This window comes from Bos indicus x Bos taurus, chromosome 18 (assembly GCF_003369695.1).
Source record: "Bos indicus x Bos taurus breed Angus x Brahman F1 hybrid chromosome 18, Bos_hybrid_MaternalHap_v2.0, whole genome shotgun sequence".
Lineage (NCBI taxonomy): Eukaryota > Metazoa > Chordata > Mammalia > Artiodactyla > Bovidae > Bos > Bos indicus x Bos taurus.
In genome coordinates, this window is record NC_040093.1 from 31527274 (window position 1) to 31667534 (window position 140261).

At 48.3% G+C, this 140261-nt stretch overlaps 6 protein-coding genes and 1 long non-coding RNA gene across 13 annotated transcripts; 2 read left to right on the plus strand and 5 right to left on the minus strand.

The window, feature by feature from the left end:
• Positions 1-265: 265 nt before the first annotated feature.
• On the minus strand, positions 266-22771 carry CMTM2 (CKLF like MARVEL transmembrane domain containing 2). The gene is made up of 4 exons (XM_027515353.1): positions 22392-22771; positions 22103-22261; positions 1143-1244; positions 266-655 (listed from the first exon to the last, which is right to left on the minus strand). Exons 1-4 carry the CDS (start codon positions 22605-22607, stop codon positions 425-427), a joined length of 708 nt encoding a protein of 235 aa, XP_027371154.1. The 5' UTR covers positions 22608-22771; the 3' UTR covers positions 266-424.
• Positions 22772-23209: 438 nt separating this feature from the next.
• LOC113875340 (CKLF-like MARVEL transmembrane domain-containing protein 2) lies at positions 23210-35811 on the minus strand. Its single transcript, XM_027513665.1, has 4 exons — positions 35224-35811; positions 32347-32505; positions 25324-25422; positions 23210-23467 (listed from the first exon to the last, which is right to left on the minus strand). Exons 1-4 carry the CDS (start codon positions 35809-35811, stop codon positions 23210-23212), a joined length of 1104 nt encoding a protein of 367 aa, XP_027369466.1.
• A 247-nt stretch (positions 35812-36058) lies between these two features.
• LOC113875769 (chemokine-like factor) lies at positions 36059-55702 on the minus strand. The gene is made up of 4 exons (XM_027514455.1): positions 55490-55702; positions 44315-44473; positions 39641-39736; positions 36059-36200 (listed from the first exon to the last, which is right to left on the minus strand). Exons 1-4 carry the CDS (start codon positions 55565-55567, stop codon positions 36084-36086), a joined length of 450 nt encoding a protein of 149 aa, XP_027370256.1. The 5' UTR covers positions 55568-55702; the 3' UTR covers positions 36059-36083.
• Positions 55703-57123: 1421 nt separating this feature from the next.
• On the plus strand, positions 57124-83421 carry TK2 (thymidine kinase 2, mitochondrial). Of its 5 annotated transcripts, XM_027516377.1 has the most exons (11): positions 57166-57373; positions 58244-58281; positions 63458-63532; positions 65598-65651; positions 66218-66307; positions 68425-68498; positions 76366-76454; positions 77020-77099; positions 80291-80371; positions 80787-80853; positions 81504-81591. In XM_027516377.1, the coding sequence occupies exons 1-10, from the start codon at positions 57226-57228 to the stop codon at positions 80850-80852; spliced, it is 795 nt and encodes a 264-aa protein (XP_027372178.1). In that variant the 5' UTR covers positions 57166-57225; the 3' UTR covers position 80853; positions 81504-81591. The 5 variants fall into 5 exon arrangements, with proteins under 5 accessions (XP_027372182.1, XP_027372180.1, XP_027372179.1 ...); XM_027516381.1 differs by lacking the exon at positions 80787-80853 and having other exon boundaries at positions 57124-57373; positions 81504-83421; XM_027516379.1 differs by lacking the exon at positions 77020-77099 and having other exon boundaries at positions 57142-57373.
• A 7136-nt stretch (positions 83422-90557) lies between these two features.
• LOC113876773 lies at positions 90558-93323 on the minus strand. Its single transcript, XM_027516382.1, has 2 exons — positions 92909-93323; positions 90558-92111 (listed from the first exon to the last, which is right to left on the minus strand). Exons 1-2 carry the CDS (start codon positions 93230-93232, stop codon positions 91224-91226), a joined length of 1212 nt encoding a protein of 403 aa, XP_027372183.1. The 5' UTR covers positions 93233-93323; the 3' UTR covers positions 90558-91223.
• Positions 93324-97731: 4408 nt separating this feature from the next.
• LOC113876774 (protein BEAN1-like) lies at positions 97732-136256 on the minus strand. 3 transcript variants are annotated; one of them, XM_027516385.1, is made up of 5 exons: positions 136174-136256; positions 127494-127600; positions 105882-106142; positions 101188-101338; positions 97732-99966 (listed from the first exon to the last, which is right to left on the minus strand). In XM_027516385.1, exons 2-5 carry the CDS (start codon positions 127516-127518, stop codon positions 99639-99641), a joined length of 765 nt encoding a protein of 254 aa, XP_027372186.1. In that variant the 5' UTR covers positions 127519-127600; positions 136174-136256; the 3' UTR covers positions 97732-99638. The 3 variants fall into 3 exon arrangements, with proteins under 3 accessions (XP_027372186.1, XP_027372187.1, XP_027372185.1); XM_027516386.1 differs by lacking the exon at positions 136174-136256 and adding an exon at positions 130206-131168 and having other exon boundaries at positions 105882-106139; XM_027516384.1 differs by lacking the exon at positions 136174-136256 and adding an exon at positions 130206-131167.
• On the plus strand, positions 99297-109989 carry LOC113876775. Its single transcript, XR_003506579.1, has 3 exons — positions 99297-99380; positions 102866-102943; positions 107290-109989. It is a non-coding gene; the product is annotated as an uncharacterized LOC113876775 (long non-coding RNA).
• Positions 136257-140261: the final 4005 nt, after the last annotated feature.

Below are 140261 nucleotides of genomic sequence, written 5' to 3' on the forward strand. Positions count from 1 at the left end.
AGAGTTGATTCTGTTTTTCCCTGTTCCTGAAATGCATAGAAATGTGACATGAAAAGGTCACTGTGAACAAACTGCAGCCTTTTGTTTTCCAGTCTCTGCTTTTCTTTTGGCCACTCTGGCTGGCTGTGTGGACAGTGGGTGCCACCCACACTTCTGGTCCCCCAAATCCTTGGGCCCCCCTCCAGCCTTGCCCTCCATACCAAAACGTTTGGCTACTCCTGTTGAATGAATGTTGAACAGTTATGTAAATAACCATTACGTCAACTTTAAGGTTTTCAAAACCCATTTAAGAAGAGATTTCTTTTCCAATCAGAGATGGTGGTTGAAATGGATAAGAAGACCATTCTAGAGAGAAGACAGGCCAGACAATGGAAACATTCTGTGGTGAGACGCCCAGCCACTTGTGACAACGTGTGCCTCCGCCTCACTTCTTGCCTCCCTTTGCCCCTGCTGCCCCCTTTGCCTTGGCTTCCTTTGGTTTTCCTGCCTCTTTTTTTTTCTCTGCATCCACTGGTTTTACTTCAGCCACTGGCTTTTCAGGCTCCTTTGGTGGTGGAGGAACCAGCACATTCCTTTTGATCTTCTTGCCTTTGAAGTGTTTCTTTTGAAGACAAACGTCGACTAAAGCAAAAAGGGCGGCCACACATAAAAAGACCTGGGAAACAAAAGAAACCTCGTTACTTGGGGGCTTTTCCTTCCAAATGTCAGAGTTCCTTCCTGGCTTCCATGATCAGTCGCTGAGGTTTAACCCTCCCCTCAACCCCTCACGCTGCCAGATCCCAGACAGACTTCCGGTTTGCCCCGCTATCCGCCACTCGCTGGCTTCAGCTTCCTCAGCTGAGCCCCATCCCTTCTGTCGGTCACCTCAGCGCATTTTCTTTTTCTCTGCAGACCCGGCCTGGGTGGGGCCCTTTGCTCTGGGGTCCGCAAGCTGCTTTGAAGAGGAAACCATTAGCTAGGTGGGCTCCCTGGACATCATCTTTATTTAAATGGCTTTTCCACGAGAAACACCAACTTTACTTTCAGACTTTGCTTGGATGGCAAAATTTTGTGAAAACAGGGTCTTTTCCTTCGGGGAAAATAACTGTTCTCCCGAAGTGCTGATTTCTGAGCAAATAAACAGCCCAATGTGCAAGACTCACCACAGCGGCAAGGTAGTTCGTTGGCACTGTTTGCCGACTTCTGAGAGCAAAGACCGCGGCCCCCACGAGGAAACCACAGCAAAACAGGTCGTTGAGAAGATCCTGAAAGCATGGGAGAGATAAGTCAGCTCTCAACAGGGCTGAGGCCCCTTCAACACCTGCTGGTCTAGCTTCCGCCAAGGGGAATGGTTTTTAAAATGGCCGCGCTTCCGCCAAAGGGAATGGTTTCCAAACTTCTGCCACATCTAAAATGTGTGTGTGTTAGTCGCCCAGTGGTATCCGACTCTGAGACCCCATGGACTGTAGGCCACCAGGCTCCTCTGTCCATGGGATTTCCCAGGCAAGAGTACTACAGTGGATTGCCATGCCCTTCTCCAGGGGATCTTCCTGATCCAGGGATCGAACCCACATCATCCCCTGCATTGTAGATGGTCTCTTGCACTGCAGGCAGAGTCTTTACCACCTGAGCCACCAGGGTCAGATGATATAGGAAGGTATATAGGAAGATGAATGTATAGTGGGTTAGGGGGACATATCTGTAGTTCAACAGCTGGACTCTGAGTTGCTGGACTCTGAGTTGAGACACAAAGTCCAGGATGCTTAACTGCCATTATGAGCTGCCTTGGCTGCTATCCTGTGAAATCACACATTTGGTGGCTATGTTTTTAGCTATGCTTTTCCCCACTTCCAATGCTCACTTAAATAAATTTGCAACACACGACGTCTTTCTACTCTCCGGGCCAGTGCCTCTTTCTGAATAAAGGGTGGGCTGGGTTGCTCACAGGAGGTTCTGTCGGACTCTGATCCTGCGGCTGGAAGCCTGGCAGCGACGTCTTCACCCTCTGCCCACTCCTTCCCTGAGCCTTTGTAAGGCCAGGTCACTTCCTCATCATCCACCCTCCTTCCCACCCCTTGTGGCTGCAGTCCTGCCCTTGCTCCATATCTGTTTCCATGACCCTATCCTGACAAGGTCCAGATGTTGCCAGTTTGAGCAAAAGGGCTGCCTCCTATGCTGTCTTCCCCTCAAGTACCACCCACTGTGGCTCCCTGGCACAGCCAGATTTAACTCAGAGTTGGCCGAACCAGGGCCACAGCAAGTTGGCTTTCTCCCCCATCACTCCTGAGGCCCAGAGCTTGTGCGTCCTTTTAACCCTGTGGGCAGTGGCTGACCCTGCAGAGTTGGGCAGTGCCATCTTTCCCCTTGATTTCTCTGATGCCATTTTCTGTGGGTTGTCCTTCCCTGGCCACCTTGTCTCAGGCCTTTTTTTTCCCTCTTCAATGTTGTGGATTTTAATACATTGCAAACATACAGAAAATTATAGGACAGCCCAACCCTGCTCCCACCTCCACCGGCCATGATCCACTGAGATTAAACAGATGTTAATGTCTTGCAGTATTTGCCTCATGGCCCTCAAAACAAAAAGAAAAAAAAACAAACCCTAAGCAAAAAAGCTTTGTGGGATGAGCCAGTCTCACCATTCCATACCTGTCCCTGCGTTTTGCATGACTTCCAAGTCTATGGGTAGTCTTCCCAGATGTATAGCAGTATTTTCCTCTCTATTCAGCTCAGTTCAGTTCAGTGACTCAGTCGTATAGCGACTCCATGGACTGCAGCATGCCAGGCCTCCCTGTCCATCACCAACTCATGGAGCTTACCCAGACTCATATCCATTGAGTCGGTGATGCCATCCAACCATCTCATCCTCTGTTGCCCCCTTCTTCTGCCCCCAACCCTTCCCAGCATCAGGGTCTTTTCAAATGAGTCAGCTCTTTGCATCAGGTGGCCAAAGTTTTGGAGTTTCAGCTTCAACATCAGTCCTTCCAATGAACATTCAGGACTGATCTCCTTTAGGATGGACTGGTTGGATCTCCTTGCAGTCCAAGGGATTCTTAAGAGTCTTCTCCAACACCACTGTTCAAAAGCATCAACTCTTCAGCACTCAGCTTTCTTTATAGTCCAACTCTCACATCCATACATGACTACTGGAAAAACCATAGCCTTGACTAGATGGACCTTTGTTGACAAAGTAATGTCTCTGCTTTTTAAAATGCTGTCTAGGTTGGTCATAACTTTACTTCCAAGGAGTAAGTGTCTTTTAATTTCTTGGCTGCAGTCACCATCTGCAGTGATTTTGGAGCCCAGAAAAATAAAGTCTGACACTGTTTCCTCTGTTTCCCCATCTAGTTGCCATGAAGTAATGGGACCGATGCCATGATCTTAGTTTTCTGAATGTTGAGCTTTAAGCCAACTTTTTCACTCTCCTCTTTGACTTTCATCAAGAGGCTCTTTGCTGCTGCTGCTAAGTCGCTTCAGTCGTGTCTGACTCTGTGCGACCCCGTAGATGGCAGCCCACCACGCTCCCCAGTCCCTGGGATTCTCCAGGCGCGATCACTGGAGTGGGTTGCCATTTCCTTCTCCAATGCATGAAAGTGAAAAGTGAAAGTGAAAGTGAAGTCGTGTCCTACTCTTAGCGACCTCCATCCATGGGATTTTCCAGGCAAGAGTGCTGGAGTGGGGTGCCATTGCCTTCTCCGAAGAGGTTCTTTAGTTCTTCACTTTCTGCCATAAGGGTGGTGTCATCTGCATATCTGAGGTTATTGATATTTCTCCTGGCAATCTTGATTCCAGCTTGTGCTTCATCCAGCCCAGCGTTTCTCATGATGTACTCTGCATATAAGCTAAATAAGCAGGGTGACAATATACAGCCTTGACGTATTCATTTTCCTATTTGGAACCAGTCTGTTGTTCCATGTCCAGTTCTAACTGTTGCTTCCTGACCTGCATACAGATTTCTCAGGAAGCAGGTCAAGTGGTCTCGTATTCCCATCTCTTGAAGAATTTTCCACAGTTTGTTGTGATCCACACAGTTAAAGGCTTTGGCATAGTCAATAAAGCAGAAATAGATGTTTTTCTGGAACTCTCTTACTTTTTAGATGATCCAGCAGATGTTGGCAATTTGATCTCTGCTTCCTCTGCCTTTTCTAAATCCAGCTTGAACATCTGGAAGTTCACAGTTCATGTATTGGTGAAACCTGGCTTGGAGAATTTTGAGCATTGCTTTACTAGCGTGTGAGATGAGTACAATTGTGCGGTAGTTTGAGCATTCTTTGGCATTGCCTTTCTTTGGGATTGGAATGAAAACTGACCTTTTCCAGTCCTGTGGCCACTGCTGAGGTTTCCAAATTTGCTGGCATATTGAGTGCAGCACTTTCATAGCATCATCTTTTAGGGTTTGAAATAGCTCAACTGGAACTCCATCATCTCCACTAGCTTTGTTCATAGTGATGCTTCCTAAGGCCCACTTGACTTCATATTCCAGGATGTCTGGCCCTAGGTGAGGGATCACACCATCGTGATTATCTGGGTCATGAAGATATTTTTTGTACAGTTCTTCTGTGTATTCTCGCCACCTCTTCTTAATATCTTCTGCTTCTGTTAGATCCATACCATTTCTGTCCTTTATTGAGCCCATTTTGCATGAAATGTTCCCTTGGTATCTCTAATTTTCTTAAAGAGATCTCGTCTTTCCCATTCTATTGTTTTCCTCTATTTCTTTGCACTGATCACTGAGGAAGGCTTTCTTATCTCTCTTTGCTATTCTTTGGAACTCTACGTTCAAATGGGTATATCTTTCCTTTTCTCCTTTGTTTTTCACTTCTCTTCTTTTCATAGCTATTTGTAAGGCCTCCTCAGACAGCCATTTTGCTTTTTTGCATTTCTTTTTCTTGGGGAGGGTCTTGATTCCTTGTCTCCTGTACAATGTCACCAACCTCTGTTCAGAGTTCATCACTCTGTCTATCAGATCTAGTCCCTTAAATCTATTTCCCACTTCCACTGTATAATCATAAGGGATTTGAATAGATCATACCTGAATGGTCTAGTGGTTTTCCCTTCTTTTTTCAATGTAAGTCTGCATTTGGCAATAAGGAGTTCATGATCTGAGCCACAGTCAGCTCCCAGCCTTGTTTTGCTGACTGTATAGAGCTTCTCCATCTTTGGCTGCAAAAAATATAATCAATCTGATTTCAGTGTTGACCATCTGGCGCAGTCCATGTGTAGTCTCATCTTGTGTTTTTGGAAGAGGGTGTTTGCTATGACCAGCACGTTCTCTTGGCAAAACTCTATTACTTTGGCCCTGCTCATTCTGTACTCCAAGGCTAAATTTGCCTGTTACTCCAGGTGTTTCTTGACTTCCTACTTTTGCATTCCAGTCCCCTATAATGAAAAAGATATCTTTTTTGGGTGTTAGTTCTAAAAGGTCTTGTAGGTCTTCATATACCCATTCAACTTCAGCTTCTTCAGCATTACTGGTCGGGCATAGACTTGGATTACCATCATATTATATATTCATAAAAAATATATAGTATTTTGTGTTTCAAATTTCAATAAAAGATGTATCTTATAGCATGTCCTTTTTAAACTGAATTTTTGAGATTTACCCATCTTGAGAAATAGATGAGATTGAGATGAATGAGGCTGAATTCATTAATTTTAGCTAATGTATGAATAAACCAAACTAGAGACATTAGGGTACTTCTGCCTTTTGCTGCTGCTGCTTAGTTGCTTCCATCGTGTCCAACTCTGTGCAACCCCATAGATGGAAGCCCACGAGGCTCCCCCATCCCTGGGATTCTCCAGGCAAGAACACTGGAGTGGGTTGCCATTTCCTTCTCCAATGCATGAAAGTGAAAAGTGAAAGTGAAGACGCTCAGTCGTATCCGACTCCCAGCGACCCCATGGATTGCAGTCTACCAGGCTCCTCCATCCATGGGATTTTCCAGGCAAGAGTACTGGAGTGGGTTGCCATTGCCTTCATATGCCTGCAGTGAACACTTTTGTCTGTGCCTCTGATGAACATTTTTTCCTTGTTGAGGTGCTGTCAAACTTTTTTCTAAAAGACCTGTGTCAGTGTTCACTTATGCCCACAAACATATAGGGGTTCCTGTTTCCCATGTCCTTGCCAAGGCCTAGGATTACCAGTCTTATTTTTCTTTGCCCATCTGATGAGTTGAAATGGTACCCTGTTGTTTTACCTTTCAGATTGCTGGTTACCAATAAAGTGTTTTTAAAAACTTGTTTTAGACATTGGAGTTTCCTGTCTATTCATATCCCTTGCCCCATTTTTCTATGGGCTTATTTTTAAATTTTTATGATGTCCTCTTTTGTAAAAGTTTTAATTTTAATGATATACATGTTTTTTCTCTTTTTCTCATGGTCCCAAGTGCGTGTGTGTTCAGTCGTGTTGTGTCCAACTCTTTGTGATCCCTTGGACTGCAGCCTGCCAGGCTCCTCTGTCCATGGGATTTCCCAGGCAAGAATGAACATTTATTAAATACTCCATTCAGCTGTGTTATGCCACCTGTGTCATATGCAAAGTTGCCATATGTATATAGGTATATTTCTGGGTTCTCTCTCTCTCTCTTTTTAATACCTGTATTAGTCTGCTCATGTTGCCATATAACAAAATGCCACAGACTGGGTGGCTTAAGCATCAGACATTTATTTTCCTACAGTTCCAGAGGCTAGAAGTCTATGATCAAAGTGCTAGCAAAGTCAGTTTCTGGTGAGGACTCTTCCTGGTTTGCAGATGGCTGCCTTTTCACCATTTTCTCAGGTGGCCTTTCTGTGGTGGGCAAGGTAGGGGTGGAGAGGAAGTGGGAAGAGGGCAGGGGAGAGGAAGGGAAAGAAACAAGGTCTTGGTTATCTTTTCTTATAGGGACACTAATCCTATCAGATCAGGATTCCATGCTTAGGATCTCATTTAACCTATTTTTTAAAAATAGTTTTATACTTTGCCAACAAAGGTCCGTCTAGTCAAGGCTATGGTTTTTCCAGTGGTCATGTATGGATGTGAGAGTTGGACTGTGAAGAAGGCTGAGCACCGAAGAATTGATGCTTTTGAACTGTGGTGTTGGAGAAGACTCTTGAGAGTCCCTTGGACTGCAAGGAGGTCCAACCAGTCCATCCTAAAGGAGATCAGTCCTGGGTGTTCATTGGAAGGACTGATGTTAAAGCTGAAACTCCAGTACTTTGGCCACCTCATGCGAAGAGTTGACTCATTTGAAAAGACCCTGATGCTGGGAAGGATTGGGGGCAGGAGGAGAAGGGGACAACAGAGGATGAGATGGCTGGATGGCATCACCGACTCGATGGATGTGAGTTTGAGTGAACTCCGGGAGTTGGTGATGGACAGGGAGGCCTGGCGTGCTGTGATTCATGGGGTCACAAAGAGTCGGACATGACTGAGCGACTGAACTGACTGACATTTATTTTTGGCTCTGCTGAGTCTTCATTGCTGCGTGGGCTTTTCTCTAGTTGCAGTGAGTGGGGGCTACTCTCCCTAGTTGTGATGCATGGGCTTTCATTGTGATGGCTTCTCTTGTTGTGGAGCTCTAGGGCACGTGGGCTTCAGTAGTTGCAGCACGTGGACTCAGTAATTGTGGCTCGTGGACTCTAGAGCACAGGATCAATAGTTCTTGTGCACAGGTTTATTTGCTCTGCAGCATATGGGATCTTCCCAGACCAGGGATCAAACCTGGGTCTCCTGTATTGGCAGGCAGATTCTTTACCACTGAGCCACCAGGGAAGCCCCTCATTTAATCTTAATTACCACTCTGATGGCCCCATCTGCAAGTATAGGCACATTGAGGATTAGGATTTTAGCATTAGAATTTTTGGGGTACACATACATTCAATCCATTACAATTTGGTTAGTCTTTTTGTCAACCCCTGAGCTAGTACCAAAGCTTTACTCCAATATCTCCTTGGGTGGGTCCATCCTTGTAATTCTCTTTATTCTTCCATAAGAATCATCTTGAAAAGTTCCACAAACAACCTCTGTTAGGTTGAAATTTCATTTAATGTGGACACTGCTTTGGAATGAAATTGACATCTTTATGAGAGTAACTCTTCACATCTGTGACTGTGGTATATTTCTTCTCTTACTTAGATTTTTTTTGTTATGTCCAGTAACAAAATGTTGTTATCTCCACATGAAGTTTTACAGTCTTTGAACGGGTTTATTATTCTCAGACACCCATAGTTTCTGTTACTGCTTTAAATGCTTTCTTTGAAAAACCACATTTTCTCATTATTTGTTGCTGGTATTCAGGAACACTATTTGTTTCTGATTACCTTGTGGAACTCAATCAGTTCTAGTAATTTGAGTCTCTTGGATTTTCAGTGTCTTCTTATTTAAGTCGCTTCAGTCCTGTCCGACTCTGTGTGACCCCATAGACGGCAGCCCACCAGGCTCCCCTGTCTCTGGGATTCTTCAGGCAAGAACACTGGAGTGGGTTGCCATTTCCTTCTCCAATGCATGAAAGTGAAAAGTGAAAGTCGCTTGGTCGTGCCAATTCTTAGCGACCCCATGGACTGCAGCCTTCCAGGCTCCTCCGTCCATGGGATTTTCCAAGCAAGAGTACGGGAATGGGGTGCCATTGCCTTCTCCTGGATTTTCAGTGTAGAGAATCATATTATCAGTGAGTAATGCTAGTTTTTTTCTCCTTCCCAATCCATATACCATTTGTTCTTCTTGTCATATTGTACTAAGATCTTCAGCACAATGTTGAATAGAAGTGGGGATAGTAGGCATCTCTAAGGAAATGCTTCTAAGGTTTCACCATGAAATACAACGTTCATTTTAGGCTTGGGTAGGTATTTATTATTAAGTTAAGGAAGTTCCCCTTTTTCCTGGTTTACTAAGTGGCTTTCAAAAAGTAGTGTTGAATATTACTCAATAATTTTTCTGCAGCTTATGAGATGATTAAATGGTTTTCTCCTTTAAATCAAAGATGGTGAATTATGTTAACAGAACTTTGAGATGAAACCACCTTTATATTCCTGGCAGATGCCCTGCTTGGTCATGATGTCATGGTGCACTACTTGCTTATGTATTGCTTGATTTAGTTTGCTAGTGTTTTATTGAGAATTTTTATTGCTATACTCAAATAATATATGCCTGTAGTTTACTTTCTTTATCATGTCTGGTTTTAAGATCAAAGCCTTACCAGATGGTACAATATATTATAAACCTCCACCCCCCCCCCCATTTTTTAAAGAGAAAAAAGGGACAGACCAGTGGAACTGAATATGAAGTCTAGAAATCAACTGCATATGGGATTAAAAAAATTTATTTTTGGCTACATGTGGCATACAGGATCTTAGTTCTCTGACAAGATCAAAACCATGCACCCTGCAGTGGAAGCATGGATTCTTAACCACTGGACCACCAAAGAAGTCCCTCATATGGGATTTTAGCATTTAACAAAAATGCCATTTCAAATCAGCAGAGGGGCAAGTTGTACTGTTCAGTAAATGAATAAACTGAGTAACAGGGTGAAATAGTTGGCAAGCCATCAGGATACCAAGCTGGAGCCATGGTTCACACCATCTGCCAAACGATTCCACATAAATCAAAAGATTTAAGTGTAAGAAATGAAATAAGTGCCAGATGAAAACAGGGGTGAATTGCTTTATGACCTATTTTTCTATTTCTTTTTGAGTCAATTTTGTACACTGTGGTGACCCAAGGACCAAAGAGCATCTGCTTGGTTTTATCTAAAACCAAGGAGGGTCTTGGAACGCAGGAACGGAAAAACCAGACTCTTATCGTCCTTCCCTCCCCCATGTTGTAACTATTAACGGATTTCAGGTCCTCCTGAGCAGTGTAACCTGTCTCCCCTCCTATCCCACACATGGAGAAGGTATTTACCTTACTCTTACTCCACCAGTATACGTGCCTCATCCAATCAGCAAATGACCCGCAAGACCCCTATCCCACTCCTGGTACCCTGGGTATAAAAGTGGACTAAGGATTCCTGTTCAATGTCGGTTCTCCCTTGAGCTGGTCCACTGTTCTAACAGCATCTCCCACTCTAATAAAAATTTTTTTAATCTTTTATTTTATTTATTTTTTAAATATAAATTTATTTACTTTAATTGGAGGCTAATTACTTTACAATATGGTATTGGTTTTGCCATACATCAACATGAATCCCCCACAGGTGTACACGTGATCTCCATCCTGAACCCCCCTCCCACCTCCCTCCCAATTCCCTCTCATTCTGTCTCATGTCTGGAAATTCTTTTCCAACCCGCACCTGGACCACGACATACATCATATATTTTCTGAGAAATTAACTCTATATTCCAATTTATTGGCATAAAGGTTCATATTTTCCCTATGATCTTTAAAACCTCTTCTTTATACTAATATTTTTCTTTGTCCTCTTTTTTTCTTGAGGTTTATGGTTTATCTCCTTTATTAGTCTTTTCAAAGAAATAGATTTTGGTTTTATTAGTCCTCACTAATAATAGGACCTTTGTTTCCTATTTCATTAATTTTAGCTCTTTGACACTGCCTTCATAATTCTTTTTTGGTTTGTCTTGTCACATATAGATATGTGAATTGTTAATTTTCATTGTTCTTTTCTCAGTATATAGACTTGAATTTGGATTGCTTAACTGCATTCTACAGATAGTATTTGCTAATACTACATGTAACTAAATCCCTATGTGTTTGGGGAAAACCATTAAATTTCCCCCAAATACATAAAGATTTAAATTTTACTGATTTATTTCTAATTATATTGCATTGAAGTTAGAGAATGTGGTCTATATCATATCAGTTCCTTGTTATTTGTTTATTTTTGCATTGTGGTGTCATTGAGGATAACTTTTGTGATTGTTCCAAGTACGCCTGAAAGAATGTATAGCCTGTTACTCTGGGGTGCAGGGTTCTATATATCCTATTGATATATATAGCAGTGGATCAAGCTATCAATTACTGAAGGAGACATGTTAAAATCTCCCACTATGGTTATAATTAAGTTCATTTTTGTCTTTTATATTTAGGGAGCTATATTGTTAGGTATACGGGCTTTCCCAGTGGCTCAGCGCTAAAGACAGAAGACAACGTCTCAACGCAGAGCACAGTGCAAAAGATGGTGTGGGTTTGATCCCTGGGTTGGAAAGATCCCTTGCAGGAGGAAATGGCAACCTCCTCCAGTATTCTTGCCAGAAAAATCCCATGGACAGAGGAGTCTGGTGGGCTTACAGTCCATAGGGTCACGGAGTCAGATATGACTGAGTGAGCACACAGGCATTGTTAGGTACATACAAGTTCAGAATTGCTATATGTAGTGATCCTCTTGACATACTTAGTTTTTAAAACATAAAATTTGTTTACTACAATGGTAAAGTTACATTAGTTTTTTTTTAGTTAGTATTTTCCTCTAATTTTTTTCTATCTCTTACAACCTTTCTCCACATGCTTTGTACATTGTTGGATGTAAAAAATCTATTCTTAGGGTCCTTTCTCTTTTAAATGAATGATATAGTCCATTTATATTTGCCATCATTTATGATATATTTGGATGCACGTCCACCATTTTATTTTTTTCTATTTAACATATAATACACATTCCAAATTCACTGCAGATGGTGACTGCAGCCATGAAATTAAAAGACGCTTACTCCTTGGAAGGAAAGTTATGACCAACCTAGATAGCATATTCAAAAGCAGAGACATTACTTTGCCAACAAAGGTCCGTCTAGCAAAGGCTATGGTTTTTCCAGTGGTCATGTATGGATGTGAGAGCTGGACTGTGAAGAAAGCTGAGCGCCGAAGAATTGATGCTTTTGAACTGTGGTGTTGGAGAAGACTCTTGAGAGTCCCTTGGACTGCAAGGAGATCCAACCAGTCCATTCTGAAGGAGATCAGCCCTGGGTGTTCTTTGGAAGGAATGATGCTAAAGCTGAAACTCCAGTACTTTGGCCACCTCATGCAAAGTGCTGACTCACTGGAAAAGACCCTGATGCTGGGAGGGATCGGGGGCAGGAGGAGAAGGAGATGACAGAGGATGAAATGGCTAGATGGCATCACCGACTTGATGGACATGAGTTTGAGTGAACTCTGGGAGTTGATGATGGACAGGGAGGCCTGGCGTGCTGTGGTTAATGAGGTTGCAAAGAGTCAGACACGACTGAGCAACTGAACTGAACACATTCCTTTTTATTTTCCCCTTTTTACCTTCTATTGAGTCATGTCCCTCGATTCTCTTTTTACCCTTTCGTTTCAACAGGTTGGATGTTATATATCCCGGGATTCTGCAGCTTCTCTGGTGGCTCAAATGGTAAAGAATCTGACCTGCAATGTAGGAGACCCAGGTTCTCTCCCTGAGTCAGGGAAAATCCCCTGGAGAAGGGAATGGCTATCCACTCCAGTATTCTTGCCTGGGAAATCCCATAGACAGAGGAACCTGGAAGGCTACAGTCCATGGGGTTGCAAAGAGTCGGACACTACTGAAGCGACTTAACACACACATACACATATATCCTGGAATTCTATTCTTTAGCAAAATAATATTATGTTTTAATATGTTAATGGAGAAGGCAATGGCACCCCACTCCAGTACTCTGGCCTGGAAAATCCCATGGACGGAGGAGCCTGGTAGGCTGCAGTCCATGGGGTCGCTAGGAGTCGGACATGACTGAGCAACTTCACTTCACTTTCCACTTTCATGCACTGGAGAGGGAAATGGCAGCCTACTCCAGTGTTCTTGCCTGGAGAATCCCAGGCACGGGGAGCCTTGTGGGCTGCCGTCTATGGGGTCACACAGAGTCGGACACGACTGAAGTGACTTAGCATAGCAATATGTTAATATTAATATTATTACCAAGTCTACCGCTACTCCCAATAAAGGACTTTCGTTTATCATCTGCCACCACTATAGACTTACATGTTATTGTGTTGCTGCTACTTTAGATCCACCTTGGTTTAGTGTTCTCTCCGATAAAGCTATTAATAAGTTCTTAAAAACCAAGCAACCTTGGTCAAAATGTTTAAAGTCAATCCACAAGCTTACTAGGTTATTTGTTTACTGTTCCTTTTTTACACTGCAAACATTTCTTTTGGGTGTAATTTCATTCTTCCTGAAGTTTTTTACTAGATCCTTCAGTGAGGGTCAATGAAAGGGAAACATTTTTTCCTCATTCTAATTGTGTCTTTTACTCTTTTCACCTCAGTCTCTTAAAGAAATTATTCCATTGCTTTTTGGCCACTTTTGTTGCTGTTGAAAAATATGAAGTTAGTCTAATAGTTTGAGCTGTCTTTTTTAAGGTAAATTGTCTTTTCTGTTGGTTTGATTTGTTTTTTTCTTTGCCTCTGATGATCAGCTGTGCCTCTATGACATGTCTAGGTATGGCTTTATTTTTATTTATTCTTCTTGGTCCCTCTTTGAGAATTCATGTCTCTCATTAAATCTAATATTAATATGCCACTCAGTTTTTTTTTTGGTTATTCTTTTCATAGAGTATCTTTTTCCATTTTCACTTTCAACCTATTTGTATATTTGGATTTAAAGGAATTCTCCTGTGATCCTCATATAGTAGAATTACATTTTTTTTAATATAATCTATTCTGATAATCTTTACTTTTCAACTGAAGAGTTTAATCTATGAACACTTAAAGTAATTCAGTTCAGTTCAGTTGCTCAGTCATGTTTGACTCTTTGTGACCCCATGAATCACAGCACGCCAGGCCTCCCTGTCCATCACCAACTCCCGGAGTTCACCCAGACTCACGTCCATCAAGTCAGTGATGCCATCCAGCCATCTCATCCTCTGTCGTCCCCTTCTCCTCCTGCCCCCAATCCTTCCCAGCATCAGGGTCTTTTCCAATGAGTCAACTCTTCGCATGAGGTGGCCAAAGTATTGGAGTTTCAGCCTCAGCATCAGTCCTTCCAATGAACACCCAGGACTGGTCTCCTTTAGGATGGACTGGTTGGATCTCCTTGCAGTCCAAGGGACTCTCAAGAGTTACTGATGACTTATTTCTGTAATTTTGCTATTTATTCTCTATATTTCATATTTCTTTGTTCCTCAGTGTCTCCATTATTGCTTTATTTTGTATTTACTTTTTTGAAATGTGCCAATTTTATTCTCTTATTTCCTTTATGTCTATATATTTTAGTTAATTCCTTAGTGGTCACCTTGGGATTATTATTGGTATCTTAAATTTATAACAATCTCATTTGCATTGATACCAGCTGAGCTTCAGTAGTACACAGAAACTCATTATTATTGTCACAAATTGTATCTTTATACATTGTGGTCCATTAACATAGATTTAAATGGTTTTATGCATTTGTTTTTCAAATCATATCAGAAAAGAAAGAAGAGTTACAAACCCAAAATACAAGAATACTGGCTTTTATATTTCCTATGTAGTTACCTTTACTGGTGTTATTTTATGGCTTCAAATTATTGTCTGGTGTCCTTTCATTTTGGCCTGAAGCATTTCTTGTAGAGCAGGTATATCAGCAACAAATTCCATCAATTTTTGTTTACATGGGAATATCATCATTTCTCCTTCATTTCTATTTATTTTTAAAGGTTCTCCTTCATTTCTGAATGGTAATTTTTGAAGGGCAACTTCAAATTTGAAGGTTATTGTATTCATTTCTTGAGGTTGCAAAAACAGAGTACTACTACCTACATGGGTTAGAACAACATAAATTTAATGTTTCAGCTGTGGAAGCCAGAAATCTGAAATAGACAGGTATGCAGGGCCCTGCTTCCTCTAAAGATGCTTGAGTAATTATCTGTTTTGGGCTTCTCCTCCAGCTTCTTGTAGCTTGAGGCATTCCTTGTCTTGTCTTGTCTTCCTATCTTCTTCCTGTGTCTCTTCACATTGTCTTCTTTCTGTTTATATCTGTATCTGTGTCCAAGTTCCTCCCTTTTACAAAGACACTAGTCATATTGGATTAGGTCCACTCTGATAACCTCATCTTTATTTGACCATCGGCAAAGACCTTATTTGGAAATAATGTTTGGAAATAATGAAATCATGTTCACAGGAACCGGGAGTTAAGACATCACCATATTTGGGGGGTACATAATTCAACCCATAACAGACAGCACATTTAAAAGATGGAATTTTTGGTGGATAGTTTTTTTTTTTTTCTTCCCCCCTTTAAGGACTGTAAATACATCATTCCACTCCCTCAGGTCTCCATGGTGTCTGATGAGAAATTAGTTGTTAATCTTATTAAGGGTCCCTTGTACAAGATGAGTTACTTCTCTCATAACTTTCAAGACTTTCTCCTGTCTTCATCTTTAGACAGTTTGATTATAATGTGTCTCAGAGTGGATCACTTTGAGTTTATCCTACTTGGCTCCTTTTGGATGCATAGATTCCTATCTTTTACCAAATTTGGAAAGATTTTGGCATTATTTCTTTGAATATTCTTTCTGTCCCTTTCTCTCGTTTTTCCCCTTTTGGGACTCTGCCTATGTTAGTATGCTTGATGGTGTCCCATGGGTCTGTTAAACTCTGTTCATTTTTTCTTCATTCTTTTTTCTGTTTCTCAAACTGAATGGTCTCAATTGACCTGTCTTCAGGCTCACTGATTCATTCTTCTGCCTGTTCAAATCTGCTGTTTAAAAAGCTCTAGTGAATTTTTCACTTCAGTTATATTAGTTTTCAGCTCCAGAATTTCTATCTGGTTTCTTTTTAAACTTCTCTTTACTGACATTATATATTTGGTCCATGATTGTTCTCTTGGTTTCCTTTAGTTCCTTGAGCATTTTAAAGACATTTAAAGTCTTTGTCTAGTAAGACCAATATCTAGGTTTCTTCAACAGCAGTCTCTATTAATATATATATATATTTTCTGTGAATGGGCCAAACTTTTTTTGCATGCCTTATAATTCTTTGAAAACTGTGCATTTTGAATATAATAATATAGTTACTCTGGAAACCATATTGCCTCTAGAGTTTGTTGCTGCTGTTTGTTGTGAGTTAAAAGTCATTTGTATGTTTAATGTTTTTTCCTAAACTATGTTTTAAAAGATTGTATTCTTTCTCTTGTGTGGCCACCGATGTCTTTGTCTTTCATCAGCTTAATAATCAGGAGATTATTTGATGGGTATTTCCTTAAATATTGGAAACAAACAAGTCTTTGCAAATTGGCTTTATATTAGGGCACTCCTTCAATACCTCTCCAAGCTGTTTAGATCTCTTAGTTTTTACTTGCCGCTTGTGTAGAGCCTAAAGGTCAGGCAAAGACGAAAGCTTAGTTCTTTTTTTTTTTTTTCCTGGGCATGTGCTGTCCTAGATTACCTGGTAGAGGTGGAGGCTTTTCAAAGCTCTTATTTCTCCCATGCATCTCCTTCCCAAACTTCTGATCTGTCTACTTCTTGGAAAACCTTGCCCCAGGTTTATATTAGTACATATGCCTTTAAATGCTATTAACAAATGTTATCTAGGAGGCTGCTTCAGCCTTGAGAAAACTCTGAGGCAGGTGACACAAAGGCAAATCCCTGGCCAGTCCTTCAGAGAGCCACCAGATAGGTCAAGCACACAACTTAATTCTTTGGGAGCAAGATTTGTATGGTTCCCTCTGCCACCAGCAAGGAATATGGTCAGGAATGTGGGCTATCTTCACGTCCACTGACAAGCTGGGGATTGAGGGATGGCAGGCAGGTTAAGTTATAAGGCTACCAAATTCTCTTACCCAAATTCAATAACTTCTTTCTCCATTAAGCATTTTGTTTTTAATTAGATTTCAGAGCTCTGAAAAAGTTGGTTCTGACAGTTTTTGAAAGCCTAATCATTGCTGTAGTGGAAGGACAGAGATTTGGAATTCCCTACTCTGTCCGTTTGTTTTTTTTTGGCTGCACAGCATGTGGGATCTCAGGGGATTGAACCTGCACCCCCTGCATTGGAAGTGCAAAGTCAATCACTGGACTTCCAGGGAAAGTCCTACTCTGCCATTTTTAGTGATGTCACTCATTAAATCTGGAGGGGTCTCAGTTACTATCACTTTGAATATTCTCTATTCTCTTGTGTGTCTCCTTCTGGAATTCCTATTAGGTTTATGATGGACTTTCTCATTCCATATTCTATGTTTCAACTTCTCTCTTCATATTTTCCTCTCTTTATCCATCAGTAATATATTCTGGGTAATTTTCCCACATTCTTAGGCTCATTGCTTCCCCAGCTTTTGTCTAATATATTTTTAAACCAATTTATTGACATTTTTATTTCTATAACCATATGTTCAGGTTCTAGACATTATATCTTGTAATTTTTAAAAAATCTGGCTATTCTGACCTCTTAATATCTTATTCTTTTCTTCAGGCTTTTATTTATGTATTTATAATTTACTGCTGCTAAGTCGCTTCAGTCGTGTCCGACTCTGTGCAACCCCATAGACGGCAGCCCACCAGGCCCCGCTGTCCCTGGGATTCTCTAGGCAAGAACACTGGAGTGGGTTGCCATTTCCTCCTCCAATGCATGAAAGTGAAAAGTGAAAGTGAAGTCGCTCAGTCGGGTTCCGACTCTTAGCGACCCCATGGACTGCAGCCTACCAGGCTCCTCTGTCCATGGGATTTTCCAGGCAAGAGTACTGGAGTGGGGTGCCATTGCCTTCTATTTATAATTTAAATGTATTATAAATTATTTTCAGACAGTTCTTTTATTATCTCATATTCTAAGGGTTCCAATCCTCCCATTTGTTATTTTTGCTGGTTCTTGATTCTTAGTCATGAGTTTTGTAGTTTTGAACTGTGAATTCATTTTTGATTGCCCCCCCCCACACACACACCCTTTTCATTATAGGGGACTGGAATGCAAAAGTAGGAAATAAAGAAACACCTGGAGTAATAGGCAAATTTGGCCTTGGAGTACAGAATGAAGCAGGGCAAAGGTAATAGAGTTTTGCCAAGAGAAGGCACTGGTCATAGCAAACACCTTCTTCCAACAACACAAGATAAGACTCTACACATAGACATCACCAGATGGCCAATACTGAAATCAGACTGATTATATTCTTTGCAGCCAAAGATGGAGAAGCTCTATACAGTCAGCAAAACAAGGCTGGGAGCTGACTGTGGCTCAGATCATGAACTCCTTATTGCCAAATGCAGACTTACATTGAAGAAAGTAGGGAAAACCACTAGACCATTCAGGTATGACCTAAATCAAATCCCTTATGATTATACAGTAGAAGTGAGAAATAGATTTAAAGGACTAGACCTGATAGACAGAGTGCCTGGTGAACTATGGACGGAGGTTCATGACATTGTACAGGAGACAGGGATCAAGACCATCCCCAAGAAAAAGAAATGCAAAAAAGCAAAATGGCTGTCTGAGGAGGCCTTACAAATAGCTGTGAAAAGAAGAGAAGCGAAAAACAAAGGAGAAAAGGAAAGATATACCTATTTGAATGCAGAGTTCCAAAGAATAGCAAGGAGAGATAAGAAAGGCTTCCTCAGTGATCAGTACAAAGAAATAGAGGAAAACAATAGAATAGGAAAGACTAGAGATCTCTTTAAGAAAATTAGAGATACAATGGGAACATTTCATGCAAAATGGGCTCAATAAAGGACAGAAATGGTATGGACCTAACAGAAGATATTAAGAAGAGATGGCAAGAATACACAGAAGAACTGTACAAAAAAGATCTTCATGACCCAGATAATCACGATGGTATGATCCCTCACCTAGAGCCAGACATCCTGGAATATGAAGTCAAGTGGGCCTTAGGAAGCATCACTATGAACAAAGCTAGTGGAGATGATGGAGTTCCAGTTGAGCTATTTCAAACCCTAAAAGATGATGCTGTGAAAGTGCTGCACTCAATATGCCAGCAAATTTGGAAACCTCAGCAGTGGCCACAGGACTGGAAAAGGTCAGTTTTCATTCCAATCCCAAAGAAAGGCAATGCCAAAGAATGCTCAAACTACCGCACAATTGTACTCATCTCACACGCTAGTGAAGTAATGCTCAAAATTCTCCAAGCCAGGTTTCACCAATACATGAACTGTGAACTTCCAGATGTTCAAGATGGATTTAGAAAAGGCAGAGGAACCTGAGATCAAATTGCCAACATCTGCTGGATCATCTGAAAAGTAAGAGAGTTCCAGAAAAACATCTATTTCTGTTTTATTGACTATGCCAAAGCCTTTGACTGTGTGGATCACAACAAACTGTGGAAAATTCTTCAAGAGATGGGAATACGAGACCACTTGACCTGCCTCCTGAGAAATCTGTATGCAGGTCAGGAAGCAACAGTTAGAACTGGACATGGAACAACAGACTGGTTCCAAATAGGAAAAGGAGTACGTCAAAGCTGTATATTGTCACCCTGCTTACTTAGCTTATATGCAGAGTACATCATGAGAAATGCTGGGCTGGATGAAGCACAAGCTGGACTCAAGATTGCTGGGAGAAATATCAAGCTCAGATATGCAGATAACACCACCCTTATGGCAGAAAGTGAAGAAGAACTAAAGAGCCTCTTGATGAAAGTGAAAGAGGACAGAGAAAAAGTTGGCTTAAAGCTCAACATTCAGAAAACGAAGATCATGGCATCCGGTCCCATCACTTCATGGCAACTAAATGGGGAAACAGGAAACAGTGGCTGACTTTATTTTCTTGGGCTCCAAAATCACTGCAGATGGTGATTGCAGCCAAGAAATTAAAAGATGCTTACTCCTTGGAAGGAAAGTTATGACCAACCTAGAGAATATTTTAAAAAGCAGAGACATTACTTTGCCAACAAAGGTCCATCTAGTCAAGGCTATGGTTTTTCCAGTGGTCATGTATGGATGTGAGAGTTGGACTATAAAGAAAGCTGAGCACTGAAGAATTGTTGCTTTTGAACTGTGGTGTTGAAGAAGACTCTTGAGAGTCCCTTGGACTGCAAGGAGATCCAACCAGTTCATCCTAAAGGAGATCAGTCCTGAATGTTCATTGGAAGGACTGATGTTGAAGCTGAAACTCCAATACTTTGGCCACCTGATGCAAAGAGCTGACTCATTTGAAAAGTCCCTGATGCTAGGAAAGATTGAAGGTGGGAGGAGAAGGGGATGACAGAGGATGAGATGGTTGGATGGCTTCACCGACTCAATGGACATGAGTTTAGGTAAGCTCCAGGAGTTGGTGATGGACAGGGAGGCCTGGCGTGTTGCAGTCCATGGAGTTACAAAGAGTCGGACATGACTGGGTGACTGAACTGAATGTAACCTGTCTTGTGAGATCTGTTTATGCTTTGATTATGATTTTGCACTTGTTTGTCAGGAATCCCATGGATTTCTTTAGAATACTATCAAATTGGGATTGATTTTTATGCCAGTTCCCAGGCACTGTGTTTTCTAAACTTCATCAAGGTTTCCAGGCTGAAGGCAGGAAAAACTTAAACCAAATGTATACAAAGGGCTTCCCAGGTGGTGCTAGTGGTAAAGAACTCACCTGCCAATGCCGGTGACATAAGAGACGAGGGTTCAATCCCTGGATCAGGAAGATCCCCTGGAGGGGGACATGGCAACTCACTCCAGTATTCTTGCCTGGAGAATCGCATAAACAAAGGAGCCTGGCAGGCTACAGTCCATAGGGTCACACAGAATCAGACACGACTCAAGTGCCTTAGCAGGTACACACACATACAAAGTGTAGGCTCAAGGTTCATATTTCTCAAGGTCTTTTTTGGTTTCTCCTCACTGAAAACTTAGGTAGAGATGAGTATGCTTTCTTGTTCCTCTGTATAAGGAAAAGGTGTCTCCTCTATCTTTTCCCTCAGGGTACAATCTTTGCAGGATACTGGCCTTATGTGGGATTCTTGGTTCTAAATCTCCACTTTGCCTAGGACCAAGGCCGCATCTCTTAACTTGAGAATATGTGAGAATCCATGTTCAGAGCTCCTGGGCTAACACTTCATGGGCCATCTCCACCCACACTGAAGCAGCTGATTAGATCCCTGCTCCTGTTTCCCATTTCTGGCATCTGTGTGTTTCCCCCTTTTTTTCCTTTTGCCAACTCAGCCATTCAGTTAAATCAATAGTGTTTACATTCCCCCCCTAATAGTTTTATGTAAGTACAGCAGGAGGATTTTCAGGGTTCAGTGATTTTTCATCTTGTGGGAACTACCAGTATCTTCTCAAGGACTTTGGCTGGAAATGTGTCCTCTGCTTATCCCTTTCCCAAGAGCCTTATATGGCCCTCTTTTCCTTTCTCCAGACCTGTGGGTCCCTGGACTCTAAAAACTTTTAATAAGTAGGCAGGACAGATTGCAGTTAGGGACTCGGACTCCACTGATAAAGCTGGGTTTGAATCCTTTTTCTGCCACTTACTACCTGAATTACCTGGGGGCAAGTTGCTTGGCCATTCTGAACCCATTTCGTGTATAAAGTGAGTGAAAACAGTGAGCATAGGACTCTAGAGACATGCTGTGATCGAGCAATGAACAAGGGACCTTGGGTTAGTTGGAAGTTAGGTAGGTAAGTTTTGCGATTACCCAATGGGCAAAGGTTCAACTCCGTGAGTCTTCGCATCAGGCACTTTATTTTTCCTCTCTAGGAACAATCTAATACAAGATTATTACTGTCTTCATGTTACAGATGAAGAAACAGAGTCTGGGAGTGGTAACTTGCCCAGCTCAGTCCCATTCCAGTGAATGATTGCTTTGGGCTGAACATATTTCTGGGCTTAACATCCCTTTACAAGGATAGTCACTGGAGATCTGGTGGTACTTTAGAAGTGATTTTTCTTTTTAATTCTCATTTTATATGATTGATTTCTTTCTTGGATTTCAGGCGACAGGGTACCTTTGAAGTGATCTTTTCAGTCAAGTGTGCTGGCATAGGGGTTGGCAGGAACCACTGGTTGCTACACCCCCCTTGCTGCCAAGAAGAGCAAAACTTCAGGAAAGCAGACTTCTTCCTTTGACCACCAGGTAGGGAAGGGGCCCTCCACCCTTAAGCTGAGCTTTTTGGAAGCCTTTTCTACCTAACTTCAGCTGCCCCTGCTCTGGCCCTGCCTGAAGGTGCTAAGCCCATGCCTGGAACACAATAAGAGAGATGAGGTGTATCTCTTTGTTCAGTCACTTTTCAAGTGCCAAGATACACGCGTGGATGTCACACCAGGCTCAGCCACTCCCCACCACCCCTCACTTACAGAAATGGGCCACAGGATGAAGGGCAGGTATCTCTGGATGGCGAAGGTGTAGATAATGAAGAAGAAGATGAAGATGGATATCTCCATGGTGATGATGAGTGTCAGGAGGGGGTGTACAGTGCTCCCCGTGAACATTACCAGCGAACCTATTAGGCAGGCCTGCCGGGAGACATGCCCTTTGAGCCATGGCAAAGGGCTCAGGCCACAGGAGCCCCAGGGAGCCAACTCCTTCTCCTTCCTCCCATCTTTGGACATCCCGCTCCCACCCAGGGATACAGGCCCAACTTACCAAGCTAATGAGCTTGACCTCAGCGTGCCCCACACTCCAGAACTCTTTATTGCTGTCCTTGAATTCCCACTTGTAACGGCGACACCCCTTCCTCGTTCCCACTTCATCCTTGGGCTGCTCTGACTTTTTCTTGGGCTCCTCTGGGTCTTTCTCGCCCTTCTGCGGCGGTGGCGCTTCAGCTGCCGGTTCCCCGGGTTTGCCCTTTTTATCAGCCATCTGACCGTGAAGTTCTCAGGTTCTCACGGCCTGCCCAACTTCTCCTGCCGTCCCTGGCCAGGCTCGGCCTTTGCGCGAGCCAGATGCCCACCGACCTACTTAGAGGCCGCGCTCAGCCAACTGCCAGGGAGGAGGAGCGAAAAGCCAACGCCTGGCACCCTCCTGGCACGCGCCTGGTCTCGCCACGCGAGTCCCCTCCACCCGCCCCTGGCCCCCGGCCCCCGGCCCCCGCCCTCCGGCGGGCGGGACCCGCCAGGAGCACCGCGCGCATCTCCGGGCACCGCTAGCATCTCCATCTCCCGGCCGCCCACCCCTTGCGAGGAAGCCGCCGCCCCAACTCCGGCTCAGGTGGTGGTGGTAGTTCAGCTGCCGCGCTGAACTCCCCTCGCAACTTCGACCTCGCGAGGCCTCTGGAGGCGGCCCAGGGCTGTAAGTTTACGCCGGCAAACGTAACGCGACTTTTACGCAAGGCGGCATGAACAAGCAGAAATATTACAGGTTTAGCAGTCCCGATTTTATGATCACATGTGGGCCGAAATGGGTGACAGCGTGAGAGCTCAGCGGTGAGAGCCGCCGGAGGAAGGAGTTGGCCGGGTTTTTTTTCATAGGCGTCCACCAGGGTTCCTCTGCGAGGTTGCTTTCGAGGATGGCTGCCACTGGCTGCGTTGCTTCACAGTTGCCCTTGTAGGTGCGTTTGGGCCTCCCCTTGTGGGTGTCCTTGTGGGTGGGGTGGGTTCCGGGGCCAAGGGTCCACTGGTTATCATTTTGATTCCCAGGGCTTTTTTCAAGTTATTCCTCATCGTCTTGGTGACCAGAGTTGCATCGATGACACACACGGTTGCTGCTGTGAGACATAGGGCCTGGCAGACACAAGACCAGATGCAGGAAGGAAAGATGGGGTTATTTTGCAGCTCCGCAGCAACCTGTGTTCCTTATCCTGGCGTGTGGGAGAGTGTGGGGAGGGGCCTGTGGGTGGCCCCTTGTCCCCCACTGACCCTCCACTATCTCCTTGGTGTCTGTCCACTTGGCTGCTGCAAGCCCATTGGGGCATTCCCAGAAAAAGGGTTTTTGGACATGGGCTTTACCACCAGGGATGACCTTGCCTAAGGCCTGAGGCCCTAGGAGGAGAAAAGGGCACTGATCCTAAGGGGCTCCAGGTGGCGGTGGAGTCCTGAGAAGGCCCGTGGATGGAAAGGACTCTTGGGCTATATTTGAAAGGGCAGATAGTTGTTTCCAAAGAGACAAACTGGGAGGAAGAGAATTCCAGGTACCCAAATGGGGTCTCCATCTGGTGTGGCTGAGACCTGTGGAGCTGGTGAGGGAGGGGGCAGAGTTGAGGCTGGGGAGGTGCAGGATCTGGGACTTCATCAAGAGGGGAGGGGAGGTTCCAGATTCAGGAAGCCCATTTGTTCCAAGATGAATGGAGAGTGAACAGGGCTTGAGGCAGGGAGACCAGTGTCTGTGTTGAGGGGCTTGGGGTAGGGGTGGGGTTGTTCCAACCCTCCAGGTAAGTATTGATGGAGACCTGGGGGTGGGAACTCCTGAGAAGGCGTGATGGCTGAGTTAACAGATACGGATCATGGCCTATAACACCCAAGATTCCAAGTACTCCTCAGTTCCTGTCTGCCTTGTATGTTTCTCTTTCTGTGTGTGGGTTGCTAAGTCGATTCAGTCCTGTCCAATTCTGTGCAACCCCATGCACTGTAGCCCACCAGGCTCCTCAGTCCATGAGATTCTCCAGGGAAGAATATTGGAGTGGGTTGCCAGCGCTCCTTAAGGGGATCTTCCTGACCCAGGGGTGGAACCCTCATCTCTTACATCTCCTGCATTGGCAGGCAGGTTCTTTACCACATGCACCACTTGGGAAGCGCATGTTTCTCTTTGTTGAGGAGTGGATAAATCGTGTCTAATTCTGTGACCCCACGGACTGTAGCTTGCCAGTTTCTCTTTGTGGTCACTTAATCCCTGGCTACTTTCATGAACTTTTCCTAGGTAGGTCTTGTTGTAACTAATCTTGAGCTCCCTAAGTGGGAAAGGACTCAATCCCCAACACTGAGCTCAGGCCTGGCACAGTCCAATGGGATTGACAAATATTCACAGATCATAGGATGAATTTGAAGAACTTACAGTTTTTTTGGTTTTTGTTTTCTGGATTAATTTCTATTCCCATCACTTAACTTCTTGAGTCAAAGTCTCACCACCCTATTCCCCATCTCCTATCTTCTAAGCATTTAATCTGCCATTTCTTGTGCTCTTCATACAATGAGGATTTGTCCCAGCCTTGAGACCCAGGGTAAGGTATTTAACCTCCATTCCCTTATCTGTAAAAATGAGAGTTGTAAATTTTAAGACAGAAGATGCCTAGCCTAGTGTGGGAATGTCTTCCTTGCTCACTTTGGCAATGCACTTTTTTTCCTCTACAATCATTTTTTTGGAATATGTTTTGGCAACATTTAAAAAAGTAGTGTGTATGATTTTCAGAAAACTTTCCATAGACTTGTTTTTGTACTTATTTGGAGAATGAGTATTAGAATGAAGATTTTCATGAGCTTAGAGCTTGTGCAACTTCAAGTCTCTGAAGAAATCAGCGCAAGAAAGAGCAGGGGTGGTTGGTGGGGGGTGTTCTATAAATGAAATAATGATGGTCTGCTAGTTTCCCTTTTCAAAGAATCTTGAAATACTGATCTTAAATGGAGTCGTGAAGGCTTCAACTTACCCCTCCAATATAGAACAAATGCCTTCTTTCCTTTTCTTGTATTGCCAAGATGGCAACTATTAAAAGGAACACCGCAGTAATGAAACTGTTGATAAGATCCTGCGACACAGAATTGAAAATTGTTAAGTTTACATGAAAATGTCATTTCATAAAGTCTTTAAATTAGTCAGTTACGTATCTAAGGATGAATGCCTTTTAAAAACTTTCCCTTTGGTTAATATTAACAGGAACGAACCCTCAGCAGCATAATTCTTATATCTTCCAGAGATGTGAGTTTATGTGATTATAAGGTCCTGGATAGGACTGTCAACAGAAAGGGGTTTAAATTCTTCATTAAAGAATACTCTTTTTATAACATTTTTTCCATCAGGCTTTTTAAAGTGCATAGGAAAATGGGCAAGAAAAAAACCCCAGGGGTCTGAGGGCCTGACCCAGACTGACCTGCCATAAATACAATCTTATTGAAGTTTTGTATTTTAACTTAATGTAAATTCTGCATTCTATTCCATAATACGTTTGTTTTAATATAAAAATAAAAATTTAAATTAACATTTGACTGATTTAATTCCACTCCCAAATCTGCAGATCACTAGAACTGAAATTTTGGAAGTTGGATTGTATTTATTCTGTAGGATCACACATCCCAAGACAGGAACCCATCTGAGGAGCTGACCTGGTATTCTGGAGTGAAATTGACTTTCTCTCTTTCCTAAAACGTGGCCAGAATTGATTTGTCCTGACATCTATAGGCTATTTTTGTCCTTCTTTTTGGATGTCAGTACTGGAGCCCTGCCGTCTAATCATATGGGGTCTAAGTGGAGCTCCATGGTGTGCTGAGCATTTTCCTGTCATTATCTCATTTAACCCTCACCCTCCACAAAGCCAGTACTGTTAGAATCCTCATTTTAAGAGGATGTAACAGAGGCTTAGAGAAGATCATTAAATTGCCGATGATTGACTATCTGCCAAGGAGTCGAATCAGAACTCAACTCACTATTGCCCTTCATCAGGGACACCCAAATGAGGAGGAAATGACCTGTCCCCCTAGGTTGGAAGTGCAGCACCTGTCTTTGGCATTTTCTGTGGAATGAGTAATGGAGGGTCAAAGTGCCATGGGGCAAGCAAGGTGAGGGTGTTTTTTTGTTGATCAACTCTTTTGGCCTACCAAGTACAGGATGTATGACCTGGGGCATGTTTTATTGCCCCTCTGTGCCAACAGGCTAATTTTTTTTTCAGCTATGCTGCATGTGGGATCTTAGTTCCCCGACTAGTGATCCAACCCATGCCCCCAGCAAAGGAAGTACGGAGTCTTAAACACTGAGCCGCCAGGGAAGTCTCCCAACAGGCTCATGGTGAATATGGGGATAATGATTGGGATTCATTGACTTCATCTGAGGATTAAATGGCATAATGAATCTGAAAGCATCAGATGAGGTACCTGGCATCTAGTTGATAGTGGGAGTGCATCAAAGTGCAGATTCCTGATAATCTGCCCTCAAAATGTGCACAGAGAGTAAATATTCCGTGAACTCCAGGTGTTCTTCCTGTTGAGATTGGTGAGCAAAGAGCCCTATTGTGGAATGGGACTTGCTTCTTAGAAAGGCACTAATGTTTGCTATTTGGGCACATGAGAGGTAACACTGGTGGGGGCACACTGGTGCAGGGCTGGTGAGGGATGGACGTCAGTTCCACTTGAGTTCTGTAGGCTGAGTGAGAGGTCTGCCCACAGTTGGGCAGGTACAATGGTTTGCAACTTTGCAGGAAGCATACGTAGCACCTGAGGATTGTATAAACCAAGATATTCAAAGATGTGAACAGGGACATTGAAGCAGAGTGTGAACTTTTAAAAATAATAATTAACTGTTGTCTCCATCATTGAGAATTTGGATGAAGGTGCATTAATAATAATAATAAATGCAGACTTGATCTCCCTAGTCAATCATTGACTGCCTCATCAGAATTCCATCTCCTCATTGGACTTTTGGACTCTTGCCAGGAAGTGCTGTCCCGAACTGTCTCTTGGTGGTAGTGCTTGCTTTGTGTGGAACATTTCTATCATAGCTCACATCTCGTGAGCACTTGCTATGTGTTGCATACTGTGCCAGGGTGTTCATATGTGATCTCATTTGATTCTCACAGTAGACTCTTATCATCCCCAGTTTACTGATGGGTAAGCGACTTGCCTGGGGTTGCTCAGCCAGTAAGTGGCTATGGTCCTCCTCACTCCAAGGGCCTTCTCCTGACTAACCCCACTCCCTTTTGCCTTAGACACAGACCCTCTAAGTTGGCCTCGTGTTTGACAGAGAGAAAAGTATGTCTTCTCAGATGGAGTAAAACTTCAGCTGAATCTTACCACGTGCAAAAGCACTTCTAGTTTCCCCATAAATACCATCCTTACTCATCATCTTTCTCTTTCTCTCTTTGACTAAATTACCTTATTGACTCAAAGAGTTGCCTCTGATGAAATGATAGGTTTGTGACTTGACTATTATTTTTCCATAAAGTGCCCAAACTGTTCCCAGAGATAACAAAATTGTGTTAAATTAAAATTGGGAAAAAAGATGCTTTGATGGTGAACGGTTATTTTTTTTTTAATCACTGAATATTAGGAAGGAGTCAAACATCTTACAATTTGTTTCACGAAATGTGGTATTTGTTAACAAGAATGTATATGCAATAAACAGTACATGGTATTTGACTAACAACAACTTTCATTGGTTCCGTTTGTGCCTTGGAGCTCTCCAGACACATGGCAGAACCTAATCAGACATCACCACAATTGTTTTTCATTAATTTGAAGGGGACATTCTTTTACTTATAAAGATATTGCTGAGAGTTTTGGAATCATCCCTTTGATAGAGTTTTAAGTAAATATGTTTTATTATGTTTTTTTCTAAATTGTTTTCTATTGGAAAAAAAAACCCAACTTGACCAGAATTCAGTTTCTCTGACTGTGTCAGGAAATATATATATTTTTTACAATGTAGAAGTGTTAGTTCGAATCAGTTCAGTTCATTCGCTCAGTTGTGTCCGACTCTTTTCGACCCCATGAACCGTAGCATGCCAGGCCTCCCTGTCCATCACCAACTCCCAGAGTTCACCCAAACCCATGTCCATCGAGTCGGTGATGCCATCCAGCCATCTCATCCTCTGTTGTCCCCTTCTCCTCCTGCCCTCAATCTTTCCCAGCATCAGGGTCTTTTCAAATGAGTCAGCTCTTCATATCAGGTAGCCAAAGTATTGGAGTTTCAGCTTCAACATCAGTCCTTCCAATGAACACACAGGGCTGATCTCCTTTACGATGGATTGGTTGGATCTCCTTGCAGTCCAAGGGACTCTCAAGAGTCTTCTCTAACACCACAGTTCAAAAGCATCAATTCTTCAGTGCTCAGCTTTCTTCACAGTCCAACTCTCACATCCATACATGATGACTGGAAAAACCATAGCCTTGACTAGATGGACCTTTGTTGACAATATAATGTCTCTGCTTTTTAATATGCTGTCTAGGTTGGTCATAACTTTCCTTCTAAGGAGTAAGCATCTTTTAATTTCATGGCTGCAATCACCATCTGCAGTGATTTTGGAGCCCAGAAAAATAAAGTCAGCCACTGTTTCCCTATCTAGTTGCCATGAAGTGATGGGACTGGATGCCATGATCTTCGTTTTCTGAATGTTGAGCTTTAAGCCAACTTTTTCTCTGTCCTCTTTCACTCTCATTAAGAGGCTCTTTAGTTCTTCTTCACTTTCTGCCATAAGGGTGGTGTCATTTGCATATCTGAGCTTATTGATATTTTACCTGGCAATCTTGATTCCAGCTTGTGCTTCATCCAGCCCAGCATTTCTCATGATGTACTCTGCAAATAAGCTAAATAAGCAGGGTGACAATATACAGCCTTGACGTACTCATTTTCCTATTTGGAACCAGTCTGTAGTTCCATGTCCAGTTCTAACTGTTGTTTCAAGAGGCAGGTGAGGTGGTTTGGTATTCCCATCTTTTTCAGAATTTTCCACAGTTTATTGTGATCCACACAGTCAAAAGCTTTGGCATAGTCAATAAAGCAGAAATAGAAGTGTTAAAATATGGGCTATTTAGAAGACAGTGATTATAATTCATACTTTTCTTGGGTTTACTGATAGATGACACTGGACAAGGGTGGGTTAAGTTGATAATGAAATCTAACAGAGAAGATAGTGACTCCAACACAGGTAGGTTGAGGAAAGCTGGGCCTGGCCCACCCCCTGGGGGCTCTGCATCACACTCTGGGGTCCCATAGCTATCCAAAGAAAAGAGAAAGTTCTCCTCTAAGGAGTGAAGTAGCAAAAGGGGGCCTGGCTTTACCAGGGTTGACTGAAGGCCTGCAACCCTACACAGGCTGGCCTGAGCTGCCCACAACTGTGGAAACAGCTCCTCTCATGAGACCTTCCTTTCCGTGCTGAGGAGACCCTGCTCCTGCCTCTCCCTGAGACTCTTCCTGGACACCCGCCTTGGACCCCCCAGGAAAGCACAGGGCCTTGGGGCTCTCTTCAGCATTATGGCTGTAGACCTTTTTCTAAGAGGCCTCTAGTCCTCCTTGACCACAGCTGCTGACCTTGGTGCTGTGGAGCCCTCATTTGCCGACCCCCCAAAATGTGTACCCTGCCCTCCACCCCAGAATAACCAGTTCATAGTTTGCTCCACATCTTAAGGAACCATGAGAGAACTGGGTTCTTTCTATCTTCAGAGAAGATAAAATTTAGAAAATGTGAGGAGGGCGAAGACATAGGAAAAAGGTTTGAGAGAAAACAGCACAAGGCAATAAGGGTATAAAGCCTGGAAAGAGTCTGGGCTTTAGAGTCAGACAGACCTGGGCTCAAATCTGAGTTTCCATGTGCCTACGTATGACCATGGGCAATGATCATATTAATGGTCTCTTTAATCTAATTTTCTCATCCGTTAAGCGGGCAGTGGAGGTGGTGGTGGGGGGCGGGGCGGTGATCACAACCTCACCGGATTGTTGTGAGGATGAAATAAGGCAATCTGTATGAAGAAGTACCTGGTACGTGGGATCTACTCAAAAACCATGACTTTACCTTCCGTTCTTGAAAATTCCATGGACAGAGATTTTCGTTTCCCCTCAGAAACCTCTCCATGGTTATAGGTCTCCATAACTGAGAGGCTTTTCCACGTGTCCAATTAAAACTGCTCACAGTTTGCTTGTTCTGCTTCCTGCTGCTCAGCACTCTGTTGGACAGAGAGAGCTCAGCGGCCTTTTTAGAAAATCCCTCAGATACTCGAAGAAAGTACTTTGAGTTTCAATTCAATAGCAACCATCAGCTACAAATTGGCACTTGCCGTCTGCCTCTACAAGGATTAAATCATGCAGCTGCTGATTTTCAACACCTCCTGGAAGGAGTTCAGGGTGGAGAGCAGAAATGAGGCCCTCTGTACTCAGGGAAAAACTGGCAGGACAGGTCCTCAGATAGATATTTTCAGGAGCTGATTATATGAATCCAATTCTTGTTCCTCTTCATATCTGGAAAAGCACTGAAATCCTTCACAGTGACGACTCTTCCTCGTGACTAGCAAAAGCGTCATGAGACTAATAGAAACTGTCTGGAAAAATATGTGCTTGATGGCATGTACTTCCCCTTCACCAGAGTCACATGACCTTCCCCCCTGCCTCTTTGGAGTAGTTTCTCAGAGCTACCTGAGATGCTGTCTCCCAAGCTGCAGCCCTTATTTGGCCCCAAATAAAATTTAACTCACACGTTGTGCAATTTTTTTAAGTCGACACAACCAATCCTACTTTATGGTTAGAAAAAGGCACCATAACGAAGTGGAATGTGGAAGAGGTGTGAGCTCGTTCTGAGTTAGGATGGTTCAAGGTGCAGAGGATAAAAGGGTAAAACCCACCCAACTGCCTCCTGGGGTCCACGGACGCTTTGTAGTGAATGTTTGGTTTTGTGGCAAGCCTTTTGTGATCTTTGCTTTAACCACCTTTAAACTTACAGGAACCCTATTAGACAGTTTCTATCATCATCATTCTATCATCATCTTTCCCTTCCTTGAATTTCCTAGATGGGGAAACTTGAGGCTAAACTTTTCACAGCTAGGAATGTGGCAGCGCCAGGAACTGGGTCTGTGTCTGTATTTGGACCAAAACCATGCTACGTCTCTAGTCTGTGAGGATGCACAGCCTCAGGCTCTGAAATAAATACTATTTTTCTGAGACCTCAGGAATTATCTTCGGGAATTTCTCAGCTGGTAAAAATGATGAGATTTGGGGGAAAAAACTACTGAAGAAGGCTATGCAATGTCTCTTCCTGAATTCCCCACTATATGGCACTCCTTTGGGAAGAGGGACCCTTAGCACACATGAAAAAGTTGACTCTTGCAATCTTTCAGAGCACACATGACAGTTTCCTAAACTTTGCCATGTTGTAGAAACACGCTTTTAAGAGGGATGTTTGTAATTTGTTAGAGAGGGCACTGTTTGAAAAGAAGGACAAGCATGTGCTATTTCATAAAGCAATATATTACTGAATATGGGCTTCCCAGGTGGCACAGTGGTCAAGAATGAGATTGCCAATGCAAGAGACACGCGGGTTCAATCCCTGGGTCGGGAAGATCCCCTGGAGGAGGAAATGGCTACTCACTCCAGTATTCTTGCCGGAGGAGCCTGGTGGGCTATAGTCATGGGGGTTGCAAAGAGTCCGACATGACTGAGCATGCACGGAGAGGAGAAAGGGATATTACTGAATATACTAAGTAAAATTTTCTTTAGGACCAGCTGAAAAGTACCACATGTTCACGGCCATAATCAGATGGAAGCAGGTGTGTGTATTGGTTGTACTATAGACAGAGGGGTTCCAGGAATCTTTCTGGACTTAGGCTAGCTTCTTCTCTGGGATTAGGGCAACACTGTCACAGCTCAGTTTTGTCCTCGTCCAAAAGAGATCCCTCTATTGTGCTCAGTGGAGGACAGCCTTTACCCTGGGGCTGAGGGCAAAGTTTATATGCAAATTATGAAAAGGAACACTTACAAGTAAGGGCCAATGTAAATAAGTCATCAAGTGGTGAAGGGTTAGCATATATATTAGAATGAAAAAAACAACGATGCAGGTTTCCAGAATGGTGATTGCTATGTAGGACTCTGGGGCTTCGGCAATGATGAAAAAAATGAATGCCCCTATGAGAAGGCCCTGCGGTAAACAAACAAACAGGATTTGTTTTAATGCAAATGTGCTATTAAAAAAAACAAAAAAACAAAAAACAGAGCAAAACCATAAATGGTCAGAACGCAAATCTGATTATATTGCAACGGCCTGTATTGTTTGGCACATACATGTTAGTTTTAAAATTCCTTATGTTTTTAAAGAAATGAAATAATACACACAAATAAAAAATGCACACAGTACAGAAGCTTCTTTCTCCTCCCTTGTCCCAACCCTAGTGTATCTCCTTAAAAGTAATCACTGTTAACTGTGTATATTTCATGCCAGAAAGAACTGTGTATATACAGGCCTGCTGCTGCTGCTGCTAAGTCGCTTCAGTCGTGTCCGACTCTGTGTGACCCCATAGACGGCAGCCCACCAGGCTCCGCCGTCCCTGGGATTCTCCAGGCAAGAGCACTGGAGTGGGTTGCCATTTCCTTCTCCAATGCATGAGGGTGAAAAGTGAAAGTCAAGTCGCTCAGTCGTGTCCGACTCTTAGCGACCCCATGGACTGCAGCCTACCAGGCTCCTCTGTCCATGGGATTTTCCAGGCAAGAGTACTGGAGTGGGGTGCCATTGCCTTCTCCTATATACAGGCCAAGTGAAGTAAATACATATTGATTTTGATAGAAAGAGTGAGATTAAAGTCCCACTTTTCTTTTTTTCCGAACCCTTGCTGATTATCCCAACATTTGTTGGGAAACACCACTGATCTGAAATCCAACTTTATCATATACTAAATTATCATATGTATTTGATTTTGAAACTCTTTTCGTCTATTGAGTTGCTGACTTCTTTTCTAGTACTTTTGAAATTACAAGCAACTTATTTCATGTTGTATTTTTGTCTGACTTGGACCCCCTTTCAGTACTCATTCTCAGGTTGTTTATGTTTCTTATTTTTGTCTTGATCAAGTTCCCCAAACTAAGCCTGTTGGTATTTTATTTGGAATTTCCTTTAACTTATAATATGGAAAGATTACAAAATTTAGTCTGACCCTTCAAGAACAAAGTATGTCTTTCCAGTTATTTTAGTGGCTTTTAAAATATCTCTCAGTAGAGTTTTAGTTTTCTTTGTATAGGTCTTTCAAATTTATTTCATTTAATCTTAGATATTTTACCATCTTGATTGTTGTTGTAAAGAGAAATATTTTCTTCTAAGTGCTTGTTTGCTCATTTCTACTGAGTTAGTAGAAATTATTGTGTTCTAGAGTGTTTCCCAGTCGATTTTATTTTTAGATCTTTGATCAGATCAGCTGTAAGAAATGATATATTTTGCCTTTTCAAATAGTCTTACTTATTCCTTTTTCCTGTCTGATTGTGACGACTAGTGTTTCCAGCAAAACACTGAATAACAGCATTGATAGTGGGCATCCTCTTTGTTTTTAATGGGAATACATCTTGCATTTTAATGGGAATACTTCTGAGGTTTAATATATATGATACTGATTTTGGGGTTTATTCTCTCTTCTTCCCTTGCTCACTTTTTTTGCAATCAGAGATGAATGTTGAATTTTGTCAAATGTGTTCTATACCCTCTTTGATAGAGTGTCTTAATTTTTTCTCCTTTTACTTATGGTGGATTTGTCTAACAGAGTCCTAATATCGAATTATCCGTATGTTTCTTCTTCATGATGTGTTTTTTAGAAGTACTAATGAATGTTTTCTGTTAACATGCTAATATTGTTGCTTTGATACTAGTAAGATTTCTACTGAATATTTACTTTTCTTTTTCTGAACTTGGTCAGGTTTGAGATCAATGTTACACTGACTTTATAAAAACAGTTTAGAAGTGTTTCTTTTTTCTCTATTCCTTGAAAACATTTGAATAATATCAGAATTGCATCCTATGAAGGTTTGAAAGGGTTAACCTGCAAAAAAGTCTAGGCCTGATAGTTGTTGTTATTCAGTTGCTAAGTCCTGTCTGACTCTGCATCCCATGAAGTGCAGCACACCAGGCTTCTCTGTCCTTCACTATCTCCCAGAGTTTGCCCAAACTCATGTCCATTGAGTTGGTGATGCCATCCAACCAGCTCATCCTGTCACCCCCTTCTCTTGCTCTCAATCTTCTGGGCCTGATACATTTTTGAAAGATACACTCATTTTCATCCCTGTGTTTATATTGGTCTGTTTTGATTTTTCTCTATTCTGGGATCAGTTTTGGTAACTTATATTTTCCTAGAAAATCAACTCTTTGACCCAATTATTCATATTTGTTTTGCAAAGTAACTCTTGTGAATCCTTTCAGTTTACAGCATCCTGTAAATCCTTCCCCTTTTACAGTATTTTCCCTTTCTGGTTTCTAACTTTAAATACATGTCCTCCCCCACCCCACCCCCCTTTTTCCTGTTATATGGACCAGTGGTTTATCCGTTTTATTGGTCAATTCTATTAGTTTTGTTTGCTAACTTACACTTTCCTGCTGTTATCTTCATTGCTTCCCTAATTCCCTTTGTGAGGGAAAACCTGAGAAATAGGAAAGTGAGGGATTGGGGGTGGGTGGGTAGCGTGCCAAATTTAGTAGCAAGGGTTGAGTGCGTGGGAGGAGTCAGGGGAGAGGGGGAAGAAAGGTAAAGACTGGCAGAGGGAATTAGGGCCGCTTCCCCCGAGGTGGCGCACCCCTGGGAATCACTCATTCCCGGAGGCCGAAGTCGGCCTGCCTCCACCCTCGCATCCGCCCAGTGGGTCACCAGCGCTCTCTGCTCACCAGCCTAATGATCTTCAAGGCTCCTGTGGGCGAGAAGAAAAAACGCTTGATGCTGTCCCTGAATTTGGGCGGGACTTTGGCCCGGCCCTCAGCGCGCTTTTGGATGGCCTCCTTCTCTTCTTGGCTGAGGGTCGCGGGGGTTGAAGGCTGCTTGAGTATGTATGCTGAGGGCGCCGCGCTGACGCCGTGCTCGGAGAGTGTGGATCCACTCGAGCGCTCGGGATGCGGCCCCTCTGCGATGCGTACAGAGCGCGCGGGAGGCCTCCCGGATTTCGAGGCCCTCGAAGGTGGGTTTTCCTTTTCAGCATCCATGGTGGACCCCTGGGCCTGGTGGTGTCCGACGGGCCCTGTGGCTCTGAACCTTGCACGGCGGCGGCCAGCCCTTCCCTGGGAACCAGCGTCTCTCCCCAACGGCTGCGCACCGCCTCTCCCTCGCGGGCGCACGCAGCTGTGGCTCCCCGCGGATAAACCCAGCCCCCCAGGCACCCTCGTAGCCACCAGGATGTGACGCCGGGGAACTCGAGATCCCCGCAATGCCGCCACCTCCGTCTTGCCAGCCAGCCGAGGGGAGTGGGCTCTGGGGACCATTTCGGGCCGTCCGGGCGCTTTCTCCTTCTGCCTCCCCACCCCCCAACCCCTTGGGCCCAGGAGTAGGAAAAGGGATCCGATCCGATTCAGGCCGGATTCCCAGCGCTTCCTTGGAAGTTACAGTGCCAGTGAGCGCTGGGCGCACAGTTCCTAAATCTCTTCTTCCAGCTCCCATATTGAGATGAAAATGAGAACTGCAGAAAGTGTGTGTTAGAAAAAGAGATATGTTTAATACTTTAGCATCGACTAAAAAGAATATAAATTTACAAAACTCATAGTTTGTCATGAGCATCAGTTTTCTGATAAGGACCACCTGGATTAAACAGCAGCTTCCGGTAAATAAGTGCCCCATCGGCAATACAGAACACCGAGGCCGCGAGTCCAAACACCTGAAACAGAGACGCAGTGTCACTGCTTGTGGCCACGGTCACACAGGTTTTAAGTGGTCTGCCTGCTAGCTTTCTCTCCTGTTAGGGTTCCCTATGCTGTCATCTAATACTAGAATGGGAAGAGATTTCAGAGATCATTTTATTTGCATTCTCAAGTTTCCCCAGTACCTTCCTAGAGAAAGGGAAAGATCATTTAAGTGAGCAGAAACCAAAACTGAAGTGGTGTGGGCTCTGAAGCAAATACTTGTCTGGATCTCTTGCTCCCCGATATTACTGTTTAAAGCCCTACTGATAATATTTAGTTACTAATCAACATTTCTATACCCAGTGTTCAACTGTTCCATTTTTCTATTGCAAACTGTACCAGAGAAAAAATCAGGGTTACCATCAGCTCAAGATTTAAGCTGTGATAAGAACTTCGGAGAACTGGAGTGATGAGATGATCCAAAGTGACCTCTCCAAGGCTGGGCCACATCCGTATAGGGGGTGAGATTCTAAATAAGCCTCAGGAAAAACTGAGCAAAGGGAATTAACTGGAACATGGTCTTTAGGTTCTCTGATGGCTATCTGAGAACTGGCACCCGGGCTGCAGAAAGGGCTGTCAGTGCTATCACCGGCTCCATCCAACTGCCCAGGAGGTCTGGCTTCAGACTCTGTCCCTTTCCCATCCTGAATCTCAAACACAGCTTCCTAGGTTCTGACCATGCTAAGTATTTGGTTGCCCAAAAAAGTCATTCGGGTTCTTCCATAAGATGTCACAGGAAAACCTGAACCAACCGGTTGGCCAACCCAACACTTACTATAGATGCTTTCATGACTCTGCTACAGCATGCTGCTGGTTCCGCCACCAGTAAGCATCTGCCTCTCTTCCCCTTTATTCCTGGCAAACTGTGATTCCAGAGAGAGGCCCCGCTGCTGTTGCTTAGTTGCTGTGTCATGTCAGACTTTTGTGACCCCATGGACTGTAACCCACTGGGCTCTTCTGTCTATGGAATTTTCCAGGGAAAAATAATGGAATGAGTTGCCATTTCCTTCTCCAGGGGATCTTCCTGACCCAAAGATGGAACTTGAGTCTCCTACATTGGCAGGTGTATTCTTTATCACTGAGCCACCTGGGAAGCCTGCCAGAGAGAGGTAGCTGCTTCCTTTTTCTTGTGTCCATAGTATTCCACCAACAACTTAAATACAGCTGTTTGCACTTTTGTCTCCTGTATTAGGCTTTAAGCAACTTGAGGTTAGGGGTCACATTTAAGTCCAGAGACATCCAAAAGAAATACGAGTTACCAATGTAAACCACATAATTGATCTAAAAATTTCTAATTTCCACATTAAAAAGTAAAGAAAAAACAAGTGAAATTAATTTTAATAATATATTTTATTTAGCCTGATATAGGAGAAGGAAATGGCAACCTACTCCAGTATTCTTGCCTGGAGAATCCCAGGGACAGAGGAGCCTGGTGGGCTGTCGTCTATGGGGTCGCACAGAGTCGGACACAACTGATGTGACTTAGCAGCAGCAGCAGCAGCCTGATATATCCAAAATAATATAATTTCAACATATCCATATTATAATAAAATTATAAGTGAAATATTTGACATTCTCTGGGGGGAGTAGTAAGTCTTTGAAATCCAATGTGTATTTTACATGTGCAGCTCATCTCAGTTCAGATCAGCCACATTTCCAGTGCTCAGCCACTTGTGGCTTATGGCTCTATACTTTGTCAGCACCTACCAAAGTGCACTTAAAGAATGAATCAATGAATTAATGAGGAAATGAAAGTAAATTCTGTGCCTCCTCCTTCTTTCTCCCAAGTTGAGGGATAAAACAATCTTTAAAGATAGCTAGGAGAAATTGCTCGGAGAAGGCGATGGCACCCCACTCCAGTACTTTTGCCTGGAAAATCTCATGGGCAGAGGAGCCTGGTAGGCTGCAGTCCATGGGGTCGCTAAGAGTCGGACACGACTGAGCGACTTCACTTTCACTTTTCACTTTCATGCATTGGAGAAGGAAATGGCAACCCACTCCAGTGTTCTTGCCTGGAGAATCCCAGGGACGGGGGAGCCTGGTGGGCTGCCGTCTATGGGGTCACACAGAGTCGGACACGACTGAAGCGACTTAGCAGCAGCAGCAGGAGAAATTGCTGTTACAGCACTATCTCATTTCTAGGGTAATTCTCATCCCTTATCAAATTGCTTTCGGCCTAGTGAAGTGGAAAAGCCTTTGTTGTTGTTCAGTCATTAAGTCGTGTCTGACTCTTTGGAACGCCATGGACTGCAACACGCCAGGCTTCCCTGTCCTTCACCATCTCCTGGAGTTTGCTCAAACTCATGTCCATTGAGTCGGTGATGCCATCCAACCATCTTATCCTTTGTCATCACCTTCTACTCCTGCCTTCAATCTTTCCCAAGATCAGGGTCTTTTCTAGTGAGACGGCTCTTCACATCAGGTGGCCAAAATATTGGAGATTCAGCTTCAGCATCAGTCCTTCCAATGAGTATTCAAGGTTGATTTCCTTTAGGATTGACTGGTTTGATCTCCTTGCAGTCTAAGAGATTTTCAAGAGTCTTCTCCAGCACCACAGTTTGAAAGCATCAGTTCTTTGGCACTCAGCCTTCTTAATGATCCAATTCTCACATCTATGCATGACTACTGAAAAAGCATAGCTTTGACTACATGGACTGGATTCTGACATATGTGGCCACTTCTCCCAAGTGGCCCATACTAAGAAAAGATAAGGAAGTTGGAGGGAGATTTATTTAAGAAGAACTTTCTAATTCACTTGTCTAAATTGGAACCTAGAAAAGTCATGATTTTGAACCCCCTCTAAGAAATCTCAGAAGAATATCAGATGAAACTGTAACTAAATTACTTGACTCTCCTTGCCTTCCAAATTAAACTGATTAGCTTTTCTTCAAGCAGTGTTCAAGATAATCCTTTTGTTACAAGTCTTCCTACCACCCATTCCCTTACATGACACATGTTTATTCCATCTGTAGCAGGATCTGGACAAGAAATAACTGAGCTCAGAACTGTGTGTCTTTCCTTAACAAGCAGGATGTATCATTTTCTTGAAAGGGGATAGCTATGAAATTCATCCACCATTTGTTATTTTTGCTTGATATCAGGTTTCTGAGAGCTTAGTATTGTAACTTATTCCTAAACTGTAGGTTCTCCATTTAGTCTAACCCTGTATATCTGTGAGAAATACAGAGTAACCTCTTTATTTGGTTAACTTCAAATTTAGTGTGAAATCGTATTCCTTGACATTAATCAGGGCATGTGTTCATGCACAAAAATATTAAGCCACGAGGTACTGTGTACTGGGATAGGAGCCTCAAGGATGAAAATGATCTAGTTTTCTGTTCCTCTATCTATTTTTCAAGTAAATTTGAATTCTGATCGAACCTGAAGGGAGAAACTGGAAAGAGCCTCCACTTACCCCTCCAAGGACTGTATATGTTGTGGTTTCTGGGATCAGTGCCAACACAGATACAACTATCATGAATACTGCTGCTACCACTGAGTTGATAATATCCTGAAAACACAGAATAGAAAGATCAGCATTGCATGAAGATCACCAACAGAATGAATATGCTCCCTAAAGATTTTGAAAATTCCGTTTTTTAAAACAAATTTATTTAGTTTAAATAAATTAGTTTTAGGAAGTCAAACTGCTATTGTAAAATGACACGTATATTGTGTTTGGTCTACAATTATGTCTAATGGGTATCTTAATGTATGACACACTAATCATTAATTCCTTATTAGGGCTTACTTGTTTCTTGTTGAAAGGTAGTTGGAGAGAGAACTCATCTGGTTAGGACTGGGTATGTCTTATGTGGAAGGTTTAAAGTAGAAGTCAGAATGCTTAGTTTTAATAAGTGTGGAGTGGTCTACACCATAAAACAACTTTATAATGTTACTCCAAATGCAATTAATAACACTTGGAGCAGGATAAACTTAATTTTCAGGAAAAAAAAAAAAAAACTCCCACACATCTGTATGCAACAGCTGGCCAACTTATGCAATCATTTCTGATGATGTAGCTCATTCATGTAATAATTTCTTGAAATGAAGCATTTCTGAACTGTGGCTTTAAGAGGTGCAACTTACATTTGGAATGGATGTATACTGTGGAAAAGGTAAGTCATCTTTATTCTGGAATATTTAACACAGAAATCTTCCAAACCCTGGTAACTTAGAAAAGTAGTTATTACAAGGAAAACAGGAAGAGATTCAACGGGGACAGGGCAAGAGTAGATGATACACTTAGGCAGAAAAAGAGTCCTCGTCTGCAGGAGATATTGAGACTAGCTGTCCTAGGTTAATGCTCCTCTCTGCTGGGTATTTAGCTGTTTCAGGGCAACAGACCACACCTCTGCTCCAGACAGACAGCCGGCCTCCTGGTAGTAATTTGAGTAAGTGTATATAAATGGCTTCAGATAAAAAATGATGTTCTAGGAAGGGCAGAGAATAATGGCTGGGGATGGGGTAGTGGGGAGGGAAGGATGCTTCTGCCCCAGAATATCAGTGATCCTTAATAGTGGTTTCAAGCCTTGTTTTTCTATTAAAAACCGAACATCAGTATGCCATGGAGTAGACTATAAATTTAATTACAAAAATGGAGGTTTCATAGAAATTTTGAGCCTGTTCTTACATATCACCACAAAAACCTGGGTTGCCTCACTGTGTGTGTCCTGTCGCTGGAGCACTTGAGGGGACCAGTCAGAGGACACCTGCTCTATGGACTGTGCTAGGTACTACACCTCTGGGACAGTGACATGCATCACAGACCTGTTGTGCAGGCGACCAAGCCCTTTCCTAATCAGTGAAGACAGTGGCCATTGATAGAAGTATTGACAGGTTGCCTTCCCCCTTCCTTCACCCCCCGTAGATTAACTGGAATCTTCTGCCGTCTTGGTGTCCTTCGCTTATGTTACAGGCATTATCCCCAGCTGTGCTCCGGCCTCGCTCCTGTCGGCCACTCTGCAGGGACCTCGCTCTGTTCGTTACCCTCCTTGGTCCCTGGCCAGGTTTCTTCAACTCAGTGCTGACCCTCTGCCCACAGCCGTCTCCTTCCCTGCTCAGTCTAACTATCCCCACCACTTTACTGTCACTGGTCCACACTGGAGGCCTCTATTAATACAGTGAATATATATATATATATATAAATTTTTTCTGGGCTTTCTCGCCTTACTTGTAACATTAGTCACCTCTCCTTTCTTCTCGAAATGCTCTCCTCTCTTGACTTCTGGGACACGGGTCTCGCTTGGGTCCTCTCCTGTCCTTCTCTGCCTATTCGCTCCTTCCTTTCACACCAGACATTGATATTTCCCAGTCTTGCCTTCATCTTGCTCTACTCTCCCTAGGAGCCATTTTCCCATCATGAGGTGATAACTCCCCCAAAGTTGCAGCTCTAACTTCTCTCCTAAGCCTCAGACCTGAACATTTCCATCTGAATGTCCCATAAGGCACTAAAACCTTCTATTTCTCAAGCTAAACTCATTATCCACCTCTCCCCTCAAATAAACCTATTCTTCCTCCTAAACTTCCTGTCTTGTTACCCTCTTAAGACGGTTCTTTAAATGGCAGCTCTCCTTGATTTTTTTCTGTTACCCAATCCTATCAGTTTTCATCAACACTCTTTCTCTCCAGGTACAGTTTTAACCTTGATTTAGGCCTTTCTCATTTTCATGTCTGGATTATGATAACAGACTTTTAAGGGGTCTATGAGACTCACCTCTGGTTTTGTCCCTCTTCAGGCCATTATTGACATTGCTACCAGCGATCTCCTCAAATATAAGCTAATTGTGTCACTCTACTTAAAAATCTCCCAAAGCTTCCAGTGGCTTTTGGGTTAAAACCCAGGGCACTCGAATTCTTGCATGCTCTGACCTCCTGCTGCTGCTGCTGCTGCTAAGTTGCTTCAGTCGTGTCCGACTCTGTGCGACCCCATAGACGGCAGCCCATTCTCAAGCCTCTACTCTTGCCCCCTCTCTGCTTTGTGGCCACTCAGAACTCCTGCAGGTCCTTGAGGGCCCAGCTTTTTCTCCACCTAGAACCTCACAGACACATTGTTCCCTGTACTGGGAGAACGCTCAGCCCTGTTATCAGTCAGCTGACTACTTTTCATCCTCCAGGCCTCAACTCAGGTGTAGTTTTCCTCAGGCAAGCCTATTATGATTTGGTTTCCTTCTCCTCCTGGGAACCTCCACACCATCCAGGGAGCACCTATTAATATTATACTGAATTGCTCATCGGTCTTTCTTCCTGGCTATATGGAAAGTCTGTTGGGTGCAAGATTTGTGTTTTGTTTTCTCAAAGAGCCTAGAATAGAACCTGGGATTAGCAGATACTTAATATTTGCTGAATAAATGATTTCATGGGCTCAAGAGCAGAGAGGAGTCTGGGTTTCATGATGGAGTGATAACTGAGTTGGCCAGATAGCATCGTTTCTCAGAGTACAGAATCAGCCCAGGCTGAGTCTCAGAGATTTGGAGACTACTTTTCAGTATGCTGCACATAGTCCATGCTCCCTCTCTGTGTATTCTGTGAAATTTATTTTCCAAGTTTATTACTGGGACATGTAAGAAGCTCCCGAGGATTATTACAGTTTGGGGAAAAAAATAAATGCTAAAATGTGCTAGTTTTATTAACCTTGGAAAAGCAGAGTGTGAAGAGCACTATATAACTTTTAGGGTGTAAGATGAACAGGATGTGACCATGTTCATCATCTCTTTGGGATAATTTAGCTGAGTCCTTTCTGCCACTAAATGATGTTACAGGACCACCTAAGGAAGGCTTTGTCATCTCCTGTCCAGACCTTACTGCAGTCAGGTCCAGCTCCACAGTGGAGAGATGCCTCAGAGATCCTATCCTTCCCCCAGCTCTCCACTTTGGGGACTTTCTCAGCTTGTGATTAGCCTGAAATGCTTATCATTGGCTTTCAAAAGTGGTTCCAGAAGGTGCCACCTTAAGGCATGTTTATGGTTTGAGAATAGCTCTAAAGTCCTCTCTTCCTTAATACAGGTTGAAGTGAAGTGTTAGTTGCTCAGTGTCCAGTTCCCGGCGACCCCATGGACTATAGCCCACCAGGCTCCTCTGTCCATGGGGTTTTCCAGGCAAGCATACTGGAGTGGGTTGCCATTTCCTACTCCAGGGGATCTTCCTCTGACCCAGGGATTGAAGCCGAGGCTCTTGGGTCACCTGCATTGCAGGAGGATTCTTTACCTGCTGAGCCACCAGGCAAGTCCTCTAATACAGGGTTATCAGCTTGGATACGAGTGCTCTGGAACTCAAAAGGATGAGACCAGTGCAGCTACCTGTCTGGCCAAAGGGTGGAAAGCCAGCACAGGTCTCAGAAAGGAGACCTAAGGACACAAGATTCTGGGGCTAAGACTTGAAAAAGGAGTGTGAAGTTGCTCCGGTTTTCCTAGAACCAGCTTATGGTCCAGGCTGACAGGCCAAGAATCTTAGCTAATATCTTCAATTGCCTATTTCAAGAGTTTCTGGACCATTTGGGCACTCCACTGGGCAGCTGTTCCTAAAGCTGTGAGTATGACAGGTAAAGTCCCTATGCTACTGAATAAGGTTCTACAAGATGAGTTAAAAATTATTTATCATCAATAATGACAGACATTTTAAAGTAAGATAACATTGTGCTTTATTCAGCCTCTAAATTATTTTGATTTTCCATTTAGTGATCAGGGATATGTAAGATGTAGATACTTGTGTATCTGGCTCCGTCTCTGTTCCCTAATTTTGAGGTCATATCAACATGAACTTCAAAGGGAGGTAAAGATTAAGAATGCGCTATGACTTTATTTGACCATGATCTTAAATTTAAATTTATTTTGATGATCTACCCCTAAGTGAATTTCCCTAACAGAAACATCAGCCGTTATCTACCAATAGATGGAGCTCCGAGGAGAATCCATGCTCAGCGGTTGCTCTGGTTCGCTGAGGATCTCCCCAGAGCACATTAGCAGTGGATAGAGATCCTCCTTCCTAAGCCTGTTAGAGATTCCTTAAAGGTTTACGAAAAACAACAGAGTTTATTAAAATGTCTCTCTATGGCAGGAAAAAGTAGTTAACAACGAAACTGAACACTTACAAGTAAAGGCCAAAATAAACAGCTAATTAATCGATCAAGTCTGAGTATATATAAAAGTATGAAAAAGAAAGTAGAAGCGACTTCAAATCCAGTGACGACAATGTACGGCTCTGGCGCTTGTGCTAGGATGAAAAGGGTCATAGATGTCGCAGCTAGTGCCTAGAGGGGAAAAAAACACGACCTCTTCAGTGATGATTGAACAAGTTTAAGCTGTAAAAATGATCGATTCTAAAATGTCAAAATAAACGGGTTTCTTCTTTATACACACACACATCTAAACGAGGCAGACTGAAATGTACGGGTGTCAACTTCTCTTCTCATTTAAAGAGAACTAGGTATCCCTTCCTGTTTTGTTTAATTAATTTCTCCACTTGTATGCCTAATGCCATCACTTCCCACAGCCATGCCCTTGATCTTTTCCCACTAAGTAGCTCGGTTTCCCTCTCACACCTTCACTCTCTCCTCCTGCCCTAGCTCCTTTCCTCATCATCTTATCAACATATCTAAGTTATCTTCTCTCTCTCTTTTTAAACAATATTTATTTATTTATTTGGCTGTGCTGAGTCTTACTCGCTGCATGTGGGATCTAGTTCCCTGCCCAGGGAATGAAACCGGGTCACCTGCATTAGGAGCATGGAGCCTTAGCCACTGGACTGCCAGGGAAGTCTCTAAGTTATCTTCTCTTAAAACATACACACCCCTTCCTTTCATCTGCTCCCCACAGAAATTCCCATTTTTCTACTTCTCCCTATAATGCTTCTCAAAAAAAGCCTGTGTACTGGCTGTTATAATTCCTTATCCTCTTCATCACTCCTTAACTTGTAACAAAAATCTGGACTCTACCGTCAAATTTAAACTTAGAATGTTGCTATGAAAAACACTGGGGGTGCTTCTCTGGTGGCTAAGTGGTGAAGAATCCATCTACCAATGCAGAAGATACAGGTTTGATCCCTGGTCTGGGAGGATCCGACATGCTACGGAGCAACTAAGCCTGAGCACCACAACTATTGAGCCTGTGCTCTAGAGCCCGGGAGCCACAGCTGCTGAGCCCACGTGCTATAACTTCTGAAGCCCACGAGCTCTAGAGCCCGTGCCCTGCAACAGGAGAAGCCGCCACAGTGAGAAGCCTGTGCACTGCACCTAGAGAGTAGTCCCTGCTTGCCGAAACTAGAGAAAAGCTCATGTGGCGACGAACACCCAGCACAGTCAAAAATAAAAATGATTTTTTTTTAAAGAAAAATACTGGGAAGGAAAGTTTAAAACAAAGTGTCAGAGAAAAACAATTCTCTGAAGAACCCTTTGGAGAAGAAAAGGGAAAAAAAAATCTGATACATCACTTTTTAACATATTTTCTCTTATCTAAACATAATGCAATCAGAATGAACAAAAACGTAAGTGAAAAAAAACCCAAGATAATTAATCTAATTTCCTCATTTCCAAATGAAGATATAGAAAAGAGAAATGATAAGTGACTTAAAGGAAAAAATAAGCTGGTCAGTCCCTGAGAGTCTGTTGATGTTGTGATGTTCTTACAGGAGATACAGCTTTATCCGAAGTCTCTGTGTACTTGGAAAATGATTTTGGCAGGAGTCTTTGCTGACTAGACTTTTATGATCAATCTGTCAGCATCCACATTCTCTTTTTAACCTTGGATCTGTGTAGGCTACTTATTTATAATTCTATCAGTTACTTTGTTAGTGTAAAAGTAGCTTACTTTGAAACTTCTAAATTGGTCAGTTTTTTTTACAGTAAATGTAACTAGTTACTAAATAATGTGTTCTTTATAATTAATATAATTACTATCAGCAACATATCTCAAATCACTTCATTTACTCTACTGAACCAAATAAGGTCTTGAGTTCATGGGTTATGAAATCAAGGGTCACTTTTTCAGTCCGCATCATCTGTAACCTCAGAATTGGGCACATTTCCCATGATTTCAATCACCCTGGGTTCTCCCCCAATTCATACTTACAGCTCTTATAATTTTCCTGTCTCCTGGCCTTCGTTTTCAGTTAATTTTTCAACATTTCACTAATATCTCAAACATTTCATCTCTCTATGTAGACTGCTTTTGCCAAGATCATCAATGATTTCAAAATTACTAAATTTAACAAACATTTTTCAATCCTTATGTTACTGGACCCCCATGACTTACTTGCTATTGGCTTTTTCCTACTTTTCTACTCCTTGACTCCCATGTCACCTCTTTGAGTTCTTATTCCTCTGAAACTATTCAGCCTTGGTGGGCTTTCCTTTTACGCATCACTTTAAAATCCTGACATTTGTTTAGATTCTATCCACAACCCGCTCAACAAATCTGAGTCTCTATCCCAGGTGTATCTTCAACATCTCACACATAAACAGCCATTTAGAACATCTGAATAACCTACAGGAATCTTCAGTTCCCCGTGGGCAAAACTGATGTCACCTTGTCCCTTGCTCCTGTATTCACTATCTTAATTGGTGATGCGACCAGCTATCTTTTCACCTGCCCTGGAAACCTAAGATCACTGCTCCAACTCACTGCCCACAACAGACCAGTCATCAGGTCCTGCTGACTTAATGCCTAAACATTTTGGGAATCCACTTAGTCACTCCAATTACTGCTCTTCAGTATCTTTTCCTTGAACTAACCTGACAAAGGTACTACAGTGAAATTTCTAAGATGAAGATCTGTGCAACGCTCCACCTGTTTAAAACCCTTCCGTGGCTCCCCATGGTTTTCAGAATAGAGCCTCCCTTCACCATGGGGTCCAAATCTTCCATGACTCAGCTCCTGTCTACTTTAGCAAAGAGCTGTTAACAATTTATCTACAGGATAATTCCAGTGTTCAATTCTCAGTCCTCATCTTATTTGAACTGTCATCAGTATTTGTCACAGTTGATCATTCTCTTGAGAATTTTCTTCATTTGGCTTCTAGGACACCGTACTCTTGGTTCCTCTCACTTCCCTAATTGCTCTCTCTCTCATTCTTCTTTGGTTTTCTCTGGTGGCTCAGATAGTAAAGAATCTGCCTGCAATGCAGGAGACCTGGGTTTGATCCCCAGGTTGGGAAAATCACCTGGGAAGGGAATGGCTTCCCACTCCAGTATTCTGGTCTGGAGAGTTCTATGGACAGAGGAGCCTGGCAGGCTACAGTCCATGGGGTCACAAAGAATCGGACATGATTCAGCAACTTTCACTTTCATTCTTCTTTGCTGGTTCTTCCTTCTCTCCCCAACCTCTTAATGTTAAAGTGTTCCAGGGCTCAATCCATGGTCCTCTTCTCCACTCTATGTACAATCACCTCCTGATGATCTCATCAATCTTGTGATTTTAAATACCTCTATTTCTGCAGTGGCTTCCTGGTGGCTCAGTGATAAAGAATATGCCTGCAATGCAGGAGTTGCAGGAGATTTGGGTTCGATCCCTGAGTCGGGAAGATCCCATGGAGGAAAACACGGCTACCCACTCTAATATTCGTGCCTGGAGAATCCCATGGACGGAGGAGCCTGGTGGGCTACAGTCCATAGGGTTGCACAGAGTCGGACATGACTGAAGGGACTTAGCACACATTTCTGCAGTGCCAATCTCTCCTACAATCCAAATGCCTATTCAGTATTTCCACTTGAATGTCTAATAGACATCTCTAACAGTGAAATCCAAAGTTGAGCTTCTGTTTTTCTGGCTACATCTGCTTTACAGACCACAGGCTTTCAGTGGATGGCAGTTCCATTCTTCCAGCTGCTTAGGCCAAAAACTTTGGTGGGATCTCGGACTCCTCTCTCTTTTTCATACCACACCTGGTTCATCAGCAAATCTTGTTGGGGCTACTTTCAACATATATCCCAAATGTGACCATTTCTTATAACCTAGTCTGCTAGAGGCCTGGTCTGAGCCACAGTCATCTCTTGCCCAGATTACTGCAATAGCTCTAACTGATCATCTTTTTTTCTACCCTTGCCTCTGCAGGAATCCTCCCGTCCCCCAAACCCCCAGCCCCCAGTCTACTGTCACCATAGCAGCTGGTGCACTTTTTAAAATGTTAGTCAGATCATATAAAACTTTATTCAAAACCTTCATCTCCCACTGTCCCCATGTCACTCCACCCCCACTCCACTGGTTTTCTCGCTTCTCCTTGAACACTTCAGGTACATTCCTGCCGTAGGGCCGTTGTACTAGGCGTTCCTTTGCCTAAAACACATCTTCCTTCATCTTGGGTTGGCCAAAAATTTGTTTGGGGTTTTCTGTAACATCTTATGGAAAAAAATGAGCAATCTTTTTGGCTAACCCAATGTATTCATAGTTAACTCTCTCATCTCACTTAACGCTTCACTCAGAAGTCATCTCAACAGGGCCTAATCTGACCATTCTAGTCTTGCAACCTGCAACCGTCCTCTCCAACACTTCCTTCTCTTGCACTCTCTTACCTGGCTTTAGTTTTCCCTTGTTCCATAGCACCTACCCCCTTCTAGAATAGTACACCATTTATTTATTTTTTCTGTTTGTTGCTTTTTTTCCCTCCCTCCCACCCCAATACATAAACTCCATGAGTACAAGGATCTTTGCTTTGTTCCCTGATACTTCCCAAGAGCCAGAAACAGTGCCTCGCACATGGCAGGCTTTCAATAAATATTGTTGAATGGAAAAAAATAAGGTAGCACTCAACTTGTTATGGATTCTTATAAATCATGCTTTTTTTTTTTTTTGCCTCCAAGCCTTTACTCAGGTGACTGTCCCTTAAACCCTACCCATGTCCCCCTAGGAAGCTTCCTGATACCTCCTTGATTAAATGCCTCATTCTGTGCCCTAATTTCATCTTATCAAACCAAAACTATCTGCTTGTGTGTCTGACTCTGTCTAAACTGAAGGACCCCATGAGTCAGGGACTTTTGTCTTGGATGTCTGTTGTTTCAAGTCCTAACTCAGGGCTGAGAAGACAGGAAATATTCAAAATGTTTGTGGAGGAAATTCGTATGTCAAAAATCAAAACTTTCTCACAAAATTCTGTTTCAACTCCAGTGTTCCAGAGCTTTCAGAACCCCAGACCTTCCAGTCACTTCTTTCCTGATTATTTACTCCCAACCCAAAGGAATTTCTCTGTTCTTTGAAGTGAAAGTGTGTTAGTCACCCAGTCATGTCTGACTCTTTTCAACCCTGTGGATTGTAGCCAGGTTCCTCTGTCTGTGGAATTCTCCAGGCAAGAATACTGGAGTAGGTTGCCATTTCCTTTACCAGGGGATCTTCCTTACCCAGGGATCGAACCCAGGTCTCCTGCACTGCAGGCAGATTCTTTTCGAGGGATTCTGAGCCACCAGGGAAGCCCTTTGAACTCGAGTAGTTTTCTAAACCTCCCTTCGGCCTTCTGACTTGCAGTATGTTATATTTTTCAGAATCACAGACTTTGGTGTAGAAGGGCTGTGCATGCAGTTTGTCCTGCCCACTCACCTGGAGTTTGAGGTGCCATTACAACAGGCTCACCAGGTACTTGCCTGCACCTCGTACCTCTTCTGTCTGGGAATGTACTGCCTTCCCAAGTGGCCACTTATTTTGGCACTTTCCCAATAGAAAACTCTTTCTCTTATTAAGCGGGGCTGTTTCTTTGTAAGTTTTAACTTTCTATCCCCTCTTCTTATAGGTCACCTCTTTAAAATTTAAGAATTATTTTTTTTCCTTCCCCTTTTCTTAAAATTCTTCAACATACTCTCCTATGATAATCTCCACTTCTCTAACTAGCCAGGTCACCATCCTCCAAATAACAGTCCATTCTCTCCCAAACCTCTATCCATAACTGGCTGCAATGTCTTGGAAGGTCTGACACCCCGGAAATGCACAGTTCCACTGTCCTTGCTCTGGGCTCTATCAGCCTTGAGCTCACTCAGATCAAAACTTGTGAGTTATACTGTAAAAAACACAAGCACATGAAGATTAAACAACGTTTCTAAATAACCAACAGGTTACTGAAGAAATCAAAAGGGAAATAAAAAACCTGCTAGAAACAAATGATAATGAAAATACAACAACTCAAACCCTATGGGATGCAGTAAAAGCAGTTCTAAGAGGTAAGTTTATACCAATACAATCCTACCTCAAGAAACAAGGAAAACATTGAATAGGCAACCTAACTTTACACCTAAATCAACTAGAAAAAGAACAACAAAAAACCCTCAAAATTATTAGAAGGGAAGAAATCATAAAGATCAGAGCAGAAGTAAATGAAAAAAATGAAAGAAACAATGATAAAGATTAATAAAGCTAAAAGCTGGTTCTTTGAGAAGATAAACAAAATTGACAAACCTTTGGCAGACCCATCAAGAAAAAAAGAGAGAAGAATCAAATCAACAGAATTAGAAATGAAAAAGGAGAGGTTACAATAGGCAATGCAGAAATACAAAGGATTATAAGAGACTATTATGAACAATTATATGGCAATAAAATGGATAACCTGGAAGAAATGGACAGATTCTTAGAAAAGTTCAATCTTCCAAGACTGAACCAGGAAGAGATAGAAGTTATGAACAATCCAATTACAAGCAATGAAATTGAAGCTGTGATCAAAAATCTCCCCCAAAACAAAAGCCCAGTCCAGATGGCTTCACAGGAGAATTCTATCAAACATTTAGAGAAGAGCTAATGCCTATCCTTCTAAAACTCTTTCAAAAAATTGCAGAGGAAGGAATACTTCCAAACTCATTCTATGAGGCCACTATCACTCTGATACCAAAACCAGACAAAGACAACACAAAAAAAGAAAACTACAGGCCAATATCACTGATGAACACAGGTGCAAAAATCCTCAACAAAATTTTAGCAAACAGAATTCAGCAGCACATCAGAAAGCTCATACACCATGATCAAGTTGAGTTTATTCCTGGAATGTAAGGATTCTTCAATATATGCAAATCAATCAATGTGATACACCATATTAACAAATTGAAAGAGAAAAACCACATGATAATCTCAATAGACGCAGAAAAAGCCTTTGACAAAATTCAGCACCCATTTATGATTAAAATTCTTCAAAAAATGGGCATAGAAGGAACCCGGCTTAACATAGTAAAGGCCATATATGATAAGCCTACAGCAAACATTATACTCAATGGTGAAAAACTGAAAGCATTCCCCCTAAGATCAGGAACAAGACAAGGGTGTCCACTTTCACCACTATTATTCAACATAGTTCTGGAAGTCCTAGCTACAGCAATCAGAGAAGAAAAAGAAATAAAAGGAATCCAGATCAGAAAAGAAGAAGTAAAGCTCTCACTATTTGCAGATGAACGATACTGTACATAGAAAACCCTAAAGATAGTGTCAGAAAATTACTAGAGCTAATCAGTGAATTTAGCAAAGTTGCAGGATGCAAAATCAATACATAGAAATCACTTGCATTTCTATATACTAACAATGAAAAATCTGAAAAAGAAATGAAAGAATCAATCCCATTCACCATTGCAACAAAAAGAATAAAATATCTAGGAATAAACTTACCTAAGGAGATTAAAGAACTCTGCACAGAAAATTATAAGACACTGATGAAAGAAATCAAAGATGACACAAACAGATGGAGAGATATTCCATGTTCCTGGGTAGGAGGAATCAATATTGTGAAAATGACTATACTACCAAATGCAATCTACAGATTCAATGAGATCCCTATCAAATTACCAATGGCATTTTTCACAGATCTAGAACAAAAAATTTCACAATTCGTACGGAAACACAAAAGACCCCAAATAGCCAAAGCAGTCTTGAAAAAGAAGAATGGAGCTAGAGGAATCAACCTTCCTAACTTCAGATTATACTACAAAGCTACAGTCATCAAGACAGTATGGTACTGGCACAAAAACAGAAATATAGACTAATGGAACAAGATAGAAAGCCAAAAAATAAACCCATGCACCTATGAGTACCTTATTTTTGACAAAAGAGGCAAGAATATACAATGGGGCAAAGACAGCCTCTTCAATAAATGTTGCTGGGAAAACTGGACAGCTACATGTAAAAGAATGAAATTAGAACACTTCCTAACACCATACACAAAGATAAACTCAAAATGGATTAAAGACCTAAATGTAAGACCAGAAACTATAAAACTCTTAGAGGAAAACATAGGCAGAACACTCGATGACATAAACCAAAGCAAGATCCTCTATGACCCACCTCCTAGGTTAATGGAAATAAAAACAAAAGCAAACAAGTGGGACCTGAATAAACTTAAAAGCTTTTATACAGCAAAGAAAACTATGAGAAAGGCGAAAAGACAATCCTCAGAATGGGAGAAAATAATAGCAAATGAAACAACTGACAAAGGATTAATTTCCAAAATATACAAGCAGCTCATACAACTCAATACCAGAAAAACAACCCAATCAAAAAGTGGGGAAAAGACCTAAACAGACATTTCTCCAAAGAAGACATACAGCTGTCTAACAAACACATGAAAAGATGCTCAATGTTGTGCATTATTAGAGAAATGCCAATCAAAACTACAATGAGATATCACCTCACACCAGTCAGAACTGCCATCATAAAAAAATCTACAAACAATAAATTCTGGAGAGGGTGTGGAGAAAAGGGAACACTTTTGCACTGTTGGTGGGAATTTAAATTGATACAGCCACTATGGAAGATGGTATGGAGATTCCTTAAAAAACTAGGAATAAAACCACCATATGACCCAGCAATCCCAATCCTAGGCATATATCCTGAGGAAACCAAAATTGAAAAAGACACATGTATCCCATTGTTCATTGCAGCACTATTTACAATAGCTAGAACATGGAAGCAACCTAGATGTCTATCGACAGATGAATGGATAAAGAAGTTGTGGTACATATGCACAATGGAATATTACTCAACCATAAAAAGGAACACATTTGAGTCAGTTCTAATGAGGTGGATGAACCCAGAGCCTATTATACAGAGGTAAGTCAGAAAGAGAAAGGAAATATCGTATTCTGACACATATATACGGAATCTAGAAAAATGGTACTGAAGAATTTATTTACAGGGCAGCAGTGGAGAAACAGACATAGAGAATAGACTTATGGACATGGGGAGAGGGGAGGAGAGGGTGAGATGTATGGAAAGAGTAGCATGGAAACTTACATTATCATATGTAAAGTACATAGCCAATGGGAATTTGCTGTATGGCTCAGGAAACTCAAACAGGGGCTCTGTATCCGTTTTAGAGGGGTGAGATGGGGATGGAGATGAGAGGGAGGTTCAAAAGGGAGGAAGGATGTATGTATACAGGCAGAAAGTGAAGAGGAACTCAAAAGCCTCTTGATGAAAGTGAAAGAGGAGAGTGAAAAAGTTGGCTTAAAGCTCAACATTCAGAAAACGAAGATCATGGCATCTAGTCCCATCACTTCATGGGAAATAGATGGGGAAACAGTAGAAACAGTGTCAGACTTTATTTTTTTGGGCTCCAAAATCACTGCAGATGGTGACTGCAGCCATGAAATTAAAAGATGCTTACTCCCTGGAAGGAAAGTTATGACCAACCTAGACAGCATATTCAAAAGCAGAGATATTACTTTGCCAACAAAGGTCCATCTAATCAAGGCTATGGTTTTTCCAGTGGTCATGTATGGATGTGAGAGTTGGACTGTGAAGAAAGCTGAGCGCGGAAGAATTGATGCTTTTGAACTGTGGTGTTGGAGAATACTCTTGAGAGTCCCTTGGACTGCAAGGAGATCCAACCAATCCATCATAAAGGAGATCAGTCCTGGGTGTTCATTGGAAGGACCGATGCTAAAGCTGAAACTCCAATACTTTGGCCACCTCATGCGAAGAGTTGACTCATTGGAAAAGACCCTGATGCTGGGAGGGATTGTGGGCAGGAGGAGAAGGGGATGACAGAAGATGAGATGGCTGGATGGCATTACCGACTCGATGAACATGAGTCATGAGTTTGAGTGAACTCTGGGAGTTGGTGATGGACAGGGAGGCCTGGCGTGCTGCAGTTCATGGGGTCGCAGAGTCGGACACGACTGAGCGATTGAACTAAACTGAACTGAACTGATGACTGATTCATGTTGAGGTTTGACAGAAAACAACAAAATTCTGTAAAGCAATTATCCTTCAATTAAAAAATAAATTGATTAAAAAAACACAGTGAGATATCACTACACACCTATGAGTGTACTAAAAACATTTAGTTGTACCCTTTAAATCAGTAAGTTTTATCATATATGAAATGTCTCAATAAAGCTTGGGAAAAACAAAAACAAAAAACTTGTGAGTTATAGTAAGTAAACACAGCATTCTCCGAAACACCTCAGTGCATTTTTTTGTTTTTGGTTTTAATCTCATTGGCGTCTGAATGGTACAACTGCAGCAGCCTCACATGGTAACCTGGGTAACTGGTTTGGGGGTCCAAGTGTAGGCCATTCATGCAGGTGTGCAGAGCTTGCTTTATGAGTGGGTCTGTGAAGTGTCAGTCGCTTAGTTGTGTTCAACTCTTTGAGACCCCATGGATTGTAGCCTGCCACAGTCCTCTGTCCATGGGATTCTCCAGGCAAGCATACTGGAGTGGGTAGTCTTGCCCTTCTCCAGGGGATCTTCCCGACCCAGGGATCGAGCCCGGGTCTTCTGCATTGCAGGCAGATCCTTTTCCGTCTGAGCTACCAGGAAAGATTCTCTGGAGAAGGGCATGGCAACCCACTTCCAGTACGCTTGCCTAGAGAATCCCATGGGCCGAGGAGCCTGGCGGGCTACAGTCCATGGGGTCTCAAAGAGTGGGACATGACTGAGCGACTAACCCTTGCTACTACTACTGGGTACAGAAAGTCCCTGATGAAGACGACAGTTGTCCTATTTCTCTCCTTCTACCCTTCCCTTGTGGTTCAGCTGGTAAAGAATCCGCCTGCAATATGGGAGACCTGGGTTCGATCCCTGGGTCGGAAAGATCCCCTGGAGAAGGGAAAGGCCACCCACTCCAGTATTCTGACCTGGAGAATTCCATGGACTATGCCGCCCATGGAGTCGCAAAGAGCAGGACACGACTGAGCGACTTTCACTTTCGCCCCCAGGGTGTAAGGCGAAATGCCTTCCCTTTAAGAAGGCCTTGATAGAAACAAAGTCGAGAGAGGAGAGAAGGGAGCAGAAGCTTCTTACTCGGTAGCTTTATCTCCCAGCAGGGGAGTGAGCTGGGACTCCGCCCCCCAGTCCTCCGGCCCAGCCCTCACCAATCGCAGCAGCTTCACGTGGCCTTTCACGCTTAAGCAGAAGGGGCGAGCCTTTGGTTTCGGTTTCAGGGTCTGCATTTCCCCTGCAGACCCAGCAGCAGCACTTTCCCGCGGGTCCCCCTATTCAGCGCACCTCTCTGCCAGGCCCTGCGCCAAGTCTGCAACGGCCACCCCGGCCACGTGCAGCGCTTCTAGGCTTCCCGCCCTGGCGCGTGCATGCGCAAGTTACTGCAGCGGCACTTGGGTGCACGCCAGGTCCCCCACTCCCTGCCACAGGCTCCCGTTCTGCGGAAAGCCGGAAAGCTGGAAAGCCGGAAAGCCGGGTTCAGTTCGCACTCTGCGTTTCCGCTAACCTACAGGGGAGCTACGAAGGCCAACTTCTCTCCACTCCCTAGTTGTCTGTCCAGACGACCACATATTGATTGTACATTTGATAAAAGATAAACAGCCATATTAAAATTTTTAAGATTTTATTTGAACAACAAAAAAAATGATTCAAATAGGGCGGCGATCCAGTCTAACAGAAAGGCGCTCTGAAGAGGTGTACAAAATCAAAGACTTAAAGGCAGAAGGGAGCGGCAACAAGGAAATTGGTTATTGCAAGATTACTTTCCTAGGGGATGGCAGGTGGTTTATTAGGTTACCTAACTCAGAGGTTCCCAGCCTCTGGGATCTAATGCCTGATGATTTAATCTGAGGTGAGGCAGATGTCATAATAATACAAATAAAGTGCACAATATTACAATAATACAAATAAAGTAAAAAATAAGTGTAACGCACTTCAATTATCCTGAAACCGTCTCCTTCCCTTCCTCCCCCGGGGCGGGGTGGGGGGGAGGTCTTCAACAAAACCAGTCCCAGGTGCCAAAAAAGGATGGGGACCGCAGATTTAACTAGTGCTGATCAGATGATGCCTGATTGACTGGAGAGCCAAAACTATAATTAAGTCTTGGTTGGTGAGTGGGGCTTAGCATAAGCGAGTCCTTTGGGTCCTGTTGTCTAGTTTTTTAATAGCTTCCAGAAGGATCTAGCATATTACAGTCCGGATCCTGGAAATGTCAAAGTTCAGAGAAAACAGCGCTGGCTGTGAAGCAAGATAGATGGGCTTGAATTTCAGCTCCACCCCTTAATGAATGCTTCGGTTTACTTTTTAAAAGTTACCTGTTTCCAAGGATCAGCTCGGCTGGGAGAATGGGAGTGACAGCACCTAGCTTGTTGGGAAGAATAAATAACAGCGTGTGAGTTGTCACTGGTTCCTGGATACAACAGATGCTCAGTTAAGCAACCTCCAACAGTTAATTAGGGATTCCCTTGTGGCTCAGCTGTTAAGAATCCGCCTGCAATACGGGAGACCTGGGTTCGATTCCTGGGTTGGTAAGATCCCCTAAGAAGGGAAAAGCTACCCACTCATTATTCTGGCCTGGAGAATTTCATGTGTAGTCCATGGGGTGGCAAAGAGTCGGACACGACTGAGCGACTTCTACTTTCAATAGTTAATTAACAAACCAGTCGCTGGTGTTATTGGCCACCCAAGCCCCGAATCTTGCCAAATCATGGGTTCATTCTGCCAGCCTCTGTTTGGCGGGGAGATTTCCAGGCTGCCAGGAGGGTGAAATGAGATGAGGTCTCTTTAAGAGTCGACGGGGCGGGGCGCGGCGGGGCAGGCTAGGGCTTCGGGCTGCGCGCGGAGCGGGCCCTGTCTCCCGGCTGCGCTGGCGCAGGCCCGCGCAGGAAGAATGGCTGGGCCTGTGGCATCCGGCAGCCGGTCTCTGCTGCTGCGGCCGCTGCGGAGCTGGGCTTTCCGGGTGCTGCGCCGCGATGGGCCCGGGAGCCCCGCTTCCTGCCCAGGGTCGCAAGGGGCGCAGCGTTGGGCGTGGCCTCGGGGTAACGCGTCGCTCAGTTTCCCTTGCAGGCATCCCGGATGCGGCTATCAGCCCCACTCCCCGCCCTTGGCTCGCGGAACCTGCGTGAACCCGAAACCCCTCCTTCCGGGCCCCGGGAGTTCCTTGGGCGGCCTGGGGAAGGGGCGGGGCGGTCGGTGGTAGGTGCCCCGGACCCTGGCCGGCAGTAGCGGGTGGGGCTTTGGGCCCGTCTCCTGTTCGGAGCTGCGGAACCCTCTAAAGAGTGGAAAGAACCTCCTCCCCGAAGGTTTCCGGTGCCATTCCTGGGTCCATTCTTTTGGCCTTGGGGGAGGTGCCAGCAAGCGGGGGATGGGGGAGTCGGTTAGGTTCAATGCCCTCCCTTTTCCATTGGGACTGGAGACCCTGCCCTTCAGAAATGAGAGCCCCCGTTGTAGCCAAGTTCTGGAGTTCAGTGGCACCTCAGAACCCGCCGTGGGCTGGGTGGGCCGCGATGTCAGCCCCGGGGCCTGCAGGAGAAACTTGAGTCCTGTGCCGAAGTCCATACCCACCGACCTCTCCTACCCGGGAGCTTCGAGTGGAGGCCACTCTGCGTTTTAACTGGCTGGACACCCATCAGTGAGGGTCATAAATATAAAATGTGTAGAAAATGGAAAGCACAATATACTCGGTGAACAAAGCTGAGCACATTGGTGGCCTAGACATGCCAACAGCATCCGGGCGGCAGGGCGGCAGTTTCGGTTTCAAGGCATAGACACCAGTCTGCCTCCCTCCACTGAGGGAGTGTCCCAGGTGTTACTGGAAAACATTTCTAGGCCAGGGAGCAAGCATAACAATGACCGAAGAGTGAGCTATTTAAAATCGCGTTTAAAAATTGGTTTCCTTTCTTTTCTAGATAAAGATAGAGAAAATGAAAAAGAGAAAAAATCAGTGGTAAGTCTCTCTCTAACGTGCGCTCTCTCCAGTGTAGGATTATATATGTGTAGTACACACACGGGAGAAGTCAATGGCACCCCACTCCAGTACTCTTGCCTGGAAAATCCCACAGACGGAGGAGCCTGGAAGGCTGCAGTCCATGGAGTCGCTGAGGGTCCGACACGACTGAGCGACTTCACTTTGAGTTTTCACTTTCCTGCATTGGAGAAGGAAATGGCAACCCACTCCAGTGTTCTTGCCTGGAGAATCCCAGGGACGGGGGAGCCTGGTGGGCTGCCGTCTAGGGGGTCACACAGAGTCGGACACGACTGAAGTGACTTAGTAGTAGTAGTAGTACACACACACACACACACAAAATACATATTTTGAGGAGAAGCGTGAAGGAATATGTGCACATTAAAAAAAACCAAACAGCAAATACAAGGGCATCTCCAGGGATAAAGAGCTGTCCACTCCTGGGCCCCAGGCTCCCTCCCCAGAGACCACCTCTGTTAACAGTTTCTGGTGTGTCTTTGCTAAGAATCCGCACAGGTAGGAGAATACCTGTATTCATAGCCTCTGGGTGAATTTGGACTATTAACTTGAATAGATGAATGATTACAAAAGGATTTGTAAAGTGGAAGGTTAGTTTGACTGCTAGCAGCTGACAACCTGACCGTGAAGGCAGGTCTTCTGACTGCTGCCCCCAGACCACTGATGCTGAGAAGGGTAGGTGAGTGGGAGGAGACGAAGAATTCATGGGGGTCCACAGACATGGGTTCCGCCAGTGCAGTGACTTCGAGGTGCCAGCTCTGGGGTGGGATTGTGCCTGGTATGAGGTTGAAGGTCAAAGGAGGGTCAAACTGGACATGCCCATGGTGTTTAAACCTTTAGCTGGTTGTGGTGGAGCAGTATTTTGGTCACCATTGGCCCAGAGGCTCAGGGAGCTGCAGATTGGTAGATAATGGATGGAGAGGGAGTTACTTGGTGGGTGTGGGCAGGAGTACCTTGGCTGGGGTCTGTAGAGGGTGGAAGGTGTGGGCAGGCCCCCTGGGGGTATTTGAGGTGATGGAGAGGGCCTGGGACGGAGAGCAGTCACATGGAGAGGGCTGGTGATGAAAATGCTTGAGATTTATGGAAGTTTGTTGAAACTAAACATGCGGTAGGGTATGGCGACAGGCACCACAGCTGGGGGAGGGGTTGGTAAGTCGAGCCAGGTGGGTATTGATGCTATTAATTATTGAGCTAGCATTTTTGTGAGCCAGGCCTATCCTTGGTGCTTTCTGGGTGTGGTCTGATATCCCCCAGACACACAGTAGGTGGTCCATAGGAAGTGGTGTGGAGCTTGCAGTCTGGTCCAGAGAGGCTCTTAATTATACAAATCCTCTGAGTTCCCGTGTGGACCTGGGACTCCAGCAGCCTGTGTTGTTGGTGAGCCTTTGGTCTGATGGGGGAGACAGTGTGAACAGGACAATGGTGGATCTAGAGCCGAAGGGAGTAGGGGCAGAGCTTCTCGAGGATGACTGAGGGTAGCCTTGGGGAGTTTCGAGGCCTCCTGGGAGAAAGAGGACAAGACAAGGCTGGAGTGTTGGAGCAGCGAGAACTGCAGGGACGAGTCACAGAGGGATGAGAGCCTGAGGCTTGTGGTCGTCCCAGAGAGGTGGCTGGGGAGAGCCTTTGGTCCGGCACAGGGCCTGGAGGCAGATCCCAGCACCCGCAGCCACTGAAAGACTTTACTGGATGTGATCTGGTTTACCTCTCAGGAAGAGGTGGTGGACCATAGATAGGGAATAGGGGGCCTGGCTGGGCCGGACTGGAGGCAGAAAGGCCAGCAGGAAGGCTGCTCCCACAAGAAGGGTTGGAGAGGTGTTATGAGTTGATGGGTGAGGTAAGAAGGCCCTGAATGTCTGGGTAGATGGTGTAGCCTTTCCTGAAGACAGGAATGGAAACAGAAGCTGTAAATGGGTATTGGGGGAGTGATGAATTCAGGTGCCCATGGGACATCCCATGGGATTGAACTGCTGCTGCTGCTGCTGCTGCTAAGTCATTTCAGTCATGTCCGACTCTGTGCGATCCCATAGACAGCAGCCCACTAGGCTCCTCTGTCCCTGGGATTCTCCAGGCAAGAACACTGGAGTGGGTTGCCATTTCCTTCTCCAACGCATGAAAGTGAAAAGTGAAAGTCAAGTCGCTCAGTTGTGTCCGACTCTTAGCGACCCCATGGACTACAGCCTACCAGGCTCCTCCACCCATGTTATTTTCCAGGCAAGAGTACTGGAGTGGGGTGCCATTGCCTTCTCCAATGGGATTGAACTAGACAGGGAACATCTGGGCTGAGCTACAGCTGGGGAGTGAGTCACTGCCCAGAATTGCAAAATAAATTCCAAAATTGAGTTAAAAAGAAGTGACTAACGTTTTCAAGTGAACAAAATATGAACGGAGTTTTCCTGAGGGAATTTGTTAATAGCTAATAAACAGAAGAAAGTGCTCCACCTCCCTAACAGAAAAAAAATGCTTTTGGAAATGGAGTAAGGAAAGCGTGGATCAGACAATGTGGTTCAAACCCCAGTTATGCTCTTTAGTAGAGGTAGACAAGTCCTTAACCTCTCAGAGCCTGAGTTTCCCCATCTATGCAAATAATTCTTAGCTGTGACTGTTTCAGGGATCACTGTGACAGTGTTGGCAAAGTACAGAACCCACAGGGGCTAACACTGCCTGGTGACAGACATTATTATTCATAATGAATGAAGATTGAGGAGGGGATATGCCCAGTATTGGCACAGTATGGTAAAAGGCACATGCTCTTCCATCCATCTTTTTCATTTAGAAAAAAAGGGTGTGAATTGGGACAGCATTTTAGAGGGTAATTTGGCATCATCATCAACAGTCATAAAAACTCACGTATCCTTGGATGCATTGATTATACTCCTAAAAGTCTATTGAAGGGAAATAATTGGAGCCAGTGACAAGGATTTATGTACAAGAAGGATCACTACAGCACAGTTTATTGTATCAAAAATATCACAACACAATTTTATAATAAAAGCAACTGGAGAGAATGTAACATTCAACAGTAGGGATTTCAATAATTCATGGTATATCTTATGTGATGAAATATTATTCAGCCATCCAGAATCACATTTTTGAAAATACTTAACGACCTAGGAAAGTACTTACTTTGTAAGAGATAAAAAAGAAGAGGATAAAAATATATAAAGTATGATCCAAATGAAATAATATGTGAACTGTCTGGGGGTAAAGAAGGAAAGAAATTGTTAGTCTGGTTAAAGGAAAGTTGGGAAGTCGTAACAGTGGGTATGTATGAGGGAGAGGGAGAGAGAATTTGAGGGGTGAGAGTGAAAAGTCTTAATTTTTTGACTGTTAGATTAAAATTAAACTGTGTTCCTTTTTTTTTTTTTTTTTTAAAGAATGGCTTTATTAAGTTATGTACATACCCCCAAATTGACTTGTTTTAAATTTACAGCTTAATGATTTCTTAGTAAATTGATGGAGTTGTGCAACATCACAATCTAATTTTAGAACATTTCCATCACTCAGAAAAGAAACCTGTTGCCCATTTACAGTCACTCCCCTAGAGCCAGGCAACCACTACTCTGCTTCCTGTCTCTGAGGATTTGCTTTTTCAGGACATTTTCTATGAAATGGAATCGTACAGCATTTGGTCTTGTGACTAGCTGCTTTCATTTTTCGTATGTTTTGAGGTGCATCCACGTTATTGCGTTTGTCAGCACTTCATTTCTGTTTATTGCTGAATGGTGATATTGCTCCCTCAAGTGCATGGATCCCACTTGGTTGGACATCTGAGCAAGTTCCTTTCTTATGGCAGATTTCTCAGGGTCTTTAATAGGATAATATACATTTTGATTCTTCCGGTGGGGGCTTTGGGGCTCAAACTTGTTTGCCTCTGAAAAGTTTGATTCTGATTAAACATTTAAATAATGGTTATCTCTGGAATTAGGAGTGATTTTTTTTTTTTTTGTCAGTTCCCTGTATTTCTTATTGTGAGAATGCTTAAAATCTGTTTTCAGAAAAGATGAAATGTTATTATTTAAAAATAAGGATAGGGAATCCCCTGGTGGTCCAGTGGTTAAAACTCTGTGCTTCCAACCCATGCAGGAGGCACAGGTTTAATCCCTGGTCAGGGAGGTAACATCCCACAAGCTGTGCAACATCCCCCCGCCCCCCCCAATAAAAAATAAGGATAGATGGCACATCACAGCATCAGTTACAATCATGGGAAGTTGGAATGAAGGCCTAACAGCAGAGGAAGCGGGAGGTAAACTTTGGCACATTCTCCAGAGCAGTGCTGGCTGGCCTTGTGCTCCCATGGCACTGTGAGCATCTTTTCTTGTAATTCCCTTTTACTTTCCTCCCCATCCTCACACCTATGAGCTCAGTGGGAGCTGGGACTGGCTCCTGAGTCCACAGTGCCTGGCCCATGGAAAGCCTTCAGGAAGCAGATGCAAGACCCCCAATCCCACCCCTCTAGGTCGTCACGGAGCATCAGGCTGAGCTCCCTGTGCTATGCAGCAGCTTCCTACTAGCTATCTGTTTTACAGACTGTAGGTTATATGTCAGTACCACTCTCTCAGTTCATCTCACCCATACCTGCCCCATCCTGTGTCCACACGTTTGTTCTGTATGTCTGCATTTCTGTTCCCGCCCTGCAAACAGACCCATCTGCGTCATCTTTCTAGATTCCATACATATGCATTAATATATGACATTTGTTTTTCTCTTTCTGACTTACTTAATGTGTATGTTAGACTCTAGGTCCATCCATAGCACTACAAATGACCCAGTTTCATTCTTTTTTTAATGGCTGAGTAATATCCCATTTGGCCTAAAATCTAAGAGTCTGAGGGATTAAGCTAGGGAAGGGCAGAGCTAGGGTGGCCGAGGACAAGTTGTGGGGTCTGTGGGTTGACGTAAGGGAGCATCTGTCCTGGAGGGTGGTGGCCTGGTGGGTCTGGAGCCTGCCAGTAGTGGGAAGAATTGAGTTGTTAATTGCTAATAACTGGACCTTGGGGTTTCCTGTGGAGGTTTTGTGTACACACTGGGGTCTTGAACTGAACAAGTTATGCTGTTCACCTGAGCGCTTCCCTAGAAACTCGTCCTGATACTCCCCCAGGCACTCACTTTCTGGTCCTAACATGCATTTGTCTTTTGCTAGGTCTGTGTGGAGGGCAACATTGCCAGTGGGAAGACAACATGCCTGGAGTTCTTCTCCAACTCAACAGACATCGAGGTACGGCTTCCATACTAGGTTTGAAGCGACCTGCAAAAGCTTGGTGGATTCATAAGGGGTGCAAACCAGCCCTACCCAGCAGAAATGCTGCTGGGGGAATTGAGAATATCCCGTGTGAGAGGAGGGAGGGGCCCCTTGGAAGCTTGGGCCTGATTTCCTCAGACTTTGCTCCATACACCTTTTTCCTTGGCTGATTATACTTTGTAACCTCCCACTGTAGTTAGCTGTGAGTATGACTATATGCTGGATCCTATGAGTCCTCCTCATGAATCCTCAGACCCAGGGAGGTGGGGCTCTGGGGGGCTCCTGACACACCTGTCCTGAGCAATGTAACTCTCACTGGCACTCTATTTTTTTTTCAGCCCAGCCGAGTGGCATGTGGCAACTTAATTCCCTGACCAGGGATCGAACCCCTGCCTCTGTAGTGGAAGTGCAGAGTCTTAACCACTGGACCAGGGAAATTCCTGCCCCCTGCACCCTGGCTTTAGAAGCACTTTTATTCTCACTGAAGACCTTGGAGCCAATGAACACCACCACCATCAGCAGTGAGGGTTAACAGCTAATGAGGATGGTACTCTATGCCAGGCACTGTGTTGAAGCTTCATTATCATCTAATTGATTTCGTCCTTCCAAGAGTAGTCCCTGTGATGCAGGTCCTACTATCGCTTCATTTGCAAAGGAGGAAACAGGCTCAGTGAGGTCACATGGCTCGGCCAGAGTCGCCCGGCTAGTGCCTGTGGTGCTGTGTCCCAGCCCAGGCTGTCTGCTCCAGGGCCTGTGCCCTCGTTTGGCTCCACAGAATACAAAAATGTTTTGGCTTTAAGAAAACCACCCTTCAGATCTCAGCTCTGCTCTCTGACCTCCCCAGCTAGGTTACCCTCCCTGGTGTAGGTTCTTCTGGCCCCTCTGTATCCTTATGTTATACTACTTCTCAGGGTTTGAAAATACGTGCTAACTTTCTGTGATGATCTGATTAATGTTTGCTTCCCTAGCCGGTTTAAAGTTGCGTGAAGGCAGGGCTGGGGTGTTTTGCTCTTGCTGTATCCTTGGTACCTAGTGTGGTACTTGACACGGGAGATGCTCAGTGTGTGTTGAATGACTGTCCCACAGATGGGGCACAAGTCAAGGCTGCCTCTGTCTCAGCCTCTGGTGAGCCTGAGTGGTACAGCATTTGCTCCTCACAGGATAGGAATGGAATGAAGACCCAGAAGAAGGAGAGGAAGGTTGGGAGGGGGCTGGGAATGATTCACAGAGGAAGAGATATAAGCTGGCTTTTGAAGGGTATGCATGAGCTTTCCACGTAATGAAAGTTGGGGTGAAATAAGTTGAGGCGGCATACTGGGCAGAACAGCAGCATGAGCGAAGGCACAAAGCGGGAAGGCGGGGGCTCCTCCTCAAGGGTCCCATGTGTTGCTTTCCTTTGCTCTCTTGTGACCTGTGGCACCTGCTCACATGCACTTGAAGATCCTCAAATATCCCCGTATATTCTAAAGTCTTGGCTCCAAGAACACCGTTTAAATCCTTTCCAGAACTCACCTGCACGGTTTAGGGAAGCTACTAAAAGAAACATGATCCTTTGCCCGTCGGTGTGTCCAGTGCAGAGATCAGAGGGAGGAAATGGAGGCAGAGCTCACTGCCAGGGTCACGGCAGAGCCCCCGAACCAGAAGCTGGGCTCAAGCTGCATGAAGCAGCCTCCCTCCTGGCTTCTCTCACCTCCCTGCCTGCCCTCTGTGGTGGGCAGTAAGGGACAGGATGGAAAACAGGAGGGGTGATTGGGAGAACTCCCCTTGCCCCCAAGGAGCCCCCATGGCAGCAGAGGAGGGGATATGTATGTATACTTGTATACAGGGTGGACAGGGTGGGTCTTAGATCCTTTCTGGAAGTCACACCAGGAGCCATGTCTAGATGGAGCTCTGACCTTGCAGGGAGGGTTGCTCCACTATTTTAGCCCAGCCTGGGTGCCCAGGTCTTGACTCTGTCCCCATCCCACCCCTAACACTCATCTGCCTTCATGGAGCTCAGAACTGAGGAGCAGCAGCTCTCTGACGTCTTCTCTCCTGGCAGGTGTTAACAGAGCCTGTGCCCAAGTGGAGAAATGTCCGAGGCCATAATCCGCTGGTGAGTGTGCGGTTTCCTGTGTGAACCACCAGCTTCTCAAGTGTACGGGAACGGCGGTGCTAGTGCACGAGGTGTGTCCCCGCCCTGCACCGGGCGAGGGGACAGAGGGAAAACGGTGGCAGGTTGGTGTTCTGAGGTCCAGGTTCTTTGAGGCCTGGCTGGGCGCGTAGGGAGCGTAGAGCCCTCCTGTCAGTGCTCCCAAACTCTCGCAAGTGCTTCGCCCAGCTCTGTGGGGTAGGGGTTGGGGAGTAGTCTCCAGCTGCTCATTCTACCCCGACCCCTCTCCTAGAAGAAACCCAGGTCTCCTTGCAGGTTCCCTGGTAAACCTCCAGTTGGGGTTTGCACTTGGCTATGCCCCAGGCTCCCTCTGAAGCTACCCCGTGCACTTTGCCAAGGATGGACCCAGCAAGCAGGGGCTATAATGTGCCTGTGCTCCTTCCACCTCCTTCCCGGCCAGAAGGCTCAGCTCTGGCTGCTAGAAAGGGATGGGTGGGGTCTGGGTCCACAGTCAGGGAGTCCTGCAGATACAGCACTGCATTCTCCCCCCAACCCCCACCACCCCACAGGGTCTGATGTACCAGGATGCCTGTCGATGGGGCTTCACGCTGCAGACGTACGTGCAGCTCACCATGCTCGACCAGCACACTCGTCCGCAGGTACGTCTCAGATGCTTGGTTTCAATTTTCATCAGATGAGGGGCATTCGGTTGCCAGGAAGGGAAACCTTACAAGGAGCTGCTCAGCCTTCTCTGTCTCTGGAGTCCAGGTCTCTAGTCCCGCTGCTCTCTGAGGACCAGGCTCCAGGCCCCCCAGCCCCACCCTCAGCTAGCCAAGGACTTGCTACGATGCCACGTGAGCCCAAGTCTTCATGACCTGCTGGCTCCTGGGCTCAATGCCCTTTAACTCAGTTCTCAAAAGTGTGGTCCCCAGACTAGGAGCTGCAGCAGCACCTGGAGACTTGTTAGAAACGACATTTTCTGACCCCATCCTGGACCCGCTAAATCAGAAATTCTGGAGATGAGGTCCAGCAATCTGGGTTTTATCCTGCCCTCCAGGTGATTTTAACGCATGCCGTGTTTGTTTGCATGAGAACCGTGGACCTAACCTTCAGGAGGCCTGTTCACGTTCTTGGTTCAGATTCTTGAGAGAAAGAACCTGATTGGCTCAGCTTGGGTCAGGTGTCCAGCCCTGGGCCAATCAGGTATTGGGGAAGATCGCCTGGGCACAAAGATGGCTGCTTTGGCCCCTTTCATCAGCCGGAGGGTATGAACAGGGGCTCTGAGGAGATCCAGATTGGCACCTGGGGTTCAGAATGGCAGCCCAGCATGAGAGACTGGCTTTGGAGGCTCTCCTTACAGGAGACGGGACATCCACCGGCCAGTGTCTCTTGACATAGCCACTTGGTTTGATGCAGGGCTGGGCACTTGCAGCCATAGCTCTCATCCTTCTACAAATCTGTGTGTTTTTTAAAATGAAAAAAGATACAAGCAGAACTGTTTGAATTTCTATCTCCCCAAGTGAGTGAGTGAAAGTCGCTTAGTCATGTCCGTCTTTTTGCGACCCCATGAACTATACACAGTCCATGGAATTCTCCAGACCAAGATACTGGAGTGGGTAGCCTTTCCCTTCTCCAGGGGATCTTCCCAACCCAGGGATTGAACCCAGGTCTCCCGCATTACAGGCGGATTCTTTACCAGCTGAGCTACAAGGGAAGCCCAAAGATCTGTCTAAAAGTTACATGTCAGAGGATCTGAGGCTGGCACTCGCCTTACTTTTTCCTGAATGGGCACTCAGTTGCAAACAGAAATTGTGTCCATTATATCTACATATAATGGGCCATATGTGTGTTCCTCTGTTTAATGAAATGTATCAGGAAGGAGGCAGAGAGAGAGAGAGATGGATAGACTAGGAAAGAGGATAAAAGAGGGATAAATGGGGAGCTACAAAAGATGGGTAGGAGAGAGTTGGAAGTAAGGAGAGGATGGAAGAATAGAAAGGAAGACGGATGGACAGATAGGAGAGAGAGGACATGGCTTTGACTCAGGTTGTGGCTTTGAATCGGCCTCTGATTTGTGGGTCCAGGTCCCAGTGGGTGCCATGGGCAGGCTGAGCGAGAGCAGTGTTTACCCATTCAAGTGTCTGGAGTCAGGGCACCTTGCCCTTCCCAATGGGGCACCGTGGACGAAGGGAAGGCCTCTGGAGGGTGTGAGCCTGCTGGCCGAGAGTGGCGCCGTCAGTGTTGTCCTCCCCCCTGCTGTGGGGCGTGGTCTTTACAGTTAGGAAGGACTGCATGATCCCCAGCAGCCCTGAGTGAAGGCAGGTGTTGGCGAGCCTGCTGCTGGGGTTGCAGAAAGCCACACCCTGTCCCCTCAAAGCTCTGCCTCTGCTTCAGTGGATGCACCTGCTGGGTCATTAATAGTTACTGCACTTCGCACTTGCCGCCACTTTCCCGGGCGTCACTTAGCAGTTTTTCTAGCACTCCCCAAACCCATAGTCCAGTGGAGCCGCACCCCTCCCGTGAAAGAGGCTGCAACCGACAGGCTCTCCGCCCTGCCTTGCTGCACTGACCACCGAGCCTCAGGGCGTAGGGAGGGTCCAGGGCCAAGGAGGCTGGACACATGGTTCTTTGTCCCGCCACCCCCCCCCAAACCCCTCCCCGGTGGCATCTCAGTTCTGTATTCAGCATAGACCAGAGGCAGGGGAGCAACAGTTATTGTTCCAGGCTTCCTGACCTTCCTGCTCGAGTTTAGTAAATAACATTTGTTTTCTTTTAGACGTTGCCTGTACGGTTGATGGAGCGGTCCATTTACAGTGCAAGATACGTTTTTGTAGAAAACTTGTACAGAAGGTATCGTAGTTTGCACAATCGATAATTTATTCAACCATTAAATTTTTAGAAATAAAATTGGAACTCATTTACTAGTTGACAGATACATGGTATAGCAACCAACCATATTGATGGCTCGACTGTCCAGGGTGGGCAGCCTGGCAGCTCTGCTGACCTTGGCTGGGCTTGATGACGCATCCAGGGTTTGGCAGGTCTGGGGTGGCCCGGGGAGGGTGACTGGGGTGACTCATCTCTCGTCTGCTTGCTGATCCTCTCCTGGGACTGGTGAACTGGCCTGGGCGTTCACTTCCCGTGGCGGTGGCCAGAGGGCAGAAGTGCTAGTTTTTTCTCAGGTCTCGGCTTCATGTTGGCTGACCTCCATTGGCCAAAGCAGGTCACACCAGCTGACCCCAGTCTGAGAGGGGGCAGGGCCCTTGTGGGTTACGTGGCAGAGTGGGACAAGACGTGCAGCGAGTAGAGCCGTCAGTCCAGCATGGCGTGCATGGTACTTGTTGCGATTTCACTCGAGGATGTCTTCTGTCCTCGTGGGAGCAGACTCCACCACACAGACATGGCTGGGCACCCTCAGTGCTGCAGCCTCAGAGGTGTGGGGCCCTCCGCTCCTGTGCTCAGTTGTTTGCTGATGTTTGGGGGTCTTGGGGGAAATGGGCTGCAGGCTGGGGTCTGAAGTTTGAGCTTCTTCCCCGCCCTTCCCTTCCTGGTAGCTGTGTGCCTGCTCCCTTCTCCTTGCCATCTCCCCCACGTCACTGCCTCCTGCTGCCTTGAACTTCATCCCTCTCAGAGCTGGTCCCAGTATCTTGCTTCCACTCTGTACACCCCAGTTCCCTGGTTCTCCCATCTACAACTATGGTCCTACGTATCACCTCTCCCCAGCCGCCCCAACCCCCTTGTCTAGATGGGTTGAGTCTGTTACTCTTTTCTTTTTTTAAATTGATTAATTAATTGATGGCATGTAGAATCTTTGGTTGCAGCATATGGGATCTAGTTCCCTGACCAGGGATTGAACCCAGGCCCCCTGCATTGGGAGCATGGAGTCTTAGCCACTGGACCACCAGGGAAAATCACTTCTTTCTATTTGTTTCCTTCATAGTATTTAAGACAACTTCTGATTAGGTTGAACCATATGAAATTGTTAAAACTTGACCAATTGTGACCTATGAAAATGGCAGTTTCATGCAGCTTAGCTTAAATACATGTACTTCTTGTCTGTCACATGCCCCACCAACTGGAGCGTAAGCTCCTTGAAGACAAGGAGCATGTCTGGTCTGCTGGCCTAGCTGGGACCCAGCACAGAGCTGGCACCTGGGTGACACTTGTTAACTCCTGCTGGGTGTCGGGGCCTGAGGCAGGTCTTTGCTCTCCAGCCAGACTTGTCCCCCAGCCGTTTCTCACCCCTTCCTCTGAGGGGTCCATAAAGGCTTCTCCCTGGGTCCCGAGCTGCCAAGGATCCCCTTCAGGCCTCCTCAGTGCTGTGGGGTCAGGGTGGGCAGCCAGGGCAAGTCCTGACTGGCTTTGTCCTTAGTCCTCAGAACTTTCTTGTGGGCTCTGCCCTTCCGGCAGGCGGCGTTTCTGATGCTGGAGCCCCGTGTGTGCCTTGGCTGCCTGGCTGTCCGTGGAGCAGGGGTGTCCACTGCTAGATTTACACAGCTCTTCGCTCTGTTCTGCGCCTGCTCATTAGTGCCTCTGCCACAGGGAGGATGGGCAGAGGAGAGGAGCGAGGAGGACGAGGGAGCCCCTCCAGTGGCCCCTTGTTGCGGTTTTACTTGTCTTCTGCCCTCTCGAGAGCAGACTCCCTCACACAGATGTCGCTGGGGGCAGGGGAGCGTTTGGTGGTCCCTGGGAGTTTTGCCCCTGTGGCTTCCTTGGGGCCTCACCTGGACCTTTGGGGTGGTGAAAGCAAGAGCCCAGTCCTGTGAGCGGCTGTCTTTGGCGTGGGGGGTGGCGGCCTGCCAAGATCAAAGTTCTTCATGGGTCAGGGTTTCCTCATTTGCCTGCACCACCTGCGGTTTCTTCATTTCATGTTTGTGGCTTCAGATTTTGGTTGCCGGGGGTTTTGTTGTAGTCCCTTTGCGCTCAGGGTCTCTGGATGTCATCCGCGCTCAGGGTTTTCTTTCTGCAGGCTTGGTCAACAGTGTTCTGGCCAGAGCTAAAGAAGTGATGATAGGGAGGAAGGTGGAAACCCAGTTACTCTCCGTGCAGCGGGCCTTCCCAGTGAATTGGTACTGTGAGAGCAGACGTTTGGAGAGGTTTTGGCTCCTCGCAAATACAGACTGCTATCACCGTGAGCCTAAATCAAGTGTCATCTAGGGCTGGGTTTGACTGGATCCTTTGCTCGTACCCAGAATAGGATGTTGCGGTCCCCCCCGCCCGGGGGAGTTCGACTGGGTGCTGGGAACCACAAGACGGCTTGTGTGGGATGTTGGCTCCTACCTGGGAGCTTGTGTGGGGACGGCCCTTACTGCTGCCCCTTCAGCCTTGGGGTTGATCCCTTTCTTCGAAGCCCTGGCAGCCTTGGCTTGGAGTCTGGAGGGACTGGGATGGAAGGAAATAGGACAGGCCTGGCCTTGCTGATTACAGTTGCAGGCCTGAGTGCCCAGAGAAGCCCACATACTGGAATTCTAACCCCTAAAGCAAAATGTCCGGAGGGCCTTTCTTAACTTTTGGGCCTGGGACAATTGAGGAGCTTCCCTGCGGAGAGACCCGCCTCTTGGGCCCGCATCCCCACCCCAGCGGCTTTGGGGTAGGCAGAACGTGCAATTATGCCACCAGGGGTTAATTGGCAACGAGGAAGATTCTGGTTCCACAGTCTCCTTAAAAACTTAAAGGACCTAAAGAACTGAGGTGTGGGCAACTGTGCTGGAATGAACAGCTGAAGGTGGAGAGGAAGACTCGGCAGTTAAGGCGGCCACGCAGGCCGTTGTATGGCCCGGCCCCGTGGGCGGAATCATTGAGCACACAGGTTTTACAGGATTGCCTGGTTGGCGTTTTCTAAGAGTAGAAGGAGGGGGCCTGAGTGGGGCCCAGCTGGGGAGATGACACACTGGCTCACCTGGGGCTGGGGCCAGGGACATCCATTATGGCCCGGCGTTGGGAACAGCAGGCAGGTCGTCCCACCACCCCAGTGGGTCCTGGGCTTGGGCTCCTCCTTACTCAGTCCCGAGTGGGCACTCACTGCCTGAGTCACAGGCCTGAGAGCTGTGGCTTTCCTCAGGCTGGGGCCAGAGAGACTCTGGATATGCCCTGGGACATGGGAGATGGGGGCGAGTGATGCAACTGGGGACATATGGGTTTGGGGGCCATGGTGAGCCAGGCTTTCTCAGACAGAATTAGGCCAGTCTTCTCTGGGCCTCAGTTATCCTCATCTATAAATTGGGGCGGACATTGACCGCACAAGGTCTTGTGAAGAAAGTAATGTGTACAGGAGGCTGGCATTTGAGTCTGTGATTTTTGATTTAACCTGTGCTGTGCAAACCAGGGGCTCTCTGGACCTCAGGGGGAAGGTGGCAACAAACTGTGCCAAACAGACCAGTCAGCAGGATTCCTGTGGACCCAGGACCTCAAATTTTATTCCTTGGGATCAGGGGAAGGCATGGTGAAACCCCTTCAGCTCACCAGTAGGTGGGTCTGCAGAGAGGTTTCCCCCTTCTGTGTGTTCTGTGGAAATAAAAGCAGTGCCTTGGGAGTGATTCAGGGTACCCCATTCCTGAGGCAGACACAGGAGGAGCTGGGCAGAGTCCCAGGAGGAAAACTAGATACAGGTAAAACAATGTCTGCTGCCTGAAATCCCCCAGAATCATGGGAGCCAGCTCCCATTTCCTCACTCAGCTCAGCCAGCAGCCAGTGGTCCTTGAAGTGAAGTGAAGTGAAGTAGCTCAGTCATGTCCGACTCTTTGCGACCCCGTGGACTGTAGCCTACCAGGCTCTTCCCTCCATGGGATTCTCCAGGCAAGAGTACTGGAGTGGGTTGCCATTTCCTTCTCCAGGGGATCTTCCCAACCCAGGGATCAAACCCAGGTCTCCCGAGTTGCAGGCAGACGCTTTAACCTCTGAGCCACCAGGCAAGCCACCAAGTCCTGGAGCCCTCAGCAAATGGCTCCTGGCAATCTTGGAAGAGTTTCCGGATCTTGCCCTCAGGGAGGCTGCCCTGGAGCCACCTGCACGGAGGACCTCCAAGGAGAGTTTCCGGAAAGGAAGTCCTGCTTTCTCTGTCTGCCCTCAGCCCTGGGTTCTCCTGGGCAACCCAGGAGGTGTCCTGAGACCCCCTGGAGCAGCAGCTCTCAGGCTCCAGAGACCCCTCAGGAATGAACCCCATCCCCGTATCTCCGTGTGCCTCGCTGCACACGTGACACTTCTGTGGTGTCGATCGGTTTGGTTTTAGTTAGCACTGTGCTACATGTGTCCTGAATTGTGACTCAGTTTGGTGGTCACAGCTAAGGGGATCCTCCCAGCTGTGGGATTTGACAGAGCCTCGCAGACAGCGGTGACGTCCTCGGGCAGTCTGACACCACACTGTCCAGTGTCAGTAATGTGGAGACTGTGGGGTAACCTTCCTCCATGCTGCCCACTGCCCCCACCCTTGAGTTGCCAGTCTGTGCTGTGTCCCCCAGGCCATGTGTTTGGTGGAGGGGGTGGAGCTGATCAGCAGCTTCCTTTTTGCAAATCCTCATGTGCTTGGAGTCAGCTTTGCTCCCAAGAAGGAAAACACGTCAAGAAGAGGGGTGTGGTGTTTTGAATATCAAATACTCTAAGCTGCAGCTAGCTGCAGCCCAGCTTGAGTAGCGTGAACATTGAGGTTGTTACCGGCTGTCTTAACATTAGACTTGGGGGTTGGTTTTATTCAGTGGCCCTCGTGCTGTTTCAGTTGGAAGCACAGATGCTAAAGCTGAATCTCCAATACTTTGGCCACCTGTTGCAAAGAGCTGACTCATTGGAAAAGACCCTGACGCTGGGAAAGACTGAAGGCAAAAGGAGAAGGGGGCAGCAGAGGATGAGATGGTTAGATAGTATCGCTGACTCAATGGACATGAATTTGAGCAAACTCCAGGAGATAGTAAAGGACAGAGGAGCCTGGCGTGCTGCAGTTCACGGGGTCACAAAGATTCAGGCACGACTTAGTGACTGAACAACAACAGCAAAGTGCTGTTCTCTGTTTCAGCACTCTCTATCTGGTTTGTGTCAATATGTGATTCCCTCTTGGTGACAAAATGGCTGTTGCGGAACCGGGCTTCTCATCTGCTGGCCACAGGGTGGGTATCTCGTCAGTGCTTTCCTCTAAGAGTGAGGAAGCCTGGTTATCATAAACTCCAGCAAACCCTCCTGTCTCACTGCTCAGGTTGGGCCCCTGTGACCTACATCCATCAGCTCACTTTGGCCAGGGAGAGCATGTCTCTGAGACCAGTTGGTCTGCCCTGAAGGTAAACACTCAGGCCTGTGGGATGGACCCTGAATAGATCCCGGGCTACTTTTAAAGTGAAAAGTGAAGTCGCTCAGTCGTGTCTGACTCTTTGTGACCCCGTGGACTGTAGCCCACCCGGCTCCTCTGTCCATGGGATTCTCCAGGCAAGAATACTGGAGTGGGTTGCCATTTCCTTCTCTAGGGGATCTCTTCCTGACCCAGGGATCGAACCCAGATCTCCCGCATTGCAGGCAGACACTTAACCTCTGAGCCACCAGGGAAGCCCAAGGAGATAGGAAAAAAGAATTGGGGAATGGGCAACCATGCCAGCCTGGCAGTCTTGGAAGAGAGCCTGTGATCACAAAGTTGGTACCTTTACTACCTGACTTTTAGTCCCCTCTGCAGTGTCCCAGGACTTCCTCCTCCCCACTCCCCTTCGAAGCCTCCCCCACTCATTCAGAGTGGGGGTCCTCACATACTAGTCTGCTTGGTGCTGTGCTGTCCTCAGTCGCTCAGTTGTGTCCGAATTTGCCTCCCCATGGACTGTAGCCCGCCAGGCTCCTCTGTCCATGGGGATTCTCCAGGCAGGAATACTGGAGTGGGTTGCCATCTCTTCCTCAAGGGGATCTTCCCAGCCCAGGGATCAAACACAGGTCTCCCGCCTTGCAGGTGGATTCTTTGCCATCTGAGCTACCAGGGGAGCCCACTGGTACCCCACCCCCCACCCCTGGCAGTGCGTATTTTTCTGCTGCTTGGCCAGGTGCAGCTCTTTCACCCTGATGGCATCGGCTGGACTCGAGCACTAGAGGAGGAGTCCCCGCCCAGTCTCTGCTGTGCTCTGTCACTTGGGCCCCCGGGCAAGGCTGCTCAAGCCTGTCATCCCCAGAGTGCCTCTCTCCATGCCCACCCTGCCCCCCGCCCCAGGTGGGAGGCAGTTCCCAGCACCTGGCAGCAGGGCAGCGGGTGGGGAGTTGGGCAGGCTGCTGCAGACCACTCTCTCCCAGGCTCTTCTCCCACTTCCCCCAGCTACACACAGTGAGAAGCTCCCCCAGCTACACACAGCTCAGGCACCGCTACTCCCCCATAGCTGGCCTTGTCATCTCCAGTTTGGGTCCATTCAGGATGATATTCAAGACTGGTGGAGGATGTTGAAAGGCCGAATTCCTCTCTTGGTCTGTTTCCTCCAGCTGCTGCCCCTACCTCCACCTCTTCCATGCTCATTTCCACCAGGGCAGAGGAGAGACGCTGGGTCTGTCTCTCTCTCAGGCATTCTTTCTTACATAGCATTTTATTTTTTAAATCATTACTATGACTTTTTAATTTTTTTGGTTGAATAGTGTGGCATGTGGGAACTTAGTTCCCTGACCAGGGATCAAACCCACGCCCCCTGCATTGGAAGCACAGAGCCTTAACCACTAGACCGCCTGGGAAGTCCCTTCCTTTCTTTCTTTTCCAGTTATCACATTAAATATGTTGTAATTCTTACCCCCATTCTGTTCCCTGATTTGAGAGCTGCTGCTGCTAAGTCGCTTCAGTCGTGTCCCACTCTGCACGACCCCATAGATGGCAGCCCGCCAGGCTCCCCCGTCCCTAGGATTCTCCAGGCAAGAACACTGGAGTGGGTTGCCATTTCCTTCTCCAATGCATGAAAGTGAAGTCGCGATTTGAGAGCTACTATGCTGTTAAGTTTTAGAAAACACAGAAAGGGATAAAGAAACGTTTCCAATAGTCCTACTGTTCAAAGAAAAGCTGTGTTAACGTTCTGGTGGTTTTCTTTCCCGCCTTCTTTCAGAATGTGTGGATGAATACCCTTGACAATATGGTTGGGTCAAGCCATATACAACAGTTTTATATCCTGCTGTTTTCACTGAATGATGAGCACTTGATTGTGAGCGTTTTCCGTGTCATAAAGTATTATTTTATAGCATCGTCTTTCAGTGACTGCATGGTTTTTCTGTTACATAGATGTACCATGATGTAGTTTTTCATTGTCTTTCAAAGAATGCTACAGTGGGCATCCACTATCATTTCCGTAAAATACATTTCTAAAGGTGAGACGGGTTTGCTACTCCACCTCCCAGCCTGGGCGCTGTCCCTGTGCTTTGGGGACAGGCTTTATAGCCCCTTCCTTGGCTTAGAGTTCAAAGCCTGAATTTCTCCCCTCAAGCAGTGCCATGACACTTGCTGCATTTTATTGAGTTGACCAGAAAGCTTGTTTGGGTTTTTCACGAGGTGTTATGGAAACAAACTTATTGGCCAGCCTGGTACCACGAACCGTCCCGGGGAGCGGGAGGTTGGAGGCGTTTAGGGTCCCTGTTGTCACTACCCGCCCAGTGTCCTGTGATCACACTCTGCTTTGGTGCCCCTGGCAGTGCCCTTTCAGCAGAAGCCATGCCCAGATGTTTTGGGGGGAGTGACGTAGTCCAGGAGCTATCTCGTAGGAGAATAAAACCCTCGCAACTCTCGTTACAGTGGGAAAATGCCCGAAGTGGACTATGTGGTCCTGTCGGAATGGTTTGACTGGATTGTGAGGAACATCGACGTGTCCATCGACTTGATAGGTGAGATGGCCCCTCCCCGGCCTCCCTCCCCTGGGCCCACCGAGGATATGCTTGGCTGGGCCCCCAACCAGCAGGGGTGGTGGGTGGGGCCCTCTCTATAGGTGATTCTTTCCTGTGTTAACTCAACCTTCTCCCCAAGGGCACATAGAACCAGGCTTCTGGTTCCTCCTGGAGAAGCCTACGTTTCTCAAACTGCTTTCCCCTGGGTCCTCTGTGATGTGATGGGTTTTTCTTAGTTCACAAGAGAGGAGGGACGGAACCTGAACAGTTACTGAGACCAGCTAGGAGCCGGGCCCTGTGCTAAGCTCTTGTCTACACACAGGACTTGATTCAGCCTTACAGTGACCCTGTGGGGCTTGTGACACAGGAAGACAACGGAAGTCGCCTCGAGGGTCAGATGCCTGTCTGGCCGCACAGCTGCTCTGCATCCCCTGCTGAGCGCTGCGGGCAGATGCTTCTCTGCACGCCTTGCCCCTGTGCCTTCCTTCCTCCCACCCTTCACTTTCACTTCCAAGCTTTGAATGGAGCAGTGAAAACCACATGTATATATATTTTTAAATCTCAGTTTATCTCCGGACCACTCCTGAGACCTGTTACCAGAGGCTGAAGATGAGATGCAGGGAGGAGGAGAAGGTCATCCCACTGGTGAGAGCCCCCTACCCTGGGAAAGGGGCTGCATCCCAGTCTGACCCCACCCTCTGCGAGGTCATCGTGCCCTCCTCGAAGGAAGAGAAACAGGAACTGAGCATGTGGGAGGGTGAACTCTGACTTCCTCTGAGGCCGGAGACCCTGTGCATGTTCGAGTCTGCTTCACTTCTTGTGGCCCCGGACTCAGTGGTGGGCACCGCCACGCTCAGAGCTGTCCCTTCTCCAGTTCCTGCCTGGGTGTCCCCAGGGCTTTTCCAGTCCACTTCCTGAAGATGGCACGCCTTTGTGCCCTCTCACCCCCAGACCCGCCTGCTCACTTCTGCATCTCCAGGGCTTGTCACTGTGCCCGGCAAGGAGGTGGAACTCACTGGTATTTGTCCAGTGCCTTGCCCTTCCGGGTACTGGTTCAGGGCCACGTCAGCTCTAGTCAGGCTGTCGCAACCGGCTTGCACCGCTCTCCTGGCCTGGTCCCTCACTGTTCACATCCCCCAGAAATCCAGCCCCAGTACGGCTGCTCAGCGAGGTGTCCAATACAGAACACCACGCATGCGGTTCCCTAACCCCACCCCCTCAGTGCCTCGCCACTCTCTAGGATACAGTCCTCACTTGTAGCGTGCCATCCCGATCCTGCGTGATTGGCTTCATCCCCTTCCACTCCCCGCCTTTTCATGCTCTGGCTGTAAAGAACTAGTTGTGGTTACACACACACACACACACACACACACACACTTTCCCTACTGCACACACACACACACACACACACACACACACACACTCTTTCCCTACTGCACGCACGCACGCACACACACACACACACACACACACACACACACACTCTTTCCCTACTGCCTACCATGTGAAAGTGGCTCAGTTGTGTCTGACTCTTTACAACCCCATAGATTATACAGTCCGTGGAATTCTCCAGGCCAGAATACTAGAGTGGGTAGCTGTTCCCTTCTCCAGGGGATCTTCCCAACCCAGGGATCAAACTCAGGTCTCCTGCGTTGCAGGCAGATTGTTTACCAGCTGAGCCACCAGGGAAGCCCCCTACTATGAGTTACACACACGTTTCTTTGCATAGCAGTTTCTTTTGCCTTCCAGGCTCAGCTCAGGTATCACCTCCTGCAGGAAGCCTTCCCTGACCTTCCCTTTGTTATGCTTCCCCAGCCTCTGTGCTTCATTATGGTCACAGCCCTTAGGACAGATACTCTGAAACTGTTTATGTGTTTGCTCCCCATCCCTTACAAAGCTGCCACGAACCTTTTCAGGTTAGATCTTACCCCTTCTGCATCCCTACCATGTGTCCCAGAGCTTGGCACCTAGGGGTTGCTCAGTTAATATTGAACTGAATGTCCTGTGTGAATGCCACTGGAGGTGAACAGACAGGCTGGGCAAGCATTTCCTGGGATGATATGGGAGTCTGAGCTCAGGGTGAGCTAGACTGGGGTCTAGACAGCCAGTGCAGCTCCAGAGACCTGCCTGGGCACCAGGAGGGTAGATCCCGGCCATGAAGTCCCAAGCCTTGGTCTGAGCAGCTTCTCTGCAATCTGGAGACAGGAGTGCTAGAGGGAGGGTGTAACGTGGTGGGGCTGGACTGTGCCGGCCAGGGCATGGCAGCTCTGTGTGGTGACCCAGATGTTTGGAAGAAATGACAAGGCCGGAGTCCTTCCAAGTCATTATCCAGAACATTGTCTTAATGGTTTTGACAAGGTCTGTAGACATGTCTGTTGCTGCCAAGAGAGAACCCGTGAGTGGATAAAGAGGCAGCAGTGCATTTTACCTGAGAGCCTCGGGGCTGGGAGGAGGAGGTGTTTGCTGGCAACAAGCATGGGCTTCCAGAGAAGGCAATGGCAACCCATCCCAGGGACAGGGGAGCCTGGTGGGCTGCCGTCTGTGGGGTCGCACAGAGTCGGAAACGACTGAAGTGACTTAGCAGCAGCAGCAGCGTGGGCTTCCCTGATAGCTCATTTGGTGAAGAATCCGCCTGCAGTGAAGGAGACCCCAATTCGGTTCCTGGGTCAGGAAGATCCACTGGAGAAGGGATAGGCTACCCACTCCAGTATTCTTGAGCTTCTCTTGTGGCTCAGCTGGTAAAGAATCCACCTGCAGGAGAGTGCGGGAGAACTGGTTTGATCCCTGGGTTGGGAAGATCCCCTGGAGAAGGGAAAGGCTCCCCACCCCAGTATGCTGGCCTGGAGAACTGCATAGACATAGGCATGGTGACGGAGTCGGACACGACTGAGCGGCTTTCACTTTCGCTTTCAGTGTGCCACTCAGTCCTGCTCTGGTTGCCTTTGAGGCAGGGCTGGGCCTCTTTTCCCTTGGGTTTCACCTTGTCTGCCAGCTGAAGTTGGTCCTGATGGCTTCGAGGATCCATAGGTTACGAGTTGCCTGTTGGGATGGGAGCAGCCGAGCAGGGCTCCTGGGCCAGTGAGGGCCGCTGCAGTCCTCTTGGTGGGATGGATGGAGGGAGGGTTCAGAGGCTTCCCAGGCCCCCATGAAGTCATGATGGCCCTGTTGACGGGGAAGTGGCAGAAAACAAGACCAGCTAGGTAGGAAGGTGTGTCTGAAGCGCCAGTGGAGCCGAGTATGCTGGAGGGTGGCATTTTTTTTCTTTTTAAATAACTTCTTTTTTTTTTAATTAATTACTTATTTTTGGCTGTTCTGGGTCTCTGTGTTGCTGCGAGCAGGCTTTCTCTAGTGGCAGTGCGTGGGGGCTGCTCTCGAGTTGTGGTGTGTGGGCTTCTCCATACAGTGGCTGCTCTTGTTGGGAACATGGGTTCTAGGGCTCGTGGATTTCAGTAGTTGCAGCATGTGGGCTCCAGTAGTTGTAACATGTGAGCTCAGTAGCTGTGGCGCACGGGCTTAGTTGTCCTGCGGCATGTGGGATCTTCCCCCGACCAAGGATCAAACCCGTGTCCCCTGCATTGCAAGGCAGATTCTTAACCATTAGACCACCAGGGAAGCCCCTGGAGGGACACTGTGGACTTGTGCCGTCGGGGCTGGCCGGCGGGGAGCTTGGCTGCGATCATGCTGGCCCACCTGAGTCAGGCTGGCTGTCGCAGGCTCCTTTGTCCAGGCTGGTGCTCCGTGTTCACTGACCCTCCCTCACCTCCCTGAGCCCCGAAAGGGGAGAGGTTTGCCCCCTCCCTGCTCCTGACAGCTCTTGTGTTCCCCACCCCCCACAGGAGTACCTGGATGCTATTCACCACCTGTACGAGGAGTGGCTCATCAAAGGGAGCCTTTTCCCCGTGGCAGCCCCCGTTCTGGTAAGTTCCCCTGAGGGGGCAAAAAAATTCTCTAGAAGGAGAAATGACCCGCGGGCGTGCCGGCCAGTCTGCAGTCTGGGGAAGCAAGGACCAAGTCCCTCCGAGCTGGAGAATTTGAGAGAAGGAAGCAGGGAGGGTGGAAGGAACCCTGTCTCTCAGTTCCCTTTCTGGATTGAGTCTCAGTGAGCTGAACACACCTGGGAGAAGGTGACGTGTCCCCGTGCCACCACACCCGTGACACAGTAGCGTCTCACTTATCCAGCATCGTCCCTGGAGGAATATTCCAGATGGCCGGAGCCCCTGGACCTGGGTTTTGGCCTTAACTGCTTGGGATGGTGGTCGTCCTGAAGCACCTGTCCGTCCCCCAGGGGGTGGCTGGCCCAGAACCTCATTGCACCTTTTCATGGTGACCCAGGGCATCCGAAGGAACGTCAGTTGCTGTTCTGGTCCGTCACACAGTGATGCCCTTAGGAGGTGCTGAGGTGTGTAGGACTGTGTGCCCCCGACTGCTAATGCCTTTGGGCCCCTGTGCTTTCCCTGTATGCACCTTCTCCTGCTGACACTCACCGTTTCTAACTGTTCGATGCTTCTGCCCAGTGTTTCCCTTCTTCCCTCTCCCTCATTTTCTGATTTGCTCCTGCTCAGAGTTTCTCCAGGCGGGCAGATGGGTCCCGTGAACTGTTAGGAGTGTGTGTGCAGCGTGGGAACTGAGGGGGGCCTGTGCACCAACTAGTGTGCCTGGCCTTGGGGATATCTGTCTGGGCTGCTCACACACTGCGCTCACGGCTCTTCCAGGCAGTGAGGTTGCTGGAAAGTGAGATCTTACTCTACTGGAGTTTTCTAGAGAGTTTATTTTTTCCCCTCTTTATAGAAAAGTAGGTGATAAAAAATGATGAGAAAAAAATGCATTCGCGGACGACTGTCCTGGTTTCTTAAGTGAAAATACAGTTGAGAATGTGGATTGACCTAGAACTGGTTGTGGCTTGGCTCTGACCTCCCTGTCCTCCTGCCTGTGACCGTGGGCTTGTGTGCCCTTCCCTGCCTCGTCCTGCCTGCCTCTGTCTCTCTCCTGTGAAGGGAGGAGGACGCTGATGTCAGGTGCAGCCCTGTGACCCCTGTGTTTCATTTCCAGGTGATCGAGGCCGACCACAACATGCAGAAAATGTTAGAACTCTTTGAACAAAACCGGCACCGAATCCTAACTCTGGAGAATCGGAAGCTTGGTCCATAGGATAGGAAAGATCATGCCCGAGAAATGCCTGCTGCTGCCAAGCTAGCTTTTAGGAGCAGTTTGGAAAGCTCCACTCTCAGGAGGGCTTTGTGTCTGCCCACAGTTGTCTTCCTTCTGGCCTTCTCTCCTTTCCCAGTGTCTTCATCCTGGGATCCTGGGCCTCGTGGGTAAATGGGACCAGTGGGTTTGCCATGCCCTCTGGTGGCACAGCCTTGCGTTCCCCTGGTGCTTCTTCTGGTGGTTTCCCACCGCTGGGTCCTTCTAAGCTAGGGAAGTTCCACCTGACTTGTGCTGGGCTCATGGTCTCTAGCCCTTCAGGTCATCCAGGAGGGCGAGGTAATGGTCTTCCATCCCAGGGGAGGAAGTTGAAGCTCACACAGACTAAGAGACTCTCTGGGGTCACACGGCCAGTGACAGTGGAGTCAGCACCATTCAGACTTCTGGGGACTCCCAGCCCATCTCTTGCCCCAGCCTGCCTCATCCCAGAGCCCCGCCTTGCCTTCTGGAGACTCTCAGACGTGCATGGGGAGGGCCAACTGTGTGTGCAGCTGGCATCATCACTTTCTCATGGTTTGAGCCGTCCTTGAGGGCAGTTGGCATTTGACTTTCACAAAATTGTGCCACGTTTGGCTTGAGCCCAGCGTTCATCCGTTCTCTAGCGTGAGGCTAATATGGTACTTAACACCTCATCAGGACTTCCCCGACTTAGGAGAGCTATGCACTGGCTCCTGAATGGTGCTCGGTCTCCTTGGTGACAGAGGTCATGCCTGAGCAGCTGCTGATGACCTGTCAGGGCAGTGGCTTGTGGCCCCCCAGGCTGGTGTGCCCAGTGCCACGCTGGGGCAAGGGGCTGCCAGCCTGGCTTCTGAGGCTCCCTCCCTCCTTAGTGGCTTGCATGATGAGCTTTATCCTTGGAGTTCCTCAGAGTTTGTGGCCCAGGGGAGAGACACCAGTGGCCTTAAGTCTTTTTGAAATGTTTTTCCATCCAAGGGGACACTGCGGGCCACAGAGCGTGAACTATCTTTATTAGCTCAGAGACTGTCTTAGCTGTGTTCAGCTGTAACAGTGCATTAAAGGCACAGCTGTCTCCTGAGTCAAGTAGCAGCAAGAGACAGGAAGAACATTCTCTCCGAGGGCAATCTGGACAGGAAGGATGGGGCTTGCAAGCAAAGGCTCTTGGAGTACTGGAGCTCCTGAACTTCGGAGGTGGGTGGAGAGAGCTTCCAGAAGGCTGAGTGCGGACGTGGGGGTACGGATTGATTATGAACTTGGGGGAACAGGCCTCAGCCTCTCCCGAGTGGCGGTCGGTGTGCCTGAAGGTTGGAAGGCCTCGTCTCAGCCTCCGTGTGAGTGAGGCACCGGTGCACGCAACTTGCTGATGGAAATTGGTGACAGGTGGCCCCGGCCCAGAGGCAGCGCCCGGAGGGCAACCGGGCTCAGAGGCAGCGCCTGGAGGGCAACCGGGCCCAGAGGCAGCGCCCAGAGGGCAACCGGGCCCAGAGGCAGCGCCCGGAGGGCAACCGGGCTCAGAGGCAGCGCCCAGAGGGCAACCGGGCCCAGAGGCAGCGCCTGGAGGGCAGCACTCTGGCTCCTGGCCCTTCCTGGAGGGACTGATCCTGGGCCAGTTGCACAGGCGGGGATGTGTCTCAGCCTAGACGCCAGTGATGGACCAGCAGGAAGCGCAACCGCTGCTACCAGGCACCTGGACATGCTGGGACCAGCTTTGGGACTTTGCAGACAAATGGTCCAGTTTTCCCCACAGCTCAATTTGAGAATCTGTACTGGGGGGAAATGTGATTAAAAAAACCCCAAAAAGATAGAAGTGTGTATCTCCTTCACATAGAAGTGCAGCTGTGGGTGGTCCAGGGCTGGTGTGGTGGCTCAAGACCATCGGGTCCCAGCCTCTTTCTGCCTTTCTGTCCCCAGATTGACTTCCTGGTTTGAGGCTTTCTTCCTCCAAGGGCCTTACCGTCCAGATGGCTCTGGAGCTCCTGTTCTGTCTAGTGTTGGCATCAGGCACACTGCCCTGTCTCCCCCACCATTCACACCTAAATTCAGATGTGGATGGTGACTTTTGCACAACTAAGATAAGCTGGAACGTTCTAACTGGATTTTGCTAGAGACCTCGGTGGTGGGGGACAGGCAAGCGGGAAGGCTGGACACACAGCCTGGTTTCAGTTCCGTGGTGCCTCTGGGCCCCTCCTCCCCTCCCTTCTGCTTTCACATCACCCAACCCTCACCACCTGGTGTTGTGATGTCCTCAGCACTGGCCAGTGGGCTCCCACAGTGGAGGTCTCAGGAGCCCCTTGCTAAACGTGGACTCTGGGAAATGATGTCACCCAGCCTGTTTTTCCCATTCCTGCGTCCTTTCCACCAGAACCTCTCACCTAGATGAGAAGTGCCCCCCTGCCTGGGGAGTGCGTGGTCGAGACACTTCCTGGGATTCCTGCAGACTCCCAGCGTCCCACCTGGGGAAGGCAGGATTGAGGTATTTATTGCTCTGAGAGCAGGTAGAAGGTGTTTTCAAAACCTATCTACCCTTGGGTGCTATTGAATCTGCATCACCCTTGTTTTCCTGGAGCCAGGTGGGGGAGCTCACGTCAAATGCTTATATTATCTGCGGAACGAGTAACACTTGTTCCCTTGGCCTCTGCACCCTGAAGAGTTAACAGTTATTAAAATAATGGACAAGCTCTTGGAAATGTCAGGCCTCCACCGTTGAGAATCTCACAACAATTATATTGCACCCAGTGGGCTTCGGCAGTGGATTACTCACTTACCAAAGGCCAGGGTCAATGAATACAATTTTTTTTCTTAATAACCCCAACCCCGTGGCCCCCCTGAGGCTGGGGTAAACTCTGTGTTCCTCTAGTTTCCATAAGATGGTGAACTTGGCCAAAGCTGTCATTAAACAGAAGCTAGGACAAAGCCAAGCTTGTGGGATCAGAATGGGTATTAGCACTTAATGCTGTCCTCTTGAATTTTTGCATCTTTTGGCTTTTTCTTCTCCAAGACAGGTTCACGGAACACATGTGTCTGGGGTCATAGTAATAGGTACTCTGGGAAAAGAGGGTTTTGTAGTCCAGCAAATTTGAGATTCACCATCTGGGTACTCTCTGAGCTGCACAAAGTACGTTAGCCTAGGTAAAGTCAGGAAGTCTTGAAATAAAAATGCCTTCTGAAATTTGCTTTAGTCAGGGACTCTCAGACTCATTTGACAGTAGAACCCCTCGTTTAGGGGGTTATTAACTTCCAGGTGTGAGTGTCCCTTGGAACGCATGTCGGTAAGCGCTGTTTTAGGGTACCTGCAGCTGCTGATGACTCCCAGTTCTGGGCCCTTTGAGATGCTGTAGCTCCTGGTTCTCTAACTTTAGGCCGTCTGAATCCTCTGATGGGCATGTTAAGGCATGGTCTGCAGGGCCTGCCCCCAGAGTTTCTAATACAGCAGATCTGGGATGTGCCTGAGAATTTAATGGCTATCGAGGTGATGATGAAGCTGCTGGTCAGGAAGCACGCTTTGGGGACCACTTCTCGTAGCTTCAGGTTTTCTAGAAGTGGACCTCCAGGAATTCCCATGAAAACTTGACGTGTCACTGAATCTCTTGTGAGTGCTGGTTTATCTTATCTGTTAAATGGGAGCATTGCTCACTTCTAGTGTTGAGAGGATAACTGGCCTGATGTGTGGAAGGGGCCCAGAGCATGGGCAAGTGCTAAGTTTTAAATAAATCTTACCCTTGGGGATCTAGATGTTGAAACATACTATAAAACGTCTATAATTAAAACAGTGTGGTACTGGTGCATGAATAGACCTGTGGGATAGACTAGGAAGCCCAGAAGTAGATGTAAGTACGTGATACAGGTGGCATCTCAGTGATTATTGGGGGTAAAGATGGATTTTTAAATAAATGGTGCTGAGATGACTGAGTCATCATTTGTAAAAAGATGATTCATATGTTACACCATACCCAAGAATAAACTCCAAGTGGTTTAGGGATCTACGTGTAAAAAAATGAAACCATGCACATACTATAAGAATGAATTCTTTGAAACCTCAAGGTAGGAGAACTTTGTAACTATGATTCCAAATCCAGCAATAATAAGATTGATAAATCTGGCTAAAAAATGTATATGACAAAAGCCATGAGAAAACAGTCAAAAGACATCTGACGACATGGGAGAAGATATTCAAAACATGTATCACAAAGGATTAATATTCTTGAAGAGTTCTTAAAAATAGGCAAAGAACCAAAACTCCAATAGAAAAATGAGAAAACTATCCAAACAGACAATTTACAAAAATATTAAAATGGCACTGAAAGGTAGGAAAAATACTCAAATTCACTCAATTAGAGAAATATGGATGCTATGGTCTAAATATTCGTGTCTCCCCCAAATTCATATATTGAAAACCTAATGTCTAAGGTGATGGTGTGAGGAAGAGGGACTTTAGGAGCAGGATGACTAGGTCATGAAGGTGGACCCCTCTCAGTTGGGATTAGTGCTCTGGTAAGAGACCCCCACAGAGGTCCCAAGCCCCTTCCACCATACGAGGGAACGGGGGGCATAGGCAATCTGCAGTCCGGAAGAGGACCTTCACCAGAACCCAGCCATGCTGGCACCATGATCTTGGGCTTCCAGCCTCCCAGAACCCTGAGATTTAAATGTCTGTTGTTTCTAAGGCCCTCGGCCTTTGGTATTTTGTTATAGCAGCCTGAACAGACTAAGACAGCAATTAAAAGAATACCGAGATACTTACTAGACTGGCAGAAAAAAAAAATACACATCTCAACACGTTCTGTTGTTGAGGCTGTGGGGAAACACTCATACATTACTGGTGAGTATGCAAGTTTGTACAACCCTTCTAGAGGGAAATTTTGACAACACCTGACAAACTACATATGTATCTACATCTTGATTGTGATCCAGCAACCCTACTTCTAGGACGTGAAAAAATAAATGCTCAAGGTTATTTACTGCAACATTGTAACTGCAGAATATTGAAGACAACCGAAAGACTCATATAGAAGAGAGTGGTTAAATAAAGCATGGTACACCCATACAGTGGAGCAGCATGCAGCTGTGAAGTAGAATGAGAAGGGTCTCTCTGAACAGATGTGACACAGATTTCCAGGACATACTGTTCAGGGAAGAAAGTAGTGTCCAAATGAGTATCTAGAGTATGCTAGCCTAAGGAAAATACACAGATGTATAGGGCGGACAGGAAAGATAATCCAGAAAATAAGCAGATTAGTGGGAAAAGCCTGGAAGAAGGAAAATTGAATGGGTTCAGGGTTGCTTGGATGAGAGGGGAATGTACTCAGTGAATAAACCATTTTGGGTAACTCTGACTTGAGAACCATAGTAATGTCTCACATACCACCCCACCCCAAATAAACAGCTGACTAGGACATAGCGGGAATGGAAGGTGGAAAACACAGATCAAGCACAAGCGAGTGCTGACCACACTGAAGGTGCTGGGAAGAACTAGCTGAAGTAACCCTGGAAAACTGTATCTAGGTTGGACACAAAAGGAGTAAAGGTAAAAGTTACTTCACGTAAGTGCTGAAATACAGTTATTAGAAGTATTTCTCATAGGGATATATTTAGCAATTCTGAAACTATACTAGGATCAATTTAGTAGACTCGGTAGACTAAAACAAATAAGCTGTAGATTCTGAGAGCTGTGTTTCTCACTGTTAGAGAAAGATATGTCTATAAATAAGAGGAAGGGTAGAATAAACCCTGTGGTACTGGATTAGAATCAGAGGTCTCAGTGTGAACCCATGATTAAAATTACATATAGCTAGATATGGAAATATAGCTGTGTGTGCATATGCATGGGTTAGTATACATACGTGTGCTTCCTATCTCTGCCCCGTGAGTGGGCTTAGAGGCAGTGACAACCAGTAACAATGTGAAGACCGGGCACTTAGATCGTGGTCTCTGAACATCATTCTCTAATATAAGGAACCAGAGATCCTAGTGGTTTATTCCAGGGATGAGCAGGTAAATATCTCCAGTAACAAGATCCACGGACATCATAATCCTTTGATGAGATGCACAGAGGACACAGCATCCTTTTTTTAATGGTGGTATTCCTGCCCAAATGTCTAACCTCACTCCAGCCACAAACACACCAGACAAACTGAGGGACATTCAACAAAATAACTGAATAGTATGCAGTTCTGATCAAAAGTGTAAGATCATCAAAGACAAGAAAAAGACTGAGCAACTATTACAGATTGGAGGGGATGAAAAGTCACAAATGTCATGTGGGATCCTGGAGAGGATCCTGGAATAGAGAAGGATATTAATGGGAAAACCGGTGTAATTTAAATAGAGTTTGGCTCAGTGGTAAAGAATCCACCTGCCAATGAAGGAGACACAAGCAGTACAGGCTGGATCTAAGTTGAGAAGATCCCCTGGAGAAGGAAATGGCAACTCACTCCAGTATTCTTGCCTAGAAAATTCCATGCACAGAGGAGCCTGGCTGTCTATAGTCCAGGGAGTCGCAAAAGAGTTGGACATGACTTAGTGACTAAACAACAACATAGTTTGATAATAATTGTATCAACATCAATTTCCTGTTCTTGAGGCTCATACTGTAGTTATGTACAATGACAGTTTCAGGGGGAGCCAGGTGAGGGAGAGAAGGAAATTCTTTGTGCTATTTTGCAACTTTTTTCTAAGTCTAAAATTACCTTAAAATGACTCCTTTCACGGGAAATGTAAACAGAACACTACTATAAACATTATAATCCCCCAGTTTTAATATACGCATGTGTAGAAAAACAGACTGAAAGGAAGTGCATCCACAGCGTGACATTGGGCATCTTCAAACGGTGGAGATTATGGTCATTTTTGCTTTTGTTTTCACATTCATCCGTCTTCTCTGTGTTTTCTACCCATTTGATGGTTTCATTTGTTGGAGACTTGGAAACACCGGTGAATGAGACAAGTGTCTCCCTCATGGAGTTTATATCCTACTGCATGAAAGGGAAAGTGAATAAATACACTGAAGATACCTTTGTGCAGAAAACTGAACTAAGCTGATGTGATTGGTGGCCAGGGAAGGCCTTTGTGAGAAGGTGACGTATAAGGTGAGATGTGACCAACAAGAAAGAGAAGATGGGAAGCAGCGTGCAGTGGGGAGAGGGCAGAGGGAACAGTCTTCACAGAGGCTGTGAGGTAGGGGTGGGTTTAGCTTGTTCAAGAGCCCAGAAGAAGTCTGGGTAGCTCGGCTGCAGGGGGTTGTGGGGGGCATGAGAGGATGTCAGAAGGGTAGGACGTGCCCTGCCTATGGGGCTTGGTATGGCCTTGGGAGCCCCGGGAAGGAGTGGAACACCCGAGGGTCATGATGGAATCTAGGTTTTCGCAGAATCCTCAGCAGCTGGATGGAGCTGACTGCAGGGGATGAGGGTGGCGGCTGGGAGACCAGGGAGGGGACTGGTGTCCTCCAGGGATCTGAGTGGGAGGCCTTGGTAGCTCAGTCAGGGGATCAGCCTTCTGCGGAAGGAGGAGGGACGTGGTCAGATGTGGTTCTTGTTGTGACAGAACTATTGTTGGATGAAAGATGTGAGAAAGAGAGAAATCAAGAAGGATGTCTACCTTGGGCTTCAGCTTTCCAGTAAGTGGGGAATACTGGGGGCAGGAGCCTGTGGAGAGAGCAAAAGTTCTGCTGTGGTTTGGGACTGAGCCTATTTATTATGTTAATAATCAGAAAATAATGAATAGAGAATGGACAGGGGCTGTGAATCAGACCCAGGACTGGGTGCCCTGGTGGCTGTGGTTCCCGGGTCCATCCCTGCTCCCGCCCCATCCCTTCTCCTGAGGTTCCTGATCCTCTTTGTGTCCAGCCCAGCCTGTTCCCAGCCTGGCCCTGATGTTCTTCTTCCCTAGGATGGAGGCTTATGGCTGGGGTCTGCTCCAAAACCACCAGTCTCACCTCCACTGGCTCCAGACACTGACAGCTCACCGGTTTGGGTGTTGACGGCTGGGTGCTATGCAGAGTAATTGGCATGAGTGGCGTGGAGGAAGGATGGATGGATGGATCCCTGACCAGTATGCCTCTTTTCCCCCAGTGCAGACTGCTTTCTGATTTGTCTCAAAGTCTGTGTAGGGCCTGACCAGCTGTGGGGTTGGGAGGGAGCTGGGGCCAGTGTTCCTTAAATCCTTCCCTCCTGTGGTCCCCCTTGATTTGGGGACTGAAAATGGTAGAGTCATATGCTCGGCTCTGGGGACAACAAGGCAGGCACCAACATTTATTAAGCACCTGCTGTATACCCAGAAGGGGCCTTTGCATGTATGGTCAGTCACTTAGTTGTGTTCGACTCTACGTGATCCCCGTGGACTGCAGCCCGCCAGGCTCCTCTGTCCATAAGATTCTCCAGGCAATAATACTGGAGTGGTTGGCATGCCCTCCTCCAGGGGATCTTCCTGACCCAGGGATTTAACTCACATTTCCTAAATTGGCAGGCAGATTCTTTACCACTGAGCCACTTGGGGAGCCCCAGAAGGGGCCTTTAGCACCCCCTTTATTAGTAAACTTTCCTGTTCACCACCACTCTCAGGGGTAGGTGTTGTCCTCCCCACTGGACAGAAGCAAAGCCAAGGGGCGGGTCCTGGGTGGGTGGCACCTGCGCCTCCATAGAGAGGCTCTTGGCTGGGGAGGGAGACCACTGTCTCTTGGGCCACCGTGAGGAATGCCCGTGTGCATGTGTGGACACGTGCCTGGATGCACCCACTTGTGTGCATGTATGCATGCATATGTCGGGGCAGGAAAGGCTGGTGGAGGGCACCCCCACTCCTCACAGCCTGGGTGATGGAGCCCCCAACCCTGGATGCACAGCAGGCCTGTGAGCTCATCCTGGGCTCCCAACTGTGGCCTTGCTCTCTGTCAACCAGAAGTTAGCTGAAGTTAGAGAAGAGGGTGGCTGACAGACGACACTGAACAGATGGAGGGTGGTTTACATGTCTGCTTGTCTACACAGCTGTCATATAATCTTCCCTGTGACAGGTGCCTGAAGGATGCCAAGGGAGGCTGCTGGTCAGAGATGAAGGGTGATGGTGCTCCCAAGGTCACATGCTGAGCTGGGATGTGAAGGGCACAGGAAGCGCCCCCACTTCTGAGGTCGGCAGTGTGCACACACCTCCTAACCCGTCTCAGCTCCCTGTGAGGCAGATCTGACCTCACCTCCACTTTGCAGACAAGGAAGCATGGCTCAGAGAGGTGGGGGGAGTGGCCCAGAGTCACACAGTCTGTAGGTGGCAGGGCTAGTACCTGAGGCCAGCTGGGATGAGTAGGCTGACATGTCCTCGTGGCTGACATGCTGGGGATTTGGCTGGTGTCCCCACTGTGGTTCCAGACCCATCATTTCTTCAAGTCGGAGTGACATGCTCAGCTGTGGCTCGTGTAGGATCTCCGTGTGGGAACTGGCTCCTCCAGCCCCTTAAGGGGGACGTAGTAAGCACTGGGGGCTCTTGTCCATGAAGTGGAGGCCTGCGGAGACCTCCAGAGCAGAGCAACTTTACCGTCCGGGCTGCCGCCTTTGCTGGCTGGCTCTGGCCCCACGAGAGGCTCCGATTGTCCCTCCTCCTCAACCCTGGGACTAGGGGTGTCCCTCAGGTAGCCCGCTGGAGTTGAGGTTCTGAGGAGGTGGGTGAAGTGCTCACAGAGCTCTTCCATCTCCGAGGAAGTGCTTGGAGGCTCAGTGTCCATGCCAAGGGCAGCTGGATCTGGCAGAGCATCTGGCTTTGGGGCCAAGGAATTCTCTGACAGACAGGACCTGGGCCTCTGCCGGAGCTGGCTGGGGACGGTGGCCCCTTTACACTCAGAAGCCCCGTCGGGGACCCAGGCTGCTCACCACTGCTACCCGAGGCGGCGGCCACCTCCCCCGGCGCTGGGCTGGGCCCAGGGCCTGGGCCCTGGAGTTGCTTCCCTTCCAGGCTGCTCCAGGGCTGGTCCCAGGGGAGCAAGGGTGTCCGGTGCAGCGCGAGGTCGCTGTAGCAGGTCAGGAACTCCTCACTGTCGGAGCATGTGCTGGCATGGCGCAGGGAGCCCAAGGGGAACAGGGGGCCAGTCAGGAGTCCATGGGGGGCTGTTGAGACCTCAGGCTGGTTCAAGGCCACAGGCAGAGAGCAGCGAGCATCAGGGTGTTCGGCCAGGGCGCTCTTGGCTCCCACCCCTGCTGAGGGATCCAGGCCAGGCTGGGCCTCCCACAGGGCCTCCTGCAGCCCCATCTCTGAGCCAGGTCTATGGTGGGGCCCCGCCACTCTCTCTCTGCCTGGCCCGAGGAGCTGCCTGCCCGGGGTCCTGAGAACGGCCTCACATGCGACTCTTGTCAGGAAGATCTCAAACACCATCTGTTTGGTGTCCTCCTCGCTGATAGCCTGGACCAGGGAAAACTCGACCTCGGAGGTGGCCATATAGCCTAGCCGGCCCAGGAGGGTGTGCAGGGTGTGTTCTGAAAGCACAGGCCGCACCCAGTAGGCAAAGCTCCCCGTGTATGTCTGGAACAAACAGGGGTGCTCGTTAGGGTGGCACACGCAAGAGCAGAGTGGCTGTGAGGGGAAGGACCAAAGACTGGCACGGAGGCTCCTGAGAAGCAGGAGGGCCAGGGCATGGGGCCATAAGGAAACCTGGCCCACAGGCATGTCACCCCGGTCCCATTTTACAGAAGGACACACCGAGGCCCAGAGGCAGGACTTTTGTCTCAAGCCACTCAGCAGAAGAAGGAGCCAGCCGGTGCCCTGGCCTGGAGCCAGAAGCGACGAAAGCTTTCCAATGGCTTTCCACAGCACAGGTCTTTGCCTGGCTTCCTGTGGCCTCCTTGTTGCCTGTTCTTTAGAGAAGCAGGAGAGCCTGGTGGTTTGGAGTGGCACTGAGTCTGAGTCCCGTCTGGGCTGTGTATTAGCTGGTGACCACAGAGCAGTTTCCAGGTGGCGCTAGTGGTAAGGAACCTGCCTGCCAATGCAGGAGGCATCAGAGACTCAAGGTTCGATCCCTGGGTTGGGAAGATCCCCTGGAGAAGGAAATGGGCACCGACTCCAGTATCCTTGCCTGGAGAATCCCATGGACAGAGAAGGCTGGTGGGCTCAGGGCCGGAGGATGGAAAAGAGTTGGTCACAACTGAAGCAACTCAGACTACACATCAGTGGTATTAAACTCTTTAGCCCTCAGTTTCCCCAACTGTAAAATGGGACCAATGTCAGTGGGCATGACAGACACATTGTTTCCTCCCCAACCCCGAGGCAGGGCCCTGGCCCCTCCCCAAGACCCTCTCTCCCAGGGTAGTGGCGACACCTACCTTCAGGGACCTGATTTCCTTCCTCCAGGGAAACAGGAGCAGGTGGATAGAGACCAATTCCAGGAACTCCAGTGCCCGCACCAGTTTGTGGTCGATATGCTGGGCAAAGCAGGGAGCCCCCGAGTCAGGGGCCACCTCCTCAGGCAGGTAGAGTTGAAGAGGGGGCCCTGTGTCCAGCAGCTGCTGGGCCCTGCTGGTGAGAGTAGCTTGCCTGCAGACCCGGAGCCGGCCCTCTCCTGCCCCCTCCAGGTAGAAACTGATGAGGTCTTCTAGAAGGGTCTCAGGAGTGTCCTCTTTGGGGCCCGGGGCCCTGGGCCAGCTCATGGTGGCTGTGAGGAGTTGGATGCAGACCAGAGTCCCGTGGCCGCCTAGGCCGGCCTGCCTCTGTCCCGCCCCACGGCTCAATCAGGAAGCCCAGGAGGAAGTTGTGTTAGCAAAAGAGAAAGCAGGGCCTTGTGCCATCTGTCGGTACTCCTCATCCTGGAGCTGGCCAGGGCTGCGGCCAAGCAAGGAGGCTTTGTGGGTGCATCCCACGGGTGGGATGGTTCTGAGGTATGTTCTACCCTGTCTCTGAGAGGGTCCCCCGTGGGACCACCCCAGTTGTCTACAGCAACAACCTCCTCATAAGTTCGTCCCTGTTGATTCAGCTCCCTCCCTTGTCTTAGTTCCCGGTTCCTTCACTGTGCTTCCTGGGATCACCTCCCACAGAAACTACTTAGACCCAGAGGTTGAATCAGGCACAGGTTTTTGAGGGGGTTGAGATGGACCAGTCACCTATGCACTCTCATCTAGCGTTCATCCCTTCCCTCCTTCCCTCCCCTCCCTCCTTCCCTCCCCCTTTTTTCCTTCCTTCCTTCCTTTCTTCCATTCACCTACTTCTTAATTCAGTGATGATTCACTCATTCATTCAGTCGCTCGGTGACTCACTCCTTCCTTCCACATGGGTCTGCATTTCTCAAAGTGTGCTCCACGGAAGAGCACTTGTCTGGGTGCTCTTAATCTATCTCCCATGAGTGAAAATTTCCTGTGGCCAAATGCATTTGGGAACTGCTGGACTAAATAAGATCCCCTGGCTTCTTGGCATCAGGACCTTTCCTAAGGGGTGTGAGTTCCCAGGAGGGGCAACCTGTGTGCTGTTCCCTGACTTCTCAGGCCCTGGGTCCTTTCAAGGCTCTCTCCTGGTGCTAGGGGTAGTACTGCCAGAGGCCCATGTCCTTCCACACTGGCCTGGGGCAGGGACGGGGAGGGTTGTAGCTTCCGAGGCAGATGGGAGCCTGGCCTCAGTGGCTCACTGTCTGGAGAGCCTGTTGGAAGGTGCGGTGGCTCTACATGAACTGGCTGTGACCTGGTAGTCACACAGCCGAGGAAAAGCTGGTTCTTGACCATTGTTGGCTTTCTGGGAGGCTCTGCTGGCCTCCTGCCCCTCCAGTAACCAGGAAGGGCATCTGATCTGCTGGGTGCTTGGCCTCAGAGCAGCCTCAGACCTGGGCTGCCCGCACCCAGGGTCTTGTTGCTCCCAGCCCCCGGCTCTCCTGCCACCTTTTCTGAGCTCAGTGGCCAGAGCATTCCTACCCCTCCCATTAGGAACTTACTTCCCAATGGGAGGGCTATTTGGGAATGGGTCTCTCGGCTGGTCTGAATCCATCATCTGAGGTCCACTGGTGGGGATGCTAGTCTCCGACACACATTAGTTCACCGATCCTGAACCTCGGCGAGATTAGGTAACTGGCCCAGGTCACATCTGATCATCCTTCTGGGTAGGAGACGTAGGTCAGCATGGGTGGGAGAGTGCTAGTGGAGGTTTGACATTCTGCTCTGACTTAGGGTAGGCTGGTGGGGCGTGGGCCCTGAGACCGAAAGGACAGGGACTGGCTCAAAGGTCCCAGGAGGCAGGCTGGATGGATGCCTTGTTGTGGTCTGGCTGAGGCTGTGACCTCAGGGCCTGAGGCCTGCAGACCTGGGAGTCCTTGAAGAGATGCTGAACAGGCACAGGTAGGCTGCAACCCCTGTGCTCAGCCCCCCAGCCCAGAAACACCAGGCCTGCCCCAGGCAATTGGTCCCAATCGAGAGAGCTCACCTGGGCTTGGGGAGGAGCCCTGTGAGGTCAGCAGAGCCAAACCCTGGATGGGGCATTCGCTCTCTCGGGTGATGATGCTGTGGGTCTTTCCACCGCTTGTGTCCCCAGCCTGGTCAGTCTTTGGGGGACACTGATGGTGATACCTGAGCGTGAGTGTGGGTGGCCTTGGGGTGGGACCTCTGGGTGTGTGAGCTCTGAGTGTGAGGGGCACAGTGTGTGTGTGTGAGCTGTGTGTGCCGCAGGTAGTGTGAACTGAGTGATGCTGCACACAAGTGTGTGCCTGAGAGTCTCTAGGAAGTTGATATGAGAGACCCCTGTGTATGCATACATGGGTGGGCTTGGCTGGTGCAAGCTAGCGGGTGTCCCAAGGGGCCACTGTGGTCGACCGTGCTTGGTATCCGCCCTGTTCCTCCCTCTCTCAAGGGATTCCTGCTGCTCCCGTATGCCCATCTGGAGGACGTGGAGGGCACTGTGCCCATGCTTGATGGCCCGGTGGCAGCCCACGCAGACCAGGATGATGGCCCCAGCTGAAGGTCTCCAGTCTGAAGACCTGGGCCAGAGGAGCTGCTCAGCTGCGCAAGGTGGAGCAGCTTGGCTGAAGGGCAGCCTCAGACAATGATCCTTGAGAATCTGAGAGCCGTGTGTGATTAATCCACCTCCCTCCCCATTGGCTGACTAGCCCTGAGGCAAGCTCCATTCTGGCTCTTGGAGTTGCCAGGGGGACGGAGCGCAGTTGCCCACAGCGGAGACCAGCTCGACAACACCCTGCCTGCACTTTCCACCCTTCCCAGTTTCACTTTCCACTCCCTGGTGCTGTTTCTGGGGTCACCTTCCTCATCAACCTCTTGCACCCCCATCCTGTCCCAGGGCTGGTCCTGCCCCTCCTCCCGTCCCACCGTCCTGGGAATTTAGCTTTACTTCCCATCTTCTTGGGGCCTGGATGAGCCCCACTGCCCAGTGCTCATGTGGGCCCAACCCCTCAGGGCCCCCTGGCAGAGAGAGGCATCCAGTCTCCTAGGAGTGTGAGGAACTTGGATGTGGCGTCATAGGTGAACACGCCATAGTGTGTCAGAGTGGACACAAGGCATGTTGCGAATGGAGGAGGTGGAGAACACTGAGCTTGATAGCCCCTGGGGGGGCTGTGGGATCCTGAGTTTGTTTGCTTTTGGAACAGGGTATGGGTGTGGGGCGGAGAAGGCAATGGCACCCCACTCCAGTACTCTTGCCTGGAAAATCCCATGGACGGAGGAGCCTGGTAGGCTGCAGTCCATGGGGTCGCTAAGAGTCGGACACGACTGAGTGACTTCACTTTCACTTTTCACTTTCATGCATTGGAGAAGAAAATGGCAACCCACTCCAGTGTTTTTGCCTGGAGATTCCCAGAGATGGGGGAGCCTGGTGGGCTGCTGTCTATGGGGTCGCACAGAGTTGGACACGACTGAAGCGACTTAGCAGCAGCAGCAGCAGCAGCATGGGTGTGGGGTCGTTCCAGTTGGAATTGCCATGGGTACCAGGTGAGCTGGGCAGCACCACCATGAAGGCTGCCATATTCGTTCCCAGAAGGGGCCTCAGAGTACAGAGGTGGCACCTGAGCTGTGCACCGTGGTGTTTAGGACAGGGGAGTGGTTATTTTGTATACCATGAGAGGTGCTGAGCTATCTGGCTGTGCCTAGAGAGGTGCTGCGGGGTTGGGGTGGGGAGGGGGGCGGCAGGAATGATTCCTGTACATGGAATGCTTGAACGGTTTAAACCTCACGGAACATCCCAAGGGTGGAGGACAAGACCAGGACCAAAACAAGTTCCGTTACAACTATGAGTGTCTGCAGGCAGTGGGTTAGAAACTGGGAGAAGGGAATTTGCGTCTTTCAGGGGCTCACTGGCTTTGAACAGTGGTGGAAGGCAGCCAGCAGGTGGCAGTGTGGGCTTGCAGTGGGACCCAGGACAGGGCTGTACCGTCCTTCAGGATCACACCCCACTTTCAGGGCACTTAGGGGTTTAGGACTATGCTCATGGACTCTACCTGAATTCCAGTAGGAGGGAAGATTGACAGAGAAAGGGTACCTATCAGACAAGGGATCAACAACCAAAGCCAAAGTCTTATAGAAAGCAGAGACAAAAGAATTTCTGCAGAGGGGGAGAAAATGACTTACTTCAGTCATTTCAGCCTGATTTCCTCCCCCACACCTTCCCCACTGCTTCCTGATAGTCAAAGCTGTCCGAGTGTGGAGTGAAATGCCAGTCTTCTGGTGTTCCTGGAGTCAAGTCCTGCAAATTTATGGCTTGTCTTGGTGGCAGTTACACTGGCCAAGTCTTGGAGAATCGATGCCATGTTTTAGAGAGGTTTAAAAAAAAATTACGGCTTCCCAGGTGGCTAAAGAATCCACTAAGAATCTACTTGCTAAGCAGGAAATGTGGATTCAATCCTTGGTTCAGGGAAGATCCCCTGGAGGAGGACATGGCAACCCACTCCAGGATTCCTTTCTGGAAAATCCCATGGACAGAGGGGCTTGGCAGGCTGCTGGTCCTCCGGTGGCCAAGAGTCAGATACAACTTAACCAACTAAACAACAACAACAAAGTAACTGGTGTAAATCACCGACTACCCAAAATGTCCCTGTCCTAGAAGAATAACAAGGTTTCAGTGACTGCTGACTTTGAGAAAAGTAACATATTTTCAGTTTGCTGATTTAACCCTTTCCTTACAAGTGTCAGATGGTGCCAACCCCACCATGGGCTCCTTATTCAGGTTACTTCTTACAACATTTTTTATTGATATATTTATTTTGAACACAGAAAAGATACATTGTTGCTTATTTAGCGCTTAATCCAGGGACAAGAAAAGCTGCTTGGCTCCATCCCTTCAACACTGATGAGCATGTGGGGGTTTTTATCTCCCCCCCAACACCGGCACTCTCTAGGGTTGCAGAAGCAAGATGTGTTTCTTAAAAGAACCTCAGCCCTGGAGTGCATTTTAAAAGCTATACAGTACAACAGACAAGAGATTATTTTTTTGCCTAGAAAACAGTACACCACAAAGGTGGACAGAACTGCGTGTAAACAAGGTCCCTTCCCCGGGCAGAGTCAGGGGCGCCAGGATGCTACAGAACCTCTGGGTGGATTCCTTTCAGTTCTGCACCAGAAGAAATGCTATTTCTACAGAAAATAAGATTCACGATTGCCTTCCTCGCCACCTCTCTTCTTAAGAAAGGGATTACTAAATTGTCTTAGCCCTTTATTGGAGGAATGGAAATGTAGGGGAGAGGCTGGTTGGGGGTGCTGCAGTTTAAGGAGCGGGTGGGGAGGGAGGCGGGGTGGGTTGGAGGACTGCCGCTGGTGATGCTGGTGGGGATGCTCTTTATGGGCGCTGGGCTGCCACCCTCGTGCAGGCTGGGTCTGCAGGCATCAGCTCTGTTACCTGCGTGGTCTCTGATGGAAATTGCTGGGATTCAGGGGCCAAGGTCTAAGTCTGTTTACAACGAGGCCCATGTACTCCTTTCTGCGGTAGCCCCAGCAGCAAGGCTGAGATGCAACCACTGGTCCTCTCGCGGTGGCACAGTAGGGCCCACATCCCCTTGATTTCATTTGCGCCAGCACCATGGAGGGCAGACCAGAAGGTGCTGGCTCCCAACTCCCAACCCTGAGCCCCCACCTAGAGCGCCAGCACTGCTCCTGGGGTCCGTCTCCAGCCCACTCGAGCTTAGGCCATGAATGGCCGGCAGGGCATGCCCCTAGTGAGGGGCTGCTCCTCTGCCTCAGCGCCTGTCCCCAGCAAGGCCCCACCCCATCTTCTTTGAAGCCCCTCAGTCCCAGGCAGTGGTTGAATGGGCATGGGCACCGCCGTGACCCACTAACCACCACCCCACCACCACCACCGCACGCCCGCTGAGGGCCCTGTCCATCACTTGGGGCTTGGAGTGGGGGCTTTGGAGATAACTCCGCTACCACCACCAGACGGAGGGTGCTGGGCTAGGGATGGGGCAGGGTGTGGCAAGGGTTTCCAGGTTGTGCCTGGGCCCCCAGTCCCGTGTCCCTCACTCTATAAGTGGCAGGTGTTGTGGCTCTTCTGCCCTGGGGTGGGGACATAGAGACAGCGTGGAGCTGAGCCTCACTGAGGCCTGTCCCACCAACTGGGAGGACCAGCTGCCTCCTGGGGGTTGGGGGTGAGTTTGGGCAGGAAGCTGACCTGGGGTGGCTGAGCAGCTTCTGGGGGGCAGAGTCAGCGTTGGGGTCCAGGCTTTCCAGTGAGGGCAGGGCAGACAGCCTGGGGAGAGGGCAGAGTGAACCCCAGCCCCTTCTCTGCCTTCTTTCTCCTAGCACTGGCTCCAGGGGTATCACTGGCAGGCTGGGGAGGAGACTGGAGGTCAGGAGAGCTTCGTCTGCAATGAAACCTTCGCAGGTGGGATTGTGTATCTGGTGGGGGGGGGGGGAGGCCTGTGTGTGTGTGTGCACGCCTGTACACGTGAGGGACATGTCTGGATGTATGTGTGCACATGGGTGTGTCAGTGTGTGTCTGTCCAAGTTGTGTGTATATGTGTGCATGTGGGGGTGCCATGTGAGCATCCGTGTGTGTGTGTGTGTGTGTGTACACGCCTCTGTGTGCCTGAAAGATGTGATTCAGCCCTGAGGGGCCAGCAGGACCTGACCACCAGGTCGCTCACATGATCTGCTCTGGGCCCAAGGCCGGGGCCTGGGTTGGGGTGGGCGGGCCCTGGGAACTCTGCGGGCCTGGTTGCGGTCCAGGCAGTGGCAGCCGGCCTGATGGAGGGCTGGCCCCACACACAGCCTCATAAGGGGGCAGGGTGTCCATGGAGACAGTGCGGAGGCCACTCTGGCCCTGCGGCCTCTGCGCCTGCTGGTGTCGGCCAGGGCTGTGGCCATTGCCCACATCCAGCTCGGGGCAGGAGTCGGTCAGTGAGTAGGGGGGCGGGGCATCCGTAGGGATGTACAGCTGAGTGGCGCCCGGTCCCACACACTCCTCGTAACTGCAAGAGAAGAAGCTCCCTCAGGCCCTGTGTGAGCTGGCCTCAGTGGCAGGTAGCGGGCCGCCCCCCCTCCTCCCCCGCCCCACCTGCCCAGGGCTAGAGGCCTAGCCACAGTGACAGGCTGCCCTGGAGTGGAGCAGGCCAGGCCTTAGTCCCACTGACTCCAGTGAGACCCCTCCACTCCCTGGGGAGGGGCACCAAGCACACTGAGACCTGGATTCTGGCCCTGACTCAGCCTGGGTGTCCCTGTGAACACAAGTGACCAAGTCACCGAATGCTGGGTCCCAGATCTCTTAGAACAGCAGCCGCTACTGCCTTAGCATCTCCAGGTGGGGGTCCCAGTGTGGGGAGCACTGGTGGGGGCAGCCAGACACTCCTTGGTCTCAGGTCACCCCAAAGTGCTCCTTCAAGGGTTAGGGAGGACTTCCTGGGGGCCCCTCTGAACCTGAAGCTACAGGGCAGAAAATCACCCATCCTCCGGGAAAGTCCATCCCTCCCAGTGACCCTGGTGAGGGGGTGGTGGTAAAGAGTAAAAAGGTGATGGGGAGGATGGGGCTGTGTGCAGGGTGCAAGGGGGTCCCCTGGATGGGAAGTGCTGGTGTCCTGACTTCTCTTTCCAGGTCCTAAGTGGTGGGTAAGGTGCCTGAGAGTGGCTGCCAGGACAGGACCCAGAAGAGAATCCCCCCAAGACAGGGCCACCTGGTGGGCATGAGCGCAACTGGAGACAGTGACACCTGTCCCAGTGGGTGTGATCTGGACTTCAGGGGCTCATACTAAGGGTGACAGAGGATGAGATGGCTGGATGGATCACCAGTGCAGTGCACATGAATTTCAGCCAACTCTGGGAGATAGTGAAGGTCAGGGAAGCTCGGTGTGCTGCAGGGTGTGATGTAGTCCATGGGGTCGCAAAGAATCGGACAGGACTGGGCAGCTGAACAACAACCAAGGGGCTCGGGCCTGGACCCTCCACCTCGCTCCTCACCCATCCTGAAGCAACTGAACTTTTCTTCTTTTCACCTTTTGGAGTGTGTCTCGGTGACATCTGCTGAGTCACGCCCCACCTCACTTGGTCAGGAGGGTGAGGAGATGGCCGCGCCCACTGAGCAGATGTGTTCTGCCTTTGTACCATCTGGGGTGTTGCCAGTCCCTGTGGGGGCGGGGCTTCCTGTCTGGAGCCCCGCCCTCTCAGGCCCTCCTGCCGCCCCTGCGTGGCCTCCTTACCCGGGTGGAGAGTCTGGGTACAGCTCTTGGAGCACCGTGGCATCCACGTCCCCATCAGAGCTAAGGTCCAAGGGCGGAGGCCAGTCCTCGGCGGGGCTGCAGGCGTAGCGCATCCTGTGGCTCGGGCGGCCGTATATGTGCCCGTCGGACACTGCAGGGAATGGACGGACATTCGGCCTGGGTCTCAGGCTGGCGCCAGGGAGTCTGCCTGCGGCCACAGTCCTGTCACTATCCTGCCCCTCCCTCACCATGCACAGCTGCCTTCATCCCCTCAGTGAGCCCCAGAACATGAGTGCCAGTGCTCTGCTGAGTGTGTGTTGGGGGTGGTCACAGAGAGGAAGCAGAGCTGGCTCGGGCCTGGTGGGGCTCCCAGGGTGCTGAGCAGCCTGTCCTGGGAACAGCCAGGTCGTGAGCAAGCACATCATGAGCTTTGACAGGTGTCGTACTAGGGCTGTGGGAGCAGAGAAGGGCCTGACCCAGCCTGGAGGTGAGGGAGGGCTTCCTGGAGGAAAGGCTCTCAGAACTGAATCTTGTCTAGAAATCAGCCACGATAAGAGGGGCAAGCCTGGCAGAGGGAACAGAACAGCTCAGGTCAAGGGCGGTGGGGGTGCGGGGAGATGAGAAAGAAGACTGTAGTGTGAACAGGATGCTTTGAGCTGTGGAGAAGGGCTGGGGCATGACAAACGGGGAGGAAGTGTCGGGGAATGAGGACTGCAGAGGTCTCTGAGGTTAGGTCTCCCGCCCTTTAGGTTTCCCGGGGAGAAAACGGGGCTTCTATGATGAATCCTGGTGACTTGACAGACGACACTGTCTTCTGTTGTTTTTTTATCGCACAAGTACATCAAAGACTCTTGAAATGTCCTGAAGCTGAGAAACATATTTAACTGTGCTTGTGCAGCATCTACCAACAGAATCTTATTTTCTTAGACCTAGTAACACTGCTTAGGGAATGCCGACGGAGTAGTCTTCTCATTCTACAGCTGGGATTCAGAGAGGATCAGTGACTTGACAGAGGCCACACAGCAAATTACTGGTAGGGCCACAGGGTGACTGGATGTCCTGGCTCCTAACCCTAGAAGCTCTCCACCTCCCAGTTTCCAACAGGTCTGGCAGAGGCTGGAGGACCGTGGGAGCTACAAAGATGGCTGAGACATGAGGTCTCCGGACTGCCCTGGCCTCCCAGTTGGCCCCTCCCCTCGGAGGGTGGGGCCTGAAGTGGGCGGGGCTTGTCTGCTTTGGGTGAGACTTGCGACCTTTCTTTGAGGTCAACACCACTGTTGGGTTGCCCTTCCCATTGTATAGCCAGGAGCTCAGGGTCCTGTAGCTGGTAGAGTGTGCAGCTGGAATTCACGCATAGTCTGTACAACCCCAAAGACTGCTCCTTGCATTCCCCAAACTCTCTTTCCCATTCTTGACACATTGGTGAGTGGAAAAATCTGGATACAAAACTCCATCTGTGGGTACAATCCCAGGATTATCTACAGACATCACGAAAGCTCTTAGAAGAAAATATTCCAAACAGTGGCTCTGTTTGGAGGACAGGAACAGAACCCTTAATTTTTTATGTTTTCTGTATTTTAAAGGTTTTCCACAGTGATCACACATTACGCTTCTCCTAGGAAAAAGGACTCCAATAACATGCTGAGAAGATGCTGAAATGAGATTTGTTTCCTTTTAGGTCACCAGCTGAAGAATGAGAATTTGGGGAAGAAGTTGGGGAAGAAGCTGAGGAGAGAGGAAAACATGAAATGACTGGGTGAGAACAGAAGAGCTGCAGTGGCTGGCCCTGGGCTCCGGTGCTGGGTCCCATTCCCACCAGTGTTGGCGGGCAGGGCCCCGTCCACTGTGTGCTGGGGTAGGGGGCAGCCAGGGCTGTCTGGACCTCGGGAAAACTGAGGCTCTTTCCTGGTGGGCAGGCCTGAGAGCTGACGCTGCTCTTCACCTCTGTCTCCCTGTGGTTACTTTCCTTGGGCCCCCCACAGGCTGAGCATCTTAGGGAAACTGAGGCCACCCTGAGGCATTCACCTAGCCCAGACCACAGTCCTGTGATGACTCAGGTCAGCCCCAGACATCCAGGTGGGCAGAGCTCTCAAGGAACAGCTGGAAAGAAACTCCACTCCCCCAGTCTGAACTTCCCAAATTCCTTTCTCCTCTACCCTCATCAGCATGCACTCAGATAGTCCAGGGAGACCCAAATCTCTCTCTTCCCTTATTTACCCAAGTTAAGGTATACCTCTTTCATTATTCAGCCCCAGTCCAAGGTTAGCAACCTTACACAGGCTCCAGAGAGTGGGGAGGAGGAACTTGCATCCATAAGTGTCACTGTGCAGTAGCCTCAGGATCTTATTCACCCTCACAGGGATTTAAGAGAGGGACACAGTGGGTGCCTTCTTCTCGCAGATGAAGAAACAGAGATGTCAAGTCACTTGCTCTAAACCTCCAGCAAGTGAGAGAGGGCCAGATCCATCTCCTAAAGCTCAAACTCAAGACCTTTCCATCTTATGGAAACAGAACAAATTTCTTTCTCTTTCTCTTCTTCCTTCTTTCCTTCCTTTTTTCTTCCCTAGTCTCTCTGACTCATTCCTTCATTCACTCACTCCTTCACTCATTCTCAAACATTCACTGGCGCCTCTCTCTGCACCTGACCAGCCTGCAGAAGGGCCCTGAGGGCAGGCAGGGGAGGACTGACTTTGCTCCGAGGGCACCGGGGAGCCATTGCGTGGCACTGAGCAGAGGCTACAGTTCAATCGTGGTGCTTGTTCCATGGAGAAGGCCTTGGGGGCACCAGGCCAGCGGCTGGCAGCTGTAGGGGCTGCAGCATTAGTTATCTCAAGGGGGAGAGATAATGAAAATAGTTAACAGGAACTGGGCACTTACTCATAAACCAGGCACTGTGCTATTTTAGACCTGACAATAACTTTGGGGCAGGTCCCCATGTACCCATTGTATAGATGACTCACAGAGCTGAGTGACTTTCCTGAGGCTGCTTGGTAAGAAGTGGAGATGAAGGCTGCTGTGGACCCTGGGTCCGAGGTGCCTCTGAGATGTAAGAGCCTTGGGGCATCGGGTGAGGAGGATGGGTGGGGCCCGGAGCTGGAGGGTGCCTGAGATTGAGCAGGGGTGGGTCCTCCTGAGAGGACCCAGGGCTCAGGGTGGGGCTCTGAGGAACCTTGAGATTCCTCTTCTCAGGAATCTACCGGCAAGTCTGAGAAGAAGCCACCAGAGTGATGGGAGAGAGCCTGGAGAGGCTGAGTCACCGGAGCCAGGGAGGGTGTCTGAAGGACAGAGGGTCCCCCATGGCCAGGAGGCTGCTGCTCGTCGGAGCATGGTGGCTCTTGTGTCCCCTCTCCCCTGGCTTCTTTTCAAGCCTCCTGGCAGTCCCTGGTGTACCCCCTGAAGGCTGGGGGATGGCATGGGGGCATCAGCACCTCCAGGCCTCCTGCTGAGGCCCCAACGAGATGCCAAAGCCAGAGCTGAGAACAGAGGCGAGGGCAGGGAGGCGGGAGCCCCACAGCAGGGTCTCCAAGGCGACGGGGCCACGGGGCTGCAGTGAGTCAGCATCAGGCAGCAAAGGCCTGAGCCCAGATGCAGCCTGGCGGTGGCCTGCACTCACCCCACCTGCTCCGAAGTCAGAGCTGGGGGCTTGCTCATGTGACACTGGCCCCATGGCCCCACCACGCACTCAGGGCAGACTAGCCTGCCCGAGGCCTCTCTCTTTCCTCAAGGCCAAGGTCGACCTCTCCACTCAATCTTGGAAATTCCCTTGGCCCTCTCTCCTGAGCTCTAAGTCCCAGGCTCAGGCTCGGGTACATTCAAGCCACTCAACAAGTCCCTCTAGCTCCTGGTCTTTAAAATGGGCTACCACAGCTCTCGCTGGGAAAATGGGATGGGGTAGTGACTTCCTCTGCTGTGGAGCAGGTCCCTCTGGGCTAGGCCCGTGCTGGGCTGTGAGCTTAGTGCGAGGAGAGCTACAGCTGCCCAGCGTCAGGCACTGCTGGGGGTGGGTGCAGTGCTCAGGAAGTCCTGGAGTGGGGATCACCCCTGCCTGAGAGGAGGGCATGAGGAGGGGCAGAGAGGCTCTAAAAGGAGGAGGCATTGGTGCCAGGTCTGGAAGGACAAGCAGGCTTCTGTCAGATGGGGAGGTGGTGGGGAATGGCATTCTAGGCACAGGGAAGAGCGCATGCAGATGCGGAGGTGGGAGGGAGCAGGAAGGAGGCGCCTTGGGTGGGGGAGCAGGAGGGGTAGAGGGCAAGGGTCGGGCTCTGTGAGGTGGGCAGGCTGGCCATCCTGGGCCTGACTGGCTCCATCCTGGGGTGGGAGAGGTTGAGGGTGGTACTGGGCTCCTTGTTGGGGGGAGGTGGGCACGCTCTGGGCAGGAGCCTTGTGCTCCTCAAGGGTCAGGCTGGTGCTTCAAGGGCAGGAACAGGCAGGTTGGTCTCACGAAGGCTGGGGCTGGGGAGAAGACCTACACCCACTCTTTGACCTTCAGCCTCATCCTTGGCAGACAGCTGGGCTTCCCACACCACTGAGGCATTATGGTGAGTGCCTCTGGGCTCTTCCTGATCACTCAGGACCTCTATGAGGCAGCCTGACCACCCTGTCCCACCCACGGTAGAGCCACCACCTCCCTGCTGCTGCCTGGGTGACAATCGGACAGGGGGCCTGGGGGTGCCCAGGGATGGGCAGCAGCTCACCGTAGCCCTGCTCGTACTCTCGATGGCGCCGGCGGCGGCGGTGGCGGCGGCGGTGGTGGCGGCGGTGGCGCTGGCGCTGGCGCTGGAGCCGGGCTTGCCTGTCCCTGCGGATGCTGCCCACGATGATGGTAATGCAGGAGAGGATGATGACCACGCCTATGACCGCGCTCGCCACCAGCACGGGGGACACGAGCAGGTGGCTGTGCTCCGAGCTCTCCGAGAACGTGGGATAGAAGTAACTGGTGCGGTTGTACCGAGCTACTGTGGACAGAGAGAGACACTGAACAGAGATCCTGCCCCACACCTTCCTCCTGCCTCCCTGCTGCCCTGCGAGTTATCCCTCCCTCGGTGTGCGTGTTAAGTGACTCCAGTCGTGTCCAACTCTTTGCGACCCTACGGACCATAGCCCACCAGGCTCCTCTGTCTGTGGGATTTTCCAGGCTGGAAACTGGAGTCGGTGGCTGTGCCCTCCTCCAGGAGATTAGTGCCGCCTGGGAAGCCCTCATTCCTAAGTAAATGGAGGCTACTGTGGCCCATGGACTTTATCCTGACTGCTTCTGCTAGGGAGGAAGGGAGGAGTGCCTTGCCCACATCCTGCCCCCCACCCCCACATCTACAGGAGCCTCTACTAGTGAGGATTGACCTCTTCTCCTCTCCCCTGAAGCCTCTGCCTGGGAGCTCAGCCAACTCAAAGATAGGGAAAAAGGAAGCTCAGAGAGGGCAACGGACTTGCTCAAGGTCACACAGCAAATTAGTGGCAGAGCTGAGGCTTGAACCCAAGATCCAGTGCTAGACCAGGACTCTCCTCCACCAAGGCACGAGGTTGGAAGGTCAGTGTGACTTTGCCAAGGTCTTAGGAATGGATGGAGGATACTCGTGCATTGGAGTTTGAGGACAAACCATACTGGTCTCCTGCTTCGGGGGTGAATCCTACCCAGGGGACACCAGGGAAATCAGGCGGGCCTGGGCCTGCGGGCAGTAACTGACCCAGGCAAGTCAGGGGGCTGGATCTGATCAGGGAGGACTTCTCGGAGAAGGTGAAATTTGGAGGTATTCCAGGCAGGGGAAGAGCAAGGGCAAAGGTGCAGAGAGGTACGAAGGGGCTTCTAGGAAGGGGTGTGACATGGCAGGAGTATGGGAAGACGAAAGAACCTTGTCTAGGACCAACAGCTGGGTCCCTGAGAGCCCTACTAAAGGAAGCTTCTGGGAGCCATGATGGCTTTGTCCTCCCGATGGATAAGATGATGGAGCCCTGGGGGCTGGAGCACCAGGGAGGGGTTAGAATCAGCCAAGAGCATCCACGGGCCTCTGCCCAGGGAGAACCAGCACCTCATTAGTGAGTCTCTGTGACTGCTCCTTAATTCCCTCCCACTCAGCTGGGCTGGGGTGTGGATTTCCTCTTTTACAGATGTGTGAACTGATACTCAGGACTGGTAAGTGACAAGCCAACGGTCATTCTGTTACTCCGTGGTCAAGTCAAGCAAGAACTCAAGCCCAAACTTCCAAGTCCAGAGCTCACTGCACTCTGTGTCCCCATCCCTGGCATGCTGGTCCCACCTCCCCAGAGCGAGTGAGCCGCAGACACTCGGTGAGCCACAGGGGCAGGGCAAGCATTCCTGGGCCCTGTTCTGAAAGGGGTCCTTCTGTCTGCCCTCCCAGAGCCGAGGTCCTACGCCCTGTTCTGCATCTGTCATGTATGATTATGCATGGTTTCCAGGGCTTGTGTCTGAGTGCCCTCTGTGTCCTCAAGCTCAGCCCTGGGTCCAAGTTCACCAAAGGTGCCCAAGGCATATATTGAATGGGTGGCTCCAGCCTTGAGACCAGATGAAGAAGTGGCAGGGAGGCCCTGAACTCCCTCGTGGGAATGAGGTCTCTGTCTTGGGTGTCTGAGGGTACTGTACTGAGAATGCTGTAGGAGGGCCCTGTTCCCAGGTGAAGGCCTGGACTTAGGCAAATCAGAAGCTGGAAGCTCAGCTGTGGCCACCTGTTCCTTCTTATCCCTTTCTAGCACCATGTCCAAAAGCCTCTCCCACATTCAGCCCATGGCAGGGACAGGGAGGTGAAGCAGGAACTTGGGGTTGCTGCCTGAGCTGTGAAGATGCCCGGCCAGCAGTTCTGCCCATGCTGGTAGCTCTTGAAACCTACTGACATTCATTAGGAGCGGCTGGCTTGAAATCCTTACTTTCTGGGCCAGTATATCATCCTACCTGAGAGCCAAGCCTTTGCCTGCTGAAGTTCATTGTAAGCTGCTCTCCTGCAGGTGCATTCACTGGGGAGAGGGAGAGACCCTTGGCTTTGGCTGGGCATGTGTGCTTCTTGACCCCGTGATATGAGAATGTCAGGGTATGTGAATTTCTGGGATTCTTTGGGGGCCAAACGCACACCACTGTTTTGAGAGCCCCTGCTATGTGTAGGCTCTGTTTAAAGAGCTCACTTCATCCCTGAAGCTATGTTCTCCCCATTTTAGAGGTGAGGATACTGAGGCTCAAAAATATTAAATGACCCACCGCAATCATATAGCCAGTATACAGCTAATTGATAACCATTCTCTTTCTGTTTGGCCCAGGATCAAGCCTCAGCATCCTTTCCTTTTTTAAAACATCCTTTCCAACATAGCACTTCACACAGTGATTACCCTGGTCATGAAGTGAAGCTTGTGGCCACCGCTCATCTAGTCCACAGTGCTGCCACTTCTGAGCCAATGACCAGGCTTTGGCTTTTACTAGGTCTGAACCAGGGGCCACTCTGTTACCATATTCTCTCTAATAAAGCACAAGCCAACTGGCCATCCAACCAATGTCACCGTCTTCCCATCTACCATGTGGCCTCTCCCCTTAGAAGCCAATGGTAGGACTTGGGACTGTCAGAGACAGTCAGTCCTCCTTGGGGAGCATAGGAGCGTATGGAGTCCACACTCAACTGGTTCAGTATGTCCCAGCTGCTGCGATGGCTTGGGACACTCTGGCCACCCCATGATCCAAGGCAGATGGGCTACTTAGAAAGCTGGCCAAGGCAAGGTTGTGGGTTCCCAGAATAAAAACCTAGGGCAGGATGTGTGTGAGTGCGTGCCTGCCCTGCTCGGCATGCAGTACCTTCTGCCAAGGTGCCAGTCCCATGGGGTCACCTTGAAGATGACTTGCTGCCACCTGCTTCAGCTGCTAAGGGGAGCCTCACCCTCCTGGCAATGCTGGGCTCATTACCAGCCAGGCGTGGAGATGGCAACACCGCACCTGCATATGAAGCCAGTTTGGGCAGGCATCCGCCTGTATGGCTGGTGAGAAATTAATCTTCCAGTCACTGTGACCGGCGGAGGTAGGCGCTGCTTTAAATTATGAGGGAAATTCTTCCAATTTCCAAATGCAGGGTCCACTTCATCAACGAGATAAAAATGACTGCAGAAAAACGACATGATGCTAACACCCCTTCCCACCCCTTTGCCTCCATGTCCCCCATACCAGCTGCAACAAGGACAGAAAATGAGGCAAGCTTTGCCTCTAGCCTGATTTTCTTCCCAAGTAGCCTCTACAAAGGTGCTGATGACCAAGAGGAAATTGTACCCTGAGATGTGGCCCTTCCTCCACACACCAGCATGATGAGCTAACTTCTGCTGAGCACCTACTATGTGTCCTGCACCATGCTTGGTACTTTTCATGTACTAGTTCATTTAATTCTTATGATGGCCCATGATGGGAACTCCAATTAACAGGTAGAGAAACTGGGCCTCAGAGAGGTTAAGTGATTTGTCCAATGTCACACAGCCCACAAAGAGGGACCCAAGTCAGTGGGCAGCCAAAGCCCTGTGCTCTTAGGCAAGATGCTAGTCTGTGGCTAACAGGCACTGTGAGATAGAACTCATGTTTTCAGGATCTTGCTAAAGTGAAAATTTCCTCTCCCTAAAATTGAGCTTTGCTTCCTCCTGACCACCTTATATGTAGCAACGTAGACCATGACCTAAGTCTTATTCAGGGTGAAAGTATATCAACAGCTAAACATTGCATGTCATGTTTAGCTAAACTAAGCCTTTAAACAGCTAAACATCCCTGGGTCAGGAAGATTCCCTGGAGAAGGAAATGGCAACCCACTCCAGTATTCTTGCCTGGAAAATCCCATGGACAGGGAAGCCTGGCAGGCTACAGTTCATGGTGTTGCAGAGTCAGACACGACTGAGCACATATATTGCTAAGTTTTGAGGGGCTGGCAGAGGTCCACTATTAAAATCTAGAAAAATCAAAAGACCGTTCTTGGGTTTCCCCTGGTGTCCAGTAGTTAAGACTCCATGCTCCCAATGCAGGGGCCCAGAATCCATCCCTGGTCAGGAACTAGATCCCAGATAACACAACTGAAGATTTCATGTGCGGCAACTAAGACCAAGCACATCTAAATTAGGTGAAAAGGCTGTCCTTTAATTCAAGGGCAAAGAGGAGACTTCCAGGGGCCTGGTCCAAGTGTTCTAGGGGCGCCTTCTGGCTGAAGAAAGGGATAGTGTATGTGTATGTTAGTCGCTCAGTCGTGGCTCTTTGCCACCTCTGTCCATGGAATTCTCCAGGAAAGAGTACTGGAGTGGGTTGCCATTTCCTTCTCCAAGGAATCTTCCCAAGAAAGGGATATATCATAAACACACGAAGGCTGCTGCCAGGCTCCACGTGAGCGTGGAGCGAGGGTGGAGCGGTGCATAGACCAAAGGGCATGCGTGGAGCGTGGAACGTGAGTGGGCGAGCGTGGGACGTGCGTGGCGTGTAGGTGGAGCATGGGGCGTGCGTGGAGCGTGGGTGGAGCGTGGAGGAGGCCGAAGCCCCGGCTCCCGGGCTCTGAGTGGAGCCAGGCTCAACTGAAAGCTCTTGACGGTGAGCTGTTCCTGAGAGAGTTCCTCCGCCGCGCCAAGCTGAAGTCCTGTGAGCACGCCGCAGACACAGCCCTGGTGCTCTCCCGACGCTGCGCATGGGGTCCTGAGGCTCCTGTCGGGGCGGGGATGGTGCCTGGGTCCGTGGGCCGCCGCCGGGCCAGGCAGAAGCCAGCGCTTGCGCCTTCGGACTTCTGCTTCAGACTGTGACTGGGAACCACTGGTGAGTCAGGCCCTCAGTGACCCCGGCTTGGGGTTGGGGCCGGGTCTGGCGCTTGCCTCCTCTCTGTGTGAAAACATGGCCACTCCCATTTACAGGACACTGAATCTTGGTGGGTTGAAGTTTGTCCACCTGGTTTTGTGGCAGAGCTGGGATTTGAACCCGGGTGTGTCTAATACTGCATGAACTTGTGGCCCAAGGCAGAGGCGGAGTTGGGAGAACTGGGCTACATTCCTGGTTCTGCCACTTACTCTCTGTGTGACCTTGGGCATGTTCTCTGCCTTCTCTGGACCTGCTCACTGTTTGTCTGAAAGATGTTTATTCTTGGATCCTGAATCGTTCTTCCTGAAGGGTGGGTAAAGGAGTAGGGAGGAGGTGGGAGCCCGGTGAATGCAATGGGGGAGGCAGTGAGATCAGAAGATTGCTCTTTGCAGCCTGAAGCCACCTAGGACCACTGGTAAAGGAAGGGCACCAAGGCACCGAAGGTGCTGAGCCACCGTCTTTAGTTCTCCAGTCCTGCCCTTATCTTCAGAGATGCTGGCTGGAGGAAGAAGGGGGCTGCGGACAGAGATCTGACTGATGGTCCCCATCACAGAAAATTCTGAACGCATTTGTCACGGGTCCGCTTCCCTAAGTCTGGCCTCAGCAGTGCACTTCTTCTCCACTGCTGGAGCCACCAGGGTGAGGCTGTGAAGTCATTGGATAAAATCTGGGGAAGAGGATTCAGGCTCAGTCTTTTCTTTGCTCACCAATGGCTGGTCCCAGCCTCCCAGCTGGGACTAGGGTAGGGGGACACGGCAGGGCAGGCTCACTACACGTGGGCACTTCTGAGTCCTGTCCCCTTCTTTTTTGGGGCAACTTCCCAGCCCACTTGTCACCTGCCGATACCTATCCTCTTGTCACCAGGAGACTGTGATGGAGAGAGATTAGGGCACTGGGGGCAGGTCAAAAACATCCACATAGGGGCCGGGTCTTGCAGGATGAACCAGCAGAACAAGAGCCAGGGAGGGAGGAAGGGGCCTGGGCAGGAGTACAGAAGGGTGAGGTCACAGAAGAGCTCAGGGAAGGAGGTGCTCCTGGGGTGAGGCTGTGGGCTGCCACGTGAACACTGGGATTATGAGGCTGGGGAAATGGCTGCTTGGTGTTCAGGATTCTTCTTACAATGGAAATGTACCTCTGCAAGATGTCAAGGCCCTGACAGGTTTTACTTCACTGTCTGAGGCATTACAAGTAGGGCAGGTTATAGTGGAAACTGAGGATTAGAATGTGAAGTCATCCACCCCTCCATTAATTCACTCAACCAACCGATTATCCACCCTCCCATGTATTTATGTACCTAGGCATCTACTCAGGATCCACTTGATCATCCATGCATCCATCCATATATCAATCATCCATCCACCCACCAGTCCTCACTAAGTGCTTCTCTGCCTGGATACATGCGAGGTGCTAGGAACATGTATGTGAGTCAGCTAAAATGAACCTCTCAAACTGTAGAAAGCACAAATACCCCAGTGCTCAGGGGGAAAGTCTTGGTAGATCATGGAGTTCTCTGCTCTCATGTTATGCAGAGTAGCCCTGCTTCTCTCTGTTTATACATCAGAGTTAATAGGAGAGTGCTCCACTGCCATGTTTAAGAACTTTAGCCACTGCATTAAAATATAACTGGGAAAATAAAAGTGACCACCCACAGGCCGTTCATGACTCTATAAATATAAGATGAAAATGATTTATTCCACTATTAAGATAGATTCTGCCACTTAAATAAACTCACCAAAATTAACTCACATGTACTTTTATGTATCCAAACTCCATAGCTTACCATCCTGTCATCATTCACTAAGGTTTTATCTCCAGTTTGATGAACAATTTATTTGTTGGCTGGAGAACTCACAGACCACTTTTCCCTGTTTCTGCAGAGGAAGTGGTGAACTGGCTGACATTACAAAATCCAACCACAGCGGAATGAGACTTTCAACTTGAACCCACACCACCAATCTCTCATTTTCTTGCTAGAGTCATCAGTGGCCTTGAACTCATTGTCTCTACTCTTCCACCATCACCTAGAGTTGGCTTTTCGGCTGTTTTCTGCGGAGGACACAGGCTTTTATAACACCAGCAGTCACTGTGCCTGCTTGATGTGTAGGAAATAGGGGCCCTGTGTGGGGAAGCAGCTGGATGGCAGCTGGGGGCTGGCTTGGCCCACCCATCAGCTGGGGCATTAGCTGTCACATCCCCATCTGCATTGTGCTGTGCTTAGTCGTGTCCGACTCTTTGCGACCCCATGGACTATAGCCCACCAGGCTCCTCTATCCATGGGATTCTCCAGGCAAGAATACTGGAGTGGGTTGCCATTTCTCTCTCCCTCATTTGCATTATGAGCCTCAAAATCATGGCTTCAGAAAATGACCATTTACTACAATTTGGTCTTTCCAGGAAGTTCATGAATAATTAATTGATACATAAAATGTTAAATTCATGAATGCTTCAAATTATCATCAACTGTCCCCCAAGCTGGGCCAGCCTAGAGATGTGTTCTTGGGCCACAATGGCTGAGCCCCCACCCCAAGTACTATCATCATTCTTAGTTTTGTTCTGGCCTTTTGCTTTTGTGGGTTCTGATTCTGGAACATATCACGGGACTTTGTCCCCTGCTCCACTGAAGTTCCCTCAACTAGAATTTATAAGGGCATGTGGGAAGCCACCAGGGCAGCAGTGTATTAAAAATAATACAGTATGAGGAGAAAAGACCTATTCCAGGAATGCAAGAATGGTTTAAGACCACGAAATCTATTAACGTAACATGTCACTTCAAGAGGTAGAATGAGAGAAACTACTAGACCAGGCAAAGATACGTACTTCTTGGCCACATTAGATACGAATGATCTCAAATGCTGACAGCATCACACTGAACCATGGAGCTTTGGAGTAGTTTCTCAGCGTGTAGCTCATGGAACATAGATTTCTAAAAACATGGAGTGTTTGTGGAGAAGTCCTGAATCCCCTCAGTCCCCAAGGTTGCTCTGCAGCCCTGAGCTGGGGCACCCCAGCCCTAGTCCTAATGCCTTTTATTCACCAGCATTCAGTGTCTGAGGTGAATGGCCCTAGTGTCCTCTGGGAGAAGGGTCACTCCTCAGCCATCTTCCTCAGGGCAGTGGTGGTGTGGGGGGAAACCCCAGAGCTCCTCCACCAAAGCTGACATGCATCTGGTCCTCGGACCTTGCCAAGTCAGAGAGTCCTGGGTTCAGATCTTGGCCCTGCCTCTTGCAGGTGGTCTCTGGGAAGTTTACCCCTCTGAGCTTCTAGCACTTCAATTGCAAAATGGGAACAGCAATTTCTTTGAGCTAATTAAAGCACACTGCTTAGCAGGATGCTTGGAACACAGTAGGTGCTCAATATTTGACAATTAAACCTTAAAATCTTAACAAAACATTCCCTAGACATAGTGCTAAATATGAAAGGCAAACGGTAAAGCTTCAATAGGAAGACACTGTAGAACATCTTTATGATCTTGAATTTCTTAAACAGGATACAAAGGTATTAATACTGACTGAAACAATGGGTAAGTTGTACTATATTAAAATAAAGATCTTTGGTGGGAGTTTGGGCTTCAAGGTGGGCAAGGGGCATGGGGACTGAGATGTGAACAGGATCAAGGACATGGCTAGAGCAAGGGGAAGATTTTGAAAGAGTTTCTAAATAATTTGTAACCTGCCCTGGGACACTGGTGAATGCTTCTCAGGGAGGAACCTGTCTGTACAGGTGCCTGGAACCAGATAATAGATCCCAAGACATAGAAGGCTCCTCTTCACATTCTTATGGGAGCCTCCATTTTTGCATAATTAGCTCTTTCACTCTAATACTCAAGAGAGTAGCCACACTGTCACTTACAGGAGTTCAGTGTCAAACAGTAGTAACTGAGTATAATGCTTCTTGTGATGATAGAGGAAAACTCATTTGGAAACCTTGGTCTCATGTTCAATGAGGGGACCTAAAACAGCCTTTCTTCAAGTCAGTGATAAGTAAAAAGCCCCACAGGATTCCTTTTCAGTTCGAAAATGCAAGTCCTTGCAGCAGCTGACAGGGAATGTGCGATATGTACCCGGGCTGTCTTTTGATGGTGACTCATGTCGCCAGTGCCTTTGCCACCTCTGATTACCTGTGTTTCAGTATTAGTGTCGCTTTAGTACTTTCAATCCTGTAAAGATTTTTGCAGTGGAAGTATAACTCTTGATTACCCACTAAACTTGGCAACACTTTAGTTTCTTACCTACTAAACATGGTCTTCATTCAGTTTTTATGATATGTTTTTGCATTCTCCTCTTCTCTAAATCAAAGCCAGTGTTGAACAAAGGGATGATGCCGTGCATGTCTTTCTCCTCTTGTGTGTGTTCCATGGGCGCGCCCTCCCCATGGCTCTTGTAATAAGACTATGGTGTATAGCTGGGCCTTTCATTCTTGAGCACTTAAAAATAAATGGCACTGCAGGAGAAGTGCTGGCTGTGCTAGGATTGAGCAGAAATTGATTTTGAAACGATAGGTAAACATTTGTTAAATCAGACACTGAATTTCAGCCACTGTGGTGGTTGAGCTGTTTAGTTTATTGTTTTTAATGCTCAGTGTAATTCCTATTTTAAAAGAATTTAAGGAACACTCCATAGGTTTCTGAATATATGGACTCGGAAATTCCATACTGGCTGGGAATTTGATAGTTATGTTGTCCTAGATAATTGGATTTTACGCTTAGTAGATATGGCAGTGTGCTAGCATCGCTCAGGTGTAATTGATCATTGTGCTGTCTGGCAAGGATAATGTGAGAGCCGTGCCCCAGTGTGACTGTTCTTATTGTTTAGAGAGTGTTGGTGACTTACTGTGCAAGTATATAGCCATGTGTACTGAAATTGTCCTTAAACTGTTGGGATCACAGTCATTATTTTAGTTTTAGAGGTACTTTTGTATCTTGGAAAAAATAAGAAAGAAATTTAAAAGTTTAAGTTATTTCACAAGCAGTCTCTTTAAATTTCATTTAGCCTAACACCTAAAATTTCAATAATAGACAAAAACTCTTTAATAAGACTGCCATCCAACTTAAAAGGTGCCCACCTTGGCTTTTACATTTATAAAAATGTATTATTTGTAGTGCATCAGCAGGATCCTCTGCTCCTAAGAAGTCCAAGAGGGTATCCCCTAACTGTATGCTCCATATCATTTTATTTTCTGTAAATTTTAAAGTTAAATACCAATAAAGCAAACAGTTATATATAAGACTTGATAAATACTCTCTATATAAAAATTTGAGAATATCTTTGAATGCAAAGACATGGTTATAAGAGTCAAAAAATCTTCCAGGGACGTCCCTGGCGGTCCAGTGGACTTTACCTTCCAATGCTGGGGGGTGCGGGTTTGACCCTGGTTGGGCAGCTAAGATCCCACATGCTTCTCAGCCAAAAACACTAAACATAAAACAGAAGTAATATAGGAACAGATTCAATAAAGACTTAAAAAATGGCCTGTGTTAAAAAAAAATCTTAAAAAAATAAAGCACTCCACAAAGAGGAAGAAGATTTTTGCAATAATATATCCAACACAGGTCTGGTATTCAGAATATATAAAGACTGCCTAGAAATTAATACTAAAAAGACCCAATTAAAAAAAAAAGTGGGCCAAAGGCTTAAATAATCACTTCACAAAAGAGGATATCCAGGGTGCTAGTACACTGTACTTAATAACTAGAGAAATTCAAAGGAAAACCACCAGGTGATATTTCTACTATTTTCCAGAATGGCTGAAGTGAAAAAATTCAGAGCAAGCACTGGTGAGGATGGAGGGCAATTAGAACTCATATATTGATGACAGGAGAGTGGACTGGTACTGCCTTTCTGGAAAACTGTTTAGCCCTATCTATTAAAGCCAAACATATGGATGTCCTATAACCCAGAAATTCCACTCCTGGGCAGAACGAATCCTCCAACAGAAATGCGTCAATATGTTCACATACTAGAACAGTGCTGTCCAATATGGTAGTCACTAGCCACACGTAGCTGCTTAAATTAATGAAAATTAAATTAAAAATTCAATTCCTCAAAATTGGAGATGATTCAAAGAAACTGAAAGATGTCCCATGCTCCTAGATTGGAAGAAATAATATCATTAAAATGCCGTAGTATCCAGAGCAATCTATAGATTTAGTGTATTCCATACCAAAATAGCCATGATATTTTTTGTAGAACTAGAACAAATAAACCTAATATTTATATGGGACCACAAAAGACCCTAAATTGCCAAAACAGTCCTGAGGAGAAAGAACAAAGCCGGCAGTGCACACAGTACTATGTATAAGACAGATAACTGAAGGGACCTACTGTATAGCACAAGGAACTGCTGAGTGTTCTGGGATAATCTATATGAGAAAAGGCTCTGAAGAAGGATGAATGTATGTGTATAATTGAATCGCTTTACACCTGAGACTAACAGAACATTGTAAACCAACTATACTCCAGTAAATACAGAACAAAGCTGGAAGTATAACTCTGCCAAATTCAGACTATCCTACAAAGTTATAGTAAGCAAAGTAGTATGGTATTGGGACAAAAACAGATACATAGATCCATGAAACAGAATAGAGAACCTAGAAGTAAACCCCTGCACCTATGGTCAATTAATCTACAACAAAGGAGGCAAGAATATACAAAGGAGAAGAGACAGTCTCTTCAACAAGTGGTGCTGGGAAAACTAGATAGTTTCTTGTAAAACAATGAGATTAGAATATTCCTTCACACCATATACAAAAATAAACTTTAAAAGAGTTTAAAGATCTAAAGGTAAGACCTGAAACCATAAAACTCCCGGAAGAGAACACAGGCAGAACACTTTTTGACATAAATTGTAGCAATATTTCCTTGGCTCAGTCTCCTAAAGCAAAAGAAATAAAAGCAAAAATAAATAAATGGGACCTAATTAAACTTAAAAGCTTTTGTACAGCAAAAGAAACCATCAACAAAACGAAAAAACAGCCTACATAATGGGAGAAAACATTTTCAAATGATGAGCCCAACAAGAGATTACTGTTCAAAATATATAAACAGCTCACACTGCTCAAAAAAAAAAAAAAAAAAAATCGAAAAATGGTCAGAAGACTTGAATAGACATTTATCCAAAGAAGACATACACATGGCTAACAGGCACATGAAAAGATGCTCCACATTGCTAATTATTAGAGAAATGCAAATCAAAACCACAATGAAGTATCACCTCACACTTGTCAGAATGGCTGTCATCAAAAGGAAACTCAAATAACTAATATTGGAGAGGATTTGGAGAAAAGGAACTCTAGTTCAGTGCGGGTGGGCATGTAAATTGGTGCAGGCACTGTGGAAGACAGTATGGAGAGTCCTTAAGAAACTACAAATAAAACTACCATATGATCCAGCAAAAAAACCACAAATAAAACTACCATATGATTCCACTTCTAGGTATATATCTGACGAAAATGAAAACACTAATTATAAGAGATACATGCACCCCAAAGACCCCATGGACTATATACTCCATGGATTTCTCTAGGCCAGAATAGCCTTTCCCTTCTCCAGGGAATCTTCCCAACCCAGGTATTGAACCCAGGTCTTCCACATTGCAGGCAGATTGTTTACCAGCTGAGCCACAAGGGAAGCCCAAGAATACTGGAGTGGATAGCCTATCCTTTCTCCAGTGGATCTTCCCAACTCAGGAATCAAACTGGGGTCTCCTGCATTGCAAGCAGCTTCTTTACCAAATGAGCTATCAGGGAAGCTCCCCAATGTTCACAGCAGCACTACTCACTATTACCAAGATATGGAAGCAACCCAAACAACCCATCAACAAACAGTTGGATTAAAAGGTGTGACTCCATATATATTCCATATATATATATATTGAATGGAATACAAAAGGAATGAAATAATGCCACTTGTAGCAACATGGGTGGGACCTATAGAATATTATTCTTAGTGAAATAAGACAAGGAAGCCAAATACTATATGAAGTCACTTATATGTAGAATCTTAAAAATTATACAAAGGAATGTATATACAAAACAGAAACAGACTCACAGATATAGAGAACAAACTTGTGGTTACCAAAGGGGAGAAGGAAGGAACAAATTAGGGATGTGGGATTAATAGATACAAACCACCGTACATAAGATAGATCAGCAACAAGGATATACTGTATAACACAGGGAATTGTACCCATTATCTTGTAATAACCTATAATAGAGTATAAACTGCAAAAATGCTGAGTTAGTATGCTGTACACCTGAAACTACCTGTATTGTAAATCAGCTGTACTTCAGTTAAAAAATTTAGTCTTCAGTTGCACTAGCCACATTTCAAGGGCTCAGTGGCTGCAAGTGGCTAGTGGCTATCATATTGGGCAGTGAAGATGTAGAACATTTCATTATTGCGGAAAGCTCTGTTGGACAGCATTCTACTAGAACGTTCACTATTCATCGCCTCAACCTGAAGAGTACTCAGATGTCCACTAAAGTAGAATGGATAAGTTATTTGTGGTATATTGACACAACGGAATATTACACAGTCCATTGTGTCAGTGTACACAATGTGATGAGAATAAGTGATCTACATTTATACACAATACTGTCATTGAATCTCATGACAGAATATTGAGCACAAGAAGCCAGACCAAAAGAGAATATCCTGTATGATTCCAAACATATAAAGGTCAAAACCTAGAAAAGCTAATTTATAGTGACAGGTGTCAAGACAGTGGTTGAGCTGGGCATGGCGCAGGGGCTGGAAGGGCACATGGCCAGAGCTGTGGGCTGCAGCTCATGATGTATTTCTCGATCTGAGTGTGCTGCGTTTGTGGATTCAGCTGTACACTAATGATCTGTGCGTATTTCTGTATGTGTGTTTTATACAGTGGTGTGCTGGCAAACCAGCTTTTCAGGAAAAAAAATTCCTGATTTGTAGTGTTGTTTGCCAATTTCTACGGTGTAAAACTCCCATCATGATGGATTTCAGGCTGGCTACCAATGATTAAATGGGTCATTAATCTCCTGAATATTTAGCTACTCACTCTTGTGAGCTGGTATTTCTCCACTACACAAACAGACAAACAAAAAAAACTAACCCTATAGAATCCCCATAAAAAGGACTCCTCAGTTCAGTTCATTTCTCACTTCAGATATTTAGAGGTCCTCCTGAAGACTTGAGGCCCAGAGAACAAGGACTGAGCAGGCAAAAGGGGAAGGTTTTGTTGGCCTGACTGTCCACTGCCTCCATTTTAGACTGAGGGGGCACCAGGTTCTAACAGCCTTTGTCCTTTTAAAGACTAGCTTGGTAAGCCAGTCCTGGTATTACCATTCCCTGATGGACAGGGAGGCCTGGCGTGCTGCAATTCATGGGGTCACAAAGAGTCGGACACGACTGAGCGACTGAACTGAACTATGATTGGCTTAGGGGTGGACATGCAACTAAATACTGGCCAGTAAGACATGAGGGTGGTCTTCTGGGAACTTCATGCTGGGGAACTTCTGGGAAAAGTTGTGTCACTGCCTGGGTTGATGTTGGCCATCTTACAATGGAGCCATCTTACAATGGCCACCTTACAGTGGAGCAAGAAGATGGAAAGAACATGGGTCCTCAGTGATGTTCATCTCTGACCACTGAAACTGAGGCCCTACAGCTGCTCCATCTCAGGATTTCCCTCCCCATGTGGAAATAAGGTCTTCATTTTTTTTTTTTTTAAGACATGGCTTGGATCATAGTTATGCTCTTTTTCTTTGTCTTCCCTGAGGACAGAGGAGAGCAGGCTCCTTGTGGAAAGAGCGCTTCATGTGGAGTCATGCTGGGAGCATCAGTGTTTCAGCTGCAAACACGCTAGGCGACCTGGTCCGGTCCCCAGTATGCATCCCAGTTTCTGCATCTCTAGTGAGAGGCAGTTGGGGTAGAGTCTCCGGGTAAGTCCCGTAGGGTCAGCAGAGGATCTCTTACATCCAGTCTAGAAGGTAGAGAGAACCCATTTTCTTGCATTGTCTCATTATGTGCCTGTGATGGGGTCTGATGAAAGGCTGGCACCTGGCTAGCCCCTGATGAGAGCCTGTCAGATGAAGTATGGCCCAGTATGCCATGCTGTGTCTGCATGCCCAGTTGGTAACGGAGAGGGAAGACGTGATCTCCCCTTGGAACAGTCTTGGGAGGACCCTGCAGGGAAGACCCTGCAGGAAGACCTCCTCTCACTGTGGGATAGAGGAGCCAGAGGAGAAGGATAGAACAAACCCTTCTTGACTGACTGTGTGCTCACTACACTCTCAATCACCCTGGAAAGTGGGTCTCATGATCTCATTTCATAGCTGAATAACAGAGGCTTGGATGATTTAAATACATTTGCTTCAGTGGTTTTTGAACCTGTATCATTCAGCTCTTGCTGTTTTTACTGTAATTGGCTATATCTCTAGCCCTAGCCCCATTCCTAGGGGAGACAAGTATTATCTGGGGGCTGAAGGGCCTGGTGGATGGGCAGAGGAAAGCTCTGGAATGACTCTTTTTCAAACAAGGCCTGGAGGTCACCTACAGATATGGAGTCCAGGTGGGAAGAGGGAGCAGCCCTTAGAAGCTGATGAAACCAGGGCTAATAGAGGACATGGTACTTTAAATGCAGAGAGAAGCAGATAGAAGGAACTCTAGGAGGTGAAAATGTATCAGGCTATCAGAGGGACTGGTGTGGCCAGTGCCCTGAGCTTGGGCCTGGAAGTTTCTGCTTTCAGATGCTGCCACCTCCTCTAGCGGTCCCTGGGCCCACAGGGCATGTGACTTCTCTCTTAGGGCCTCTCTCTCCTGACTGGGAAGCACGTGCTCTGCACACTTCTGTGGTGATGTCACAGAGGGTGACCAGCCTTTCCTAATCATCCTAGGCATGGCTCCAGATACAGGAGGGTGGCTAATGTAGTGTAGTCCTTGGCAGAGAAATGGCAGTGTCCTTACTCATTCCTGTTTGCAGGTAAATCCTCCCCAGTGTACTTGGCTTTGGGGCGCCGTGGGTGACAACTCCAGGGATCATGCTTGCTTGGCAAGATTTCTAGATACAGAAACCAACTTAAGGCTCAGTCTCTAGATCCTTCCGTTTCCCACACTCCCAGGGTTGTGGCAGAATAGGCTGGAGTGGAGCAAGAGGGTGGCAGAGAGGTCAGTTAGGAGGGCAGAACAGTGGTCCAGGTGATGACAATGGTGTCCTTGGTCCTGGGGCTTAGTGGTGGGGATGGCAAGATGGAGTCAGATTTCAAAGTGAAACTGTTAGGATTTTCAGATTAATTGGTTTGGAGTAGATGAGAAAGGAGAGCAGTAGAAACTCAGAAAGTGTGGGGCTTGAGTACATGGAAGAAGTGAGCTGCCATTAACTGAGATGGGGAAGATGATGGGTAGCTTGGGTGGGGGACTAGAAGTCAAGATTTAAGGTTTTGACTTGTTCCATCTGAGATGCTCTGTAGACACCTGAGTGGACATCTGAGTGAAGATACGGGGTGGACAGTTGAATATATGAGTCTGGAGTTCAGGGAGAGTCTGGAGCTGGAGACATAAATTTTGGGACTGACAGTGTATGGAAATGTCTCGGTACCATGAGGTGGATGAGGTCACCCTGAGAGCCCACTGCCAGGGGAGGGGGAGACACAAAAACTCTGCCAGCTGGGAGCGCTCTGCAAAGGCTGGGGTAGTGCTGCTGTTACCAGTACTATATTAAGCGCTCAAGCTGAGGCTGATGCCCTCTTGTCAAGGACTCTAATATTAATATAAAATGATTGTGCACTTAAAACTGAGATTAGCTGTCAGATGCTGAGCACTTGCTACTGTCAGACTCGGGGATCGACCAGAGAACTCAGAGGAGGGGTAGCCAGGATATTCATGGGGCCACAGAGTGGACTTTCCATTTAAGGGCTGGGGGTTCAGGAGCTAGCTTTCAAGTTCTTCCTTCTGTTGACAGTGAAGTCTCTCAGGGATAATACACAGTAAGCAGAGCAGAAAACAATATCTGGTCCACACCTCGGGTTCATCTCCAGAGTCCCAATCTCTCTCCATTTTCACCAATCTGTTGCCAAAGACTTGGGTCATGTTAAGCATTGTAGAGAGAGGGTGGTCAAAAGGCTATGACTTTCAAGTTTCTCAAGCATCTTCTCAGTGTCTGGCACCAAGCTAGATTCTCCTTGTGGCATGTCAAATGTGGGCATCAAACCAAAAGGCTATTATGACTGTTTACATTTTACAGATGAGCAGATTGAGGTTTCTAGATGTGAAGAAGCTTGCTCTAGATCTCACAGCTGGCAAGTGTCAATGCTATGTTGTCCTTGAACCCAAGCATTGTTGACCACATCACACAACTCTGAGGGAGGCCCAAGCCCACCCAGAGGCTTTTCCAGGCTATGATTCCTTCTGGCCTGCTGGCAGCCTGTGAACTTAGCAGAGACAAGCCCCATCCAATTCCCCTGTGGACCAGTGGTTGCTACCCTCTACTCTTAGCCCTGCTTCGCTGCATGCTCAGTCTCCCCTGGGGCCCCAAAGCCCCTCCTCCCCAAGGTCTGTCCCTTGAGGCCACCCCCACTTCACAGCCTAGGAAGCTCTGTGGAGCTGCGATGTGATGTGCTCGTGGTGAAGTAGTTACAAAGCATCTGTTCTTGAAGCCTGGATCCTTGGGGAATCCTGGGCTGCCCTTCCCAGCTGGGGCCAGATGGAGGAGGCTCCCACGCGCCCAGCCTCTCCGAGGAGCCGTGCTGGTCCTTCTTACTCAGTGCCTAAGGCTGGAAATGGCTCACAGGCCTGCACTTGCAGGGAAGAGACCAGATTTCCCTCCTGCAGCCTTGTAGCCAAATCCCTCAGGGCTTCCCCTCTCCTGTTCTTGCCTCCTCTTCCTGCCTTAGTTTTTCCATCTGCCTAACTGAGAGGGAGGGACGTGGAGGTTTGTTGGGGCTGTCTCTGTGAGAGGCTGAGATGAGCTAAGATCCTTGTGATGTAACAGGGGTTGGGGGAGCCCAGGATGTGGGCAGGGCCTGGGAGAAGTCGGCCCCGCCTGGTCTGATCCAGGGCTGCCCAGCTCCTGAGAGACCAGTGGATGGTCCCACTTCACCTGGTGTCCAGAGCTGTGGATGCCAGCCAGACCTGTGCCCACTGCCCTGCCCCAGGTTCACATTCCCTGTTGACTCTCCCTGACTTCCCTGAACTCTTAACTCCTAGCAGCCAGGTCTTGCTAGGGAAACTTTGGTGCTTGTTTTTCCTTCTGGTGACTTTCCTCTTTGCCCCTCTCAATTGGCAGGATGTAAGGGTGTGGAAACCCAAACAGGAACAAGCTATGGTTCCTGTTCTAAGTTTTCCAGATTTCAGTGGGCTTTGGCATCTTCACATGTACCAAGCAAGATAATTTTGTGAGCCAAGACGGTTCAAGCGATTCCCTATTAGGCGTCTAAATTCACAGAGCAGGAGAGGAGGTGCTAAAAGAGAGTGTGTGTGTCTGTGGCCAGATGATGAAGCCTGACTTCCGGCCTTGCCCCTCAGTGTTCCCAGGCCAGGTGAATCAGGGCATCAGGGGCTCTTGTGGTTCTGCATCCCTCCTGAAAACCACCTGAGGGCCTCTGGTCCGTAAGCTCAGGAGGCCAACCATGAGGAGTCTGCTTCACTCTGTTTGTTCGCTTGTCTGGTTCCATGAATATCTACTGAGGCAGCAATTTCCAGGATGGGGTCTGAGGAGGGAGTTGGACGGGGGTGGGGAAGTCAGGAGAGAGATCTGTTGACCTACTTTGGAGACCCCAGGGTCTCCCTGGGCAGCTGGTAGTGATGCAGGTGTTGGAGGGAAACTGAGGGTCACTTGGAGGGCTGGTGGTGATGGTGGTACCCTAAACCAAGACAGCAAAATCAAGCAAGCTTGCATGGAGGGGAGGGCAAGGAGTTCAGAGTGGGACGGGCTATACTTGAGCAGTGGAGGTGGGGCTTCCCAGGGGAGCCAGACAGTGGAAGGCAGAAGGAATCAGCTCAGGCAGAAACCGGAGTGGAAGAGAGTCGTGGGAACTGCTGGCCTATAGGCTGCAGTTGAGAGAAGAGTGAGGATGAAATGGTCTGGGGTGTACAGGGCGAAAAGGCCAGGGGGGTTGGAGTCCTGGGGGACCCAGCATCCCTGGGCAGGTGTGAGAAGAATGCACCCTCCTCTTGCACCAAAGGAGACCATGAATGGATGATCAGAGCCCAGAGAGCCAGAGGGGCTGGAGGAAAACCCCAGGGTTCAAAGTCCAGAACCCGGTGGAGGAGCCACCAGCAGAGTTGATGTGACCAACAGGGTCAGATGCAGCTGAGAACTGAAAACTCTGGGATGGACTTAGTGACACAGCCGCTGATGTCATATTGGGGTGAGGGCGCAGGAGCCAGGTTGAAGCAGACGAGGGGTGCTGAAAGGGAGGATGGTGAGCACTTCTTAGCTCAGAAAAAAAGTAAAGAGTCTGACTGGACACTGTGAGGAGAAGAGAAGAATCCTGCAGAGAAGAGACGATAGAGGAAGAGGTGGGCCTGGATACCCTCATGGGACCTGGCCTGGGACCTCTTTCTTTAAGTGAAATCTGAACAGACCCCCAACCCAGAGATGTAAGCAGAGCTGCTCTGGCTGAAGCAGAGGGTGGTGGGGCATCTGGGTTCTGCCCACCTGGTCTCCTCTCACCCTCCAAGGAGCCTCACAGCTGCTCTGAGCTCCTGGAACCCACTGGCTTCAGATAACTGCTTCATTTTAGAGATGAGGATGGGCTGGCTAGAGCCACGGAGAGAGTCTGGTGGCAGAGTCAGGAGCTTCAGCTTCTCCCCCTCCAGGGCCTCATCCACAGTGTTGGACTGCATTTATTCATTCAGCAAACATTTACTGAGTGCCTACTGCCTGCCAGGCACTGAGCCTGTGTGGGGAGAGGGGGATTCAGAGAAGCTCAGTAACTGCTCCTGACCAGCCCAGGATACCCGTGACCACACCCTGGAGTCCTCAGGAGCTGCTCGCACAGAGCCTTGTCCTGGGGTGATGTCCCCTGTTAGTGCAGACGGCAGGGCTCCAAAGGGCCTGGCTCAACCCCGGAAGGTTCTGGAAAGTCCTCCACACTCAGCAGCCCCAGCCTTCTGCACTGCCAGCTGCTCCTGGGGGTGACAACACAACCACCCAGACCCTCTGTGGGGCAGGTGTCCCTGGGCTCTTACCTGCTCCCATGGCAGCCTTCTCACCTGGCCTGAGGCTTTGATAGCTGATCATTCCACAACAGCAGACATGGTGGTAACAGTAACAGTAATTTACTGAGCTTGTCCTATGTATCAGAAAGCTTATTGCTCTTGACCTATGCCCTCCTCGGTACCCATGGCAGCCAGCAGCCAGGCTGCGCTCTCCTGCCTCCTGAAAACCAATCCCTGCACAGTGAACGCACTGCCACCTTACCCCCCTGGCACGCCTGGCGTGGTCGCTCCCGGACAGGATAGGCCAGCTCTCCCTACCTCCACTACAGCAGCCCCTTGATGCTTGCAGAGTTGACAGTTGGCGATTTGACTCTCTGCAGGAGAGGTTCCCCAACCCTAGGAGGTAGGACATGTAACCAGTGGTACAGATTTGAACAGACACTGGTGAGCAGGGTGAGGGAAGTTGACAGGTAGACAGGGAGCCTCAGCTGGGGGCCCCGATCTCACACAGACTCACAGTCCCAACCTCACCAGGGAGAAGGGATGGGGAGGTTATGCACGTCCTCCAAAAATGCAGCAAATGAAGGTGGCTTGGAGGGGGCTCAGGGGACATCATGGGAGGAAGCAGGTGGCTGCCAGGGAGAGAGGCAACTCTGGGGTCAGGGTGGCAGCATGAGTCATGAAGGCAGGGTTGACGATGAGTAGGGGAGTAAGCCACAGGGGCTGCAGCCTTGAGCCCCAGGGTATACCTGATTGAGTCCATCGTCTAGATGCATGGGCATCAGGGAGCCATGAGAAGAATGTTACAGGCAAAATCATCTAGTGGCTTCATTAGATGAAAAAATGAATTATTAATAGCAAACAAGGGACTGCCTGGTGAGGCTGCTCTAGGAAGGGTTTCCTCAGACACTGAACCCCAAGGAGTGTGTTCTGTGAAGCACCCATCTCATGAGACATTCCTTGTTGTCAGATAAGTTTGGGTAGACCCCTGGGCTTTCTCTTTCCTATGGAGCCTCACTACACAGCACCACCTTAAAGGCTCTGAAGAGTCCAGCAAAACTGACTTGACTTATGTCACTCAGCATTTCCCACACTCATTTGACTATGGAATTTAAAAAAAAGTAACCTCATTAATATCCCTTGGAAGAACCCTGACCCACACTCTGGGAAGTACTGATATGGAGGGACTGGCAAGGTGAGACATCTCTTGCAGATGGTCAGGGGTCTTCTGTGTTGCCCTCCCCCATCCGTCATATCACATCGAACCCCAATCAGACCCCTGGAGCTCTTTGGCCAAACATCCTAAAAACATTCTCTGCATCCTGACTCTGCCATGCTGGCCCCGGTCCATGGAAGGAGGTGGGGAGGAGACTTACAGGGGCAGGGGCGTTTGAAGGACATGTAATCCTTGGAGCAGAATAGTGGAGCCAGCCTGCCCACGTGTAGAGCTCTGACTTCTTGCAGAGAAGGACCCTCCGCTCACCTGCAGAGACACAAACAGGCAGGTGATGGGGGCGCCCACATGGCACCTGCTGACCCTGCAGGCTGGGGGCTTGTGTACCCTGGGCTGTCAACCTCTGGGGAGAGGATTGTGACTTTGATAGTCCTAGTCCGTGGGGGCGGGGGTGTGCTGGGGGGCTCTGGGCTGTGGAGTATGAGGGTTCCAGGGCAGAGGTGGCACAAATGTGTGCTGGCATCTCAGTGGTCAGTGGAAGGGGGCGAATATCTCTCCTGGGTTGACCTCTGAGAATCCTGTAACTGTTAGGGCTGAAAAGACCCTTACAGATCAGCTCAATGTCCTCATTTCACAGAAGGGGAAAGTGAGACCTGGAGAAAGCGAGAAACTAGTTCAAAGTCCCACAGCTGGCTCTGGAAGGGTATTCATAGATGCCTAGCTCAAACATTATTATTATCATCATTATCATCACAACAGTTTTAAGAGAAAGATGCTTTTTTCATTCTTATTTTATAAATAAGGCAGTTGAGGCTCAGGGAGGTTATGAAGCTTTCCAGGGTCACACAACTTCTAATTACAGGATGGGACTGGAACCCAGGTTTGTGTGACTCCAAAGCCCACACTGTAAGCCAGCACACTTCCTTAGAAGGTGCCTACTAGATTAAATTACCAATTCATAAATAAAGAGCTAGAGATTACAATTTTCTCTTTACCAACACCCACCCCCACACACACACCCCCACGTGAATATTCAGGTGTCAAGATGTCCGTGCAGTAAAAGACTGCCACATCACTCTAGTACCTGTTTGCAATGGAGGAAACATTTTCAGAAAGTAATTCATCCTCTCATGCTGCTGGAGATCTGAGCTGATTCAGTCTCTCCTGGTAGGTCCCCAAGTGATAGGAGGCCATGGGAATATTAGGGAGTTAGAGTTCTTATTTCCTAGGGAGTGTGGTCACTCGACTTGGGAGAAACCAAACCATGCCTTTGGATGGATGTGGAGCCCAGCAGGCACTTGCAAGGGAAGCTGCCGGTCGCAAGCCAATGGGCAGAGTGCCTGGCCCCTCTACATCCCAGGGGGAGCAGGCTTCCCTGATCCCGGGGATGATATCATTGTGGACAGAGCTTTTCCGTAAGAGGCAGTTCCAAAGGTTCCCACTTTTGTCTTCTCCAGGGATCCTTTTTATTATATATATGTATATATCCTCTAAATGGGTCCCATGTTTTGATGGAGCCAGTTGGCCAAACTATACTAAGAATTCATTTTTTTTACTTAGTAAACAAACACCTATCTTTGGAGAGCCCAAGCTCAGAAATCCAGTTCCTGAGTGCTAATATTGACTCTCCCACTTCCTGGCAGTGTAGCTTTGGGCAAAGCACTTCACCTTTCTGAACTTCAGTGTCTTCCTGGGGAAAGCAGAGTAAGAACACTTTACCTGCCGTGAGGACTGGGTTTATGTACAGACAGTCCCTGGCATGAGGTATGTGGCTGCAAAATGTTCATTCTGCTGCCTGAGGCGGGTGGGAGGGAGTGGCCATCACTGCTGCTGACCTCGGAATCCCTCTCCAGGTGACTTCTTCCAGCTCAGCCTGTCCTGGTGTGAACCCCATGCTGGCCTGACACCCACTCCCAGTCCCCATAGAAACCAAGTCAAGAGTTCTGATGGGGGAAGTGAAGGTAGATGTGATCTCCCCAGGCCTCTAGAACTGGCATGGCAGGCTGCTTGGGGAACTGTGATTTCACACCAGAAAATTCACAGAGCATCTCAGGGCCTGGGATCTGTGCTTTCTAAAAATACATGTGTGTACGTGTGTCTGTGTTCGTTTCTGTGGGTGTGCACTGTGGCTGCGTGTGAGTTGGGAGGAGGATACAGTGCTCTGACAGGTCATCTCTTGTGCCACTTCCAGAGAGGCAAAATGGATCAGGTCATTTGCTGAAATGTCTTTGGTAGCTCCCAGTACCCTCGGGAAAATGCCCAAGCTTCTGCCCCAGCCTCCACAGGTGCAGCCTCCATTTCCCTTTCTAGTGAGCTGGCATAGAGTAGGCAGTTAGTAAATGCACAACGAATGTATACATCCTATATGGCTATCCTGTATGATGTCACAAAGGGTGCTGACTACCCCCAATGCTTCAAGAAATCGTCCCCAAGGTCACACTTCTATTAGAGGCCCCCTGTACCCCCCCTTTCCTCTCACTGGGCATTGTGATTCTGAGATTAAGATGGGTTTTCGCAGGGCACGGGGAGGTGGGAGATGAACTCCCAGGGCAGGGGCCACAAAGAATCCCTGCATTACATATGGTTTTCCATGGTCAGTTTGGGTGGGTGGTGGAGATTGTGTAAGTTCCCAGGTGGCTAGGAGATTGGCAGGGGGCTAGCAGGTTTGGCCACCGGTCAAGTAGACATTTCCCTAAATGGAGATAATCTGGGCACTCAAGCTTTCAGGGTGGCTCCTGTTCACTAGGCGCCTCCATGTGCCAGTTAATATCACCGAAATTACAGCAACAGGTCTCCTGAAGTAGGTAACATTTTCATATTGCAAATAAGAAAAACTCATAGGCTCGTGACATAACCCACCCAAAGTCACAGAGAAGAGATGGAGAGAGAGAAATGCAGAGAGGGACCTTGTTACCTCGCGGTTACTGCCAGGGACACCCCACACCACAGATCTGACACCCAGGTCACGTCTTCCCTCTCGCCCGTCTCACTCAGCGCCCAGCATCTGAGACGAGGCGCGTCCCTGCCTGTGACTCATCTCCGACTGGATTGCGGGCAGGCGGGCGGCCGGCAGACTGCAGTTTTCCAGGTTCTGAAGTGGCCGAATGGTGGGCGGCAAGTCCACGTCACTCCCACTTCGCTTCGCGTCTCTGCTCCCAGAATCCCTCCGCTCCGTGGCTCACCGTGACACTCCGATCTCGATCAGTGAGCCTGTGGTTAAGGGGACCGGCTCCGTATCCCGGGCAGAAGCAGCCGGGTAACTGCGCGAGACAGGATGGTTCGCGCATGCGCAGCAGAGGCAGCCATACTGGAGGGTTGCGTTTCACAAGGGTCCGTGGTGAAGTGGGCAGGGCCGCACAGTGGCTGGCGTGGGGGATGGGCCACGTCTTTGCGATGCGTGCTCAAACCACTGGATCGCAAAACAAATCCCCATTTTACACAGAAAGGAGTCTCAGAAATGAGGGAGGCTGGTCTTGAAGTGTGAGAACCAGCTGATGGTCCCTCTAACGGCGAAAAAAATCCCATGGCAAGTGCAGATAGATGTCATTACAGGTAATACCTCAGAGCTAACTGTGGTTTGGTGGTCCGCGAGATTCCAGACCACCACAGTAAAGCGAGTCATTCAGGTTTTTTTGGTGTCCCAGTGCATATCAAAATTAGGTTTACATTATCCTGCACTCTATGAAGGTTGCAGTAGCCGTTTGTGTAAAATACAGTGTACATACCTTACTTTAAAAATACGTTATTGCTAAACAATGGTAACCATCCTTTGAGCCGTCAGTGAGTGGTAATCTTACTGTGATGTATGCTCACTCAGTGGTGTCTGACTGTTTGCAACAGGGATTGTAGCTCGCCAGGCTCCTTTGTCTATGGAATCTTCCAGGCAAGAATACTGGAGTGGGTTGCCATTTCCTCCTCCAGGGCATCTTCCCCACCCAGAGATCGAATCCATGTCCTTTGTGTCTCCTGCGTTGGCTGACAGATTCTTTACCACTGCGCCATCTGGGAAGCCCCTTATTGCAATAGCAACATCAAAAACCACTGATCACAGGTCACTATAGCAAATATAACAACAAGAAAAAATTTTTGAAATGTGAGAATTACCAAAATGTGACACAAGAGACATGAAGTGAGCGAATGCAGTTGGGAAAATGGCGCTGACAGACTTGCTTGGTTCAAGACTGTCCCAAACCTTCAGTTGGTAAAAATAAGCAATATCTGTGAAGAGCCATAAAACAAGGTGTGCCTGTAAACATTTGTCATGTGATCAAATGAAGACAGAGATGAACTCAGGAGCGGAGGACAAAAAGAGTGAGAGGATGATAGCAGAGAGGCTGGCAGAGGACACACAGATTTGCAAGCAAGTCACTTGGTACTGATTTTAGGAAAGGGATCCAGGATGTTTGGCAGCCGCGGCAGCAAAGAGGCCTTCTGCCCCCATGCAGCATCTGGCCACATGTGTGCTATCCTGGGTTGGTCAGGAAATGCCTGGAGCTTACTGGGTCTCCGTGTTGCCTTAGTTTACCTGGAGCAGTGCTCTGTTGGATCAGTTGCTGTCCCCACTGCCACCAGCGCCCAACCTCTAAGAATGGATTTACTAACTACGTAAACCAGTCCATTTGCAAACCAGCAAGTAGGTCATGACCAAGGATGTAGAAGAAGACTCATTCAAGGCCTAGACAACACCAGTAAGGATAGAAAAACATCATTACAGCAGCGACCCCAGTGTCCAATAACAGAGGACAGGCTGAGAAAATTTTGGCATATGCTTATAATGGAATATTATATAGCCATAGAGTAATGTTTTAAAGAAATTTTAATAATGTAAAGACTTTCACTTTAATGTCAATGGTGGGGGGATGTCACCAAGTAAGCTGGTTATATAACTCTGCTGACAACATGATCCCTTATTTTCTAAGGAAAAAAATGAGAGAAAATATTCACACACAGAAAAAGATGAAAAGGAAATAGACTGAAGTATCCAGTCATGTGGGTATCCACACTCTGGGCAGTGGTGGGATTGAGGAGGCTTGTTATGTTCTTTTGTTTTTTACAAATGATTTTCCATAACAAAATAAAGAGTAAGTGAATAAATCAGTGATAGTTAACTCATTGGAAATTTTAAATGCTAATTTAATTGCCTTTGAGCCTGCCATTTGTTGTTGCAAAGATTAACAAAAATTAACTTGTCTTTCAACTTACTGATAAGGAGCTTTATTAACATGTTAGGAAAGTAATCTCCAACTGGTTTTAACCTTCATCACATTTTCCCTGGCACTTGAGCAGGTCCTATTTGCCAGAATTTTGAGGGAAGTTTCTGCCATGAACCTTAAGGTTTTATTTTCAGGCAAGCTATACACTTGGCAAAAATAATAACAATAATAGACCTTATGTTTGTAAAACACTTTATAATTTGCAAAGCATATGAAGTGCTGGTTGTTGCTTTTGTCTCTGGGGATATGAGAGTTAGCAAATGGTTAAAAGTCCCTGCTGTTGGGGAGTTTACATTATATGGATGAGGGCAGACAATAAACAGATGAATAAGATGTATAAATGTTGGGGGTGATAGGGCTATGGAGAAAAATGGAGAGGAAGGATAGGGAATAAGTGGGGGACGCTGCTCTTTTAAATCAGTTTGATACTGTTTGAATAGAAAAACATGAAGGTGTCTCAAAAAATTGCCCATGGGCAATTAACACAGATGTCCAATGATTGGAGATACCCATGGAGGAAACATTCCATCTAACATATCATCTAAAATACAGTGTGCTAATTATCAATTTTACCAACTCATAAAATTATGATGAGTCATAGTGATGTTTTAAGTTTCCTATACCTAGCAAAGTTAGTTCTTAACCTTTCTAAGCCTCAGTGTTCTCATCTGTAAAATAAGGACAATTATAGTACGTAGATCAGAGGGCTATTGTCAGAATCCAAAGAAAAAATACTTATGCTTGGGAAACAGCATGTGTTCAATGCATGTTCTTAATGCAGACATAGCAAGGCCATTGCAAGGGGTCTGTTCGACACTGCTGTGTGATTCCTATATATTTTTCTTCAGTCCTCACAAATATACTGGGAGGTGTGGAGTATTTGTTCCCATTTTCAAGAGAAGTGGAGGCGCCGAAGGGTGAATCTCCTGCCTAGAATCACGTGCCATAAAACCAGGTAGTCCAGCTACAAGAAGCTGTGCTCTCAGACACAATTCTTTGTGCCAATGGGCTTCAGAAGCCCGCATGGTTTCCAAGAAGCTTCAGCAGGGTGAAAGCCCTCTCCTTTTAGGAGGCTGAGAGCCGACTGCCACCTTCCCACACCTTGTGCTCTGAGCACTTCCAGGGCACAGGCTTCAGGTAATAGGTGTCTGAATGTGTCTAACTAATGATTCTCCAAGACTGAAGGAAGTGCCTGTATCCCCATCACGTTGATGCCTGGCTGTGTTCCAAATACTGTGTGAACTAGGAGACACAAACCTCCTAATTAGTTTCTGATTAACTCCTTTGGGAAGAAGAGGTGAGAGTTATGGAAAATGCAAGGGTGTGACACCCTGATGGGTGAATGGGGGAGGGGAGTAGGCTGCAGAGGAAGAAGAGGACAGAGGGGGTTTCTGTGTAGAAAGAACTTCGAGGAGGCAGCCCATTCTGTGTGTCCCACCAGGCAACATGTGGACAGACTGCCCCGCAACCCCCCACATTCCCTTCTGTTGTGGCAGCTGCGGCACAGGTGAGTAGGACTAATACAGGTGTCCACAAGTGGTGGAATTTGTTTTCTTCCCAACACCTGGGGCACCTTTAAGCTGCCATGCCACTCCAAGGATTCCAGCGTTCTCCCCTAGCTCCTGGGCCTCCCGGCTTCTGCTCTGGGTCTGAAGCCTCCACTGCACAGACTGGGCAGATCTCTTCCTGGGGACCTTCCAGCTCTGAACTTCTAACCGCTCAAAGTCATTCACGGGCCCCACTTCCTCCCCAAGGCTCATCATTTCTGGTGCCTCGTGGCTCAGTCGCCTGGATGAACATACAGTCCACACAGCTTCAGGGTTGGGACCCCCTCCGACTTCGCGCTGTCTCCTTGCCCTAGTAGCTGCTCCCTCTGTTGCTTTTCGCTGCCTGTCTGAACTGTCTCCACTGGAACATCCAAGCCACCTGTCTGATTGCTCCTTAGGGAAAGCAATCTTCCCTAGGCCCAAACCCAGGAGTGGAGGGAGGTGTGAATTCCCTCACACAGAGTGTGAGAAGGACATGGGGAGCCCTCTGCCTGGGCAACAGACATCAATCTAGGGCCAAAGAAAGAGTGGGTTAGATAGTCTTTCTCAACGGGGATGGAGATGATAGGTAGGGGGAGGCCAGCGCCTGGGAAGCAGAACGCCCAGGGAGGAGGGAACAGTGAGAAAGGGCTGGCCCTAAGGAGAGGGTTCTGCTATTGCAGTATATGTCAAGAAGGCCTTAGGGGATTCAGGACTTCCTCAGAACGGGGTTGAGAAGGGGTGGTGTCCCTCCCCCCTCAGAGGACCTTGCTCTGCCTTAGCATCCACTGGGGCTGGACACTTCACAGAATGTCACCTGTAGTTAGCCTGAACTGAGTGCTAGCTGTGTGCCAAGCATCAGGCTAGCCCTGCCCCCGTCCCCAGGCATCGCCTCATTTATTCCCTCCAACCCACCCACCTTCCCCGTTTCAGATAGGGAAACTGAGGCTCAGAGAGGTTAAGCATCTCGCCTAACGCCACACAGCTAGAAAGTCAGCCAAGCCCACCCTCTGGTTCGGAAGCCCTTTAACACGTTGCTCACAACAGAATCCTACCTACATGTCAGTAGAGCAACTGAGGCACAAAGACGTGAAGCCACTTGTTCCAGTGAGCAGTCAGGATGTTTGAGGAGAGTCAGGAAGGGCTTGCTCAAAGGCAGGCGCCTGTGGGACTGTGTGAAATCAAGACCAAGGACCAAGCTTCTGGAGCCTCCGCGGCTGACACCTGTCACTCGTGCCCTCCCCTTCCCAGCCTGGCCTGGCTATCTCCCCCCGCCCCGCCCTCCTCCCCCCCTCCCCCCGGCACGGCGCGCGGGATCAGGAGGGCAGCCCTGGATCCTCTTCGAGCCAGCCTCAGGACCACCTGGCCGATGGGGAGAGGGGAACGGCTGTGCGAGTCAGCCGTGGAGCGAATGGGCACTAACCAACTTCCGAGGGCGCGTGGGGAGGGGCGGCTATACCGCTCGGCGCTGCGCAGCCGGCCAGAGCAGCCGCCTCGGACTCAGCCTCACTTACCGCGCCAGGGAAAGTCTGACCCAGAGCTGGAGAAGATGCAGTGTGGACACCTCCTCCCCCACCGATGGTACTGAGATAGACCAGCGCGGCAGGCAGGCACTGAAGCGGGGGCATGGCTCTGGTGACCCGCCCGTTGGAGGGTCAAACTTCCCTGCTCGAGGGTCGAGGCTGGCTTCTAGCTTCAAACTCTTCAAGTCCGGGGCCCCTTTCCTCTTCCACCCCAGCCATAAGTGCGTCCTGGTTCCCCCTTCTTGGGTGAGTTGTTAGGTGTCTGGGAAACCAAGAGCGCGGGGTCGTGGACATGCCCCCTACATAGGGTGGATGTTCGTGTGGGACTCCAGTCAGGCAAGAATCGGGGAGTGCTCTCCATCCCGGGGCCCGATGGCATGTTTAGGGACAGCCACGGTCCGCGCGGGTCCCGGTGGCCCGCCCGGGGGCGCGGGGGTCGGGGCAGGGATCCGCGGGAGAGCGGGGATCCCGTTCGAAGCGCGCTGCGGTTCCGCCCCGGGACAGCGTCGAGCGCCCCCGGAATGTGTGCGTGCGCTGGGGCCGCCGCAGAGCGCGGGGGAGGGGGCCAGGACCCCCTCCCCGCCCCTCCCCAGCGCCGCCCCCGGCCCCACGCCCCTTACTCGGCTTGGCTGCCTCGCTCCGCTCGGTGCGCCGCACTGCCGGCTCCAGCTTCGGCTCCAGCTCGGGTTCCCGCTCTGGCTCCGCTCCCGCTAGCGTTCCAGTTCCCGCTCGGATGCCGCTGCGCTCTGGCTCGGGCTCGGGCGTCGCGGGGGGCGCGCTTTTCCGCCACGGCCTGCTCGGCGTGCAGGGGCGGGGCGGGGCGGGGCGGGGCCCGGCCGAGCCGACCAGGGGCCCGCGATCCCCGGCCGAGGAGGCGGCGGCGGCAGCAGTTTCCCGGTGCCGGCCCTGCCCTGCCGCAGCCCCGCCCGGCCCTCCTCCGGCCCCGCGCAGCCGCCCACGCCACGGCCGCCCGCTCCCGCCGCCCTGCGCCGCGACTCCGGAGCCTCAGCAGCGCCGGGCCGCCGCCCGGGTCATTCCCGAGCTGGGGGGAAGCGGAGGAGGGGGAGGGCCGAGCCGCGCCCCTCTGCGCACTGCCAGCCCGACACCCACACAGCGGCAGGCGGGGCGCACGGCCAGGAGGCCGAGAGAAGCTGGAGGCCAGCGCGCCAGCTAGACGTGTGAGGACAGACGGACAGGCATGTGTAGAGTGTGACATACAGACAGGCGGGAGCAGAGGCGCAGACATACAAACCTGCAAAAGAGAGTAGACAGCCAATATGAGCAGGGAGGAACATCCAGACAGGTTTTTCAGAGGCCAGCCTGGGCACCGGGCAAGGGGACCCCTGTCATGGCCACTGGGCGAAGCAGACAAGCCTGGCAGAGCCTCCTGCTCCCAATTGCCCGCCGGTGATTCTTGGGTGTTCCGGAATGTCGGTTAGGCCTGGCTGAAGCGTTCCTCTCCTGAGTGACCAGCTTGCCTATTTCCTATTCCCCTTGCTCAACCCTGTGCCCTCTCACCCCGCCATACCCAAACCTTAGGCATAGAGCTTGACGCCGACCCTGGTGCCTGACTCAGGGAGAGGCTCCTGGCTTTCCTGCTCTGTCCCAACTCTACTTAGGGGCCGTGGACCAGCCGCGTCCCCCAGACCTCCTCTCCTCATTAGTGCACCCCTGCTAGTCTTGGTGCTTCCCAGTTATTTGTGGAATCATTTAATCTCTACTTAGCTGGGAGGGCTTCCCAGGTGGTTCAGTGGGCAAAGAACCTGCCTGCAGTGCAGGAGATGCAGGAGATACAGGTTCGATTCTTGGGTGGGGAAGATCCCCTGGAGGAGGGCATGGCAACCCAGTATTTTTGCCTGTAGAATTCTATGGACAAAAAAGCCTGGTGGGCTGCAGTCCATGGGGTCGCAAAGTGTTGGACATGACTGAAGTGACAGCACTCACACAGTTAACTGGGAGCCTCAGAGGGAGACCCTTGGGGGCCTGCCCAGAGCATGCACTCTAAATTTGATGAATTAATTGATGAAATACTTTATTGACATTTCTCCTAACCCCCATTTCCTTGATGGTCATGTTACCAAAAATAAAACATGAGGATAAGGAGCTGCACATGCTGATGATAAAATGTGGGGAAGGAGAGGAGCCAGAGGGATGGGATGGAGGAGAGGCCAGGCAGCCATTGGCACTGAGTGGAGGATAGGGGCAGAGCAGGCTCTGGTTGAGAAAACAAACCTCCCTCCACCCCAGCTCTGCCAATCACCATATCTTGGGCTTCCCTGGGTGGAGGCGGACCTGCATGGTCTAGAGCCTTGCTTGGTGAGTGAGGCTCTTCCCAGCTCTCTTTGCTAGCTGTTTATTCTGGGCTCTGCCTCCTGCACTGTCTACCTTATCGCCCTAGACTGAAGGAGATGAAGGGACCCCGGCTGGAGGATTCCACCTCCATCCAGAACTGTTGGGGGTGGGGTGGGGCACATGAACTGTGTCGGGGATGGGGCCAGAATATAGGGAAACATCTCTCAGTCCTAAGAAATGGAACCTGAGAGGTCTTTTGTCCAACCTCACACATTTATTTTATGGATGAACAATTAAAGGACTAGATAAAGGAGGGGACAGACCAGCTAGGGTTGGTGGTTCTAGGGCTCCCAGGCCAGGGCTCTGCCCCCTGCACCACTCTGCTAAAGGTGACCTTGACCTTCTTGAGCAGACACCTGCTGATCTGTGCAGGATGGATATTCTGGTTGTTGAGTGGTTTTACCTTTAATCTGTCCCCTTTGGTGAGACTGTGCTGCTGCTGCTGCTAAGTCGCTTCAGTCGTGTCCGACTCGGTGCGACCCCACAGACGGCAGCCCACCAGGCTCCCCCGTCCCTGGCATTCTCCAGGCAAGAACACTGGAGTGGGTTGCCATTTCCTTTTCCAATGCATGCATGCATGCTAAGTCACTTCAGTTGTTTCCGACTCTGTGTGACCCTATGGACAGCAGCCCACCAGGCTCCTCTGTCCACGGGATTCTCTAGGCAAGAAAACTGGAGTGGGTTGCCATTTCTTTCTCCCATTGGCAAGACTGTGTATATGTGTATTTTGTGGGGTCCTTGTGGAAGGCCCTAGCTGAAAAAGAGTTCACTCCCTTCCACCCTATTTGAACGTTGCTGAGCTGACAGATCTGACTTGTTCTTTGCACTGGATTGCAGAATGGTTTCCACTGGGCATGTGGTGTTGGGGTTTAGCTTCAGGCTTATGTTGATCTGCCTATGTATCTATCCACACACATATTAGTTGAAAAAGTGAAAAAAGAACACAAATACTGATCACTATTAATGTTGAGGTTTCTTTTTCTTCCTTTTTAATCTCACAACTCTACAAGTGTCCTTAATGGAGTGAGCTTGCTCACCCTCTTCTCCTACATCACGGTTTTCATGGCTGCCTAGCACTGTGTCAGATGGCTTTACTGTATTTTATTGGGTTGTCCAAAAGGTTCACTTGGGTTTTCCTATAAGATGTTACGGAAATACCAATCCAGTATTTAATCAGTTCTCTACTGCTGGGTGTTCAGTTTTGAGATTTTCACACTTTCACACAACACTGCAGTGAACATGCTCGTGGGTAAGTTTGTGCGGGTCTGTGATTATTCTGACTTCAGTGGGTATGTCCATATATTATTGAGGCTTTCTTCTGTATGGGGTCAGAGTCATAGGAGGGACATCTTCTGGACACCAGGGAAGCACACTAATGTTCAGTGTCTGTTACACCAAAGGGAAAGTAGCGAGGCTGGAGGAGGGAGCTGGGAGGGGTCATGTAGTTCCATCTCAGGACAGTGAGGTGCCCCGAGAGTCCAGTGCCAGGCTGTGGGGACCTGCCTTAGAGTGTGCTCTCTTATCCCTGTCACTCCTAGGTTTGGTCAACCTACCAATTCTAATGTTGGGAGGAGTCTTCTGATATTTAATACTAAGGGTCAGTTCAGTTCAGCCCCTCAGTCATGTCCAACTCTTTGCAACCCCATGGACTTCAGCACACCAGGCCTCCCTGTCCATCACCAACTCCCGAAGTCACAGGCTCAGTAGTTGTGGCACACAGGCTTAGTTGCTTCGAGGCATGTGGGATCTTCCTGGATCATGGATGGAACCCGTGTCTCTTGCATTGGCAGGCAGATTCTTTACTACTGAGCCACTAGGGAAGCAGCCCCCTCCCCCGCCACCCCTGCCACCAGCTTTGCTAAGTGCTAAGTCACTTCAGTCGTGTCTGACTCTGTGCGACCCCATAGACAGCAGCCCACCAGGCTTCCCCATCTCTGGGATTCTCCAGGTAAGAACACTGGAGTGGGTTGCCATTTCCTTCTCCAATGCATGAAAGTGAAAAGTGAAAGCGAAGTTGCTCAGTCGTGTCCGACCCTCAGCGACCCCATGGCCTGCAGCCTTCCAGGCTCCTCCATCCATGGGATTTTCCAGGCAAGAGTACTGGAGTGGGGTGCCATTGCCTTCTCCACCACCAGCTTTAAAAAGACCTTTTTCTCTCCCTCTGATTTTGCTCATAGTCTCCTTGAACATGTTAAGGGAGATGAAGGAAAAGAAGAGGGCTTGGTTCTTGCTTGGTGGGGTGTGGGGCCCAGGAGTGCAGCGCCCCCAAGGCTGACTAGCTCAGAAGTGCTAATGCAGAGGGTGGAAGCTGTGGCGGGGCCGGGCACAGAAACACCTGTGGAGCCCTAGGCAGCGC

Bases quoted from the DNA above. Each gene is read 5' to 3' on its own strand.
- LOC113876774 (XM_027516385.1), bottom strand. From the start codon at position 127,518: ATGTCCTTCAAACGCCCCTGCCCCT. The intron at 101,339-105,881 runs GTGAGCTGCTGC...CATTCCCTGCAG, and splicing joins AGAGTACGAGCAGGGCTACG to TGTCCGACGGGCACATATAC. The intron at 99,967-101,187 runs GTAAGGAGGCCA...CTTCTCTTGCAG, and splicing joins TACCCAGACTCTCCACCCGG to TTACGAGGAGTGTGTGGGAC.
- LOC113875340 (XM_027513665.1), bottom strand. From the start codon at position 35,811: ATGGTCCCCAGAGCCCACTCCCCTCGGCTGGCTGGCAAGACGGAGGTG. The intron at 32,506-35,223 runs GTGAGCAGAGAG...TGTTTACCGCAG, and splicing joins CCTTGAAGATCATTAGGCTG to GGCCTTCTCATAGGGGCATT. The intron at 25,423-32,346 runs GTAAGTGTTCCT...TCTGTGTCGCAG, and splicing joins ATTTACATTGGCCCTTACTT to GATCTTATCAACAGTTTCAT.
- TK2 (XM_027516381.1), top strand. From the start codon at position 57,226: ATGGCTGGGCCTGTGGCATCCGGCAGCCGGTCTCTGCTGCTGCGGCCG. The intron at 58,282-63,457 runs GTAAGTCTCTCT...GTCTTTTGCTAG, and splicing joins AAAAAGAGAAAAAATCAGTG to GTCTGTGTGGAGGGCAACAT. The intron at 63,533-65,597 runs GTACGGCTTCCA...CTCTCCTGGCAG, and splicing joins CCAACTCAACAGACATCGAG to GTGTTAACAGAGCCTGTGCC.
- LOC113875769 (XM_027514455.1), bottom strand. From the start codon at position 55,567: ATGCAGACCCTGAAACCGAAACCAAAGGCTCGCCCCTTCTGCTTAAGC. The intron at 44,474-55,489 runs GTGAGGGCTGGG...TTTCCCCTCTAG, and splicing joins ACGTGAAGCTGCTGCGATTG to GCACTAGCTGCGACATCTAT. The intron at 39,737-44,314 runs GTAAGTGTTCAG...CTGTGTTTTCAG, and splicing joins GTTTATTTTGGCCTTTACTT to GATATTATCAACTCAGTGGT.
- CMTM2 (XM_027515353.1), bottom strand. From the start codon at position 22,607: ATGGCTGATAAAAAGGGCAAACCCGGGGAACCGGCAGCTGAAGCGCCA. The intron at 1,245-22,102 runs GTAAGTGAGGGG...CCATGCTTTCAG, and splicing joins TCATCCTGTGGCCCATTTCT to GATCTTCTCAACGACCTGTT. The intron at 656-1,142 runs GTGAGTCTTGCA...TTTGTTTCCCAG, and splicing joins CGAACTACCTTGCCGCTGTG to GTCTTTTTATGTGTGGCCGC.
- LOC113876773 (XM_027516382.1), bottom strand. From the start codon at position 93,232: ATGAGCTGGCCCAGGGCCCCGGGCCCCAAAGAGGACACTCCTGAGACC. The intron at 92,112-92,908 runs GTAGGTGTCGCC...TGTTTGTTCCAG, and splicing joins AGGAAATCAGGTCCCTGAAG to ACATACACGGGGAGCTTTGC.